This window comes from Orcinus orca, chromosome X (genome assembly GCF_937001465.1).
Source record: "Orcinus orca chromosome X, mOrcOrc1.1, whole genome shotgun sequence".
Lineage (NCBI taxonomy): Eukaryota > Metazoa > Chordata > Mammalia > Artiodactyla > Delphinidae > Orcinus > Orcinus orca.
Genome location: NC_064580.1, coordinates 59,986,657 through 60,129,819, shown reverse-complemented (window position 1 = coordinate 60,129,819; position 143,163 = coordinate 59,986,657). Strand labels below are relative to the sequence as shown.

The 143,163-nt window shown below is 50.4% G+C and overlaps 2 long non-coding RNA genes across 2 annotated transcripts; one reads left to right on the top strand and one right to left on the bottom strand.

The window, feature by feature from the left end:
* Window positions 1-5,972: 5,972 nt before the first annotated feature.
* On the bottom strand, window positions 5,973-19,738 carry LOC117203647 (uncharacterized). Its single transcript, XR_004486496.2, has 2 exons — window positions 9,236-19,738; window positions 5,973-6,574 (listed from the first exon to the last, which is right to left on the bottom strand). It is a non-coding gene; the product is annotated as an uncharacterized LOC117203647 (long non-coding RNA).
* A 26,193-nt stretch (window positions 19,739-45,931) lies between these two features.
* On the top strand, window positions 45,932-110,637 carry LOC117203649 (uncharacterized). Its single transcript, XR_004486498.2, has 3 exons — window positions 45,932-46,310; window positions 109,556-109,697; window positions 110,438-110,637. It is a non-coding gene; the product is annotated as an uncharacterized LOC117203649 (long non-coding RNA).
* The last annotated feature ends 32,526 nt before the right edge of the window (window positions 110,638-143,163 follow it).

Genomic DNA, 143,163 nt, shown 5'->3' with positions numbered 1-143,163 from the left:
CCCATCTACTCTTTGAATCTCCACAAAGTGGTCATCCAGCCCTGGCTTACACACCTCCAGTGATGGGACACTCACTACCTCCCTCCTCCCCAGTTTTGAGCGTGGATTGCTGTTCAGAAAATTCTTTCTTAGATTGAGGGGAAGTGCTCTGGCTCCCTGCCACTTTCTCCCAGGAGTCTCTGCCCCCTGAGTCCACACCGACACTATCTGCTCCCTCTGTTCTCTCTGGCCGTGACAGCCCTTCAGAGCTTTTACAACAGAGATCACATTCCCCTGCCCTCTCTGCTTGATGCCAGGAAGCTCCAGCTCCTTGTGGGATCTGGCCTCCAGCCCTTTCCCAGTCCTCCTGCACTGAGTCGTGGACTCCGCCTTTCCTGCTCTGTCCTGAAGACCTCCTCAAAGGATCATCCATAAGGACCCAGTCTTCCAACATTGGATCCTGTGGGGCTCCCACCCGGAGGCCTTGCCAGATACCTGGCTTACCAACCTCATGCTATAAGCAAGGACCAGAACCCATCTAAAACCCAACTCGCCACCTGCTGCTGCCCCGGCCTTTCCAAGCAAGAGCTACACTTGGAACCTGTGAAGTGGGGGACTGGGAGCTCCTCCCCAGCACCTGATTCCCAGACTGGTCCTCCCAAATCTTTGACTCCAAGTCAACAGAGGATGGCTGCTTTCCTGAAGCTGCCCCTTTAGCTTCTCCCATCTCTTCTGACTCATCCATCTTCATACTTCTCACTCACCCCACTAAATGCTCCATGATCATCGTCACACAGATCCTCTCCCTCCCCCACTGGTGAGGACGAAGCCCAAAGCCCTCACTTCTGGGGTTCCCCCTTCTCCCCATGAGGTCATAACAAGCTTGATTGCATCCACATGGTCTACCACTGCTGCCTCCTAGCCCACAGCCCCTGAAGAAGCCCCGACATCCTCTTGGTTTGGCTTCTGCACTGGTCCAGGCCCCAATTTCCTGCCACGCCAATCAGGAGGAGGTGGCACCCCCCAACCTGAAGAGTGTGTCTCATTTCTCCACTTCCTGCCACCCCAGAGTCGTGATGGAGTTTTTCCCAACAACCACGATCCCCTCAGCAGTAGATCTCCTTTTCCTGAAACCTCCTGACAAGGTACAAGGGTGAGGTTAGGGGTAGGATTTGGGGAGGGGGTCAGCACAGGGGGTAGACATGCATTGGAATTTCCTCAGGATTCTGTGGGTCCAGGAGCAAGGGAAGCTAGGGATGGTCAACACTAGGCCTGAATGCAGGACTGGCCTCTACATTTAGCTCATGGGGGCAAGGGGTTGAGGGTGAGGTCCAGTGAGCTCCTCTGGCCTCCCTGCCCTCCTGTGGCATCAGAAGCTCCCTCTACCCTGAAACCCAGGCGGCATGTGGCAAGCAGCTGGCTGGAGGTTTCTGTGCAAAGCTATGGTCATGGTTCACCAGAGCTAGGCCTGAAAATGGGTGAGCCTTGGTGTGCAGTTGAGGGAAGCTGGGCTGCCTTCCCTTCTGGAGGCTGTCTCTGGTCCAAAGCTAAAGGACTGCTGGAACTGCTGAGCTTGGGGCCTAATGACCATGCTTTGATTCTTACTCAGTACATCTTTGCTGCCTCTTCCTACCACTGTTAGACTCCTTTGAGCCTTCCCTGGAAATCCAAGAAGAGACTACAGGCCCTCCCTGGGTGGTTGCTTCCCTAGCCCAGGCAAGGTCCCCAGAGAGCTGCCTGGCCTTCTCCCAACACCAGATCCATCCTGAAATAAGAATAAGAATGATAGTCATAATAAGAAGATATTCTGCCTAATGAAGAGTACCAGTGAGGTAGGTATTATTATTATTATTAAATCCATTTTGTAGATGAGCAAATTGAGGCTCAGAGAAGAAAATTACTTGCCACAGAGGTAGGAAGTAGTGAAGCCAAGATTTAAATGCAAATCTGTGACTCCAGAAAGTGTTTACAGTTATGGCATTCCCACTTCCCCATCCTCTTTCCTCATTACCCTCCCCTTCCCGCTTCCTCACACCCATCTTAGTCTCTGCTTTGTGTCTTCCTCTCCATCTCCCACCACTGCCCCCACTCTGGGCTTCAGGCAAGCCAGCCAGCGGCCAGCTCACCCCCATGGCTGAAACGTGGAGCTCAGCTGCTCCAGACACACATTTTTACCAGACCAGATAAGGTTTCACCATTGGGGCAGTGAGCAATTTATTTCTGAGTCTGAAGTGGGAAAGGGGTGGTGTGAAGCCCTAGAATTCAGTCTGCTGAAGCAAAAAGAAGCAAGGAAGTGTGTGTGTGTGTGTGTGTGTGTGTGTGTGTGTGTAGAGGAATGGGGGAGGGAGCAGGAGACCTGAGTATCGTGGAAAGCAATGGAAGCTTGCTGGGTCCTCTTCAATCCTAAATAGAGAAGTGGAATGTGGCAGAATTTGGGGCAGACACACTCAGCTGTCCCCACCTTTCAACTACTGCAGTCCAATCACCATGCCCATCGCTGCTGAAAAATTCTCTTACGGAAGTCACCAAAGAACTTCTAATCACAAATCTGCTGGACACTTTCTTTTCCTTATATTTGACTTCACATTTGACACAGTTGGTCAGCCTCTCCTTTTGGGGACACTCTCTTCCCTTGGCTTCTCTGCCCCTGCATTCTCTAAATGTCCTCTTGCCTCTCTGATCCAACGCTGCTCAGTCTTCTTGACAGATTTTCTCTTGCTCTACTCATTCCAGAAGTCTCCCCAGACCCTAACCTTAGCCCTCTCCTCTTATGCTCTGTCCTTGCTCAGGGCCAGCTCACCCACTCCCGTGGCTTTACTGCCTGTCTCTTTGCTTGTATCCCTCACATCTCTAGCCCCTTCCAGACTTACCTTCTGAGCTACAGGATCTGCCACTGCCTGACCACTCTCTCAATCTGGATGGTCCACGAGCACTTCAAATTCCACATGGCCAATCTAGAACTCAACTAATCTGCACACTGTTCCTTCTCTTGTGATTTCTGCGCCGATGACAGGAATCACTAGCCACCCAATTGTGCAAGCCAGAATTTGCTTTCACACCTCCCTCTCTACCATGCCTCCAGCCGATCAACCCCCAAGCCCTATTGCTGCTATATTCTAGATATACCAGAAAAAGTCCGCTTCGCTCCATACTCACTGCCGCCACCCTGGTCCAAGCCTCCATTGCCTCTTACTTAGACTACACAACATCCTTTTCAACAGTCTCCCTGCTTCCACTCTTGCTCCTCTATAATCCAGAGTCCTCCCAGTGGCCAGAGTGATCTTGTAAATTACAGATAGATCTCCTTTCTCCTGCTTAAGAACTTTCAATATCTCCCAGCAGCCTCAAGATACAGTCCAAACTCCTTACCTGGCCTGGCCCCAGGCTACTTCTCCAGTCTCATCCCTTGACATCTCCTCCTATCCCCCACCCAAGTAGCCATCCCCGACTGTAGACTCCAGCAACACTGAGCTTCTCTCTGCTCCTTCAGGAGCAGACTTCAAGCTGTTCTGGAATGAGGGGGAGGCCGGAACTGAAGTGAGTTTCAAAAGGGAGGAGTGGCTTCCAAACATGGACGAAGAGTGTCCACGGTGGAGCTGGACACAAAGACAGGGCTTCTTAAGTGTCAATGACTCATTCCTGAATCCTTCAGGCTCTGAGACAACCAGAAGCTCGCTCCAGCTGGGGCCTGAAGGAAGCTAAGATATCACTTCTTCCTTTTCGGAGAGAAGTTGCAGGGCCCAAGGTTTCCTGTAGCTTCCCAGGGGCCAAGATGATCTTGCTCACGTCCAGCTCCCCAGTGTCAGCTGCCACAGACGTCACAGCTTGAGACTGGAGAAACACAGAAGACATAGGTGGTTCCTTGGAAGAGAGCTGAGGAAGGCAGGCTGTGGCAAATAGAGCAGGCCCTCAGTCAGGGGAGGCTCTGAAGGGAAGGGTTGGGGCAGGGGAGGCAAAGTCAGAGAAATGGAAAAATATGAGAGAGACAGAGAGAGAGAGGAGAATACAGTGGGACCTAGAGTAAAAGTGAAAGAGATGGAAGACTGAGCTACAGAGACAGTGAAAGAGAGAGATAAGTATGAGAGAGGGAGGGCAGGAGAGGGAGAGGAGAGACAGAGAGAGACTGGGATTAAGGGAAGGAAGACAAACAGAAAAGCAGAAGCAGAAACGGAGAGGTGCAGAGAAGGAGGGAGAGGTAAAAATGCACAGAGAAAGATAAAGAGAGAATAAGAGAAAAGAACAAATAGAAAAGGGCAAAAAAAGAGAGACTGAGGTTGGGAGAGAGAGAAAGAATGGGAAACAAGAGGGTGAGTATAAAACCTGGGCACAATCATAGAAGGGCTCACAGAAAAATGCATACCTAACTCAAGAGAAATCACTGGAAGGATTCCCAGCTCGGACAGACCCCAACCCAATGCCTGGGCCCTGAGCAACCAGCCCCACCTGTCCATCCTTGGACAGCTCTGTTAGAAAGTTCTTCCTTATTGTCAAATCAAGAGGGCGAGAGTGGACAGGATGGGAGCACAAGGCAAACTACCTGGGCTGGGTTCGGTTCTGAGAGGTCTAAAGTGAGGAAAGTCTGAGGGCAAGTCCACTGGGGAGAATGAGTGTTGCCCCCAGGCAAAGAGAAATGCCAGGGGCAGATGCGAAGCTGGGGTACAGGTCTAGAGCAGGGTCGGGGTGGAAGAGAGATGGGATCCAACAGGGAGTGGGTTCCAGGCAGTTGCTGAAATCGGTGCATGGGTGGCGTTGGGGCTGCTGGCTGGGGTGGCTCCAAAGGGCCGCCTACGCAGAACTCAATGCTGCCTACTTGTTGCCTTTGTCCATTGGTCAGGATGTGGAGAATGCTAGATTTGATGTCAGATGACCTGGCTTTGAAAGGCAGCCCGCCCCTTCCTAGCTGTGTGGACCTGGGTCTTAGTTTCCTCATCTGTAAACTGGGGACAATACTCCTTACCTCATATTGTTGTTTGGATGATTCCAGATGATAATAGGGTAAAAATACCAACAGGGGCATGGTTTAGCCCTACTGCTGGAACCACACAGAACACATCGGCTTCCTCTGTCCCATGACAGCCCGTCAAAGGGCTGAACACAAAGCCTCTGGCCCCTTCAGTCTTCTCTTTTCCAGGTCCTTCAATCATTCCTCGGAGGACAGGATGCCTCTTGAATTAGAAACTTAATGGAAGATCTCCCAGGGAGGATGCTGGGATGCAGGCAGTGAGAGAGCTTCGGTAGGCAAAAGCACCACATTTCAGAGGGCTTTTTAAAGACTCTAGCCCTGAAAGAGACCATTCGGCCCAAAACACTTTCCTTTTGCTAAATTAAAACCTCCTAGAAAGCCACAAGGAAAACCTCCTAGGGCAGGTCCTCCCCAAGCAGGCGGTTTATAGGGTGGAGTGGGGGGGGGCTCAACTATAGTTGCTCCTCCACCCCCAAGAAAGAGCCACAGGGCAGGGCACTCTCAAGAAAGCTCCCCTAGAGCTGGAGCAACACTACCTTGGGGTTCAACCCAAACTCAGGCCCCACAAGGTGCCGGGCAGGAAGGCTCTCTAGACAGATGGGCAGGGCTGGGGATGGGGGGGGATGGGGGGAGTTGCTCAGCTGTGTGCTAAGGCCCAGAATCTTGGGTCTGCCAACAGAGGGAGCCAAGAGCAGAGGAAGATTGACCCAGAAATGGCAAAACCAGGGCTCTTCAACGGGGGTGACGGTGGGAGAATGGGAGTGGGCTATTTTGCAGCATTAATTTTGCAGTCCCACTAGCACCTTTGATGCGCCCTCTCAGTGCCCCTCTACCTGCCAAAGCCCTCTTCATGTCTCGGTGTGAGGAGCTCAAATGTCCCTGGGAGCTGGGGGCTTGTGGGGAGGGGAGGAAAGGAGCTGAGTGGGGGAGCTGTTCTGAAGGGGAGGAGGGAGGCAGTGGGGAGCAAGGCAGGCTGGTGAAGCCCTCCCCCCAGCAGGCACCTCAATAATCTGATTTCCATAAAGAGAACTTTCCAGGCCATAAAGATTTTATTGAAACTCCCAGCAGCCTGATAAAAGCATAATTCCACTGACCACAATCTACCTAGGAATAGCTCCAGGATATTAGGCTGAAACTCAGCAAAGCTATCCTTTCTGGAAGGCTGCTCTGCTCCCCTTCCCCCTTTCCCCTTTTCTCCTATGGGAGGGAGGGGCCTCCATTTGGCCCAACTGTGGACTATCCACACTCCATTGGGAAAAATCCACTCATCCAGCCCTGAAAATAAGCCCAGCTCTACAGGCCTGGGACAGAGAGAAAGGATGCCCTGGGTCAGGCAGTACAGGAGTCCGCTGACATTCCTGCTGGAGTTCCATGCCTACCATGGCCTGGTCCAGACCTGCTGCTCCCGCAGGGTATGTACATAAGGGTCTGAAAAAGGGGCTTTCAGCTCTGAGCCCCTGACTGGGACCCAGTCTAGAATTGGAGTCTCCTGAGAGATGGTTGGAGACAACATAAAAGAAAGACTCCAGACTCTAGTGGCCAACAGTCCTGGATCTGAATCCTTGCTCTGCTGCTTACTGGCTATGTGACCTTAGGCGAGTCACTTGTCTTCTCTGAGTTCCAGCTTCCTATCTGCAAAATGAGGAAAAGAATACTTACTTATTCAAAGTGTTAAGGATAAGTGAGAGAATATGAGATGCCTAGTGTGATGCCTAGGATGAAGTAGGCTGTCAATACCCGCTACTCATCACCACCCTATTCCCCTCACCCCACATGACCACTCCCTTCTCCTCATTTCCACAGTTGGTCATAGTTCCCCTCAACCATAGCTGGTCCTCCACCTCCAAGAAAGAGCCACAGGGCAGGGTACTCCTAAGGGAGCCCCCATGGAGCTGAAGCAACACTGCCTCAGGGTCAGACCCCAACCCCAACCCCACGAGATGCAGAGTGGGACGTTGAGGTAGACAGATGGGCAGGGCAGGGGATGATGGGGGTGAGGGGAGAGGCTCAGCTGTGTGCTTCCTTGTAGGAGACAATAGGTACCAAGAAAACAGCCCATGGAAGGTTCCCTGATTCTATGGGTTAAAGTACTGATTTCTGACTAAACTAACCCCCTCTGTGACTTTGGGCAAGTCCTTTTCCCTCTCTGAGCCTCAGTCTCCCACCTGTCAAATGAGAGTGGGCAGTTAGATGAAGTGGTCTAAGTAACTTCCTCGTTCTGATTTTGTATGACTAGAACACTGCCTAAAATTCTGATTAGTCAGGACTATCCATTCATTTATTTATTCAACAAATATTTAATAAGCTCCTTATATGTACCAGGCATTGGTTTAAATGCTGGGAATAAAGCATTTGGAAAAACAGAAAAAAACTGCTGCTTCATAGAGCTCAATGAAATCAATCAATAAAAGAAAGGGCCAGAGCTGCCCTGCCCTGCTGCAGAGCATGCACAGATGACCTCACTGATGGATGGGCCTGGAGAGATCCAGGTCCTGAGGAGGACAGAGACAGTTTACTCAGGTAACACCCAGGGTGATTCTGTGGCCTCTTCTTTACATCTCTTCTCGTTGGTTAGGTCAGGAGTGGGAAGAGTGACAGCTCTGCCCATCAGGGAGTTCCCCTGAGAGTGGGGATCAGAGGGATTTCCATGCTCCCCAGAGTGGGGTGTGACTAACACCCCTTGATTCATACTATACCTGAGAGTTGCCTCGGGCTGCCCACAGAGGGTCACATGTAAAAGTGGCTACTTGCAAATGAGCCTTAATGGTTAGCAAGAGAAGGTGGAATGTGATACCCAATAGTGTAGAGACAGGAGGCAGACATATTGGGTCTGGACAGAAGACAAGACAGCAAGGGAAAGAATTCAACATTGAGCCTAAATAAAGGGTTAATTAGAGTCAATCCAGGAGCAGTTAGTATTCTGTTGGAGGTACCAGCAGGGGTAGGGAGACTCTGGGAAGGTGGCTTGGAAAGACAAGTTGAAGAATGAAGGTGGTCCATGTCTGTAGTACAAAGAGGCCAACCTGGTCTTTGGTTCAGCTCTGTCAATGATTTGCTGAGTACCAATTTTCTAGTCTAGGTAATTAAAGATTTGGACAAAATGATGTCTTAGGAAAGTCTCAGCAGGAGACTTGCTGTAGGTTGAGAGTGTCTAAAACTATACTGGAACCTCCATGAGGGTTGGTATCCCAGTACATAGCACAGACCCTGGCACAAAGCACATCCTCAACTAATGTTTGTTGAGTGGTTTGTCAGGGCTGTGGGGGGATGCCGGAGACGGCAAGCTCTCTCTAGAGTCTCCTAGTTTCAGCTTCTACCACTCCTCCTAAGGAGTATGTTTACTGTTTTTTCTTGATTAGCCCTTATTATCCAACTTCTTTTTAAAACTTTTAAATTATTTTTTATTGAAATAAAGTTGATATGCAATGTTTCAGATATACAGGAAAGTGATTCAGTTATATATATATGTATTTTTTTCTTTTTCAGATTCTTTTCCATTATAGTTATTATAAGATATTGAAGGGCTTCTCTGGTGGCGCAGTGGTTGAGAGTCCGCCTGCTGATGCAGGGGACACGGGTTCATGCCCCGGTCCGGGAAGATCCCACATGCCACGGAGCGGCTGGGCCCGTGAGCCATGGCCGCTGATCCTGCGCGTCCGGAGCCTGTGCTCCACAACGGGAGAGGCCACAACAGTGAGAGGCCCATTTACCGCAAAAAAAAAAAAAAAAAAAAAAGATATTGAATATAGTTCCCTGTTCCTTGTGCTATACAGTAAATTATCCAGCTTCTGGTAAGATAATCTATATATTCCTTAAGGAACTACCTCACTCCCATTCTCAGTCTCTGTGGTTCAGTTAGAGGCTGACTCCACTCTTGGCTCAAGGGAAGAGCACGTGATTCAGACCTCGCTCCATGTCCCTTGGCATAGAAATTAGTTTACAGGTGGGCACAATTAATTTAGAAACTTAGTTCTGGGACTTTTGAAAGAATTGTTGGGAAGAGATCGTTTCTCTTTACATTGAATTTGGAGTTTGAGGGTGTTAACTTGGACCTGTTGGCCACCATCTAGTAACCACAAGAGAGCAGAACTGAGAGAACAAGAGCACAAGACTGAGTCTTAATGATTGCATGAGTCTCCAGATCCAGCTGTGCCTGAAGCTAGACCTACCCATGACCTTACCAACTTTGTGAGCTGATTAATATCCTTCTTTTAAAAACCTGATGCCTATGTCAGTTGGATTTGAGTTACATGCAACATGAAGAATGCTGTGAATAATATACTTCCTCCTCACCTTCCATATGGTCCAGTCACTCAGGGTCACTTGCTAGTCTTAAATAAGTCATGAACTTTCATATCTCCATCTTTTGCGCATGCTGTTGCTTCATTCACAGACGTCTGTCTATCCAGAGTCATTCAGAGCAGGACATCAGGAATGGTGGGGTAAGGGCCTCCAAAAATCTGCTACTCCTTAAAAGCAGTAAGAACTCCAGAACAAATGGTTAAAATCAACTTTTCCAGAACCTTGGAAAGTAACCAAAAGTTTGCAATGATATGAGGAGCATTATTTGAAAAAAAAAACAAAACTGCTGATTCTTGGTAAGAACAGTGAGATTTGTGAGGTTTGGACTTGTCCTATTCTCATCTCTTTCTCCCAAGCTCCATAGTAGCCTGGAAAACTAGTAGTCTAGCAACACCCAGAGGGAGCATACCAGGTTTGAAGATCCTCAAAAAGCCCAATTCCTAGAGAATTGTCACTACTTGACCTGTCTAGCAGCTCCTTGGAAAAGTATCATTCACAGAGTTTTTATTTGACCTAGCTCAGAGTCCACTCAGTGGGAAAGATCCTACCCCTAGAGCATTTATTGAAAACAACCAGTAACAACTGTTTAATACCACAGCAGCAGTACCAATTGGGGGAAAGAAGAGACTATCTGGTCAAAAAACTTAAAAGGAAGATCTGGGGAATGAGAAGTTAATAGGGGGTTTTGAAATGCCCTGACATGTCATATTCCTGAAGATCTAGGAGGCCACTTGCATTTGCAGGGCTGTGTGCATGCACCAAATACACCTGAAAAGGCCCTACTTTTTCACGTCTGGCTGACATTGGGGCTTGGTGGAGGTAGAAAGTGATGGCAAAGGCAGGATTGCAAACTGCTAGAGCATTGAAGGAGTAACCCGACACACACACGCACATGCACACACGCACAAACACACACACACAGCCTCTCATCAAAGGGTTGATGATCACTCATTCAAAGTATTTAAGGAAATTTCTGTTCAGTCATTAGTGACCACTAAGCTAACCAAGCATTCACTTCAGGAGCCACATATGACAGAAAATGTACTTTACAGAATTAGTTAGGAAAAGTCACTAAATAGGCAAACAACAACAACTAAAACAAGCAGTAACGAAACCAAACCCTGAGGAGAGGGGAGAAACTGATTTCCAGAGTTGCCACATTATAGTATTGAAATGTCAAGTTTTCTACAAAAAATTATGATACATACAAAGTAAAAATGTATTGCCCATACACAGGAAAAGTAGCCAAAAGAAACTGTCCCTGAAGAAGATGTTGGACTTACCAGGCAAAGACTTTAAATCAGCTATTACAAAATATGCTCCTCAAAAATCAGTTAATGTAAAGACTTCCCTGGGGGTCCAGTGGTTAAGAATCTGCCTTCCAATGGAGGGGACACAGGTTCAATCCCTGGTCGGGGAACTAAGATCCCACATGCCGCAGGGCAACTAAGCATGTGTGCTCTAGAGCCTGCGTGCCACAACTAGAGAGCCCACATGCCACAACGAAAGATCCCACATGCCACAACTAAGATCTCGTGTCACAACTAAGACCTGACACAGCCAAATAAATAAATATTTTTTTAAAAAATCAGTTAATGTAATCTATCACACCAACAGGCTAAAGAAGAAAAATTATATGATCATATCAACAGATGCAGAAAAAGCACTTGATCAATTAATGATAAAAACTCTCTTGATAAAGAACATCTACAAAAAACGTACAGCTAACATCATAATTTATGATGAGAAACTAGATGCTTTCCCCCTAATATCAGGAACAGGCAAGGATGTCTGCTCTCACCACTCCCATTCAACATTGTACTGGAAGACTTAGCTAATGCTATAAGACCAAAAAAAGTATACATATTGGCAAGGAAGAAATAAAAAGTCTTTGTTCACAGGTGATATAATTGTCCACATAGAAAATCCTAAAGAATCAACAAAGACTCCTGGAACTAATAAGCAATTATAACAAGGTTGCAGAATATAAGGTTAATATAGGAGTATGTTTCTTAAAAACTGGAGGAAATCATGCCTAAAGAATTAAAGGGCATCCAAATTGAAAAGGAAGAAGTCAAATTATTTCTGTTTGCAGATGACATGATCTTATATGTAGAAAACCCTAAAGATTCCACAAAAAGTTGTTAGAACTAATAAATAAATTCAGCGAAATTGCAGGATACAAAATCAACAACAACAAAAAATCAATTGTGTGTCTATACATTAACAATGAACAATCCAAAAAGGAAATTTAGGGAACAATTCCATTAACAATAGCATCAAAAAGGATAAAATACTTGGGAATAAACTTAAGCAAGGAGGCAAAATTCTCATACACTGAAAACTACAAATGTTGCTGAAATAAATGAAAGAAGACATGTAAAGTGAAAAATATCCCATGTTCGTGGATTGAAAGACTTAATATTCTTAAGATGACAATATTTACCCTAAGAGATCTACAGATTCAATGCAATCTCTGTCAAAATCCCAACAGTGTTTTTCTGTTTGTTTGTTTTGTTTTGTTTTTTTCAGAAATAGGAAAAGCATCTTAAAGTTCATTGCAAGTTCAGGGAGCTCAAATAGCCAAAATACTCTTGAAAAAGAAGAACAAATTCAGAGTACTTACACTTCCTGATTTCATACCTTACTACAAAGCTATAGTAACCAAAACAGTGGAATACTGGCATAAGGACAGACATATAGACTAATGGAATAGAATAGAGAGCCCAGAAATAAACCCTAGTGTATATGGCCAAATGATTTTTGACAAAGATGCTAAAACCATTCAGTAGGGAAAAGACAGTCTTTTCAAGAAATGGTGCCAGGAAAACTGGATATCCATGTGTGAAAGAATGAAATTGGACCCTTACCTAACACCATATAAAAAATTAACTCAAAATTGATCAAAGACCAAAACATAAGAGCTAAAACTCTAAAACTCTTAGAAGAAAACATGGGAGGAAATCTTAATGGCATTGGATTGACATCAAAGCACAGGCAACAAAGGAAAAATAGACAAATTGGACTTCAAAATTAAAGACTTTTGTACATCAAAGGATACTATCAACAGAATGAAAAGACAACCTATAGAATAGGAAAAATATTTGCAAATCACATAGCTGATAAGAGATTAATATCCAGAGTATATAAAGAACTCCTAAAACCCAACAACAACAACAAAAAAACAAACAACCCAATTCAAAAATGGACAAAGGAATTGACATTTCTGCAAAGAAGATATATAAATGGTCAATAAGCACATGAAAAGATGTTCAATATCATTAATCATTAGGGAAATGCAAATCAAAACCACAAAGAGACATTACTTCAGACATTACAACCATTAGGATGGTTATTTTTTTTTTAAAACCAAAACCAAAAAATCACAAAACAGAAAATAATAAGCATTGGCCAAGATGAGGAGAAATCAGAACTCTTGTGCACTGCTGGTGGGAATGTAAAATGGTGCAGCTGCTGTGGAAAGCAGTAAGAGAAAAAAAAATAGAATTACTATATGATCCAGCAATTCCACTTATGGGTATATACCAAAAATAATTGAAAGCTGGGACTTGAACAGATACTCGTACACCTATGTTCATAGCAGTATTATTCACAATAGTCAAATGCTGGAAACAACCCAAATGTCCATCAATGGATGAAGGGATGAACAAAATGTATGTACAATGGAATATTATTCAGCCTTAGAAAGGAAGGAAATTCTGACAAATACTGTAGCATGGATAAACCCTGAAGACATTATGCTAAATGAAATAAGCCAGACAGAAAAAGATAAATGTTGTATGATTCAACTTATGTGAGATACCTAGAGTAATCAAATTCATAGAGACAGAAAGTAGAATGGTGGTTACCAGGATCTGAAGAGAGGGAGGAATGGAGAGTTATTGTTTTCTGGAGATAAATGGTAGTGATGGCTGCACAACAATGTGAATGTACTTAATGCCAATAATATGTACACTTAAAATGGTTATAATGGTAAGTTTTATGTTATGTATATTTTACCACAATAAAACCAAATTTTAATAAAGATATGTATAATAAATTTATACTTGCTACCAAAAAAGATGGGTAAAATTGTGATTTTTATGTTATGTATATTTTAACACATACACACGCGTGCACACACACACACACACAAGAGCCAAATAGAAATTCTCAACTTGAAAAGTACAGTAACTGAAATGAAAAATTCACTAGAGGGGGTCAACAGCTGATTTGAGCTGACAGAGGAAAGAATCAGCAAACTTGAACTTAAACTGAGATTTTCCAGTCTGAAGACTAAAAAAATTTTTTTTAAAATGAAGCAAAATGAACAGAGCCTCAAAGACACATGTGACATCATCAAGTGTATCAACACATGCATAATGGTAGTCCCTGAAGGAGAAGAGAGAAAGAAAGCAGAAGAGAAATAATAATCCAAAGTCCCAAATTTGGTTAAAAAAATACAACACCCATCTACGTATTCAAGAAGCTCAATGAACTTCAGATAGGATAAATGCAATGAGATCCACACCTAGACATGTCATAGTCAATTGATAAAAGTCAAAGACAAAGAGAGAAACTTGAAAGCAGTAAGAGAAAAATCACATACAAGTGATCAGTAATAAGACTGATGAGATTATGAGAAGCTAACTTCTCATCAGAAACCACAGAGGCTGAAAGACAGTGGAATGACTAATCAAACTGCTGAAAGAAAAAGATTGCCAAGCAAGAATTCTCTGTCCAGCAAAACTATCCTTGAAAATTAAGGAGAAATTAAGGCATTCCAAGTTTTAAAAAACAAACAAACTGATATTCCATTACTAGACCTACCTACTGATATTTCAGCACCAGACCTTCCCTACAAGAAATATTAAAGGGAGTTCTTCAGGCTGAAATGAAAGGACTCTACATGGTAACTTGAATCCACAGAAAGAAATCAAGAGTACTATTAAAGGTAACTACATAGGTATATAAATGACAATACGATTGCATTTTCATTTGTAATGCTTTTCTTCTGACTTAAAAGACAATGGTACAACAAAAACCCCACACACATACAAACATAAAAATACATTAAATTAGAATATACTCCTGAGGGATGGGGATGTGGAATGGAGTTATAAGTGTGAACAGAAAAATAAATTATGTAAAATATTTTAAAAAGACAATGGCATAAGATAACAATAAAATTGTGTTAATGGGCTTATAATGTATAAAATTGAAATTTATATTACAATAACAGCACAAAGGAGGGAGGAGGGAATGACTATGTGGGAGCAAAGTTTGTATACTATTGATATTAAGTTAGCATTAATCCAGACTAGAATGCTTTAAATTAAGATCTTAATTGTAATCTCCAGGACAACTACTAAAAAAAAAAAAAATCTCAAAAATACATGGTAAAATACATGACAAGAGAATAAAAATCGTACACTAAAATATCTAACTAACACAAAAGAAGGCAGTAATGGAGGAATAGAGGAACAAAAAAGACACAAAACGTATAGAGAACTAATAGCAAATGGCAGGTATGATTCCAATCATATCAGTAATTGCATTAAATGTAAATGAATTAAATGCCTCAATCAAAAGATAGAGATTGGCAAAACGGATTTTGCAAATCCATGATCAACTATATATTGTCTAAAAGAGGCATATATTAGATTTAAAGTCACAAATTTGTTGAAAATAAAAGGATGGAAAAAGACATATCATGCAAACAGCAACCAAAAGATAGCTGAAGTAGCTATACTAATATCAACAAAATACACTTTAAGACAAGTTGTTACTAAAAAAATTATGTTTTATAATGATAAAAGGGTCAATTCATCAGGAAGGTATAAAAAATATAAATGTATATGCACCTAATAAAACAGCTCCAAATTACATGAAGCAAACACCAACAGAATTGAGGGAAGAAATAAACAATTCAACAATAATTTTTGAAGACTTCAATACCCCACTTTCAATATTAGATAGAACAACTAGGCAGATCAATAAAAATGTACATGACTTGAACAACACTATTAACCAGCCTAATAGACAGTTATAGAACACTCCACTCAACAACAGCTATATGCATACTCTTCTCAAGTGCACATGGAACATTCTCCATGGTAGATCATATATTAGATTATAAAACAAGCCTCAATAAGTTTAAAATAATTGAAATAATACAAAGTATGTTCTCCACTCAAAATGAAAATAAATTAAAAATCAATAAAACGAGGAAATTTGGGAAATTCACAAATGTGTAGAAATTAACACACTCCTACATAATCAATGGGTCAAAGAAAGACTACAAGAGAAATAAGAAAATGCTTTGAAATGAATGAAAACAGAAACACAACATACCAAAATGTATGGGATGCACCTAAAGCAATACTTAGAGGAATATTTATAGTTGTAAGTGCCCATATTAGAAAAGAATTCAAATACAATAATAACCTAATCTTTCACCTTAAAAAACTAGACAAAGAAGAGCTAACTATACCTCAAGCAGGAGAAGGTGGGAAATAATAAAGTTTAGAGCAGAAATGAATCAAATAAAGAATAGAAAAACAATAGAGAGAATCAACAAAATTTAAAGTTGTTTTTTTGAAAATATCAACAGAATCGACAAACTATTAACTAGGCTGAGGAAGAAAAAGAGAGAGAAGACTCAATTTACTAAAATGAGAAATGAAAGCAGGACATGACTACCATCCTTACAAAAATAAGAAGGACTATATGAAGGAATATTATGAAAAACCGCATGCCAAAAAATTAAATAAACTAGATGAAAGGGACACATTTCTAGAGGGAAACTGCTGAAACTTATGTGAGAGAAATTAAAATTTTTTGAATAGACTATAACAAGAGACTGAACTAGTAATTTTTTAAAATCCCATAGAGAAAAAGCTCAGACTCAGATGACTTTGCTAGTGAATTCTATCAAACATAAAGAAAACATAATACTAATTCTTCACAATCTCTTCCCCAAAAAAGATTAATAGGGAACACTTCCCAACTCATTCTATGACGTCAGTATTACCTTGATTCCAAAACCAAAACCATCACAAGAAAACTACAGTCCAATGCATATAGACTCCAAAATACTCAACAAAATACTAGCAACAAAATCCAACAACTTATAAAAAGATTTATACACCAAGACAAAGTGGGATTTATCCCAGGAATTCAAGATTGCCTTAACATCCAAAAATGAGTCAATGTACACTATGTTAATAGAATAAAGGACAAATGAAATGCAATCATCTCATTGGACACAGAAATAGCTTTTCGACAAAATCCAACAAGCTTTCATGATAAAACACTAAACAAACTAGGAATAGAAGGAGACTTCCTCAATCTGATCAAGGACATCTACCAAAAACCCACAGCCAACATCATACTTCATGGTAAAAGACTAGATGCTTTGCCCTAAGATCAGAAACAAGACAAGGATATCTGTTTTTACCACTTCTGTTAAACATTGTATTGGAGGTTCTAACCAGGGCAATTAGGCAAGAAATAAATGTTCATAAAGGCATCCAGACTGGAAAGAGGTAAAATTATCTCTATTCACAGATGGTATGACTTTTATAGAGAAAATCCCAAGGAATACACACACACACACACACACACACACACAACACTATTAGAACTAATAACCAAGTTCAGCAAGGTTGCAAGATACAAAATCAATATATAAAAATTAATTGTATTTCTACACACTAGCAATGCACTATCTGAAAAAGAAATTAAGAAAATAGTTCCATTTACAGTAGCATCAAAAAGAACAAAAAACAACTAGGAATATATTTAATGAGTGAAGTACAAGTCCTATACATTGAAAACTATAAAAGGTTGCTCAAATAAATGGAAGAAGACCTAGATAAATGGAAAGACATGACATGTTCATGTATTGGAAGGCTTAATATTAAGATGGCATTGAGCTCCAAATTGATCTATAGATTCAGTGCAATCCTTATAAAATAACCAGCTTTTGTTTTTAGAAATGGATAAGCAGATCCTAAAATTCATGTGAAATTACAACGAATCCAGAATAGTCAAAACAAACTTGAAAGGGAAGAACAAAATTGGAACACTCTTCCTCGATTTCGAAACTCACTACAAAGCTACAGTAATCAAGACAGTGTGATACTGACAGAAGGATAGACATTGAGACAAATGGAATAGAATTGTGAGTCCAGAAATAAACTCTTGCGTGTACAATCAATTGATTTTCAACAAGAGTGCCAAGACAGTTCAGTGGGGACAAGAATAGTCTTTTCAACAAATAGTAGTGGGAAAACTGGCAAAATAATAAAGTTGGACCCTTACCTCATACCATATTAAAAAATTAATTCAAAACGTATTAGATGTAAGAGCTAAAAGTATAAAACTCTTAGAAGAAAACAGTGACTTTGGATTAGGTTCTTATGGTTTCTTAGACATGAGACCAAAAATACAGGTGAAAAAGAAAGAATAGACAAGTTGGACCTTATCAAAATTAAAAACTTTTGTGCTTCAAAGGACACCATCAAGAAAACAAAAAAGACAAATACACATCACCAGATGGGAGAAAATATTTGCCAACCATATATCTGATAAAGGATTTATACTTGGAATAAAGAACTCTTATAACTCAAAAATAAAAAGACAAACAATCCAATTAAAAACTTGGGAAATGATCTGAATAGATCATTTCTCAGGGAAGATATACCACTGGCCAAGAACACACGAAAAGATGCTCAGCATCATTAGACATCAGAGAAATCAAACCACAATGAGATACCAGTTCATACACACTGCAATTGCTATAACCAAAAAGACAATTAACAACAAGGGTTGGCAAGGATGTGGAGAAATTGGAACCATCATACACTGCTAGTAGACATATAAAATGGGGCAACTGCTTTAGAAAACTATTTGGAAGTTCCTCAAAAAATTAAACATAGAATTACTATATGATCCAACAACATCACTCATATATATATATATGTGTGTGTGTGTGTGTGTGTGTGTGTATATATATATATATATATATATACCCAAGAAAAATGAAAACACATGTCCACACAGAAACTTGTACATGAAGCTTCATAACAACATTATTCATAATAGCCAAAAAGTGGAAAAAACCCAAATGTCATCAACTGATGAATGGATAAACAAAATGTGGTTTATCCATATGATGGAACATTACTCAGCTGTGAAAAGGAACAAAGTACAGTTTCATGCTACAGCATGGATGAAGTTTGAAAACATTATGCTAAGTGGAAGAGACCAGACACAAATGCCACGTAGTCTATGATTTCATTTGTATGAAATTTCCAGAAGAGGTAAATCCATAGAGATAGGGAGTAAATTAGTGGTTGTCAGAGGCATGGGGTGGGGAAGATGGGAATTGGGTACAGGATTTCTTTTGGGGTTGATGAAAATGCTCTAAAATTAGATAATGGTGATAGTCACACGACTCTGTGAATTTCCTAAAAACCACTGAATTGTGCAGTCTAAATTGGTGAATTTTATGGTTTGTGAATTATATCTCAATAAGAGTCTCATTAGAAAAAAACTAGTCACTCAGTTTCATTCTTCTGTGAAACAGTCCTGAGTTTCACAGCAAGGATAAGGCAACAGGAGGGAGAATGGCAAGGCCTGAGCTGCTGTTTATTGAGCATCTCTTCTTGGCAGGCACTGCACTGGGTACTTTGCATACCTCAACTTGTTTGAATCTAGGACTAATTCTGTGAGGAAGGAATTACCATCTCCAGTTTACAGCCGGCAAAACTGAGGCACTTGCAGGAAGTGGTGGAGGCTGGATTGAAATCCAGGTCTGTGTTCTATCTCCTCTTCCAGGGGCCTGGCTACAGGGGGCTCCTGCCATGGACGAGCCTGTTCCTTTGATCCCTTTGTCCCTGGCCATGGAGTGGAGGAGACGGTGGGCACCAGCTGGCGCTTGGTCTCTGATGCCCTGTCCAACTGAGCTCTCCCTCTGGGGGCTGCGGGCTGGGCAGGGGTGTGCAGATGAGCTCAGCTCTGGCTGGTGCAAACCAGTCAAGTTGGAGGCTTGCAGACTGGGTGTATTTTTATCACAGGTCACAGGGAATTTCCCAACCAGGGGATCAATATCAGTTCATTATTCATGGGGGTGGAGTCTGGGGCTGGTAGCTGGTGGCAGCTGTGCTTAAGGACTCCTGCAGGCGTTTCCTCCTCGTAACAGTGCTTCCTCCCTCCCTTCCCTCACCCTAGCTGGGTGCTTTACAAAACTTACCTCGTTTATACACGTTATCTCAAGGGTTAGTAAGTAGGGTTGATTTAAGGCCTGGTTTACTAAGGTACGGAAGGGTCGGGAGACTTACCCAAGACCACACAGCCAATAAGTGTCAGGGCAGGGTTTCAAATTGAGGTGGGAGAGAGACATCATAGTGGGTACCCCTCTTAAGGAAGTGATTTCACTTTTCCAGACTCAGCTTCTCTTCCCCCTTCCCCCTGTTCCCCCCCTCTAGCCTTCCCACTCACCTGAGCTCTCTGAGGACACTTTTCCAAGCAGTGTCAGCTGACTCTGTAAGGTGGGCAGTGATTCTTGCTTGACAGATGAGGAAAATGAGGCCCAGGGATGGAGAAACCACAAAGCAGCCCATCAGTGGCAGGGCCCCGACCAGAACTATGCTTCTCTCCCTTCTAGCTGAGCATTTTCCCCACAGCACACGGGCAGACAAACCAGTTTTCCAGACCAGCCTGGAAAGCGTGGGATGGAGGCTTTTAACCACATCCCACCTGCAAGAGCATAGGGCTGGGTCCCTCAGAAGTCCAGGCCTCGGCAGCTTCCTAAACCAAGATGCCCTAAGGGCTCATTGTCGCCCCCACCACCAGCTACACCCACCACCATCTTGGGCCCAGCTAGGGCCTTGCACAGGTTCAGAGGAGACCCTGGGGAGCATCAGTTCCCAGCTAGGCAGCAGGAGCAGCTCCAGACACTGGCCCTTGGCCCCAAGTGAACTGTATTGCTGCCATCTCGGGCTTCCTCAGCAGCCACAGGCACCTTGCTCCTCCTCCCCCGCCTCCCTCAGGACCCAGGCTGCTGCCTGGAGCCAGGCAGTCCACGGAAGCCCCATCCTCTGTCCCCCCAGAGGCAGATCAAATGACCATTAAGCTTTGAGCAGATGCAGACAGTTGAAGGTGAGGGCCCAGGGCAGGAAGCATTTTGTTCTCTGCTAATTGGCCTCCTATGGTCACCAGAGAGGGTCTGGGGCCTAGAAGGGAAAAAGCCACATCAGTTCTCCATGGCTGCTCCTCTGTGGGCCGAAACCTAAGTGCTTCAGTCCTGGTGGGCAAGCAGATGTCTGGACATACCACACTACACAGCAGGGAAGGCTAGAAGGGGGGTTTGCATATGGTCTCAGCCCCTGTAGTCCAGCCTGCAGGGCCTCCCTGGGAGATGGGGGAAGGCCAGGGAGCCTGAAGGACAGGACACCTTTCAGGATTCTGCTCTGAAACCCCGGGCTCTATTCATCCCCTCTCATGACCGCTGAGCCCGCTTCACCATTTCAGACTCATATGCCCTTATAAAGCATTGATTCCCCCACCTTCTCTCAGGGTACAGACAAGGATGCTGAGGCTCAGAGAGGGGAAAGTCTGTATTATGCAAAGCAGTGTCAGAGCTGAGATAAATCTCTACCCCCATCTCCATGCCTCACCCTGCCTGTGCCCCATTACCTCAGCTTAGAGATGCAAAGTCTTGGAAAGCAAGGATTCACCTCTGCTTTCCCAGCCCCAGTGTCTGGTGCTTCATAAATGTTCTAGACCGATGACTCCCTGATCAGAGCAGCTCCTTAGAGACCAGTTGAGCTTTGGAGAACCCTGATGACTGGCTTGAGGTGGACTGGCCCCTGGCTTCCAGGCCTGGACCTCGGCCTTGCAGCTGCCTGTATGCTCCTGGAGCAACCCTCCCGTACCCAAGGCCATCTAGTGCCCAGGTCTGCCCTCGCTCTGCTGCTACAGCATCCAGGAGGCTGAAGCTCAGGCATATCTCACATCAAACCGACTCTGGTTCCCTGATTTCCCCACCTCCAGTCTCAGGCCTTGCCATGTCCCAAGCACCATCCAGGGAGGACCCACACAGGTCCATCCAGGGAGAGACCAGGGACCAGAAAATTCTTCAGGCAGGTCTTAGTCACAAAGAGGGATTGATTTTTGAAAGTCCTTTGGCCCTTGACCCCCAGACCACCACCTCACTTCTTTCTGGGTAGAGAGTGCTGTCAGTATCCTCAACCTCTGCCTCCCCACTGCCACCCAAAGGAATCTCTTCTCAGCCAGTGTCTCTCCTTCATATCCTCCTTGTAGGTTTGAGTCCTTCAGGAAACATATCTGGGTCCCACTGAGAATGACCAGATTCCTGCAAGACTTCATGTTGTGGCTTCTGCTGGGCCCAGAATCAAATCAGCACTCTTGTCAGTGCCCACTGCCTGTGTCATGCCTAAGCTTGCTGTGCCCTTCAGGCACTGTCTTGCTGAGTTTCGCTACCCTTGCTAGGGCCTCTTTGGCATCTGTGTTAGTTTTCCCAGCCATTCTCTTCCCCTTGTACCCACCCCACCCTTGGGCCCAAGCCAAACTAGCCTCATACTGAGCTCTATGGATGTGGCAAGATAAATCCTTAAATGTGACAAGCACTTCGATGGCCCCCATCTCATTTGATCCTCACATCAACCTGTTGAGGTGGGGATCCACAGTCCCAGTTTACAGATAAAGAAACTGAGGCTCAGAGAAATACTCACTGGCACAAAAAGTAAAACCAGGTCTGTCTGATTCCAAAGACAGAATTTGAACAGTGGGAATGAGATGAAATGGGGCCCGGGGAAAAGCCTGGAGGTGGGGCCGCAGCAGCGTGGGCTTGGAGATAGCCTGTGTAAACCTCTGAGAAAGCTGGGGAATCACCACTGGCATTTATTGGGCACTTACTGTGTGCTAGGCATTGTCCTAAGTGTTTTATATGCATTGTCTCCTTGAATCCACACAAGAACTCTGTGATGTCCATAATATTATTGTTCCCATTTTACAGAAACTGGGGCACAGAAAGCTGAAGCAACTTACCTAAGGCCTCCCAGGAAATAAGTGACGGAGAGGGGCCAGGACCTGAACAGTTGCTCTTTCTACTTGGTGGAGACAGGAATGGATGACTGATTGGCCCTGAGAAGTTCAGAGCCTAAGTGACTGACAGAAGGCTGGGTTGGTTGCAAACTGTGAAGTGCTGTACAAATGTGCTCCAGTTGGTGTCAGAGGCCAAAGAGCCACGAACGTGAGTTTTGTTGGCAAAGGTGGAAGGGAATGGGAGCAGCTCAGGTCAAGGTTCCTCCCAGCGGTAAGGCAGCTGTGAGTGGAGGGTGAGACAGGCAGCCCTGCAAAATGGGGCCATTTGGCCAACCCAGGCACTCAAAGCTGGCTGATTCAGGGGTCCCGATCTGAATGACTGTAAGAAACCATGAGTCGGGGGTGTGAGCCAGCAGCCGGAAGCAGCCAAGGCAGTTTGAAAGAAGTGAGGGGCCAGGGCTCTTGCTGGGTAGGGAGTCAAGGACCCACTGGCCCATGGAGGTTGGAGAGGTGGCCCGGGTGAGTGTGCAGATGCCTGTCTGTGAATGTCATTTGAATTATCAGCTGGAGCTCACAGCCTTGTTCCGGGGAACAGCACACAGATGCCAGTGCCTCTGAATCCAGGCTCCCTGGGGGAGATCACAGGGGCAGATAGGAGAACTGGGGAGCTGGTCTTGAAGGGTGGCAGGACTTTGGCAGGCTGAGATGTGGGGAGGCATGAAGGCCTGGCGCGGCGGCCGCATCTGTGAACACCTATGGAGCGGCACCCACGCGCCCAGCCTGCCCCTCCCTTCTTTGTTATACCCAAACTCCTCCTTTATCACGGCATTGGATTTTAGTTGCTCACCCGTCTGCCTCCCTCACCCATTGAACTAGGAGCCGCACAAGGACAGGACCTGTCTTCATAGCCACAATTTATGAGGGCCGGCTCCGTGCTGGCCACTTTACATACCTTGCTTCTCTCCACGGTCTGGAAGTTCCCCGCTGTATCTCACTGAAGTCTGTAGGCTTGGAGGCCTAACTTGGTGTAGATCCCAGTGCGTTCAGCGTGGATGCCAGCGGTAGGAATACATGAGAAATGAGCGTAGGCTTTGGTGACTCACTTGGTCACTGGGGTGAGGCCCTGTGGTGGTATTCAGGGGTGGGGTGTGGAGGAGTGTGTGTGCGTCTGCTGGTCCCAGTGGCAGCTGACTCAGATCCCTGGGTGCCTGTGCGGAGGGAACGACGGACGGGGCCTGGCACTGAGTCTTCCTGGTTTCCCAAGGACTGGGGGGCGACAGGGTGAGTTCTGCTCTGCTCCTCTCCCCTGGGATCCCCAGGGTGAAGCCCTGCACACCACCCCCACCCCACTTCATCCCAGCTACTCTTCCTTCCTCAGCCCCAAATGAAATCTTATCAGCGTATTAATAGGACATTATGGTTTCTAATGAGAATCAAGAAAACATTTATGGAACAGATTAAAGACAGCTCCACCCCATTAAACAGCCCTGAGCCTTCCCTGGGGATCCTCGGGTGGGGGAGGGGTGGAGTGGCTGGGAAGAGGGGAGCTGTTTTCTCTGCTGGCCCCACAAGAGGGAAAGCGGGGAGAGAGAGTTACAGGGAGAGGAGCTAGACCTAGACCACCAGGCCCCTGCTCTCCTTTTTTTTCTGGGTTCCAAGTTAAGAGTTGCACCTGCAGACAATGGCATTGCCATCATCCTAGTCCCAGAAGGCTCCTCGGGGCAAAGAGGCCTGATGCCTGGTGCCAACAGGTCCACCACCCCGGCTGGGACTCTCATCTCTAAACAAGGACCCGACTGGGCATCTATTCTGTGCCAGGCACCACGTGGGGCACTTCCCCACACGGGATCAAACTGAATCCATAAAACAACTGTGCAAAGCAGATGTCTGCCTTCAGTTGGCTTTAGACATGAGGCTCAGAGAAGGGAAGCAACTTGCCCAAGGTCACACAGCAACTCTGGGATTCTAATCTCAGTCTGTCTGGTTCTAAAGCCCACGTTCTTTCCTTTACACCACGAAGCTTAATGATAACCACCTCGGTATAAGTGACCGCATTATGTCCTGGGCTTCACCTCCCAACCTCCTACTTCTTCCTCAGAGGCTGGGTGGCATCACGGAAAGCACGAGATGATGGGGATAGAAAGATCTGGATTTCAATTCCAGCTCTGCTGTGACCTAGCTGTGTGACCTTGGAAAATCTCGCTTAACCTCTCTGAATCTCTGTTTTCTCATCTGTCAAAAGAGGCTGGAACTCCAGGGTCCTGGGTGAAGACTCAATGAGAAGTACATACTTGAGAAACATTTGCCATTAGCACTACACTTTATTCCTCGCTTTATTTTTCATGTGTCAAATGGGGCTAATGTTGACCACCCTAACTGCTTCTGTGGGCTGAGGGGGGGCGTGGCAAGACTAAGGGACGCAGTGCAAGCCACGGATTGCTACGCATATATAAGGGTTATTGCCAGCAGCCCTCTTTATCTTCAGCCAAGCTGGTGAAAGTGCCCTGTGTGCCACAGGCAGGACAAACAAGATACGTGGTGGAGCTGGCCCAGGCTAGGACCCTAGACTCAGGAAAGGAGGAGGAGGTAGCGTTTTGAGACATTCCTTAGAAGGCATCTCTCGGTGCCCCAGTGTCCTTGGTACTTGGCTCCCCAAGCATGGGAAAGCGACAGGAGGAAACCCCTGCCTTGTGATAGTATACCCCTTCGCCACTGCTCTTGCCTTGCGACACTGCTGCAGCCAGCCAGACCTCCTTGCTACCCCTCAGTCATGCCAGGCACGCTCCAACCTCAGGGTTTGGTGTTTGCTTTTCCCTTCGCCCCAGTCTCCTCAGGCTGGCTCCCTCAGTGCCTTTGGATTTCTGCTGAAATGGTCACCCTATTTAAATTTCCTCACAGAGCTCTCCTACCCATCCCACCTCACCCCCTGCACTCCTGTCCCCCTTACCACTTTTTCTTCAGTGCACTTATCACCTTATAATATGCCCTAGAATTTACTTATTTGTCTTATTCATTGTCTATCAGCTCTCCCTGGAATGTGAGCTCCACGAAAGCAGCAGTCTTTGATTTGTTCCCTGCCGTGTCTCCAGTGCCTGGAACAGTGCTTCGTACTAAATAAATACTTATTAAATGAATGAAATAGCCCCTGGAGACTCTTCCAGATCAGGCCTGAACTTGTATTCTCTCTGTCCAAGCTGGACATCTTTCTTTCCTGGAAGGAAAATCTTGCTCTGGGTTTGGTTGTTCATTTATTCATTCATTTAATGTGTGTGTGTGTGTGTGTGTGTGTGTGTAAACACACATGCCAGGCACTGTTCTAGGTGCTGGGGTTGTAGCAGAAAACCAGCCAGACATGGTCTCTGCCCTTAATGAGCTTCGATTTGGGAGTGTGGGGAAGACAACCAACAAACTGAAGAACATAAAACAGTGTGATAGACTGGAGTGACTGTGTAGTCAGGGAAGGCTTCTGAGAAGAGTGACATTGGAGCTGATACCCTCATGATGAGATGAAGCCAGCCAGACCATATTCCAAGGACAGAGCGTTCCAGGTGGAAGGGCCACAAGGGCAAAGAGTGAGGGGCCAGAGTGCCAAGCATGAGCGAGGTGTCTTAGACTTGATCTGCAACTCATGCGTCACCTTTTTGGAAGGCGACTTGGAAAGCCAATGCAACACCCCGCCTGGAGACACACGTGTGTGTCGGTTACCTACAGTCATGTGCGAGTGTGTTTATGTATGTGTGGTGTGTGGTTGTGGATCTGGGGAGGTGGCATGTGTTCCTGGACAGATGGCAGGGTTCAGTATGGGCAGCAGCTCCTGGAGAGAGAAAAGTATGGTGGAAAGAGGACAAAACTTGGGTTGCAGAGGTCCTAGTCCTGTGCAGGCTGCACTGCAGGCTCACGTCTAATGTAAATTGCATATGTAATTTTGGCCAAGTCCCTTTGCCTCTCTAGGCAGGTGTCACCATCAATAAGATGGGAGCGGGTAGGGTGGGCCCCTCCTGTATGCCAACCTCTTCCTTTTGCCTGCCACTGTGAGGAAGTAGCATCTCCTCAGTCACAGCCAGAGTGGCAGAGGTGGCCACAGGTGGGGTGGCATTTGACGGCTGGAAAGGATGATGGCTGGGTCCTATGCTGGCTTGTGTCTGGGTCCCCCACCCCTTCCCTCCAAGTGCTCATTTCTTCCCTTGCTGGGGAGGCCCTTCTCCAGAGGCTGGCGCACAGATGCTGAGCTTCTCGGGTTCCCTGCTGGGTCCCACTGAGCCAAATGCCTCAACCTCGCCGGGACTGCTCCTTTCCCGCTGCCAGCGCCAGCGCCAGCGCCAGATCCCCTCCACCCCACATCGCTCTCCCTGCTCTTCTCTGAACTGCCTCCAGCTTGGCTGCATCCCTGCGATAATGAGGTGTCTGCGACTGAATGCAGTGGGCTCGGCGGGGCAGGACAGCAGGCCAGAGGCCCAGGAGACAGGCTGCAGCAAGCATAGAGACTGCCCCAGCTGGGCTTGGCATCCACCAGGTGCCCCCCACCCCGCACGCCAGCCCCAGTGTCACCCTAGGCCCCACTGCCCAGATACCAGGGCCAAAGGCTCAAGATGAAGAGAGGCCCAGTTGTGAAAAATCCAGCTCCACGATGCTGCTGCTGTTGATGATAGGAGGAATCTTGAGTTTCAGAGGGATGCCCCGCTCATAACCCCTCATATCTGGACAGCATGTCGGTGTTTACGAGGCACTTTCACTCATTCTGCAAACGTTTACTGAGTGCAAACTCAGTGCCAGGCCCCATGCTGGTCAGGGGGAGACGAGGAGCAAGATGGGGAGCTCTGTGTCTAGTGGGGAGACAGACACGGAAATGGGCCGTGAGGGTATGTGGGAGTCAGAACTTGGACGAGGGGTGCAATAAACGAGGGGATGGGGTGCTCAAGCCAGTCTGGGAGGGCAGTGAGGGTCAGGGTAGGTGGGGAGGTTTCACCAAAGAGGGAACCTTTGAGTCATCCTGAAGAAAGAGCGGGCTTGAGGCAGGAAAGAGGGGGGTGAGGGTGGGAAGGTGGTGTCCTGTGCATAGGGAATAGCCTGAGGAGCCCAGAGGACATCTTGCTTAATCCTCAAAACAACCCCAGAAGGCAGGCATTCTAGTTTCCATTTTACAGATGGGGAAACAAAGGCCCAGAAGCGTAATAACGCTTTGCCTCTAGGGCAGTGTTAGTTTGGAAAAACTGTTTCTCATCCATCCTCTCACTTTTCTGCTCACACTAACGCTATGATGTAGAGACTTTACCTGCACCTCATAGATGGTGAAACAGGCTCAGAGAAAGAAAGCGGCTGGAGACACAAGCTCTCAGCTTTTCCCAAGTTTGCCTGAGTTTCCCTAGTTGGAGAAACAGCATTTGGAGAGGCAGGGGGATCTAAGGGAGGTGGTAACACAAAGCCATACCCCTTGATCCTTTCTTCTACCCTATCCTATTCTCCACCCCGTACCAGCCTCTCCTCCCGAGGCTGGTCTTCCCCGTGGCTGGAGCAGAGTTTAGGTAAGAAACCACTTGTCCACACCCCACCCTGCCATTCAAAGGGGACGGCTGGAGTATTGGTATTTTCGTGAATTATTCAGGAGCTGTGGCTGGCAGGATGGGGGCTGGGAGGAGGGTGGGAGCAGGTGCTCCCATATGCCAAGCATGGCAGCTGCACAGGAAGTGACCCCGAAGGCTGGACCCTCATCAGCTTCTTGGCCTCGCTCTCTCTCCACTCCGAGAGAATTCACAAGCCTGTGGTGCAGTGGGGAGAGGGTGCTCGGCAGGGGTAGGTAGGAGGAGGGAACAGCCTGAAGGAGATGGGTAATATAGGTCCCAGATCCTGAGGGTTTCTAGTGTGCTACACCTTAGCTCCTTTACACCTCACTAACCTCTGTGCTATTGTTGTTATAGATGAGGAAAGAGAGTGGGGAAGTAGCTTGCCTAGAGTCTGTAATAGGCTGAATGTTTGTGTCCCCCCAGAATTCACAGCCCTAACCCCTAACGTGATGGTATTAGGAGGAGAAGCCTTTGGAGGCTAATTAGGTTTAGATGAGGTCATGAGGGTGGGGTCTTCATGAGGGCATCAGTGCCCTTATAAATGGAGACCTGAGACCTTGTTCTCTCCTCACTCTTGCTCACTCAACACCTGCCCCGCCCCCATATGAGGACACAGCAAGAAGATGGTCATTTATAAGCCAGGAAGTGAGCTCTCACCAGACACCAAATCTGCTGGTGCTTTGATCTTCGATTTCCCAGCCTCCATAACTGGGAAAAATAAGTGTTTGTTGTTTAAGCCATCTAGTTTATGGTATTTTTTTTTTTTTTTTTACAGCAGCCCGAACTAAGACAGGCCTCACGGCAAATAAATGGCAATTCCAGAATCCAAGCTCAGGTTTGCGCACTCCAGACCACAAACACCATTTCCACTGTTCTACCCCTTGACTTGGGACTTGGGTGTCTGGGATTTGGGCCCCCAGGAGGACAACCTGCTCCTCGGGCACTCCCTTCTCAGTGACCCCCTGGCCGCTCAGGGCCCCACCAAGGTCTGAGATCCAACCCTCCCTTCATTAAAATAACTCCTGGGGGGCTGGTTATGGGCTTCCAGAAGCACAGTTACCAGGTGTGGAATTACAGGTGAGTGGGAAAGAGTCTGGGGTCCCAGGCATGGGGAGGTCGTCAACCTCTTCCGCAGAGGCCTTCGAGTGTGGAGAGGTTTTTTAAGGTACTGTTAAAAATGCAGCCGCTGGGGCTTCCCTGGTGGCGCAGTGGTTGAGAGTCCGCCTGCCGATGCAGGGGACACGGGTTCGTGCCCCGGTCTGGGAAGATCCCACATGCCGCAGAAAGGCTAGGCCCGTGAGCCATGGCCGCTGAGCCTGCGCGTCCGGAGCCTGTGCTCCGCAACGGGAGAGGCCACAACAGTGAGAGGCCTGCGTAACGCAAAAAAAAAAAAAAATGCAGCCGCTGGAGTTAGGGTCGTCGGATCTAGCAACTAAAAAACCAGGATGCTCAGTTAAGTTTGAGTTTCAGACAAACAACAAACACTTTTTAGCAGAAGTGTGTCATTTTTAGTATCAGTATGCACTAAAAATGTATTCGTTGTTTATCTGAAATTCAAATTAAACTCAAGGGTTCTGTATTTTCTCAGGCAAACCTACCTGGAGCCAAACCACCTGGGCTTCAATACCAGGCAGGCTACTACCTAGCTGTGTGGCCCTTGGGCAAGTTAGTAACCTCTCTGTGCCTCAATTTCCTCACCTGGAAAGGATGGCTGAGAAGTTTAAATGAAGTGATAAGATGAAAAGCATTTCACAGCTGTTTTTATTTACTTTTTCCTTCTTTATCTGTGGATTCCCTCCATGGATCACCCCCCCCCCCCCCCCCCCCCCCCCCGTCCCCAGATGCTCCTTTGGCTCCTTATTCTTCCTGGAGGGTGGCCCCCAGGCCATACACTTGGTGGGGGTAGCCTGCTCCATAGCCCAGAGGAGGAGGAAGAGGGCTCACGTCTTTTATGCCCTTGCAATGTGCTTATCACTGCTCGGCATTCTCTTTAATTCATCGGGCCATCACAGCCCTACAAGATCCTCACTATTCTTTGTCTCCTTTCACAGATGGGAAAGTGGAGGTTTAGGATGGTGAATACACTTGCCTAGGGTCACCCAGTCAACCCTGGACTCTGGGCCTATCTGACCCTAACCACCCTCCACTCTGCATTCCTCACCTTCTGCATCCCCCTCCCCTGGGCCCAGGTTCTAGCTTACTGAGGGGAAACCCCTGCTCAGGTCTGGGAGCATGTGTAGGCAACAGCGGCTTGAGAGAGGAGACCTGGGGCCCTCCAGGCTGACGGGCTCCCTGGGTGCAGCCGGAGCACAACCCATCTCTGGGTGTCCCTCCCCCTGCATCCCTCCCCAGCCAGGACCACGCTGATGGCTCTATGCTGCAGCAAAATGCACTTCTCTCCGATATGCCCAGCTGCACGTCCACTATGCATGCTAATCAACGTCCAGTGCTTGCTAGCAATTTGCTTCAGTTCTGGGGCTCATTCTGCGTTTATTTATTTTTTATATTTATACCTTGTGTGCAGAGATGGCTGACTTGGAGTGGGAGCAGGGTCTGGGAGAAGTAAAGAAACCAAAAGCTAGAAGCCAGGAGGGAATTCAGGGGTCATCTTTGCCATCCCTCTGCCTCCTGACCATACTGCACCTAAAGGAGAACAGAACTTAAAAGGATAACATGTAACCCTTCTAGAGTATTCCTGGTAGGCCTGGGAGGTGGGCCCAGCAAGGATTAGCAAGCCCATGTTAAAGAGGAGAAAATCAGGGCTCTGGGGGTAATGTGATACATTGATTCTTCCAACCCAGATCTTTTGACTATAGACAATAAAGATTAAATAAATAAAGATTAAATGAATAAAGAGGCTTCATTTTGTCTCCCCACCTCATGTATTGAGGAGAAACTTGGGCCCAGAGAGGGGAAGGAACCTAGCCAAGATCACACAATTAATTTGAAGTGGAACCAGGACCACCATGTGAGCCTGCTGCCTGCCAGTCCTGACCTCTCCTGATTGCATCCCGTAGGAAGCTGGCTAGGAAGGAGAAGCTTTCTCCTCATCCGCCACATCTACCAAAGGAAGATGCCACCAGCCTCCTGAAAGCTCTTCCCATAGAGTTCTCCACAATTCTTGGCAATTGACTACTTACATTTCCCCGAGTTTTTTCTAACTGAACTTACCCCTTTCCCTCTGCTTCTCACTTTAAAGGAGATGGCCCCTCTAGCTCTGTTGTCATACCAAGGCTTGACACATAGTAAGTGCTCAGTAAACATGTGTCCCGTGAAGATATAAACGAATAGGGCAACTTGGCAACATCCTGTAAGGGTGAAGTTGAGCACACACCCTCAGACCCAGCGAGACCCCAGTGACATGCTCACACACGTGTCCACCAGGAGACACACACAAGGATGTTCGTAGCAGCGCCCTTCATTTGAATTAAACGTGCAAAACTATCTAAGTGTTCATCATCAGGAATACAGATAAGTTAAGTTGTGGTGTATTTATACAATGGAATACCATATAGCAGTGAAAATGAATGAACTTCGGCAACATTGTTAACACAGACACATGGAGTGACAAAGCACCTGGCTAAGTTTACACAGAATACCATTAGTGCAAAGCTTTCAACACATCGAAATCAGGAGAGTGACTACCTTGGGGAGGGTTAAGAAGGAGAGTAGGATCTGAGAGGGTACACAGAGAGCTCCAATTATATCTGTGCTGTTTTATTTCTGAAGCTGAATGATGGGTAATGGGGGTTGTTGTGTTATTCTTGAGACCTTTTTGTATATCTGAAATAGTTCATTAGAAAAACAAACAAAGGGCAGAAGAAATAGATGGATAAATGAAAGAAAGAAAGAATGAATAAATGCTGCTTCCCCTCAGCCAGAGGTCTGATTCTTCTGACTTTGTTTTTTTTGTGTCTCCCTCTCTGTGAGCTTTGGAATCCAGCTAACCTGGGCTGGAATCCTGGCTCTGCCCCTTGCTGCCTTGTAACCTGGGGATGCGATTACTTTCCCGGCTTACCCTCCTCAGGAAGCTATCTGTGAGCATTCACTAAGATGATAGGATGTCTTGGAACTTATCTAGTCCAATCCCCGCATTTCACAGATAGCAAAAGGGAGGCCCAAATGGGAACCTCAGCCCCGACCATGGGAGCTAAGAAGGTAATTGTTCCTTACCCCGCCAATGACCAGACAGGGCCAGGAAAGGAAGCAGCTCAGATGGTGATCAGGACTTCAAGACTGCAGCTCTGGTGAGGGAGGGAGAGGCAGTGCAGTGCTGAGGTCAGTCCAAGGAATGGGGGTTCAGCCTCACCTGGAGGATCAGGCCCTCTGTTAGGTGGGGATCTGCCCCTATCAGGGGCCCCTGGCTCAGAGCTCTAGGACTTATGCCAAGAGTGGCCCGCCCAGAGATAAGGCGTAGAACTCAGATCTGTGTATGGGGATGAGAAAGCGTAGAGGTGGGGACTGGTTTCATGAGGACAAATTTAGATCCCACCAGAATTCCTGACACTCAGAAGCCATAGGAGAAAGGACAGGCTGCCTTGAAAGAAGGGAGGAAACTGCCTGGACCCTCCCACCCCGGGATTCAGGGATACTGTGATTGCTAGAGTTGGCTGAAATGTCTAAAGTGGGCAGAATTAAAGCTTAAAGTGGGCAGAATTCAGAAGGCAATTATCTGGATAAAAATGAAACAAGGAATCAAAGTACACCCCAGGATAAGGAGGGAAAGAAGACATCTATGGGACACTGTGGCACCCTTCCAGATGCTGACACAGTTAGTTCCCCCTGCCAGCCACCAGGCTCTACTAGGCATATTACTATCTCCACTTTCCAGATGAGGAAACTGAGGCCCAGAGAGGCCCAGGCAAGCAAAGATCTAAATCCAAAGCCTGGGCTCTTCGCACCTTACCGTGATTTCATGGCTCCTTGGCCCTCTCTGCCTGGTCCTGGGGGCTCTGGTGGAACAACGGCGGTCTGTCCAATCAGTTGCTACCAAGAGAGGGGGCCAGAGAGGCCGCCGCGGAGGCCCTGCAGCCCAGCTGGCCCACTGGCCTCTCTTGTTCTTGGGCCCCAGCCGGGTGCTCCTGGGGCGGGTGGTGGGGCCCTGGAGCTGGCGTCTGCTGCAAACCTAGGTCTCCTGCGGAGAACCCCTTCAAGGGCAGCCCTTGTCCCTGCTCTAATTATACAAACAATTTTGCTCGGCTTCTCCAAATAAACAGTGCTCAGTTTGCCGGCCGTGGCATGCTGGGAAATCTGAAACGAGAAGCTGCCACTAATGGGCTGCTTAGCTGCAGGGCTAAACGGATTGCTTAAAAGGCTGGGCCTGACCAGCCTCTGCTACCTTCCTGAGCAGGCCCTTCCACACCATACTGTGCACCGCACACCACCCGGCTCTGGGCCCACATGCCCCCCCACGCCCACCCGCCTGCGGCCCTCATGCGACGGAATGATTAGCTGGGTTGCACAAGAGTCACATTTCTGAGCCCTATGGATGGGGAGGGCTCCTGCAGATGGGGTTTCAAGGGAGGGGATGTGTACATACAGATAGGCACGTGTGTGTAAGCATAGGGCTGTGTGCGTGCACAAGGAGTGTGTGTGTGTGTGTGTGTGTGTGCAGGGAGAGGTGTGCTTGTGTCTCCAAGCAGGGGTGTTTCTCAGGGCTTGGCAGGGTTCCTGGGGGCTGACTGCTGCTGGCTTGAGGGACATAACTTCACAGTGGGGCAAAAGCACACGGTGTAGGTACTGGAGGGCGGGGAACAAAACATGGGGTCATGAGCTGGTGAATATAAAAGCCTAGGCCTAAGATCCCCTCCGCCAGCTCTTTCACATCCACGGATCCTCCCAACAAGCCTGTGAGGAAGGGTTCCAGCTTATCTGCCCCAAGTCCCACAGCTCAGAATTGGAATGCAGATTCCTGACTCCCAGAGTTGTTTACCTGACATCATTTGCTCCCCTAAAAGGTTGTTTCTTGCTGTCAGAAGGACCCCTCCTCCAACGTCAGCTCTTTGAGGGAAGGGCCCATCTTGTTCATCCCTGCCTAGCGGAGTGTTTAAGTTCTGAAGCTCAACTGCCAAGTTTAAACCCATCTCTGTGACTTACTTGCTGTATAATCTTGGGCAAGTTATTTAACCTCTGTGGGCCTCATTTTTCTCATCTGTAAAATGGGGGTTTTAGTTGGACCAACTTCATTGGGTCGTTGCGAGACTTAATGAATTCATGCATGTGAAACACCTAAAACAGCACCTAGCACCTGGTAAGCTGTCAGAGGTGTTTGTTTGCTATTCTTACTTTCCCTTATTCAGACTATCACAGTGCTTGGGCACTGTAGGTATGTAATATACAACTTGTGGGGTAAACGATAAACTCACATATGTGATGTTACTGATTGCAGCCAATGGCTTCCCTCACCAAGTGACACTTTGGCCATTTAACAGGGTCTTTCGCTGCTCAGTGTTTCCTGAACCCCTTGGAAAGTCCATCCCCATATGGGGTGTCTGTGTGTGGGGGGGTGTTGGGGGAGGGACAGGGGTTGGAGTGGGTTTGATGGTCCTTCTGGGCCTCTCAAACTTGGCTGTCTGTGGCTCCCCAGGTGTCCGCTCCTCTGAGGCCCCATTCATGGATCCCCCTCTTCAGCCCCCGCCAGCAGCATGCCCTCTCCTCAGCTCATGCCCCAGTATCCAAGCCCTGCACCCCCCGCCCCCCATTACAAGTCCCACCCCCCCATTCAGCCCCCACTATAATCATCAGAGAAATTCTCCCTTCAGGCTGAACTTTCCATCCTCTCCCCCTTGAAGCAGACTATTAGAGAGGTTTATTTAAATCCATTCAGATGGTTTTGAGTTACCGGAGGGAACTGAAGAGGGAGAAAATGGAAAGTGAGAGAGGCGACAGAGCAAGTGAGAGCCAGCTTGAGAGAGTGCACAGAAAAAGAAAAAAAAGGAAATAAGAGCGCCTTAGAGAGAATGAAAATTCCTTTTCCGCTTTTCTCCATGAACACCGGGAGACAGAAAATTGCCGATGACCTAGCCATACAAGTTTGTAACGCTCTTCGTGAGTGGAGAGGACTAAACGAGCTACAGAACAAGCTGTAGTGTGGGGCCTTTGGGAGGCTGGCCTGGAGTGTCCTGGGTTTTGGCCAAACTCTGCCTCATTGTGTGACTTTGGATGAGTCTCTTCCCCACTCTGGGGCTGGGCTTCCCGACAGTGCAGGGCTGGGGAAGGGGCGACTAGCTTAATGAGTGCCCATGAGGCAAGTACTACTATGGTCTCCATTTTAAGCTTGAGGAAAGTGAGGAACAGAAAAATAGCATGCTCGGCTTCATGTATCTGAAAAGATAGAGTCGGGTTTTGAACCCGAGGCAGTCTGGCTCCAGAGACTGCACACTTAAGGGCTATACCACCTCCCACCCTGCTAGAATGGTCTTTAAGGATCCTTCTAGGATCTACGCCACCTTGGATCTGTCACTCCCCTGCTCTGGACCTCAGTCTACCTGTGTGTAATGTCTGCTTCATTACTCTTATCCCACAGGGTTGTGGTGAGAAACCCAGTGTCAGAGAAGATACACTGTCAACCACAAAGCCAAAATCAGACCTTAGAGACACAGGTTTGGTGAGCACTGCCTCTCTGGGGGTCCTGCTCTAAAGGCCTGAGTGCTGTGCGTGCATTATCTCATTTAACCCCCTCCCCCCATCTTCTAAACCTGAGATAACTAAGGCACAAAGGAGGTAAGTAACTTGCCCATGTCACTGCTGGGAAGGGCCAGAATCAGGGCCCAACTTCCCCATCTCTACCTTTGAATGGCCTGCATCCGAGGTACTGGATGGCCTGGGGCGGTGGTTCTCAGCCCTGTCTGTACTTTAGAACCACCTGGGGAGCTTTTAAAAACTTGGTCCTGGCCCCACCCCAAAACAATTAAATCAGCATCTCTGGAGATTGCTCGTGATATTTTTGTAAATCTACCTAAGTGAGTCTCATGTGCCGCCAGGGTGGCCTAGGGAACAAGGACAAGAGTATTATAATGACGGGGCAGGGGACCAAGTCCAGGCTGGGGTCAGGGCAAGGGGGTAGGAGCAGGCTGAATGGGCTCCAGAGGCTCAGCATCCCATAATATCCCAGAGTTGGAGGAGAGTCCTTGAAACCAAACAGCCCTTTTTACAAGGGGGAGCCTGAGGCCCACAGAGGAGAAAGCTCTCGCCCGAGGGGACAGAGGGACACATCTGGAATTTCATTCTCTTTCCCTGACTCTTAATACAGAACGCTTTTCGCTGCCCTGGGCAGGTGGGACCCACCTTTTACAGATCCCTCTGCTCCCATTTTGTAGATGAGGAAACTGAGGCTCAGAGGTGCGGCCGAGCTGCCCGAGAGCACACTGCTAATAAGCCTCAGAGCCGGAATTCCAAGGCTGTCTGGGCAGGCTCCTTATCCCGCCCTCAGGCCGCTGGCCCGACTGCATGCTACACTGTCGGGGAGGCCGGGATGGGCAGGGAAGGCTGTTGGGTTAAAGCATGAAGCAGGGGCCCCGAGGCGGTCTTTGCTTTTTGCGCCCCAACCCAGGCCTTCCTGGCCAGGCCTGCCCCACCCGCTAAAGGCGGTGGAGCGGGTTCCGGGCCCGGCACGGTGGGAAGGAAGGCTTTCAGGGGCCCGTAGCCCCCTCCCCTCCCCCTCCGGGCTCCTAGGGCCTGGAATTCTTTTAATAGGAGACAAAGCCTTTAATTCCGAGAGATCAGATGAAAGGCTGCAAATGCAAATATGCGGGCAGGGAAGCTGCTGGTGAGAATAGGCTGCCTTCAAAGTGTAAATGACTAAACGCCTCAGCTGGCTGGAGAGGAGGGGTGAGAACAGCCACCCAGCGCAGCGGCCGGGCCTCGCTGGCTCCCTCAATTGCTTCAATTCAGTAATTGATGGTTCCAAAGCACCTCGGGCCCTGGAGCCCCAGGCTTTAAAAGAGTCCCACAGACCTGTGCTGGCAGCTAGGCTCAGCCGTGTGACCTGGGGCAATTCACTCCATTTTTCTCATTGCCTCAGTTTCTTCGTCTGTGAAATGGACTTAGTGGAACAACGCACTTTGTGGTCATGAGGCTGAAAGGAGAAAATGGGTCTGAATTGCCTGGCACTGAGTGGGTGCCGAGGCAAGTTAGTGGCCTTCTTGCCCACCGCCGATGCCCATCTAGTTATCTGTGCTTGATCAAGGCTCCATACGAACGCCTCTAACTTTTCTTCATCCAGTTCTTCCCTACTCCCTAAACTCCCTACCATCACACCCCTCCAAAGATAAGCTACCCTCATATGAGGGAAATGTCAGCTGATGGGCAGGGCATTGGTGCTCTCCTCCCTTCCAGAGCTAGAGTGCCCATTTTCCTGAACATCACTGATTGGTGGGCTTCGGGCCTCATTGACTGGTGGCAGGGAGGAGGGGGGTGGGCAGAAGACAAGGTGTTTAGCAAGAGGGGTGAGCACCGGTGAAAGCAGAGTGTTGGGAAGTGTTGGGGGGAAGGGTGACAGAATCAGTGTAGTGTGGGGGAAGCAGGAGATGCTTGGGGTGGGTGGGAGCCGGAGGACCTTGAGGGCTGTGTAAGGAGGCTAGCTTTATTGTAAGCTCAGGAGAAGCCGGTGGTGGGTGTTGAGCAGGAGTGTGCCACAATCTGATTTACATGTTTGTTCTACCCCTCTGGCTGCTGGGTAGGTAATTAATTGTAGGGATCAGAAGTGGAAGCAGGGAGACCAGGGAGGAGGTTATTGCCCTTGGCAGGCAAGAGGTGACAGCAGTGTGGACTGGGGTGGGAGGGGTGGGAGGGGAGAGCGAAGGCCTTGCCTGGCAACACCCCGATGGGAGGTTCTGGGCAGGAGGCAAGGAGAGGACAGGGGTGCCGCATTCAGCGCAAGCCATTCCCAGTATATTTTCTGGGCTCTAGATATGTCAGTCACAGAAACTCCCCAGGGACATTGGGAGGAGGAGGCAGGACTTCTCTCTCAGAGCATGTGACCAAGGCCTGAAACCTCCACCTTGACCAGTTCTACCTTCCTTGCAATGTGGGCCGATTCCAGAGAAAGGGTTTATCCCCAGGCGCCCTCTGTTGTGCCCCACCACCCCGCCAGCAGTTTCCTAGCTTTTCCTCCTTTCTTCCCTCTCTCCCTGAGAAGGGCTCTCCTCCACGGAAGCTGCCTCAGTGAGGCAAGAAGCTCAGTGTGGGAGTTGGAGGGGGCACTGCAGAGCTGTGTGACATTAGCAAGTCACACTGTCCCATTGTGGTCTTCAGCTTTGCCTTTTCTATAAGGCTGGCATAATGATAAAAGGAGACAGCAACCCCTCTGGGGCAAAGGTGCTGTGTAAGGACATGGCACTATTCGCCGGGGGAAGGGGTTGGTAAGGCAGGAGGAAGGATTTGTGTTCTGTCGTTCTGGGAGCCCCTTGCAGATGCCTGCTGTGTTGACATAGGAAAAGAGACTTGGTTTCAGTATCAAGTCCTAGTCACTTTGGGGATCAAAGTCTGTTACCTGCATATCAGGACTGGCTACTGTAGGCCCTACGTGGGCTTAGGATATGTCCTGGGGTGAAGTTTGATCCTAGGAGCTTTGCGATGTAGCTTCAACCTTCTACGATGGCTTCTCCCTGGCTCTGGAGGGACTTGGAGCTGGGGCCGACCGATGTCTTCCCTTTTTCCTTCTCCAGGTCTGTTTCTCCATCTGGAAACTGGGGAGAAGATCCCTGATCAGAAAAAATGGATCAAAGGGAAGAAGGGAAGAGGCCAGGCTTGGGCCAGAGTAGGGTGTGGAATACAGGCCTAGAGCTGGGGAAGGAGCTGGGGGTAGAATTGCAGAGAGGAGGCTGATTCAGGGCAGGTGAATTGGGTGGAGGTCAGGAATGCCGCTGAGGCCACTGAGGTAAGTTCAGATAATTGAGCAGATGCTGAGCTGTGGCCCTAGAGCCTAGGGAGCTCAAGGATCCAGAAACAAACAGAGCCGAGAGGGTACACAGTTTTGCCCTGGGACTAGAGCAGGGGCCACCGTGACTCCAAAATGCCTAGCAGCTGATAGGAGTGCAACAGGGGAAAGCCCGGAGGAAGGCAATACTTCAGCAATTGTCAAGGTACAATAACCCCGGTACTGGCCTTACCTGGGCCGTTTGCTCTGCCAGTGGGCACTATGTGGAGGACAGAGGGATGGAGAGAGAAGAGCCTGGAACCCTGGGGCAGGGCAGTGACAGCAGAGTTCTTTGGGGTAAGGAGTGATGGATGTTTCAGGGTTAGGGTTAGGGTTAGGGTTAGGGGAGTCAGCCTCTCTGGGCCTCAGTCTCCTCATCTGGGTGCCAGGCTGCTGTGAAGATCCGGCCCGACACTGTCTGACCCAGAGCCTGTGCACGAAGCTGGTACCTAGCGTCTAAGACCCTAGATACTTAGGGTCTTCTCTTTCCAGCCCCTGCTCCAATCCACGCAGCACCCTCCAAGCCAGGCCGCTGCAGGAAGCTCGTCGTTCATTGCTCTGCTTCCATTCAGTTGCTGGGCGGCTGCGTTTTTTCTCTTTTATGTGTTTTACTTTCTTTCCTGTTGTCAATCAAAACCCCTGCCAAAGCCAGCATAGCTGGACAGGCTAAGAAAGTGCGTGAGCTTGGCAGGCCTGGACCAGGAGGGCTCATGGGGCTGCTCATCCACCCGAAGAGCCGCATCTGCTGGGCAGGGGCGGGGGCGGAGGCCAGGCGTCCCACATCTGCTCCCCACATTGCGCATGTCAGCCCCTGCTGCTGCCCAGGAGGAAAAGGCAGCTCAGCCAGGAGAGACAAGAAAGGAGAGAAGGAGGATGAGTGACTCTAGGGGGGCAAAAATGGCCCAGAGCAAGAGCATAGAGGAAGAGTGGTGTTCGACACGGCAGCAAGCAAAGCTCCTCTCCAAAAGGTACCTCTGCAAAGACAGGCGGAGGGAGGGGAAAGAAGAACCAAGGCGGAAGGTGGGGAGTGAGGAGCGGGGAGACGTTAGGGAGCCCAGAGGTCCGGCAGAGCCCAAGGGAGACCCTGCGTGATTCAGAGGTTGAGAAACAGAAGAAACCAGGAGTGAAAGAGAAAGCTCGGGAGTGGGAAGCAGTACAAAAAGCGAGGAAAAACCATGCGGGGTTGGCAAAGTCCAGTTTTTCTTTGTGCACCCTTGTGCCTTGGCGAGCGGGGCCACCCCGTAAACCTGAGATTAGTGGCTCTGCTGTCCTGGGCCAGTTAGCACCTAATGGAAGCCACCTGGCTGGCCGCAGGCCCTGGCCCTGCCCCAGCTCTCGGGCCCAAGGGGCTCCCTTAGAAACAACTTTATTTGCACGTGTACAGTTGGGGAGCAACACTGAGACCAGGGACCGGGACAGTGCACCCTTGTCCTCCATGAAACCAAGTAGTACCTCCTGCAGCCCAGCCTTCCTTGCATCATACCCGTAGCCCCTGCTGCAGTGCACCCGTATCGGGAGGTCCCCGTTTTATCTCTGTGTGAACAGTCCAGAAGGGCAGAGGGAGCTCAGTGGCCCTGGAGAGCCCCTTGGTGGGGATACTGGGGAGGGGAGTCTGTGGTTCAAGAGTAGATCACCTCTCTTGCCCCTAAGTCCCTGCCAGGGCCCTGTGATCCCATGATCCTCTGCCAGCAGGGCCAGCCCCAGTGGCAGGGCCCGCTCCAGCCACAACCAGTCCAGCCCATTTGTCCTTCTCACTGTGGGGGGGGGGGGGCAGAGGCTGCAGCAGGGCTGGCAGGTAGGAGGTGTGATTATCGTCATTTCACAAATGGTTTCAGGGAAGCAGAGACAGAGAGGAAGTGTGTTGTTCAGTGCAGGAACCAAGACATTTGGCAGGAGAAATGAGTAATCAGGGATATGTGAAAGCAGGAGAGAAGGAGAGGGTGAGCTGGCTGTGGTGTGTGTGTGTGTGTGTGTGTGTGTGTGTGTGTGGTGTGTGCATGTGGTGTGTGGTGTGTGTGTGTGTGTGTGTTGTGTGTGTGTGTGGTGTGTGTAGTGTGTGTGTGTGGTGTGTGTGGTGTGTGTGTGTGTGGTGTGTGTGTGTGTGGTGTGTGTGTGGTGTGTGTGGTGTGTGTGTGGGTGTGGTGTGGTGTGTATGTGTGGTATGTGTGTGTGGTGTGTGTGTGTGGTGTGTGTGGGGTGTGTGTGTGGTGTTTTGTGTATGTGTGGTGTGTGTGTGTGGTGTGTGTGTGTGGTGTTTTGTGTATGTGTGGTGTGGTGTGTGTGTGGTGTGTGTGTGTGTGGTGTGTGTGTGTGTGGTGTGTGTGTGGTGTGTGTGGTGTGTGTGTGTGTGTGGTGTGGTGTGTATGTGTGGTATGTGTGTGTGGTGTGTGTGTGTGGTGTGTGTGGGGTGTGTGTGTGGTGTTTTGTGTATGTGTGGTGTGTGTGTGTGTGGTGTGTGTGTGTGTGGTGTGTGTGGTGTGTGTGGTGTGTGTGGTGTGTGTGTGTGTGTGGTGTGTGTGTGTGGTGTGTGTGGTGTGTGTGTGTGTGGTGTGTGTGGTGTGTGTGGTGTGTGTGTGTGTGTGTGGTGTGTGTGTGTGGTGTGTGTGGTGTGTGTGTGTGTGGTGTGTGTGGTGTGTGTGTGTGTGGTGTGTGTGTGTGGTGTGTGTGGTGTGTGTGTGTATGTGTGGTATGTGTGTGTGGTGTGTGTGTGTGGGGTGTGTGGGGTGTGTGTGTGGTGTTTTGTGTATGTGTGGTGTGTGTGTGTGTGTGTGGTGTGTGTGTGTGTGGTGTGTGTGGTGTGTGTGTGTGGTGTGTGTGGTGTTTTGTGTATGTGTGGTGTGTGTGTGTGGTATGTGTGTGTGTGGTGTGGTGTGTGTGTGTGTGTGGTGTGGTGTGTATATGTGGTATGTGTGTGTGGTGTGCGTGTGTGGTGTGTGTGGTGTGTGTGTGGTGTTTTGTGTATGTGTGGTGTGTGTGTGGTGTGTGTGTGTGTGTGTGTGTGTGTTGTGTGTGTGTGTGGTGTTTTGTGTATGTGTGGTGTGTGTGTGGTGTGGTGTGTGTGTGTGGTATGTGTGTGTGGTGTGTGTGGTGTTTTGTGTATGTGTGGTGTGTGTGTGTGGGGTGTGTGTGTGTGTATGTGTGTGTGTGTGTGTGTGTGGTGGGGCAGTGGGAGACCGGAGAGGGCCGCCCCCCAAAAGCAGAGGGAAAAGAGGGAGAAGAGATGGGAAAAGACTCTGACAGTTGCTGCTGATGGAAAGAGGCAGGTCCTGAGGCTGGGAAAAGGGGACCAAGGGGACAGTGCTGTTCTCAGATGACAACAGGTAAGCCTGGTGGGAGCAGACGGCAGCCAGTCTGCACCAAGGAGGTTGAATCCCAGCTAGCCACAGGCTCCTTGCCCTGTGGGAGAGAAATTGGCCTGAGAAAAGGGGGAAGTTTGGGACTACACAGCCTTCCCCTCAGGAGTGCACATAAAGAAAGACACACACAGACACACACAGGCACAGACACACAGAGACACATTCTCTCTCTATCTCTCCCAAACATGAAAATCTAGGCTAGATTCTAGACCAACCTGGCTCAACACAGGAAGGTGGTTTCTAGAAATGCAGTATTAAACCTGAAAGGAGCCAGGGATCCCTTGAGACATATGGAGGCACAATGAAGGCCTTTGTTGGATGAAGGAAATGAGGAGAAGGGGCTGCCCAAGTTTGCAGCAAGAGCCCAAGGAGACCTGGAGGACCCAGGGCCAGAACCTGCCTCTCTTGTGCCTGGAGGGAGCAGGGAGCACTAGGACCAAGCAAGAAGGCACCAAGATGAGAGGAGGTGGGGGCAGCAGGGTGGTAAAGGAGAGCACTAGAATCACTGCATTTATTGAGCACTTACTATATGCCGACATGTGCCATGCAATTCTCAGAGTGTTCATTGTCCCCTTTAAGTCTCACATAAATTATATGCAGTAGGAATTGGAGTTAGCCCCATTTTTATTGATAAGGCACCTGAGGTTTGGAGAGGTGAAGGGACACACAGCTAGTAAGTAGAAGATCCAGGTTTGTCAGAACCCAAGTACAGGGCTTCAACCCTAGTGGGGAGTGGACCCCCATGGTGGCCAGGAGATGGGGGCAGGGTGGATGGGCTGGGACATTGGGACAGCATCTTGATCAGCACTGCCTTCATTTCAGGGTCCCTACCCCCTGGCCCACTGGGGAGGAGAGCCTGGGTACCGTCTTTCCTGTAGTCCTCTCCTAGAAGCAGGGCCCCTGGCTGGCCAGCGTTGCCCACCAGACTCTGAGGACAAGAAGCCGTCATTCCTTCTCCTCCAGAACAAAGATCTCTGACCTCAGCCTCAGCACAGCTGCATCTGGGCTCATGGGGAGGTCCAAAGACGTGATTAAGCTGTGCGCTGAACCCCCCGGGCGGGCCCGAGGCCAGCTTTCTACTTCCAGCTCTGCTAAGTGACACAGTACAAGTCCCTTCCCTGCTCTGGGCCTCAGTGCCCCCATCTGCACCATGAGGGGTGGGCCTAGGTTGTCTGAGGGCTCGGCTGGCTCTGACGGTCTAGGAATCTATGACATAAACACATAGAAAGAACTCACAGTCTCAGGCAGACTATGCCAATTACCAGATGAAGAGTGCTACAGCTCCTCAAAGTGGAGTCGGAGCTCAGAGGAAATGAGGTCACGATGGGTGGGGTAGCTGGTGAGGACAGATGGGCTTTCATTCATTCTTTCAAACAAGCGAGCATGTGCTGAGCACCTCTGCTGGGTGCTGGTGATGTAATAGGCAGCCCCTCTCCCCAAGGAACTGTACCACCAGGTCAGCTTTGGTACCGTAGAAGATTAGCTGCACTGCCTGGGGAAGCAATGGAGTGATGGATGTTAAGCATGCCCTATTGTTGGGTCTCTGTCTCTGTCTCTCTCCTCCTCCTCCTCCCCCGCCTTGGGCTTGTCTCTCCCCTTTTCTCTCTGCCTTTCCCCTTCCCTCTCCATATCTCTGTCTACCCTCCCCTTCCCCAAGTCTCACTGTTGATGGGAGTAGGGGGTGGGGACCTGAGGCATGGGAATTCCCACTTGAGCTCCCCTGCCAACCTGGATGAGGACATTTGGAAACAAAGAGGGGGAGTATATTAGATAAGAGGATTGGCCAAGCCCTGGCCTGGCAGCTACGGACCCCGAGTCATGGAGAGGGGCAGTTGCCAGGCAGGGGCACCTATGGGCACAGGCTTCAATGAATGGGAGACTGACCCGATGCTAGAACTGACTTCCCCTCCCAGATAGAAAGGTAGGGCAGGGCTACAGCAGGGAGGATGGATCCCCAGGAAAGGCTGAGGATCACAGAGTGGGGGACTGGAACCAGGGAATGGGTTTTAGACAGATGCCATCTGTTATTTTCTTTTCTTCTTCTTTTTTTAATATTTATGTATTTATTTATTTGGGTGTACCGGGTCTTACTTGCAGCATGAGGAATCTTTGTTGCCGCGTGAGAGATCTTCAGTTGTGGCATTTGGGATCTTCAGTTGCCGCATGTGGGATTTTAAAGAAGATATTGGGGGTAGGAGTTTATTGATTTATTTATTTATTTTTGCTGTGTTGAGTCTTCGTTTCTGTGCGAGGGCTTTCTCTAGTTGTGGCAAGCAGGGGCCACTCTTCATCGCGGTGAACGGGCCTCTCACTGTCACGGCCTCTCGTGGCGGAGCACAGCCTCCAGATGCGCAGGCTCAGTAGTTGTGGCTCACGGGCCTAGTTGCTCCGCGGCACGTGGGATCCTCCCAGACCAGGGCTCGAACCCGTGTCCCCTGCATTAGCAAGCAGATTCTCAACCACTGCGCCACCACGGAAGCCCGCATGTGGGATTTTTAGCTGTGGCATGCGAACTCTCAGATGTGGCATGTGGGATCTAGTTCTCTGACCAGGGATCGAACCCAGGCCCCCTGCATTGGGAGAACGGACTCTTAGCCACTGTACCACCAGGGAAGTCCCACCACCTGTTATTTTCATGCCTGGAATTCTGATCGGGACTGGAGTTGAGGTGTCTGAAATGAGATGAAAAGAGAGCTCTGGGAATGGAATCAATCAGGTCACCTGGGTTCAAGGCCCTGTGTGAGTAACCCCACTGGGCCTCAGTTTCTTCAAGTGTAAAACAGAGATAATGCCAGCCACCCAGAGTGGGACCTAAGTGATGCAACCTAAGTGATAGTGCTTTACAAATGAGAAGAATTGGCTGACCCCTTCCAGAGGGCAAGGACAGCAGACCACAGGACTAGGGAATGGAGTCAGACTTTAGGAGGGACTTCCTGGCCTGGGGAAGGTAGAGCTGGGGAGGAGAATTTTTTGAGGGTGACGGTCAGCATGGCATTGAAGTGAGAAAAGCCTGTGCTGTAGCTCCCAACTGGCTGTCGGGGTCCCCGGGTTCTGCAGGCCAGAGTAGAGCATCATTTATTGGGGGTGTCTTGCCCGGCACACCTCACTGGATGCAGAGGCAAAAGCATGTGCTTTGGAGTCAGAGGGTCCAAGGCTCAAATCTTGGTTCAGTCTGTTCCCTGCTGTGTAGCCTTGGACACATCAGCTACCTTAGAGCCCTCAGTTTCTTCATCTGTAAAACGGGCTCATCAGGCTTTGCTTGTCAGGTTTGCGTGGCTCTTGGCGAGTGTTGAACACGTGAGTTTCCAAGTCCCTTCTCTCTTTAAGTAGCCTTAGTTTCCCCATTTTCAAAGAACGGGGGCTAGACTAAATAAATGATCTATCAGATTCAGTCCTAACATGCAGAAACAAGCCATGATTATCATCTATGTTTTCCAGTCGCGTCCAGTGAGTCAGTCCCCAGCAACAACTTGACTGAGTGGGAGTTCTCTTAGGTGCTGGAGGATGAGGAAGGAGGGTGTTACAGAAGCCCTGACCCTCAGAGAGAAGGCTGCCAATCTGCTTTCTCCCACAGGAGGGCCTTGTTACAGCCCAGAGATAGCCTCTGACTGAGCCTGGGCATCACTGCTGTAGACCCCATTGGCTGGCTAAGGCTGGAGGCAGATCTGGGACTGGGGCCGGGCCTCGGGAGCTTGGCTACAGCAGCTGGGAGCAGAGAAGCCCCACCCGCTCAAGCCCATGTGTTTCTCTTCCTGAGGAAGCAAAAAGAAAGACTTAAAAGATTTAGACCTCAAGGGGAAAAAAGAGAAGAGAATTAGAACCCAAATCCACATCTGGCCTGACAATATGTCTAACCCTAAGCTCTCTGCCCACCGAAGTGCAGGGTTGGAGGGCGGGGGGTGGGGGGGGGTGGGGGCGGTGCGCCAGGGGCGGGAGAGCAGCTGGTTGCTCCCTCCGAGCTGCCTTTCTGGTGACATCACTGACAGCAGAGGCGGCGCCCACGTGGGGCAGGGCTGACCGCATCTGGATCCACCCAGAGTGAGGAAGGAGAAAGGATGGGGCTTCTGAAGGGAGCCGCGGTTCCTGCTTTGACTCAGCTGGGAACCTCTCAGGACCTCTTCTCCCCTATTGTGAGTAAGCCTCCTCTGCGGGGAAAGGTGAGCAGCAGACAAACATGTGACCCCTTGGAGTAGATGCCATGCACCTTGATGTTCCCAGCATTAGTGTCACTGCGCCTGCCCCTGGGAGGGCCAGGGGTGGACAGTCCCTCCATGTTCCCTCCAGCCATTCAGAAGCATTTCTGACAGAGACAGGCAGAATTGGCACTGGTGGAGCCCTTACACCTGCCCCACAGGGGAAGACTGGCCAGGATCACCCGGTGACACAGAAGCAGTGGCGAGACTTGCCCTTGGGTCTCCCACCTCCCGGACCAGGCAGGGCCCTTTCACGGGCCCCTCTCATTGCCTCCTGAAGGGGGCAAGGGAATCAGGTCCTCAGAGGTAAAGAAGAATTGGCCCTTTGCATTGGATGGCAGGGGGAGGGGTCGTTTTCAGTCCTTGAACTTAACCGTGCTTACCCCTGTCCCAGTCTGGGACAGCACCCCAGCTCCTAGAGCCTCGGGCCTCTCCAGGCTAGGGTTGCCAGATAAAATTCAAGACATCCAGTTAAATTAGAATTTGAGATAAATGGTGAATAATTTTTTAGTGTAAGTATGTCCCAAATATTGCATGGGACATACTTGTACTAAAAAAAAAAAAAAAAGGTGTTGTTTATCTGAAATTGAGATTTTAATTGGGTAGCCTGTATTTTGATTTGCTACATTTGGCAACCCTACTCCTGCCAGGCTGCCTTAAGGTCTCTGGCCCATGGGGCGGGGACTTCCCACTTTCAAATCGCCAGCCCTCAGCCGATCAGCTGGAACAGCTTCCTGGCTGAGAGAACATGTTTAATTTGGTCGCTCATTAATTTGCACAGCCCTCTACCTTCATCCTCCTGGGCCTGGTGCTGCTCTAATGAGTTGAGGCTGGTAATGAACAGGAATCCCTTCATGTGGAACAGCCCAGGCCTCTGGGCACTGGGTGGGCCCTTCGCCGGCACCTCAGCTGACCCGCCTCAAGATCAGGTCTGTGGCACTGGGGGCTTCTGAAGGGAGGCCCTGCTTCTCAGGTTGGCCTCAGTGGAGAGGTCTGAAGGGGAACTGGGCGGTCACCTTCCAATCCCTCGCTGACGAGTTTAGCAAGTGTGGGGAGAATATGGAGGCTGTGGGGACAGAGAGGAGGCTGCTGACCCAGGTGAGAGGCTGGGTGGCAAAGTCCCCGCCCCCTACACTGGGACTTAAGAAACTGGGCAAGAAGACTCCAATATACCAGGGCCACAGAAGAAGGCCGAGCCCAGGCCTGAAGAAGAACTCAAGGTTACATTCTCCAAAGTGAACACTACTAGGAGACATTCCGTGGACAAAGGATTTTGTGCTCAAATGTGTTTGGGAAACACAATAGATCGACACACATACACACACACTGTCAGCGATTTGTTTGTAGTGAGCTTACTGAAGGCTCTGAGAAGTCCTGCAGTAAACAAACTATTTATATTGGTTGAACTTGGCATTTCCCATATTTATTTGACATTGAATCTTTTTAAAATCATAACGCTGCTTACCTTCCCAGGCACTCGTGCTCTCTGGAAAACACGGATACAAGATGTTCTGTGGGCTGTGCCTCTGTTAGGGCAGTGGCCACTGCAGAGTAGCCAGGTTCTCTGGGTCCTGGAGGCCATGACTGCTGAATCCCATCACCCTGGCCTGGTGTCCAGGCCTTATCTCAGCCCTGTGCTCCCTCCCTTCCTTCATTTCACGTGAACCTTTTTTTCTCAGGCTCTATCTGTGCCCATGACAGTGCATTTCTGTGTGTGCATGTTCCTACACATATCTATGCATGGGTACATGTAAGGACACCAGTGGCATGCCTACAAGTGTGGGCTAATCCAGAGAGTCCAAGAATGTCAAAGTTGGAGAGAGAGAGACTGAGAGGGAGGGAGAGAGAGAGAGAGAGAGATAGAGAGAGAGAGAGAAGGAGATTAATTTTAATAGATTTTCTTTCCTGGTCCATTTTCTTGGATAACATCTTCCACTATTCCAGCCGCAAAGAAACATTCTAGAAGTCAGCTACTGACAAAGCCCACACTGGTCACACCATCTGCTTGAGCTTATGGGCTGTTTCCTTTTAGGATTGTGGAGTGAGGTCCCCAGAATGCATATCTGAAGGGCCTGGCTTGCACCCATTAAGGGAAGCATAGCAGAGAGAAGCAGAGGCTTCATTCCAGGCCCCACAGTGCCAGTCTGAACATTTATTCTACTTCTGGCTCTTTGGGAAGATTCGAGAAATGGCAGGAAGTTCTCTACCTTCATTCAGTTTAAAACTGAATGTCAGCTCCACAAGGGCAGGGACTGTGTCTGTCTTATTATCCCTGTGTTCCTAGTACCTAACACAAGGCCTGGTGTATAATCTGTGTGTGTGTGTGTGTGTGTGTTTATACACACACATGTGCACGCATACATGTAACAAATGTTTATTGAGCATTTAGTATGTGCTTGGCATTGTCCTAAGAACTTCACGTGGAATAACCTATTGAATCCTCACAATCACTCTCTCAATCACAATAGCAGGTAAGTACTATTCTTATACCCATTTTACAAATGCAGACTCTGAGGTACCAGGGGGTGAGTAATTCACCCCAGGTCACAAAGCCGGTAAGAAGTCCAGGCAGGATTTGACACAGGCAGACTGGTTCCTGAGCTCACACTCTAAAGTACTATTCCATACTTGGTCGTTCAGTTAATAGTTGTGGAAGAATGTATGGATGCATGCGCGTGTGAACGAATGAAATAAAGAAACACCGGATGACGGTGGCCCACAAGCTTCCAGCAGCCTGACGCTAAGCGTCTAGCCCTGCCAGGGCCTCCCTCCAGAAGCAGTGTAACACAGGGAGCAAGCCCTGCCAGCCACCCACACCAACGTCACCTCTTTCCTCCCTCCCTCCTTCCTTCCCTCCAGGCCTTTGCCATCTTTTCCTGTCACCCTCCACCTTCCCCACTGATCCTCCCCAGCCGCTCCCCAGCCCCCCTGCTCCTGTGCCCGCCTGCTTCCCAAAGTCCCTGTTTCCTCTTCCTTGCATGCAGGCGTGCTTGCCTGTGCACTGAAAAACCCACAAGCTGTAAAACAAAGCAGGGAGCTGCCTCACCCACGTGCTGTGCCTTTGATGTCTCCTTCCCGGCAGCTGCACAGCACTGAGCCACCCTTCATAGGCTTGGCTTCCAGAGGCCAGGTGCTGGTCAAGAAGCTGCACACACAAAGGCCCAGGCCAAGAGGAACATGGGTCTTTGGAAACCCAGCACGTAGGAGGCCCGGGAGAGACAGTCAGCCAGGGCATCCCTGAATCCTCAGGACCCAGGAGTCTCACTCAGCAGCCTCTCATCCAGGATGTCTCCAGGGACTAGCTGCTAACATAATTCATAAACAGTCACAACACCCACCCCTCACATTGGTATAGCAATTTAGAGGCGACAGGGCACATGTGTACCCATTCACCTAATCAATCTGCATTATGGCACAGTTGGTAAAAGCTTTGGCGTCCTCATGCCTGGGTTTGAATCCTTCTTCCTAGCTGTGGCACATAGGGAAAGTCACTTGAACCCCCAGAACCTCAGTGTCCACATCTTTAGAGCAAGGATAATAATAACAATGGCTAGCTCGAAGGGTTGCTGAGATTGTACTACATGCCAGACGTCATGCTAAGTTCTTTAATTCACATGGTCTTGTCAACGATTCTGTGAAGTAGAAGAGGAAACTGAGGCTTATGAAGGAGAAATAACCTGCCCAGAGTCATAGAAGTGGTAAAGCCCATGCTCTTGGGGAACTGAAACTCAAAAGATGGCACTGGTCTGGGTTCGAAACTAGGCTAGTTCAACTCCAAACTGTTTCACAGCCCCTCCAACTTTGCCTTTGTCTCCTGGGTGAGACAGATCCAGGCGTGTTCCATCCCTTCAACCTCTCTGTCCTTTGCTGTCCCAACCAAATGGCAGAGACGGAAGACAACGGAGCCAAGTTTGAAGCTGGGCTTTTAGCACAGGGACCCTGTCTCACGTGTCTCTGGAATATACATGTCCAGGCCAGCAGGTGCCAGGCGTACCTGCCTGCCTGTAGACACTGGTTATGTCTGGTCCGTGCCGCCACTGGCCTGCCTTGTTTGTACCACAGGTGCTTTTCCCATGACAACGTGTTGGCTCCTGACCCCCAGGAGGTAGTCCTCTATTCACCATTCCTGGCTTAAGTACCACGTGCCCTTGACTGGGATCACAAAGGCTGGGGGAACTGCTCTTAAAGGCAAAGGCTGTGGAAACCAGAGGAGAAGGAGGAGGAAGCAAAGGGGGGGTGCCTTTTCCCCTCACCCTAGTTCCCATGGCCTCAGCTCCTCCTCCTGCCCCACCTCTGGGCACACCCCAGCCTTGCCCAGAGCCACCATCACCTCTGAGCCTCACTGGCCCCACCACAAGGGCTGAGAGCAGAGGTCCCCATGCCGCTGCCCCCTGAGGGCCTTCCACAAGCTGGGACAAACAGGCTGGGCCATAATTTTTAGGAAGGAGAACTTCTCAAGAAAGGAAGAACACTGAGTTAGCCCCAGCTGTGTACTGGGGACCGGACACAGGGGCTTTGGTTTCCCTGATGTCATCCTTACAGCCATGCAAGGCAGGTATCATTATCAACATTTTACAGAGGAAACAGCTGAGGTTCGGAAAAGCAAGTGATTTGCCGAGGGTCCTGCGGACAGTAAGTGGTAGAGCTGTGTTAGATTCAAGCCAGGAGACGCCTCCCACCGTGCATTGGTTCTTGGTGGGATGGGGAACTTGGCCAACTTCAGCTCTGCAGTGCTTCAGGAATGAGGCACTCTGGACTCCAGGCTTTGCCTGAGAGCCGAGGATTTAGTCTCGTGAGTATGCACTTAAAAAAAAAAAGATAACTCATTTTCGATGGAAGTGTTTAGGAAACGTGTTCCTCATCTTCCCTGTCTCCTTCAACAGAGTATAATCGAGCTCTTTCTGCAACTTCGGGCACGTTGTCATTAACCTCCCAGCGTAATTAGTACTGTTCCCCACCCCCACCCCCAACACACACAAAATGGCCCTGGCTTGTTTGCCATCTTTGAGCTCTTGTACCTGGTTGGGGTTGTTTTCTATTTTACTAGTTTTGCTGCCTACTCCCCTGCTGTCAGGCCGTCAGCTCTCACTTCTTGACACTTTTACTGTGCCTGCTTCCAGCAGCCCCTCTGCCCTCCTTTTGATTTACTGCTTCTAATTTGCTGTGGGCTTGGGAACCAGATAACCAAGCTTGTTAGAGTAAACAGGAGGAGAAACGCTACGGAGGGTCCTCCTGCAGGTAACCGGCCTGAGCTGTCAAGTCCTTAACCTGACTTACACCGGTGGTGACCTCCAGACCGGGGTGCATCTGAATCCAGCCCTTACTTAGCCCTAAACTGCCGGGTCTCCCTGACCGTGGCCACACGATTGAGGAGTGGCACACTCGGGCAGAACGACTGCCAAATCTTGTCTAGAGGCAGAGGAATGGGCAGGAGGGGCATCTGGAGACCTCCAGTATTCCTCCCTTTCTTACGCCGTCTCCCAGAGGCCCTGCAGAGAATTCTGGACTGAGGAAGCTCTCTCTCTCAGCCTTGTCCCCAGTCCTGCCCCAAGGTTGGGAGGACTCATTTCAGCGTCCGTCCGAGCATGGGGGGCCACTGGGGGCTTCTGAGCCTGGGTAGGCTGTGCCCATCACTGCCTATGGTCAGGGCTGGTCCCTCACACTCCTACAGTTGCCCCCTCCCCACTCTGGCAGGAAATGGGCTGAGCTGAGCCGGGCCTGGCTTGCCACCTCAGCAGTCCAAGGCCCTGCCTCTCTCCCAGCCTGGGGGCGGGAGGCGTCACCGAGGGGGAAGCACCGAGGCAGATTTAGGACTTGGGTGGAGTTTGAAGCCCCCCAAAGCCATTTTTCAACCTGAAAACTGAACCAAGCTGGTCTGGAATTGTGGCTGGAGGATAAATGTGGACCCCATGGTGTCATTTTATGGTCAATTTTCAGAGTGTAACTGCACTTTAAGCACTAACGCTGAGTAGCAGGAAAAAACTTCTTAACCATAAGATCTATTAAGAGTGCAGAGCTGGCTCCCAGGGGCAAGGTGGGAATGCATAGACGTGAATCATTGGAAACAGGTCTAGCCCAGCGCTAGGGAATAACCCAGCCCAAGCTGGGCTGCAGGGAGGGAGGGAGTGGGGCTGGAAGGGCGAGAGGGCGCCTCCAGCTCCTCAGGCCCTGATGGTGGTGGCAGCCTCTGGGTCTCTTTTCCCAGGGGCCTGGAGTCCCGGACCCTATCCTCGCCTGCGCTGGCTGCCCAAGCTGGGACCCGGAAAAGGCAACACCTGGTGCAGCAGAGGGCCTGGCAGGCATGGCAGGACGGGAGGGCCGGCTGGCCCCTGTGCTGGGAACGAGGCCTGTTTCCCTGGTCGGCTGATTCCATGTCAATAACCAGCTTAAGTAAGCTTTGAAAAGCCATGCTTGGCCAGTCCCCAGGGAAAGGGGACAAGAGGCCAGGGAGGGTCTAGGTTATTTGGGGTTAAATACTTGGGGGAAACAGAGCCAGGGGCAAGGAGTTTGGGAGAGGGGGTCCAGAAATGGAGGCTGGTCATGGCAGATGGCAGATGGAAGGGGAGGCTGGGGAACCAAGTGATCTACAGGGTTCCTTCCAGCTGGGAAAACTCTTTGGCTCCAATGGGTGCAGGAGTGAGGAAGCAAACTGCCTGCCAGACAGGACCTCCAATAAAACAAAGGTGAGCCTCCTCACCTCTGGTCTCAGGGCCATAGTCTACCCACTGAAACACCTGTCAAGATCCCATCTGAGATGAAAGATTCAGGGCCAGGGCTGGCAAGCATGGGCACCAGAGGGTACCCATCTGGGGCAAGACAAAAAGCGACACCCAGTTCTGGCACTGAAGAAACCTCAGCTGAGCTACGATTTGCTGTGTGATCTTGGACAAGTCATTTTTCCTCTGGGCTGAAATGCACCCATTTGTATCAGGGTAGGGAGAGGTGTGGAATTTGAACCCGACCGATTCCTTTTAGCCTGAGAATATAAGGGTCTTGCCAGCTAGAACATTCCCGGCTTCCTCAGTCTGTTGTGCTCTGGGACATGGTTTCCTAGGGGCTAAAAATAGAAATAGGAAGAAGAAAGAAAACCCTCACTAGGTACCAGGGAATATTTGAAGAGCTTTTTACAAAGATGAGCTCATTTCATCCTCACGACAGCTCTGCAAGGTGAGTACTAATGCCTCCATTTTACAGATGAGGAAATTGAGGCACGGACAGGTTAGCAGACAGACTCAAGCACCAAACTGACTCTGAAACCAAAGACACTCAGTCGGCCTTCTTTCTGGTTCTTTTGTCTAAATGGGTGACCCTGTCTCCCCCACCGCCTCCCCGGGCTCTGTGTTCCCCTTCATGGCTTTCTCATGCTGGGCAAGGGCCGCCCTGCCCAAGCCGGCAGCCTCCTTGAAGTGCCCTTCACCTCCCTGCACTCCTTCCCTCCCCTCCCCTCCTCTCTAGGGAAGCCCAGCCAGGCTCAGGTTTCTCCATTTCCAGGCTAAGGCTCCTGCTCTGGGCTGGGCTCACTGGTGAGATCTCGCTGACCTTGCACTTTCCTTCTACTCTGAGGTCCTGGGCTCTGAATGGATGCGTGAGAAGTCTTGCATGCCCTGCCCTGGTGGGGGACTGAGGAAGTGCTGGCCTCTTGCCCTTGACCCCTTGTGAGAGAGAAGGCAACCCAGTCCCACTGAGCAGGCCTGACTTTGACCCTACAGCCCTCTCAGAGCAGATCTGGGGCAGGCGCATTGCTGAGGGCACTAGAGGAATCGGGGCTGAGGGCTAGGTCCTCAGGGTTGTGTGTACAAACCGCCTCTCCAAATTGCCATGGGGTACTAATTCTGCCTAGCGCTGGACTAGTTTCTTCTTCAAGCTCTGTCTTTAGGAATCATAACATCGCAAAGGGTTGCAGCTGGATAGGCTCTTAGAAATCATTGAGGCCAAGACCTTTGGGTTTCAGATGGGGAGCCCGAGGCCCAAAGAGGGCAAGGGTGTGCTCAGAATAGCACAGAAGACAGCCATGGAGGCAAGGTGGAACCCCGGGTTCCTGATTCTTCCAGGTGACTGCTTAGTTCAGCTCCATGCTGGGCCTCCAGGGCCAGCTGTGTGCCACCCTCTTTGGGGCAGCCCTGCTTGAGGCTTCACCCCTTACCATACACAAGATCACTCCCTAGACACACACACACACACACACACACACACACACACACACTGCCCTGGAGATTCAGGCCCTGGGCAGTGAAGTGGGAGGCACCAAGAGACCCAGGTGAAAGGCAGAAGCCAGGACGGTGGGACTGAAACTGGGCCACTGGCTTGGGAGGGGCGTTCCAAAGCATGAGTGTGCCCTGTTTTTCCCTGCCTTAGAGCTTCATGTCTACCCCTTGTGTGCTCCGCTAAAAAGGATGGGAGAGGCTGACGGAAAACCCCCAAGCTTAACTCTTTTTGTTTCTAGTGTTGCTTGAAGTTCTTGGAGGTCTCTGGCAAAGTCACTGGCCCAGCCCCTGGGCTCTGTGCTGCACCTGTCTCCTGCACGTGTCCAAAGCCCAACTGGTGCCCCCTCCCACCCAGCTTTCCAGGCGGCTGCTGCCACCTGGCGAGCCGGGCACGGTGGCCACGAGGGGGCACTGGCGCTCCACAGCTCCACTGGGCTCTGAGGCGTGCGCTCTCCCCAGCTCGGGGTGGGGGCGCAGCAGGAGTTTGTGTTGGGCTCCCCCCCTCCTGGCACCCTCCCATTTCCTCTTGGAAGCCTCCTTAATCCTCTTCTGCCGAGGGTCACATCCCTGGGCCGAGGGACGAGGTGTTTCATTTTCAATTCGCCCCCACTGCCCCTGGGGGAGCTCCATGAACGCGGGGAAGGGAGACCTCTGGGCCGCAGCCCTCTCCTCTGCCCCTGTGCAGACCCAGTCTCCTCGATGCTTCGGCTTGCCGCTTTATGGGGTGTCTCTCTCTTACCTGCCTGCCCTCCATTCCCTTCCTGGCCTGTTTGGAGCCCTTGTTCCAATCTCATCTTCTTGGGTCTTCCCTCTCCTTTCTGCCTTATCAACATTCAGCTTTCACTCCTTCCTCCTCTCTTCCCCCTCCTTTTTCTCTCCCCTACCTCTCTTCCTCTCTCCTCCCTTCTCCCCTGGCCTCCCCTCGCCCCTCTCCCTTATCCTCGGCTCCCTCCCTTCTCTCCCTCTGCCCTTGCTCCGAGGTGGCCTCTCGGGGTGGACAAGTTGCATGTGGCCTGGGTCTCGGTCCCTCCGTGGCCTCTGCAGGCTGAGATGGGAATTGGGGGTGGGGGGCGATGGCTGCTGGAATCCTGGATTGGAGGAGGCTCTGGGTCAGAAACTCTTCAGTTCACTTAGCAGATGCAGCCTCTGGGGATAGGGGTGGGGTTCAGAGACTGGGGCCTGCTCTCTGCTCGGGCCCTGCCGGCTGTGCAGTCTTTCCCATCCGCTCCCTGGCTTCAGTGAAAAACTGAAATGAAAAAGTAAAACAGTAAAACACTGCTTCTCCCAGATTCCCCACTGTCCTCCCCACCTCCCTTTAGAACACTAGGGACCCTTGGTGTGACAGACAGGGCCCTGCCAGTGTCTGTGTGTTGCACCGAGGGAGAGGGGCTGGGGTCGGACATGGGCCCTAACATCGGCGTGCTGGGTTCCGTCTGGCACACTGTCTCACTGACTTCAGGGGCCCTGGGCAGCTCTTGGGGCAAATAATTGTAGAAAGTCAGTGCTGGAAGAGGTTGGGGCAGAGGCAAGCCAAACATCAGTTATGGGCCTGGCGTAGTCCTTACTCTACCCTGAGCTCTAGCCCTGAGGTACAAATCCAAGTCCCACAACGTGCCTTCCAGAATCTACACCCCCTGTAGTACAAATAAGGAAGCCAATGTCCAAAGATGGGCCAAGACTTAGCCAAGTACATGCAGCAAGCTGAGGTTAGGCCCCAAGGCTCCCGCCTCCCAGCCTTGAGAGCTCTGAGGCTGTGAGGCTGTGGGTGTGTTGCCCCCCTAAACATGCAATGGGCAGGGTGACACTGCTGAAGTGGAGGGAGCTGAGGCTGGAGTTTGAGGTGGGAGTGGGTAGGGATAGTCATCTGCTCCCGCCTCTTGTGATGGGCATATGACCATCCTAGTAGTGAGGCGGCCCTGGGGCCACCGGCCGTCCCTGCCACAGCTGGAGGGTAGCACCCCACCTGACAGTGTGATTTATCACATTCTCCCTTTCTCCCCTCAGCCCCCAACCTTCCTGCAGACCCCAGAGAGGACCCAGCCTGACTTCAAGGCAATTCACCTGTTTTTGATTTGAGACTCAGGTGGACGTTTCTTTCTTCTCATCAAAGAAGTGGTGAGGGGAAGGCAGGGCCCCATCCATCACCCCAGCCTCTCAGCAGCCTTGGGGAGGGGGAGCCGAGGGGGAAGGGAAAGGCCCAGGGATCTCGAATCCTCCTTAATTCCCAAAGGGAACCTCCCAGACAGCCAGGCCGGGCATTACTGGCCCAGACGTTTAGATCTTGGCCACAAATGCTCAGGAGAAACCACCTAGTGGTTCCTGCATTGGTGCCCTGGATCTCTGGAGGTCCTGCAGCCAATTTTTATTTTCCAATCCCTGTTGCCTGGGGGATGAGGAGAGGTGTCTGGAAGGGGCTTGGGCCCCAAACAAAAGCAGAACAAAGATTTAGCACCCAGAGAAAGGGGGAGAGGGATAGGAGAGGGAATTAATTTTGTTTTTATCGCCTACTCTGTGCCAGACAGTGTTCAACATGTTATCTATGTCATTTAATGCTCCTCACACTGCTGCGTCCTCTAGATAAGGAAACTGAGGCTCAGAGAGGTAAAGTGATTGAGCCAAGGTCAAATCACAAGGGAGTAAGTAAGTAATGGGGACTAGATTCAAGGTCATAGCTGTTTGGTTCCAAAGAGAAGGCAGAGGAGGGACGTAAGGTATCTGGATGCTGGCCCCACCAGGAAAGAGATGGGCTGTGGCACCCAGTCCCTATCCCACCCCCAGTATTTGCTCCCGTGTCTTTCAGTTCCAGGCCACTGCTAACCCACATGGAGTCCCAGTGTGATTAGAAAAAGGCACGCTTTCTTCTGGGAATGACCCAGCCACAGGGCAGGGCACATGGCCTGCTGCTAGGAGCAGGGCTGAATTTCAGACCCCCTACCTCACTGTTCACCTGCATCAGCCCCCCTTGAGCAGGGCTCAGCCTATACAGCCATCTGCTGTGGCGCTGCTCAGGCTGTCCTTTCTTTAGAGCAGGCGGAGCAAACCCTGGTCTGAGAGAAGTGAGTGGCCTGATAGGCTTTGCAACAGCGCGCCATGATGCCTGATTCTCCTCCTCCTTCTCCCCCTTCCTGAATGTTCTCATCATCACCATCCTCACCACTGTCTTGCCAGGCATCCTCATGATAGTACAATTACTAATAACAGGGGCTCCATTGCAGCTCAATCTGTTTGGAATTCTTCCCCTGGAGCAACCCATTTTCTCCCTGCTGGACTCTTTCCTCCTCATTACACCCCTCTCAGTTTCCAGCTTGCAGAAGCCCATCCCCTGGGAAAACGTGTTTGTGGCCCGGCCAGCTGGGCCACGGTCCTGGGTGGCCTGGGGAGACCTGAGGGAAGGAGGGGGAGCAGGGACACTGCATGGGTTCAGGTTTGCTGGCTTCCCTGCTGTGTGTCTTTGGGAAAACGGCTCATCTCTCTGGGCGCAGCTCCCCATCCTCAAGCTGGAAGGGTAGGTGGAGGGTACCCACAGTCATTTCCAGCCTGACCTATCAGGGTACTGGAATCTCTGAGTCCATCAGTCCTGCTCCTGTCTAGGCACCAAGCAGTGAGGCTAAAGCACCCCTTGGGTCCCTTTCTGGGGCTTCCAGGCAGGCGAGACACCAAAGGCAAGCTGGGGGAATGGAAAGCAAATCCCAGCTTTGCTGCTTCTCAGCTGTGTGACCTGGGGCAGGTCACTTCACATCTCTGAGCTTTGGTGTCTTCAACTGAACAATGAAGAACAATGTATCATCTCCCCTCCAAGGAAAGGGTGCTGTGAAGAGTTAATAAAATAATGTATGTACCTGGGACCTGTACAGCACCTCATGCAGTAGGCATTCATTCATTCATTCAACAAACATTCCTTGAGTTTGTTTATCCCAACTCCCAACTAAGGGAGTTGGGATAGTCTAGTAAATAGTGCAGGCTCTGAAGTCAGGCTGCCTGGGTTCAAAACCCAGTTCTGCCTTTTGTGACCCTGGTTGAGTGACTTCAACTCTCTGTGCTTCAGTTACCCCAGCTCGAAAATGGGGCACCTATCTTGTAGGGCTGTTGTAAGGATTAAGTGAGTCAATCCATGTAAAGCACCTACAGCTCGGCAGACAGTAGGAGCTCATGAAATGTCATGACACTGTTTTAAATTCTGGGGTGTAGTGGGAACAAGATGGATGATGTCCCCACTTGTACGGAGTGGTCAGAAAATGCTGGATCCTTTCCCTCTTCCTATCGTTTTCCCCTGTGAGGGGGATAAAGAAGTGTCTTGGATCGCTCCAGCTCAAAATCATTCTTTGCTCCCTTCCCTCTTCCAACCAATCCATAAATATTAAACAAATATTCACATACGCAGTGAAGATTCATTGAGTACCTTGTCTAGCTCTATGCTAGATGCTGAGGCTGTAGACATGAATATGACTCAGCCTTCATTCACTACGAGTGCTCAGTCTATGAGAGAGAGAGAGAGACTGACTCTTCTTACTGTTTTTCTTAGGGCCATGGGGAAAGACATCTCATAGGAGGTAGCCCTGTGTTCTGAGTTATGCCAGGAACACTCCAGACATAAAGAAGGGCATGAGCAAGGACACAGAGGTGCTAAGAGATGACCACCACTCCAGTGTGGCTGGGATATCGGTGGGTACGGAGGGCTGCTTTGGATCTTCTCTCTAGAGCGCTCTTTACGGGGCCCTTACACCAAGCCAGGCCCTGTGCTTGGTGTTCTCTAAAGTTCTCTCACCGTGGGGCGGGGATGCTTGCCTGCACCCCACACAGGAGGAAATGGAGTCAGGGTGGCGAAGGGACATGCTCAGGGCCTCCCGCCTAGCAAATGGCAAAACTGAGGTAGGCACCCGAGTCTGTCTGCTTTTCTCAACACTCCTCTGCTCTCTTAATACAGCAAATCGGCCTGTGTGCTGCTTTGCTCCAGGTAGCTGTGTGTGGAAGCGGGGGAGGCTGAGGAGAGGGATGCCTGAGGGCCTGGGCACACTGCAATGAGCTTGCACCTCTCTGCCCCGTTGTAGGGACATGCGGACAGCAGGAAGTAGCAAGGCCTAATTTATCTTATGTTTCTCCCTACCCAGGAACTCACCACAAGGAAGGCTGAGCCTCTCTCCCACCCCGTTACACACACATGCACACACACCACCCTGCCCTGCTCCTAAAAATATCAAACCAGTGGAGCTGCAAGGGAAATGAATGTTTGGCAGCAGAGCAAGTGGCCTAGGAGTGGTGTCAGGCTCCGTAAATATTTACCCGCTGGATTAGAGCAGAAGTTGGAAACATTAGGCAGCTGAAAATTACTGTTTTAATAGCATGGCTGATAAATCCAAACTTGGGGCGGGGGTTTGTTTGGAAGTCTCAGCTTCTGGGAATTTCAGCGTGTAAACTATGGGCCTGGGGTGTCTGGGAACAGAGTAGAGGGGTGTGGGCTGCTGGGTGGGTCTGCCTGCAAGACGAGGAGCCAGGCCCAAGAAGGTCCAGTGCCTCAGGCTTCAGCCGTCCCGAAGATGCTGCATTAATTCATCCCCTCATTGCTTCATTCACCCATCCATCCGTCAGACCCTGGTCAAAAGGAGGCGTGATAAGCAAACATTTATTGGATCCCAACCACGTGCTACGTATTACAAGGGGGTGTTTACCTTTCAGTCCCGAGTTCAACATTTACTGTAACCCTCAATGGTAGCAAGTACTATTTTCTCTCCCAAGAGGCTGAGGAAAATCAGGTCTCAGAGTGGGAAGGTAACTTGCTCAAAGGCACCAGCTGGGAAGAGCCAGAACAGGTTTTAAGCCCGGGTATCGCTGACCCCAAACCATGTTCTTCCCGCTGCACTGCACTACACTCCAAGGTGGCGTGTGAAGTAGAAATCCAATATATTTCTGAGAAATCTGAACCAAGGGGCCCAGAAACACAAAAATGAATCTGACACAGCTCCTCCCTCAGAGAGCTCCTGGTCTAGAAGGGGTCTGGGCTGTGTAGCCAGGTGGTTGTAATTCCAGGGAGAAAGCGGCTAGTGCTATAAGAGAGGATCAGACAAAGTGCTGTGGGGCTTCTGAGGAGGGCAGAGTTTCTCTCAGCTTGGGGGGCGGAGAAGAGGCAGGTGTCAGAGTGAGGAGGACCAGGACAGCTCCGTGCAGGAAATGGCAGTGGAGGTAGGCCTTCCTTAACTGATGGGCAGGATTTGCAGAGGTGAAAGGAAGAAGGGCAGGTGGTCCAGGCAGCAGGAATAGCACGAGTGAAGGTATGGATCAGGAATATTGAGTTTGGTTGAAACCTAGCGTGTGTAAAGACAAGGGGTGGGAAATAAGTTCCATAAGGTAGATGGGAGCCAGATTGTGAGGACCTTCATGCCACCAAACTGTAACCCTTCAGAGCTGAGGAAGTCCAGGGTCCCAGGGCTCAGGAAAAAGCCAAGTGAACAGTTCCCTTCTGAAATCTCCACCTCAACTCATTCCCACGTGGGCCAAAGCCCTGAGCACCACCCAGGCGTGTGCTGTAAAGTTCTCTCACTGTGGGCGTGTGTGTGTGTGTGTGTGTGTGTGTGTGTGTGTGTGTGTGTGTGTAGTTGTACTTCCTTCCACCAAGCTTGCCTTCTGGCTTTTGTGACCCTGGAGCTTTTGTGAGCTCCAGGCAGCCTCCCATTCTATCCTGAGGCCAAGATCCCCACTTCCCACTACTAGGGCTGGGGACCAGGTGTCCCTGACAGAGCTGCAAACTCTGTTGGGAACAGCACAGTGAAGCTGGTTCAGACATGTGGGCATTTCTGACTGAGGAGAGAGGGGCTCCAGGGGAAGGCTATGATGGGCAGCTGGGCCCCCTGAACAGAGGGGCAGAGAAAGGTGACAGGGGCAGTTGAGGGAGAAGAAAGCCCTGCTTGGGCACCAGATAGGCCTGGGTAGGAAACCTCCTTCTGATGTGTTACTTTGGAAAAGTCACTTCACTTTTCTGAGCCTCAGTTTCTGCACCTGTCACACAGGGAGGGTCACACCTACCGGGAGACATGATGTGAGAATTCAGTGAGATAATACACGGAAAGCACTTAGCATGCTGCTTGGCGCGTAGGAAGCACCCAGCCAATGTCAACCACATCATCGTGAATAAGCGAACGCTTGTGTACCTCAGCAAGAAGGGATTTTGTATGTAAGGGAAAACTTCCAGAGAGCAGAGTTATTTCCTGGAGTAACTCTCCCCTGAGAGGCTTAGAGTAGGGAACCTCCATCCCTCTGATCCAGAGAGTCTGTGGGTTTACTTGGAAGTTTCATATCTCAGCAAAAAGAAATCCACTTTAGGCTTGGGGAGTTGGGGTGTCAGGGCTTCTAACTTCTGCCTCAGGGTCTGACACCAGGCTCAGCTATGTTACCCTCTCTCCTCTCCCTTTCCCCAGGGCCTTCAGCTCTCCTTCCGCCAAATGGGAAGAAATAGGCCTGCACTGCCTTCTGTGGGGTGGGAGAGAATGTCAGCGAAGAGGAGGTGACAGGAAGGGCTGCACACAAGGAACGGGTGTAGGGGGGCCAGCCATCCCGGGGAAAGGTGTGAGTGAAATGGAAGAAGCTGTTTCTTTGGGGCTCTGTCCTCCCCAGTCCCCAGCTAGAAGGGGGGAGAGGAAGCAGGCCCACAGGGGCTGGAGACCATCCCCAAATTTGGTAATTAGGACTCTCTGTGTGGTTTTCTTGCTCCAGAAAACGTTAATTTATTGCAATTTGAAAAATGATCGAGCCAGGGATGGGGACTCAGCAGCTGGTGCAAGGGAGAGAGAAATCTCTTTTTGTTCTGCAGGGAATTGGGCTGCCGCCTCCACCCCCCACCCTGCTCCCCTGCCGGCCATCGTTCTCCCGGAGTGTCGAATGTCGACAGGCTCCTCCCAGAAGCGGTCTGCCTTCCTCGGGGGGCTGAACCGGCCGGCATTTATCAAAAGCCTGGAAACTTCTGAGGGAAAGAGGTGTGTGGGGAGGTATGTGAGGCAGCCCGGGTGGGGGTGGGGCTTCGATGATTCTCCGCAGCCTTTGGGGTCACCGTGCGGGCTGCAGCCAAGGGCCAGAGCTGGGAAGGGAGGCCTGGAGGGGGGCGGGCGGCTGGCTGGAAGCAGTGTGGGAGGCTCCTCTCCTCTTCCTCGCTCCTGTCAAGCTCTGTCTCACCTGCCTGGCTGCCCCCCTCACCTCTATTGTTCAGTCAGACAAAAGATGATTATGGGAAAACAGCCTGCACCCAGCAGGCAGGCTCAGCAAATCAACAAATCCCCAAATCTGCTGCCTCCGGGCAGCGGCGGGGCCCCCCTGGGCCCAGAACCCTGGTCCTCATTCGGCACCCACCACTGGCGTGGGGCACCATCTGCTGTTCCTCTCAGGGACAGGTCCACATCTCCAGGACCCCAAGTGTCTATCCCGTGAGCCTCTGCCCTGTGCAGGAGGCTCCAACGCGGCTGCTTCTTCCTAGGCACCATGGCCCTCCTGGCCATCCCTCCTGCCCACGCCACTCTCACGCCTCCATTCAGCAGCAGGCACTGTGGACACTCCCTCTGTGCAGGGCACCGGGCTAGGTACTAGGACGCCAAGGTGAGGGAGGCACAGGCCCTGCTCTGAAGGAGGTTCTAAAAGGGGAAAGAGACAAATACAGAGAGAAGAGGGAAAAGGGCCTTCAGAGGGATACAGACAACTCAGATCTTTACCTCCATCACTTTCTCACTCACTGTTTCTGTCTGCATCAGCCTCACACCCACCTCCCCCTCCCCTCTACTTCTTCCTCCTCTCCCCCCACCGCCTCTTCCTATCTCCTTAGATTGTGCCCACCAGCATCACCCCCAAAACTCTAATCCTCATCACTGTCATCCCCATCATCACTATTTTCAATTCCTCATTCCTGCAAATCTATTCCCCGCCCTCTAAGAATTTAGAGCCTGAAAACTGACAAGCCAACAGGGGACAACTCTTAAGACACAAAAATAAAACCCGCTTGCATGCATGTGTAGGAAAGTATTTACACCATAGTCTTCAGTTCGAGCAACCTCTTGGGGCCTTCTGGAATCTCTCACATCTGGTTGGAGCTTTGCAATGAGATTCAGATCGGTTCCTGGCCTACAAAAATGTTCTTCATCCGTCTCTCTTCCCAGTGGGTCAGCGTTAGCCCTCCTGGAGGCTGGGAGCCAAGGAGCCAAAGAAATCCAGCTCAGGGACTAAGGGTGGTGTCTGTTTGCATTTCAGCTGGAACCTGCCGGCAGCTGGCCAGTTTGGAATTCTCAGCATTCTTGCTGGGCCTGGGCTCGGCTCAGGTGCCACCCATCCTGGCCTGGCAGACAGTAGATAAGAGGGCTCAGGAGTTCCAGGGCTCCAGACGAAGCACGCTTTCGCTACGACACAGTGCCTCGATGGGCTACAAGGGAGAGTGGCAGGTGTCCAGGAAAGCCAGGGTTAAGGTGGGAAGCTTATCCACACCAAGAGGGACGGGCTGCCGCTGGGCCAGCCCAGTCTGGGCTGTCAGGAGAGAACTGAGTGGAGATTTTTAAGAACAAATGCAGTGACCTCCACTTATGTATACGGTTCAGGAAGTATTCCATGCAACTGGTCTCTTAGGAGCCTCACTGACCACCACAGTTAGAGGTAGGAAGGATGGGCAAGGACTCCTAGTTTTCACTTTCCAGATGAGCAAACTGAAGCCCAGAAAGGCCCCAGCAAGCGATAGTGGTGAGTTTCAGGCTCCTTCCTGCAGGCTGCCTGAGGCTGCCTTCCTTGGCGCTAGAGGAATTCCTAGACAAGTAAGGAGAGACTTGACTGTGACATTGTCCAGTGCTTCCTCGTGACACTCAGAAGGGTGGAAGCCAGTATGGCCTTGCTGGCCTCTCCCAAGCTCCCCAGTGTCCTATGAAGAGTGTCTGCAGAACTCAGCCAAGCTCTTATTTATTTATTTATTTTTGCTACAGAGAAGGCGGTATGAGGAGAGGGTTCTCACTAACTGAGTGGCTAAGCGAAGCGGACCCTCCCCTCACTGGTACCAGGCTGCCCTCGCACCCAGGCCAGCGCCCTGCCTGCCGAAGAGCCTCTGGTGGCCCCCAGGGTCCGGGGGACCCGGTGCGCTCCTCACCCCGCCCTTACTCTCTCAAGTCTCCAGGTCTGCCCAGACTCTCCTGCCTGACTGCCTTCCCTGCTTCTCTGTGCCAGCCCACTTCCTGTTACTGTCAGCTTGAACCTGTGGGTGCCCACTCCACACCTGCCACAAGGAGACCCCTGTCCTCAGCAATGCTCCAACCCTGTGGTTTTCCAAGTAGGTCTGCAGACAAGAAGCATCAGCATCCCCTGGGGCCTTATTAGCATGCAGACTGTTGACTCTGCCCCAGACCTACTGAATCAGACTTTGGGATAGGTAGGACCCAGCAGTCTGTGTTTTAACAAGCCCTTCTGGTAATTCTGCTGTATGCTAGAGTTTGAGAACAAGTAGTATAAAGTGGGCAATGGACTCAGGCCCACCTGGATTCAAATCCCGGCTCTGCCATCACTAGCTGTGTAACCTAGGTCAGGTCAGTACACCTCCTTAATCCTCAGTTTCCTCATCTGGGAAATGGAGATCATAGCACCTGGCTATTTGAAAATAGCATTAACTCTGATTCACTCTAAAGGAAAAGAAGAGTTCATGAACAATTAGAATGGAAGCTAATTGTCCAAGAGTTATTCAAGAGGCGGCCAGGTGGCCACACTGTGGAGTGAGTGTATGGTGTGTTTAGCCAGGAGGCTTGTGTGGCCGGAACCCAGGGTGTCCACTGTATATCCCACCTCCTCGGTTACTCCTGCCAACTCTATCAACTGTCACACATGTCAAACTCCCTAGGCTTGGACCAGCTGTTTCTCCTGCCTGGAATAACTTATCCTAAGAGCCCATGAAAATTATTCTTTCCCCATGAAGCTTTCTGAATCAGAAATTGTATTAAACACATGGGGGTCTCACGTGCAAGAAGCCTGGAGGTAGGCAGTTCAGGGATGGCACAGTGACCCTATGAAGTCATCAAGGGCCTTGACTCCTTCCAGCTTTCTGCTCTAACATCCTACCACCACTTTCATTTTCGAGGTCTCGTTAGTGTTCAAAATGGCTGCTGGAGCTCCAGTCATCACATCACCATTCTAGATAACAGAAAAGGGCAAGGGCACACATCTTAGCTGAGTTAGCTTCCTTTTAAGCAGCCTCTTCAGAAGTTCCACATTTGTTTTACATTTCATTGGTTAGAATTTAGTCACATGTTATACGAGAAGCTAGAAAATATAGTCTTCTGGCAAGGCATTTGTCACTAGAGGAGAGGGGGGAGAGTGGATATTGGATGGTGACCCTGAGAGCAGCCTCTGGAACAGCTCCCCTTCTCCTCCCAGAAGTGACCATCACTTCTAGCTCTGCTTTCCCTCTTTCCTTCCAGCATTTATGGCTGTGTGTTGAAGTCTGGCATCCAGCTTCAGTAGGTCCACCAGGCAGGAAGGAGTCCCCAGCTGCTGCTTCACTCAGCCCAGCTCAAAAGAAAAGCTTGAGTGGCAATTTCAGTGAGCAAGCAGGGTCACGGGGGCCCAGGGCCTCGCAGAGTGCTGGCGTTAGAGTCAGCCTCAGGTTCAACTCATAGTCCTGCCATGCAGTGACTCTGTGACCTCAGCCAGTAGTAACGGTGACCTTTGAACACTTTCTATGTGCCAGCCAAGTCATATATTACCTCATTCAATCCTCAGCACGGTTGGCACTATTATTACCTCCATTTTAGAATCGAGGAAACTGGAGGGTAAATAACTTGCCTGCCACACCGCAGGCTCCTCACTGGGGAAGCGGGTATACTTCCCTCTGCTTCACAGGGTTGGCTCAGACATTTAGTGCCATCACGCATGTGAACATGCCTTCCATTTTTCTTGGCAGCGTGAATGCTCTCTCTTTTCTTCTTCTACTTCTGACGGGGGCCCAATGCTGGCAGGCCTGGACTTCCTTTGGAGGTCAGAGCTGCTGTCTCCTCCCTCCTTTCTTCCTGTCAGTGTTGAAGTCCTCTGAGTGCAAGGATCTGCCCCTCTCTGCACCAAGACAGAGCTATTGTCACAGACACCTTCCACCCAGGAGACGAGCCACACTGGTTTCTATCTCCGAGAGGAGCTGCCCCTGGTGGAGGGATGTGGACATGCCCAGCTCTGAGAGGTGGTGGGGCTGATGTGTCATTTTAGGATAGATAGAGGCCAGAGAGGGACTGTGGCCTGTCCCAGTTCACACAGTGGGTCAGTGGCAGGGCCAGGATTCAAACCAGAAGTGGACAGTGCTCTGGGCCCATGTCCTCCCCTCTCAGTACCATTCATTTCTTGAGAGCCTCAAATTGGTGTCGAAGGAACCCTCAATGGGGACATGATACCATTTCAGTCCTATGTGAGCTTTAAGATCGAGGCTCAATAGTGCCTCCTCCAGGAAGTTGACATCTCCCTTCTGCTGCGCCCCTCACATGGCGCCGCTGCCTTCCTGCTGTCATGCTGATTGCACTGTAATGGGATCATTCCCCCACCAGAACGGGAACCCTGGGAGGCCAGGGAGTGTGTCCCACAGAGTTCTGCACTCATGGGCCCAACCATGGGCTGGTCCCACAGTAGGTGCCTGACAAATGTTTGATGAGAGAATGAATGACTGAATAACACATGAGTGAGGGACCACGCATCTCTTCTCTTCACCTGGGCCCTAGGGGATTGTGTGGGTGGTAACAGCCCAGGGCTGGCAGACCAGAAACGTGTTTTTCCCTGGAGCCATAAGAAAAGTGGAGAGAGAAAGCGACATTACAGGAAAGTCAATTCCCCACGGCATTAATAGCCCAAGTTTTGCTGCAGGAGTGAGGCGAGAGGCAAAACAGGTGTGTGAGCAGATAATACAATCTTCTTCCCTAACACCCACGTCATGAGCCAGGGAGCAGGCAGCCAGAAGATTAAAGCCCTGACGCCTACTAACAGTGCCAATCAATATTTATTATAACAAGAGGCAAGGACTGCTATCACAAAGAGAGAGAGGATATATATATATATATATATATATATATATATATATATATATATATATATATATGAAAGCAAGACACGACATTATTTCTACTTAGATGCAAGGGAAGAAAATAGCAACAACAAGAAGAATAATGACAATAATAATACGAGACAGCCTTGCAAAAGGAGCTTTGTTGATTCCTTGCGCAGAGAAGATAGCTCCTTCGGCAAGAGCCTCACTTAGTCTCCATGTGTCCACCCTGCTGAGGTTTTGATGTTCCACTTTCATCAAGAATATTGAGCATGAAATGCCAACATTATGTGGGCTGTCTGGCGACAGCTGATGAAGAGATGGCGTGTGGAGCGGAAGAGTGCCAGGGACGCCTGCCTCCACTGCCCAGGGACAAAGCGATGGCTTAATTGGACCCCTGGGAAGAGTGACAGCCCAAGAGAGCAAAGCAGGGTATATCTGGGCCCTCTGCCACCCATCACCACAGGAGGCCTGACTTGGGGGCCAGGTTGGGGGGGTTGAAGGAGGCTCGAAGGCGCCTCACTCCTGAGGGAGGCAGAGGATCTGGGGTTACGGTGCTGCTGACCCTTGGAAGAAAGGGTGGACCAGCGCATGCCTAGACTCCTGAGATCAGTGGATAAGGAGGTTGGGAGCTGTTTTTGGCTTCTAGATGCAAATTCTGAACTCCAAAGGACTGTCTCACAGAGCTTCCTGCACTGGCAGTAAGAATCCTCTTCCTTGGCCAGTACTGCTGCCTTGGGACCAAACCTAAGACTTGTCTAGATCAGCTGGGCCTCGCTTCTCACACCACAAATGTTTGCAATGTCCTCAGAGGTCAAGCCCATCTCCAAGCTTCAGGTCTCGCTCTTCCTACTCAGTCCCAGACTTCAGAGGAATCCAGGGACGCTCTTGTCTCAGACACAACTCAGAGTGCTATCTGGAGTGGGCAACAGGGACATTCCCTGGAGGCTTGTTAGGAATGCAGAATCTCAGGCTCCACCCCAGACCTACTGAATCTGAATCCTCATTGAACAAGATCCATGTGTGATTCGTCTTCACATAAACTTGGAGAAACTGCTCCAGATGAATGGTTCTCAGCCTCAGCTGCACATTAGACTCGAACAGGGGAACTGTATAAAAATGCTGATGCCTGGACCACATCCCAAACTGATCAAATTTAACTCTCTGGGGAGGCAACTCGAGCACAGGTGCTTCTAAACGGCTCCCAGATGATTTTAACGTGCAGCTAGGATTGAGCACCCGGGGCCAGAGAACTATCTATGGGCACCTATTCAGATGCATCCCAAGCCTCACAGTCAGGCAGCCCTTCCAGGGGTGGAACCACCACAGGCCTCCTCTGCTGGGGCTGCAGCCCATACGGTCTCCATCCATCGGGAAAAAGAGGTAGTACCAGCGTGTCCTTCTCCCTAAGAACATTTCTGAGGCCTCCAGGGCCCTCTAGTGCCCTAGCCTCCATTCCTCCTGTGTAATTTCTGTGACAAGCCCAGGCAAACTTTGCAGGATGTAGGGGAACTGTGAAATCTCACAGACCCAGAGCTCACCTCATATCCAAGGGCACTGGCTCCTGCCCAGGGGCTGTCCACACACTTGGGTGCTCTCCCACAAACCAAACGATCTCAACTGTTATGCCCCTTTCTATGTCTCCCTACTGGACACTCTGATGCCTTGGGCTAATGGGACCCAAGATGGACAGATCACCTCCACTATTTCCCCATCTCCAGAAAAACTGCTCTGCTGGCTTACAACTTGGGGGTGTTGAGAGTAGATGGTGCCAACTTAATTCTAGGTGTTCCTCAAGAAAATAACTAGTACCAAAGGGAAAATGTTATAAGGAGGTAAACTGTCATATGCTTTTCTTAAAGCGCTTTCCTAAAACTTATAGCTGTCTAACAATGGTCTGCCACGTGGGCTCATTAGCTCTCTGACACTGGAGGTGAGCAAGCATATGGGCAACTGGGAGGGAAACTAGAGAGCCTTTCTCATCCAATGGGAGTGGTGGTGGGAGGAGCTGAAGCTCCTCAAAGATCTCCAGCCCTGAGCACTTACAAGATCATATGTCAAATAAGGGTGACAGGAGTGATCTAGTCCAAAGGCTTGTCCTAGGGAAGCTTGGGGGATCTTAAGATCTGGAGCAACTCTACAGAAGAGAAAAATGAAAGACAGTCTGTGTTCTAGTCCTCACACTGCCACTGACTGGCTGGGCTGTGTGACCTTGGGCAACTGCATTCCCGTCTCTGGGCATCAATCCGTGGGACCAAACTCCATGGGCTTGAGAGGTCCTGACAGCCAGGGCTGCCGTTTTACACGCTCTAGTGGGTGCTCTTTACCTAGACCACACTCTATCCTATGATTATATGCTATATGATTTGCAAGGCTCCAGTGCAAAATAAAAATGCAGGACCTCTTGATCAAAAATTAAGAATTTTGAAGCAGGGACAGCAGAGCATGACACCAAGTATGGGGCCCTGTGGACTGCACCGCTAGGAGGAAGCTGGCCCTCACCAGATAGGAAATGCAGGCGGAAGGGGCAGCAAGGCAGAAGCAGGGCCCATACCTTAGCGTTTCCCCTCCTGCTGCCCTCTTCAACCCCTTGAGCCTGGCAGCCCCACCTGAAGCCCTTAACTGTTTAGCTAGGAGGGTGGGCAGAAAGCCTAGGGACGCCAAGGGCCTGCTGACCCTGGAGGACTGAATGAGGAGGAAATGATTTGAGAGGTAATCAATACACTCAGTTGCAGTTCATTAATGTCTAATGAGTCCTCTAACTGCTCAGTCTCCACTGGGGCCCGGCCAGCACTGTCACCACTCCCTGCCCCAGCTCCCCAGCGTCATTTATCCTCCTAGGGGCTGATCCCAGGTGTGAGGCAGCTGCTGCAGTTGGGGGGAGGAGGGCGAGAGAGCACCAGACAGCCACTGACAGAATGCTGCGGCTGGAAGGGCCATCAGGTTCCTTCTAGTGCAACCCATACGTGATACGGGTGAGGAGGAGTTCAGGCTCAAAACATGGAATTGGAATTGGGCACCACTGACCCTTAACCCAGGGCTCTTTTCCCACTGTCCTGACAGCAGAATGTCCAAGCTCACACCCCAGCCCTGTCATATATATATATATGTACTGGCCATGCTCCTTTACTTAGAATCTCAGTGTCCCCACCTATCCAATGGAGGCCATGAGACCCATTCTACAGGCCTGTAGTGTTGCCTAAGTGAAATAACAGATGTGAAGAGCACTTTGTAGAGCACAAAGAGCTCTTCAGATGTAAGCCATCCGTGCAGTCAGCATTTACCAAGGCCCTGCTTACGTGCCAGATGCTGCGCTCCGTGCTGGGGACCAAGCCATGGATCAGACAGCCCCCATCCTCCCAGCCACCACTCCCCGAGGGAGACATGTTCAGAGGGAAAGGGGCTTCAGTACAGCACAGCCTCTTTGCAGGCCACGGAGGGGCAGCCAGGGAAGGTTTCATGGAAGAGGTGAGCTCATGGGAGGTAGAGGATGTAGATTGGTTTTCAGTGGAGGAATGACAGAGTCATATCTTTGACAACACTTTCATAGCAGTGACTACATGTCAGACCCTGTTCTAAGCGCCTTACAAATATTAACTCATTTAATCCTTACAACAAGTTTGTGAAGTTTCCTAGGGAAACTGAAGCCCAGAGAGGTGAAGTGACCCGCTCAGGTCATAAAGCTACTAAGTGGCAGAACTAGGATCCGTACTCAGAGAAAGGTCACACTTTTAATCACTAAGCTACACTGCCTCTGATCCCCGTGGCAGCAGTGGTGTGCATAGTAGTTTGAAGGGGGCAGACCTGGAAGCAGGGAGAGCAAGGAGGTGTTGGGAACAAGAGGCCGGGTGAGAGATATTGAGGACCTGACCATGGGCAGTGGCAGTGAAGCTGAGGAAGAGGTAACAGATGGGCAGTTTGGAGGCAGGAGAGTGGATCTGGTGATACTTTAACTTGAGCTTCTGATGTGATGACCTTATTTCTCTATGGACACACACTCATGAACTTGTGTTGGTCAACGTCCACATTTAGAGTTCACCTTAGCTCTACTTGCAGAGTTCAGAAAATATATGGCAATTATCATTTTTATCCTTTCTGCACTCCTTTGGGTAATAGATGCAGACTGCTTGGCCACAGGGGTAAGCACGTGACCTAAGCCAGCCAATCAGAGTCCTTTCCCGAGACTCTCCTAATTGGTGCTGTTGGGAGGAACTCTGTTTCCTCATTGCTACTGAAGCTGTAAGAATGTGAGCACTGCTTCTGCCTTCTCTTGGTGTGGCCCTGTGTCAGCTGTGCCTGGAGCCAGTCCTCCTGCTCCACCCAGGGGTCTGAACCCTCGCAGATACCTGGGAGTCCTCCTTCAGGCCACCCTCTCCCTCACCCACATACAATTTGTCACCAAGTCTCTTAGACCTGTCAACTGAAGAAAAATGTACAACCTTATGTTTTATTTGGGAACTTACTGGGGACTATAGCCTGGGAGACAGTCTTCTCAGCTTCTCTGAGGAACTGCTCTGAAGAGGTAAGGGAAGAGCCAGGACATACAGGAGTTTTTGTTGAAAAAAGAAACAAAAGACCATGTAGTCAAACATAAAGATTACTGCTAATCACAAAAAAAAAAAACCAGACATCTTTTGAAGTTAACACCTCTAGTGCTCTTCTTTGTATGGGAAGATGCAAGCTTCTGGGGTCAGTGAAATTATTCCTTAGATATGCATCTTAACTATCTAGGGCCAGTAGCCTGTTTTTCTCCATCCTGAATCCCCCTCAGGCATACCGTTGGGTGGGGGTGGGGCGGTGGGGGCGGGTGGGAGGGGGACGCTGCAGTGGCTGAGGGCTTGGTGGTGAGCAACATTCCTTGTTCACTGGAATGGCAGGCAACATTTTTTTGTCTGCATACCTCTTTGATATCTCCTGAGTTCTCTGTTCCGTCTTCTTTCTACTGCCTCACAGGAGTGCAGACCCTTGTCACCTCTCTTGAATGGTTGTCATCAACTTCTAACTGCTCTCCCCCCTTTTCTAGCTCTCTATAATATATCCTCCCTTCAGTGGCTAGAGGTCTCTGAGAAGTCACGTCTGTGACCGGCATCTGTGACTCAGCATCACGTCCTTGACCTTTGCCATATTCTTCTTCTTCCTGGAATGGCAATGAAATTGCCTGTAAACTTCTATTTCTTCCATCCCTGATTCAATCATGGCTATCCTTTGAAGTTCTCTGACTGGCATGCCAGGGCTCTTCTTCCAGGCTTCCACCCAGGTGATATTCACTGATAATAATGTTTGGTGTATTTCCTTCTAGTCTTTTTTTTATGCTAATTGAGGTCATATTGTACTACAGTTTTGTGTTTCTCTTTTTACTCCACGATCTCTCACTGGCCTATCTCTACATCATCAGAAACGCTTTGTAAACTGTAATGTTGAGTGGTTGCCTGACCATCTGCCTGGATAGCCTATGCATTTAGGACCTGAGCATCTCCATGTTCTCCAGCTTTCCACAATCGCTTTTTTTTTTAATTATTTTATTTTATTTTATTTATTTTTGGCTGTGTTGGGTCTTTGTTGCTGTGCACAGGCTATCTCTGGTTGCAGCGAGCGGGAGCCACTCTTCATTGCGGTGCATGGGCTTCTCATTGCAGTGGCTTCTCTTGTTGTGGAGCACGAGCTCTAGGCACGTGGGCTTCAGTAGTTGTGGCACATGGGCTCAGCAGCCATGGCTCTCAGGATCTAGAGAGCAGGCTCAGCAGCTGTGGTGCAAAGGCTTAGTTGCTCTGCAGCATGTGGGATCTTCCCGGACCAGGGTTTGAACCCGTGTCCCTTGCATTGGCAGGCGGATTTTTAACCACTGTGTCACCAGGGAAGCCCCTCCACAGTCACTCTTAACAGCTAAACAGCCTTAATCTGGGAGCCCACCTGGGTGTCCAAAGGTGCCTAGAACCCTCCCTGAGTTCACAATGCTCCTGCCCCAGGGCTTCTTTCCTTCTGCTTGTCCTTTGTCACCTGCAACCCCTGTCCCCTCTGACCCTCATCCCTACTTCTCCCTCCATGTTACTCAGGTCATTTCTGTGCTCCTGGGTCCACATGTAGACAACAGCCTATGTCTCCATTCCCCAACATACAACTGAGCCTGGCCTGTTGTTACTGAACTCAGGTTTGGCTACTCACTGCTCAAAAGTCAATAATTCGAGAGGCAAGTGTCAGTAGAAAGGAAAGCTGCTTTAATCAGAAAATCTGGCAAGCTGGGGAGAAGGTGGACTCATATCCAGAGGTCAACTCCATAGATTCTGCTCAGCCATGACAGTTTTTAAAGGGTAAAATGGGGGGAAGAATCTTAGTGAATCGTTGAGGCAGGAGGTAGGGATGTGCGTCGATCTCTATTGCGTGCAGACTGCCTGACTCTCTTTACGGATGTTATCTTGCCCGCGTGATCTGCCTGCAGGATTCCTTAGGGGGCTGTCGGGGGTAGATCTAGGAAAAGAATCAACAGGTTAGGCAAGGCATCGTGTGCATTCAGGAGAGTGTAAGTCAGGAGTTAGGTTAAATTGCCTAGTGATCTCATTCCTATAATTAGGTTCTTAAGGTTAGAGGGGGACAGAAATGGGTAAACAGGAAAGGGGAAAAAGAGTTGCCTTCACTCTTGTAGTTTACCGGTGACTTCAAGACAACACAGAGTAACTTTTCCCAAACTTTAGCCAATTGCAACCACCTTCAAGAGTTGCTGTATTCATATTTCACCTATCCAAGTATTTCCCCTAATATGGAACTTTCTATCAATACCCCACCACCACCTTTTAAAATTGAACTTCACCCTAAGCAAGTATCAAACTTTTTTTTCTTCCATGTACCACTTGAAATCCTCTCGTGTACAGAACTTCTCTTGGGATCACGCTGGCACGGAGAATTCCAATTGATAGCAGCCTCAAGGCTCTGAGAGTATTTGCCCTGTCCCAGGGCTCACTGCTGGCGGCCGGGGTCTTTAATCCAGACGGCCACCGCGTTGCTGGGGCCCTATCCTCCTCAAACCCAAGACTCTTTTCTTCAGTCCTTTCTATTCCCATGCCTGGGCTGTCACCACCCCCGCCCCACCTGCCCCCCTGCTGTCTCGAAGCTGGGCCAAAGGAACCTGAAAATCATTTACCATCACAAGAGATTCTGCAGAGATGCTGCGCAGCCCACAATGAAGCCTGCCTTTTACATTACTAAACAGAATGCCTACCCGTGCCGCTTAGAGCATCTGCATTTGGAGTCAGGGCCTTCCCAAGACAAAGAATAGGTACTTGAGGTACATCTGCATGACCAAGAGGCCTGCCTGCAGGTCGGAACAAAGGCACCGTCTGTCCCTAGGACAAATTTTAGTGGCTCCCTTTAGAGACTTGGGCAACACCCCACAGGCAGTTTAAAAAAGAAATTGTGGTTTTGTCTCCCGCCTTCAGCCTTTGAGGATTCAGAAATGCTAAGGTCCAGCCTCAGAGGTTGCTGTCAGACGGTTTTCACAGTTCCCTCATTTGATCCAGTTATTTGCTTTTATAAATAGCACCTGGGGTGGGGCACACTGGGGGCAAACATTTTTACTCCCATCCACAATGATTTCTTTAGGATAAATACCTAGAAGTGGGATTTCTGGGTCACACAATGTGCACTTTTAGCAAGCTTCTTGTACCTCTTATCCAACTGCCCTTCCGAAAGGTCAGAGTGATTTGCTGCTCTCAACCCCTTCGTCCCCACAGTGGACGCTAAGGCCGGTCTCACGAAAACCCTCCACAGCATAGCATCAAGAGTTATCATTTTTAATCCCTGCTAATTTGATAGGCCAAATATGGTATCTCATTGTTGCTTTAATTTGCATCTCTTTGGGTTCTAGTAGCATTGAACATCTTTTCATATGTTTATTGGCCATTATTTTGTGAAGTGACTGTTCATCGGGGCCTTGTTGTCTTCCTCCCCTGTCTCTTCCAAAGCCCAGGGCTAGCTGGGAATTAAACACACCAGACATTATTTTTAATTAATCTTCCTTAAACACAGCTCTGATCAGGTTACTCCTCTGCTTATAAAACCTCTGATGGTTCGTTCCTGCCTACAGGGTGAAGTCCAAATTCTTTCACCCCGTCTTCCAGGCCAGTCACAGTCTGGTCCCAACCTTGTCACCTCCCAGTCCCAGCCCTCACACCCATGCACTGCTCCAGCCACTGTGGGCTACCTGATGCCTCCTGCCCTTCCTCCAGGCACTCTCAGACACACATGGCAGTGCCAGTGTGCCAGTGTTTCGTACTAGCCCCAGGTCGGATAGCATTCCTCCTCCTCTCTGCTTCTGTAGTTGGCACTTGGTAAAGATCTCCACCGAAGCATAGGTGTGGGTGTCTGGCTCTTCCTCTTCCTCTTTGGACTGAGCTCTTGGGTGGGGTGGATGGCAGGGATCACATCTCTCTCCTCTCTGGGGCCTCAGAACCTGAAGGACAAATCCTTGCATTTTTAAATTTTATTTATTTATTTATTTATTTATTTATCTTGCGGTACGCGGGCCTCTCACTGTTGTGGCCTCTCATTGCGGAGCACAGGCTCCGGACGTGCAGGCCTAGCAGCTATGGCTCACAGGCCTAGCCGTTCTGTGGCATGTGGGATCTTCCCGGACCGGGTCACGAGCCCGTGTCCCCTGCATCGGCAGGTGGACTGCACCACCAGGGAAGCCCATTTTTTTTTAATTAAAAAAAATTTTTTATTATTTATTTGGTTGCACTGGGTCTTAGTTGTGGCAGGTGGGCTCCTTAGTTGCGTCTCCAGGACTCTTTAGTTGTGGCAGGCAGGCTTCTTAGTTGCAGTTTGCAGGCTCCTTAGTTGCGGCATGCATGTGGGATCTAGTTCCCTTCAGGGATTGAACCCCGGGCCCCTGCATTGGGAGCACAGAGTCTTATCCACTGCATCACCAGGGAAGTCCCAAAACAAGCCCTTTTAACATGTGTCTATAGTCACTTCTGGCGTCTGAGGGAGTGAGGTAAAATTCACATAGGGTGTGGGGGGGGATAAATCTCTATATTGCTGCCTTCCTCTCTAGGGCAAAGAGAAAGGAGATGGTCCAGTGTTGAGGAGAGCATGCTGAGTTTGGGGCTGTATTGGAGCAGGGGCTGGAGAAAGTCAAATTACTCAGCATAATGAAGGGAAAGGGAAGGAATATATATATTTTTAATAAAAACATATTTATATATTTTTTGAATTGCTAGAGGGTAGAAAAGGAGTGAGGAGTGGAGAGTGATCCTAACAGCAGTGCTTACCTAGATGATAAAAATCACTCAAGAACTTTTGAAAGGACAGTGTCTAAAACTTACTTGAAAGTGACCTGGAATTCTATGAGGTAAGTCCCTCTATCTTATTCAGTCTTTTCCTCCTTCCCCTACCCCTGGCGGGAGCATGTTTTCTGAGAATGAGGGCTGCAGATGGCACCTGGGGGCAGGGAGACAATCTGTAGATGAACCTCTTCAGGGCAACAGGATCAGAGCCGGAGGGCACTGGGAGAGGAGGCCAATCTGCCAGAGTCCCACTGGGAAAGGCGCACTCCTCTCCCAGGAACCTACACTTGAATACTTCCATTTGAATCTCGAAGAACAACTACCAAAGTTGAGACCTGGATACTCATACCTCACCCCTACTGCCCCCAACAACCCCACGCAGTGGGTATTCTAAATATCAAAGATGCTGAAATAAAGGTCAGGGAGGTGAAGTAGTTGGCAAGTGCTCAGGCTCCTAGGAAGCAGTAGTCTGGGGCACCTGACCACACGGTGGGTGTTTGTGCCTCTATGTCTAGCTGCGGGCACCTAGCACAGTGCCTGGCACAGGGTCCATATACAATGTATGTTTGCTGATTGAATTCAATCTGTTATGACCAATATTTTCCCAAGCACTGATTGTGTTTCTGGGTGTGTGGACTAGGTGTTGAGGGGTTCGGGGTGGAGGGTGGAGGATGCAGATGAGGGAGGCTACAGAAGCTGTAAGACATGTTTCCTGCCCTCTCTGAGCTTATCGTTCAACAGGCAAGATCTGAGCATATAAATGGCCAGTGAACGACCCCAAGCAGCTGTGATAAGAACAGCTAACATTTATTGAGTGTTTATTATAAACCGGGTACTATTCCAAATGCTTTTCATGGCTCATCCCATCTAATCCTTATAACAACCCCATGAGAGAGAAACTGGGCCACAGAGAAGGCAGAAAACTTGCCTAAGATCACACAGCTAATAAGTTGCTAAGTCGGTATTCAAATCCATGCAGCCTAATTACAGCCCCACACCTCTAACCTCCATGCTCGGCTGCCCCCATAAGCATCCTAGCTGGGCAGAGGGACGTAATGGTGAAGGTTAAAGGTCACAGGAAGTTGGGGTGTACTGAGGTGGCCAGGGAGGGCTTGGCCAGCTTGATGGGACTTCAGCTGGGCCTTGAGAACTGGGGAGGCCTGGGACACAAGGGACAGGGAGGGCACCTCAAGCAGGGGATGGGTGTGAGGAGAAACCAGACATTGCAAGCCTGGAGCCCATGAACAGCACCCAGTTGCAGATATGTTTTGTGTGGCCCAGTACGAAGTTTTACAACAAACCCTGAACTCTTTGCCAACATTGCGAAAACTGGATATTTCACGTTCAAGGGTTGGATATCTGGCTTCTCTCAATAAATTGGAGGACGTGTCAATACTGGACCCTCATTCCTGCATGGGCACGAATGGTGGGGATTGAAGAGTAGCACCCCCTGTAAACGGGGTGGGAGGGACGTGCACTCTCCAGTTCTCTGCACTCCCCACCACTCCTGGTTGTGTCCCCAACTCAGCTCACTTCAGTCACTTCCCTTCCCTACCCGGCCCCTGCAAGCAAGTGAGTTTATGTCCCCCATATAGACCAAGACTACTGGGGGACAGTGAGGAGCCCCGGGGGCTCAGTAAAAGTCAAATGCTACCAGTCTACCTGGAGAGGAAGGTTTCCTGCAGGAGCAATGGGTTCAAGGTTAGAAAGGGCAGTTGGAGCCCACTGAGCATGTTGGTGCCTCCCACGCTGAAGAACTGAAACTTGCCAACAGGCACTGGGGAGTCAGGAAGCAATGTCGAGAGGGAGAAGGGTCACTTGGGGAGGTGGCTGCTGTGGGAGCAGGAGCCATTACCAGCAAAGACTCACCAGTCTGTGGACTGACGTCAACTGATTGACTGAAGGATGGGGGATGGGAAAGCAGGGATGGGAAGCGTTTGGGATGACCAGACTTGTTGGACTAAGAGAAGAGGGGTACCATGAACAGAAATTGGACAAGAAATTGGTTGGTGGAGGCGACATGTAAGACTCGATGAATTTAGTTTAGATATGTTGAAATTGAGGCGCTAGAGACAATTCCAGATGAAGATGTCCACCACAGTTAAGGGTGTGGGAGTGGAGCTTGGCAAAGAGGGTGTGGGAGTGGAGCTTGGCAAAGAGGGTGGGGCTGGAGAAAAATTGGAAAAAGACTCTGTTAAGAAGGCAGGAATAGGGCCGAGGGAGTAGAGTGTCATGAGACAGGAACAGTGCGCCCAAGCCAGGACCTTGGCAGGGTGGGGGTGGGGGGCTGTCATTAGCTGGTGAGCAGAGAGGAGGAAGCAGAGAAGGCTGTGTGTGTGTGTGTGTGTGTGTGTGTGTGTGTGTGTAAGGCACAGCCAGAGCAGTGAGCGGAGAATCAAGATAATGAGGCTTCATGGAAGCTAAGGAAGGAGTTTTGAGAAGGAGTTTGCTGCAGCCATCAGGGCCAGAGGCACAGAAGATACAGATGGAGAAGTGGCCAATGGACCAGAGGATTTCTAAGTACAGCCTCACCCAGCCTCATGATAGGGGGATGATCCCTTTCCATGTCAATCCTCTTAAAACAGACAGTCCTGGGGGGAGAGAGAAATTAGGAGTTTGGGATTAACAGATATACACCACTATATATAAAATAGATAACCAACAAGGACCTACTATATGACATGCTGAATTATACTCAGTATTTTGTAATAATCTATAAGGGAAAAGAATCTGAAAAAGAATATATATATATATACATATATATATATATTCATCTGAATCACTGTGCTGTACACCTGAAACTAACACAACATTGTAAATCAACTATACTTCAATTAAAAAACCCCCCAGCAGTCCTCCCTGGGGTGGGGGGGGGAGGGTTAGGACTTCTGGGGGATGTACTCTGAAGGCTTGGACAGCAGAAGGGAGCTGCATCCAGGGTTCCATAACTTTGTCCCCCAAAGGGTTGTGCCCGGATCCAGGGCCCTTTCTCAAAGCGGTTGAGAGGGAGAGCTGAGGGGCGCTGGGAATGGCTTCTGCTGGGCCGAGTCCCTTGGTTCTCTGGTCTGGTTACAAATGGGAATCCCCTGGAGAGCTTTTCCAAACTAGGAAAGTCCAGCCCCCACCACAGGGGATGTGACTTAATTGGTCTGGGGTGGGGCTTGGACGTTCTTATTTTGGAAGAGCTCTCCAGGTGACTCTAAGGTACAGCCAGAATTGAGATGCACTGATCCAGGTGGGGATCCTGTCTTCATCCCCAGTCACTGATTCTACTTATCATACTTAATTTATTCCTCGGTTATACATGCCTATTGGAAATCACACATCACAGAAGATGCATGCAAACTTGAAGAATGTTTTTGCTACTCAACCTAAAACCCATGGATCCGCATACACCTCTGGCACATGGTCGCCATCAGCACTGGGGTTTCCAGAGAACATCAGTTCCATTCCTGTGGGAGATACCTGGGGTTCAACACATTTTGAATCCTGTGTATGATGCTGTCACTGGACATTTGTTTTATTATGGAATATTTCAGACATGTAGGCAAGACGCAAAGAAAAAATATGTTGACAAACGCCTGTGTACCCATCACCCAGCTTTGTCCAATCTTAACATTATTCCACATCTTGTTTTAGGAATAAAACAACCCAGATAGAGATAAGGGCCCTTAAGTACTCCTCTCCTGTCTCAGGCTTCTCCTCCTGCCCTTCCCTGAATCTAGTGTGCCTCCTTCCCCTGCATGCTTTCACTGTCTTTTTTTCATCAGTCCCATCTTAGAGAGGAAGAAACTGAGGTTCAGGGAAGTGAAGGGACTTACCCCAGGTCACACAAATCGATAGTAAGTGGTACAGACCAGAAGCCCCAGGACAAGGTACCAGGCAGTCACCTCCCAGCATGCTGGCCCTGCAGTGCCCCCATCTCAGGACCTCCCACCCTATCATTCTGTCAACACCTCCTTTACAGGCAGGGCCAGACCAGATCAGGCCGGGATCAAGCAGAGATTGTGGCCTTCTTCTCACATCTCCCGGTTCCTTCCCTGCTCACAGGCCAGGCTCCCCTAGACCCTTGCCAACCCCTCCTCTGCTTCCTTTCTGGACCGCTGCTCAGCCCAACTCTACCCCACCCCCAACCCCCAAGCGAAGGGCCTGTCTGTGCAGCCCATTTCCACACCAGGCCACTGGGGGCTGGACTGAGGCAGGGGGCCTGCAATTCTGTTCTGTGGGTTCTCCTGGCTTAATTAGCATGCTGCCTGGAACAGTAGGCCAGAAGTGGTGGGCAGGCACTGAGAAACTCCCCCTGGGCCCCAAACCACTGCCTGCCTACCCCTCCTCCTCCCGTCTCTTCGCCAGCAACAGAGAAGGCCTGTGTGCGGTGGGAAGGAAGGCAGGGGCCTGACACCTCCACCTCTGCGCTGAGGAATTGGGTGGGGAGAGGCATGCAGCACATGCATGAACACGGGAGATAATTACTCCCCTCACATGTGAAGGAAGGGGAGGGGGCAGGGAGGAAACGGCTATTCACTAGGCACCTACCTATATGCTGCCACGTGTTATTCTAGCTAATCCCCATGGCCACCCCATGTCCCCATGTGGGAGATGAAACACCTCTCTCAGTGCAGAGGAGCAAACTGAGGCTGGGAGAGGTGCAGTCAGGGGGCCCAGACCCACTAAGCAAGTGGGAAAAGGAACTTGAACCCAGGCTCCCCGTCTCTAGGTACCTTTCCAAGGACTCAACCTGACTTCACAAACCTCCCCCTTCCCTATAGGCCTCTTCTTCCAAAAAGTCCTCTTCTTTAGTGGAGGAGTGGCCAGTTCAGATGGGTAGGCAAAGGTGGAGGAGAGTGGATGTGGCAACAGGCATAATCTAGTCTCTCCTCTAGAGTCCCGGTGTCTAAAAAGACCAGCTCCCACTCAGGAGACTGGGCTGAAAGGCTCCCCCTCCCAGCCCCAACCCTACCCCAGGGATTGCTCCATCCAGGGACTCTCATCTTAGGGTGCTTCCTCCCACCTGATTCCACCTTGGCCCCCAGGGATTCTCTGGCGTTAGGCTGCAGGCCTCAGGACCAGCACATGGTGCCTGAAGGTGTGGATAATAGTAGAAGCCAGAATCCAGCTATATTTATAGAGAAGTTTATGTGTTCCAGGCACTGGGTGAAGAACTTGGCATACATCAACTGTGTGATCCTCGTGACAACACCGTGGACACACTATTATTTCCCCACTTTAAAAGCAGGGAACTGAAGCATAGAGAAATAAAGGAACTTGTTTGAGGAACATCAGGCAGCTCGGCTCCAAGAGCCACGTTCTGAGGTTCCCTGGAGGACAGGGCCAGCTGATGAGGAGGAAGAGATGGTGGCAGGCCCAGGAACAAGTTTGAGGGATGGGGATGGTCATAGAACAGAACTCCGGCAGCCTCTTGGCTCCAGCAGGAAACCCTCCAGACTCTGCAATAGGGTCCCTGCTCTGACCCTGGGGGGCCTGCCAGCTCACCCCTTCCGGAAGCACTGCCGAACCACTCCTTGGGGGCTAGTGGTGTTTGTAGCCATCTGCAGTGTGTCCTTCTCGAGGAGCTGAGGCTGTGGGGGTAAGATGCAGCTCAGGCTACAGTCCCCTACCTGGTAGGGACAGAGCCTAGGGGACTCCCAGCAGGTGGTAAGTTTCAAGGTGAGACCCTAGCTTGCAGGCTCCGCCCCTGCACCCTCTCTACATATCTGGGGCTGAGGCCTCCAGGCTCTTAGAGAAAGATTGCTAAAATCAAATTGCAATTAACAGAGGCAATTATCCGTCTATTAGAAAATGTCTCCTGAGCCAGGCCTGTGCTGTGAGCTGCGTGGGCCCCAAGGGAGGCCCTGGAGCAGGGCAGCAGCCAGGGTTTAGGGGGAAGCAGGCAGCAGCCTAGGCCTGGGGGGGGGCTCTGAAGGGGCCAAAGCGGGGATCAGTAGAAGCTGGGGTCTGCATGGTTCCCTGAGGAGGAAGCCCCAGGCCTAAGTGCAGGCCAGAGGACACTGGGGGGCAGGTGGTCCTCCTCTCCCAGCGCCCTCTGGCCCCTCCTTTCCAAAAGGCCTTCCTAGAGGGCAGACCTGGGGCAGTCTGTGTGTATGGAAGAACAAAGGAAAGAAAAATCACTCAATGACCCTCCAGGGAACGATGATAACATTTTCACTTGAAAATTACCAGAGTACAGATTGTCTTATGCAAATCACACTCCCAGTTGGTCCTTGCGGAGACCTACCCAGAGTTCTTCCAGCTCTTTCCCTGACTGAGTAAGATGGGGGAGGGGGAGGGGGAGGGCCCTTGGGGAAATCTGGGATTAGGGGGAAACCTGCCTGGAACTAGACTGCATAAGGTGATCTCTTAGCTTTCTGTCCAGCTCACTGTCTGCCCACTCTGAGTCTTGCTGCATTTGTATGAACCCTACAGAAACCTCCCTGCCTCCTGGCCAGACTGCACTTAGACCCCAAATGCAACGGGGGCTTATCTGCTGCTCAGGATGGCCTGCTTCATGGGAAACTTCCATTTGCAGAAGATATTTGAGGTAGGCTGGGTGGACTAGAAAGAGGAGTACTAGACCAAGAATCTAGAAATCAGCTGATGACCCTCAAATCTCTCCAGGCTAGACCTCACTGCTGGACTCCAAATGCAGCCTTTCTAGAACTAGATGACCTGCAACTCAACCTGCCCCACGTTTGTTCCCTCTGTTCCTGCCTCAGGGCCTGGCAACCTCATCTACCCACTTGCCCAAGACAGAGCCTGGGAATCATCCTCAACCCCACCCAACCCCTGCATTGACTCCTTCCAGTCTAATCTACCACCTAGGAGTCTTGGGAGATTTGTCCCCTCTTTTTTGTTCCCCAGGGCCATGGCTGGAGTTTATCTGCCATCTCTTCCCTGACCTATTCCAGAGGCCTTCTGTGTGGGTGCCAGTCTCCAGGGCAGCCTCTCAGATCTGCCCTCTACCCTGCTTTCACAGTGGGCTTCCTACAAAACCAACTGACCGTGCTCGCTGCAAACCCTCAGCCGTTCCCCAGGCTCAGCAAATCCAGTCTAGACCTCTTGGGCTGGCACACGAGACTTTTTTTTTTTTTTTTTTTCCGGTACGCGGGCCTCTCACTGTTGTGGCCTCTCCCGTTGCGGAGCACAGGCTCCGGACGCGCAGGCTCAGCCGCCATGGCTCACGGGCCCAGCTGCTCCGCGGCATGTGGGATCTTCCCGGACCGGGGCACGAACCCGCGTCCCCTGCATCGGCAGGCGGACTCTCAACCACTGCGCCACCAGGGAAGCCCGGCACACGAGACTTTTAACGCACAGGCTGCAGGTTCACCTCCCACACTGTCCCCCGTGTCCTCCATGAGCCCCACCGTGTGCCATCTCATTGCCCACAAACACCTACATTCTGCAGGGCCTTCCCAACCTTCATGAGCCATTCCTCCCCTAAAATGTCTTCCCTTTTTCACTTCCCCACCCCAGTGAAACTATATCTATTCTTCATGAAACGCTTTGTCTGGGAGATATTCACTTCCTGCCAGCGTCCTTCCACCACACACTTCACACACACACACAACCCTCCCAGCTGTCACTGTGTTCCTCCCTCCTCATTTCTTCCTCAACATTTTTCCCATAACAGAAATTAATTCACATTTGTATCCCCAGCACCTAATAGATGATGAATGAATGAATGAAGAAATATGAATGAATGAGTTGGTGAATGAATGGGGCCTGGGTTTGATTCCTGGCTCTGATATGGGTGAATCACCTCTCTGAGCCTCAGGCTCCTTATCTGTAAATTGGGGCAGTAATGCCTACCTCATTGTGAGGATTCACAGAGACAAGGCATAGAAACTCACCTAGAGCAGCTCCTGGGATCCCATAGATGCTCAAGAAACCCCAGGTGAATCCTCACTTGTCCAAATGCACTGGCTTCAAGACATAAGTACTCTTAGCCAGTGTGGCCCAATGGCCACAGCCTCTATGGTCCTTGCCATGGGGTTGCCTCAGCCCTGGATCCAGACTCCATTCCGAAGGGCTGTCTGGAGGTCCCCTGCCAGGTTGGTCACAGGTGCAAAGACACATCTCCTAGAGGAAGGCCTGTCACACCTCCTCAGACCTCACTGGTATCCAGGGGAGGCCTGCTTGAGACCTCTGCCCACAGGTGGCCAAATTCCTGTGAGCAGAGAGGGATGTCAAAGGGGGAAGGGGCAGGTACTCAGGGGTCCAATTCTCGCTCTGCCAATAGACTCCTATTCAATGTGGGACCCCTCTGGACTAAATGTCTGCATCCCTCATATACATGCATGTATATGTATACACATGCGTGTTAATACATGCATACCAATTCGAGGTCGTTGTGAGAACTGAATGAAACACTATACGTGACGTGACTAGCACAGGGCTTGGCACACAGGAATAATAGCAGCTAGCATTTAATAAGCACTTACTGTGCACATAACATGAAATACTTGCTCATTTAATTCTAACAGCAACTCTGTGAGATAGGTACTGTTATTATCACTCCCCCCATCAATGTGAAACTTAAGGCACAGAGAGGTGAAGCTATTTGCTCCTGGCTCTACAGCTTATAAGTGGATATAACTGCTTCATACAGGTATAATTCACATATGGCACAATTCACCTGCTTAAAGTGTACGAGTCAGTGGTTTTAGTGTTTTCACAGGACAGAGCTAGATTTTGAACTCAACTTTCTGATTCCAGATCCTGCTTGTGTAACCTCCTCACTATACAGGCTACTGCTCATAATCTATGTAAATGAGGACCCTTTCCCTGGGCCTTTACTCACCTCTGCACCTGCAACTGAAACCCCAGGCTTCCTCTGCAATAGTCCCTGCTCTTCCTGACTCCAGGAGCTGGGGGCTGAACAGTCGGGCCCTGAGGCAGTGGAATGGAAGGGATGACCTTAGGAAGTGACCTCTGCTGCTTGCAGGGCTTTTGGTCCTGGGTGGACCTCTGGGGCTGTCCTGCCAGCTCCTCAGTGCCCACCCTGGTTGCACTTCAGTTCATCTAAGTTGAACGAGCTGGCTGTTGCTTGTGCCCAGCTCTGGGCTTGGCTGGCAAAGACTCTGAAGGATGCGAAGAGGAAGGCAGCTGGGCCTCTTTCCCTCCAGGGGCTTACACAGCTTGAACGGGTGAGGCACACACAGTTGCCTGCTCACCCCTGCTCAGTGATGCTGTGAGGCAAGTGGCAGCAAAGGGGGTTTCAAGAAGGGATTTAAGGAGAGCTTCACAGAAAAGGTGGCCTTCAAAGTACCCTGGAAGAGCTGATAGAATTTAGACTAACACTGTTCAATAGAAATATCATGCAAGCTACAAATGCAAGCCACATATGTGATTTTGAATTGTCTGGTAGCCGCATTAAATAAGGAAAAAGAAGCTGGTGAAGTTCATTTTAATAAGATATTTTCTCTAAAAAATATATCTAAAATATCACCATATCCCTGCTACACTGTTGGTGGGAATGTAGACTGGTGCAACCACTATGGAGAATAATATGGAGGTTCCTTAATGAACTCAAAATAGATCTACCGTATAACCTGGCAATCCCACACCTGAACATATATCAGGAAAAGATGAAATCTCTAATTCAAAAAGATACATGTACTCCAATGTTCATAGCAGCGCAATTTACAATAGCCAAGACATGGAAGCAGCCGAAATGTCCATTGACAGAATGAATGGATAAAGAAGATGTGAAATACATATATACATATATATATGAATACTACTCAGGCAGGAAAAAGAATGAAATAATGCCATTTGCAGCAACATGGATGGATCTAGAGATTATCATACTAAGTAAAATAAGTCAGGCAGAGAAGGACAAATATCATATGATATCACTTATATGATACAAATGATATCATATAATGATACAAAATATAATGATACAAAAAATGATCTTATTTACATAACAGAGACAGACTCACAGACTTATAAAACAACTTATGGTTACCAAAGGGGAAAGGGGGGAGGGGATAAATTGGGAACTGGGGATTAAAAGATACATACTACTATATATAAAATAGGTAAACAACAAGGACATATAGCACAGGGAATTACATTCAATATCTTATAATAACCTATAATGGAAAAGAATCTGAAAAAGAATATATATATGTATGTATGTATAACTGAATCACTTTGCTGCACATCTGAAACATTGTAAATCAACTATACTTCAATAAAAAAATAAAAAATAAAATATCATCATATCAACATGTAATCAATAGAGAAAAATTATGGAGACATTTAACACTTTTTTCATATTGAATATTCCAATTCTGGTGTGTATTTTAACACTTGCAGCACATCTCAATTTGGACTAGTCACATTGCAAGTGCTCAAAACCCACATGCAGCTTACGGTCACCGTAATGGACAGCGCAGATACAGACATTTGGACGCTAGAAGGTAGGGGAGGCACAGTTTAGGTTGAGGAAACAGCATGGGGAAGGTGGGTGTATAATTGATGGGAGACTCTTGTCTGTTTGCTCATAATTTTTATTAATTGTGGTTTACATGATTATATTTTAAATACTAAGGTTTACAGTTTTTGGTACATAATATATTTATGCAGTCCAAAAATTTAAAGGCAAATAGTTTAACATATACAGCAAATACATTTATATATTTTCCCTCTTTTGTTTTATATAAATGGTATCATAGCCACCATTCTGTACTTTCCTTTTTCACCAGTTATACCTTGGAGGCTGTTCCATGTCAGCCCCTAAAGTGCTTCCTCATTCTTTCTCATGGCACACAAGAATTATGGACGCTCCAAATGATGGACCTAGGTTATATCCAATCATTTGCAATTAGAAACAAGGCTGTGATGAATAACCTGTGCATATGTCATTCCTCGTGTGTGCATGTATAGCGATAGGATAAATTCCTAGAAGTAGAATCTGGGGGTCAATTTTGTCAGGGGTGGGTTCAGAGCAGAGGCGTGACATGCTCCGGGCTGTATTGGGAAAGATTACTCTGGCAGTAGCGTGGAGAATGAACTGGCAGGGGTCAGACGGGAGGCGGGGAGGCCATTCTTCCATCCGTTGACTCGTGAATCTTTACCTGGTGCGTCTGTGTTCTGGACACTTTGCTGGTGAACAAGACAGACCGGCCCCTGCTCTCAAGCAGCTGATACCTTAATGGAGAAGTTGGAAGGCCAGAGATGCCAGCAGCCTGGGCTAGTGTAATGGCAATGAAGAGGGATAGGTGGATGCTTTAATGAAAGCCAGAATAGGGCACAGGACCAGGAGTCAAACAGACATGGTTGGCGCTGGGCTTTGGAGAAACCACCCTGGCAGCCAATGTGAGAGAGGTGGGGCTGCCAGGAGGGAAGGTAGGAGGGCAGTGAAGCACTGTGAGTCCGGGTGTGCATGTGTTCTGGAAGCAGACTGCCCAAGTTGGAATCCCAGCTCTGCCCTTTACTAAGTGTATGCTGTTGGACAAAGGACTTCACGGCTCTGGGGTTCAGTTTCTCTCATCTGTAAAATGGAGCCAATAAGAGTACGGCTCCCAGAGGGTTGTTGGTGAGGGGATTAAGGGAGGCAAATATATGTAAATATATTTAGCCCAGAACCTGGCATATCTAAAGCTTTGGTAAAGGGTAGGTAGTGCTGTTGGCGTTTTGATGACTAGGGAAGTGTTAGTGAAAGGCACAAAAAAGGAAAAATAGGAGACAGGTTTAGGAGTTGAAACGGGCAGGGCTTGATGAGTTAGTGATTGATTGATGTGGGCGTAAGGAAGGGAGAATGTGGAGCCCATCATGACTCCCAGATAGGCAGCCGGCGGGGATTCTGAGCGACAGACACAGATGGAGAAGACCTGGAGGGTTCTGACAATTATCCGCAGTGCCCAGTGCTTACCTGGAACTTGGGACCTGGGCCAGTGTGAGAAGTGAAGGAGAAGAATGTACAGGAATACGAAGCTCAGCCCATCTGCTTGCTGCAGCCTGCTCTGTGCCCATGTGCTTTTCTGCAAGTGCCACAGTGGGCTTGACAGCCTTCGCCGCTGAGGCTGCTGGGACCTGGGGTACAACTGAGCAGCTCTATCCTGTCCCACTTGCCCCCCTCCTTCCCTGCACTTTGCCTCCCCCGCAGTAACCCAAGTTGGCATCCCTCTGCTGAGGCAGAGAAGCCCCGTGGGAACGTATCTGTCCTGCCCACACAGGGCTCACGGGGACCCTGCTGGCTCCTGGCCGCCTATTCTAAGGATGACAGGCAAGGGATGGGAACACACACTTCGCACTTCGATGTAGTGTCTGAACGTGGGGTTGGAAGACTTCATGTGCAAGGAGGTAGCAGGAGAGAATGGGCAGGTGGGGAGCCTTGGGGAGAATGGAGAGTCACTGGAGGGCTATAAGGAGAGAGCTGGGGTAGGGAAGTGGAGTCAAAGGAGACAGGGACCTGGACAATTCCTCCCACAGGCTTGGAGGCAACTAGATGACATTTCTGAGAACCTTCAAGTCGCTCCAGCCACATTTTCCCAGCTCACGCCTGGCTCACTAGGGCTCTGGACCTCCAAAGTGTCTTGTTCCTTCTGCTGACCACCTGTTTGCTTAAGGCCAGCTGAGATGTCATGGGGGCCTGCAGCATGGACTGAAGAGTGCTTGTCCCACAGGTGCTCACAGGTCCTTGGGACCCCGAGTCAGCCAAGGAGGTTAGAGGAACCCTAGGATCAGACTTGATCTTCCATGGAGCCTCTCCCAGTCCTCATCGGCCTCTGGTGATGTGTCCCACAGTCCCCCTGCTCTGTGGAATTCACTGCAGTTCTGGTTGGGCTCAAGCAGGATCTGAGTTTTCCCCTCCTCCCCAAATCGGGGCCCCAAAGTCAGCAGCTTTGCCGCCAACATGCCAGCTTGTGCTGCCCCCTTTCCTCAAGGCAGCCTCAGTGCCAGCTCTGAGCCGACTGCCCGGGGAGCTTGGCTGGGCCTCCCACCCACACAGCAGCCGCTCCGCTCCCCTTCCCACTCCTCCTTAGGTTTCTAGGTCAAGAAGCACTTACTGGATAAAACTCTCCAGAGCTCATAGCACTTGCAAAGGCAGGTCCCACGTGCTCCTTTCTGCTGAGGGGAATGTACAGCTGGTGGGCGCTGGCGTAGGGCTGGGGCCAGGGGGAGGGAACGGCTTAGCCCTTAGTGCCACTGAGGTCTCTCGTCCTCCCTGGGCTGCTTTGGAAAATCCCAGAAGGGCACACAGCAAAGTGGAGTGTGGATGACGGTCTCCCAACCCTCCAAGGGGCCTGGGTCTTAAAAGACTTCCAGCGCCCTCCTCCACCCACCAGCTCAAGTCTCCGTTTCCACTGTGAGCTTTCTCTCCGGATGTTTGCTCCCTTCATCTTGAGCCTCAGGGAGGACCACTTAGAGAGCAGGGTCTCGACTTTGGGCTAAGCAGCTCCCACTACTCGTCTGACCCTGTGTTTGCCCCCTCAGCTCAGAGCCTGCTTGCTGTCTGCCTACCACGTCCTGGCCTTGGGTTCTGGGCCTACTCCACGCCCCTCCCCACCTCAGTCTGCCCCGCCAGCATCCTTAATGATTCCCAGCTGATCCCAGCCACATCCTCTCCCCAGGGCCCTGGCACAAAGAGCAGGCCCTTCTCCAATGGGCCCCTCAGAGTGTTAACCCCTGGCTGGCTGAGCCTCTGGGCTCCAACAATCAGCCAGAAGAGGAAACCTAAGAAAAATAGAGACAAAATCTGATAGAGCAGGCAGACTTCTCTGACGGTAGCTCGGGCCACCCTTGAGCTCCTTCCCTCTGGAGAAATGCCTAGGAAGGGACTCCAGCTGGCAAAATCCTCCCATGCTTGCCCACCGAAATGCCCTTGGCAGACCTGTTCTCTGTCTAATCCTGACTCTTCTGGCTGCAGTGTTCAGCCCTCTTCCTCTTATTCTAGATAATGCTGGATTGAGGGTGTGGCTTCTGAAGGCAGTCTGCCTGGTTTCAAACCCCACCTTTGTCACTGGCTAGTTGTGTGACCTTGGACGAGACATTTTCTCTCTCAATGGCTCTGTTTCCTCATCTGGGGGATGGGGAATAATAATAGTACCTATCTCATGGCATCACTAAAGGGATGATATAGATTAAGCCACTGCTTAAAACAGTGCCCAGCATAGACCACTTGACGTTAGCCCTTGTTGTATTATTATTGTGGATGCTGACCAGATGTTTTGTGAGGACAGAGAGTATGTCTTTCTCGTCCTTGTACCCCTGCCCCCAGCACAGTTCCAGGCACATAATTGATGCTCAGTACGTGTTTGGTACATAACAGAATGAAGTACAGACAAGACTGTCAGTTCTCTGTGTCCCCTCTCAGCCACGAACCTCAGGGTCCTCCTGATGGAAGCACACAAGTGGGCACCAGGAACAGCCTCCATTCTCTTGCTGGGGGCCCGAATCCACCCCGACTTGCCCCAGGCCTGTCAGTCCCCAGACCAGTGGCTCACTGGGCGATCCAGTAGGGCCCATAGGGGTTGTGCTTAAAAAGGCCATGTCCTGGGCAGTGGCTGGGCTGGTGGAAGCCAAGGAATTAAGATACAGGGTATCGTTACGGGGAGTGCGGGGGTGAGGGAAGGGATGCATGGGCTCAGGAATCAGACTGACCTGGATTTGAATCCCAGCTGACACTTCCTGGCTGTCTAACCCCCAGAAAGTCACACATCCTTTCCAGCCTCAGTCTCCTCACTTGTGACGTGGGGATAATCACTCCTCCTCTCAGAGCTTGGAAAAGGAGAAAACCATGTCAAGCGTGCAACAGAGTGCCTGGCACAGAATTGGTTCCTGCCCTGACCTGGGACCCGGAGGAGGGAGAGCACTGGCTGCAGTGGGGAGGCATGCGTGGGGTCTATTAGATCTGACCCTTCTGCCCACAGGGGTTTCCAGGTGGTGGTTCTGAGCGAGGTCCAGGCCAAGGGGCCGCAGCCAGGGCTCCCAGCCGCCCATCCCCTACACCCTGGCATGGCAGGGCTCTTGGCCTTCTGCCACGGCGGGCTATGTAAATAAACCAGCTTTTCACTGGCTGGGAGCGAGACTGCCCTAAGTGACATTTCAAATTAGTTCTGCTATATTGGGCTTGAGCTCTGAAGGGCCTGGGCATTTTTCCTCCCTAGCTCATCCCTTTCTCTGTGTGGTGAAAACTCTTAAAGCACACCCCGTGCAGGCAGAGGGCCAGGGCAGGGTGGGGACAGGCCTTCTGAGGTGACCTGCTGAAGCACTTACCAGGCCCAGGGGCCACAGCCTCCCTTCCTAGGGAGGTCAGGAGCTCTGTACCACAGCGACCCGCCCTCCACACCAGCCCTCCCCGGCTGCCATGGCAACCCAGCCTCCTTGCACAGGGCTCACACACCAGCTGGCAGGAATGCTGAAAGGAAGGAGGGCCGAGTCATTGGCCTAGGAGAGGGGGCTGGGCACTGGAGGGGGCACGCGAGGGGTGGGCCAGCTGCAGGCCTGGCAGAGCTGAAAGGGAGATGTGCTAGCCACATGGCTGGCCCGCCTCAAGCCGGGGCTGGGGCCGTGCCAGGGGATGAGACCATGACAGGAGAGGAGAGCCAGGACAATGGACACATGCCACCGTCTTTCTGGCAAAGCGCGGCGGCTTCCCTGCAGGGCCAAGGGCAGAGGGAACTGGATTCAAGTCCTTTCTTTCTGGGCAAGTCGCCTTGGCCCACTTGGCCTCCATTTCTTCAGGCTTGAGGCCTGAGAGTGTGAAAGGACTCAGGCTGGGAAGCCAGACGGAGCTGAAGGGCACTCTGGGCTCTCACACGTATGCCATTTTACATCTCTGAGACTGAGTCACCTCCTCTATCATAGGGAAGCACCTGTTTCATGAGCTCATTGAGAGCAAATAATAAGATGATATGTGCAAAGCATAGAGCACAGTGCCTGGCACACCGTAAGGGCTCAGTAAGTCGCAGTTCTTATTATTACTATGGCTATTCTTTTAATTGTATTCAAAGTGACAGTTTCTGTACCTGTATCTCCCATTAGACTGGGAGACTCTGGGAGGCAACAACAGGGACTTATTCCTCTCTCCATCCCCGGCAACTCCAGGCTGGACAGGCCCAGAGCAGATTCTGGGGCAAGTGGGGGTGGGGGGGAGGGGGATGACTCATATATACCAGGAATGCCTTGGGCTAAATGGCTTCAAAACTCTCTCCTGGCTTGGACATTCTGTGCTTTTAACTCCATAAGGTCTAAGGAATGGCTGCCCTAGAGTATATAAGCCTTGGGGAAAAAAAAATATATGTTTATATAATAAACAGACATATATTTGTGTGTGTGTGTGTGTGTGTGTGTGTGTGTGCGTGTGTGTGTATGAGGAGTGTAAGGCCCCTATTATATAAACAATTCAAGTTACCCCAAATCAGCATGTTAACACAATTCTGGCAACCTACTCTCTTCCGTGATCCTGTGAAAAAAATACTGTGCCAGCTTAGCCCCAGGACCCCGAAAGACACCATAGATGTGAGTCTAGGAGCTCCTCAGGGCATCTGGTTGACCCCATGCATGGAGTAGCCAGTGAGTGTCCCAAAGAGGAGTAATAGGGATTGGGGCCTACCTGGGTCCATGTTTGGGCTCAGAGCACTCTACCGGTGAGGCAGTGCTGGCCGTGGCTGGAATTCAGCACCAGAGGGGACATTACCACATGTGGAGGAATGCCCTCCAAACCACAGGGCCCCCTGAGGTGTGACGCTGGGGCAGGGGCCCTGCTTGCATGGGGTCATAGAACATACTGCTCCAAGGTGGCAGCCACTGAGCTGAACTCATTTGAACTTTGGCCAAAGGAGACTTAGCCCCTCCATGCTGTGTATTGCCCATGCCTGGAATTCCAAGTTTCTCTGCATCCTCCACCACATCTCATGCCAGCCCATTGGCTAGGAACTGTGGGGCTGACCAGGGCTGAGCAAGAAAATGCCGTGGCTGGTTAAGGAGAAGGATGGTGGGGGAGGAGGCAGTGAGACTAGCACACCAGCCAATGGAGGAGGGGCTGCTTGTCACACCAGCAATGAGTTCCTGCAGGTCTAAAGGCTCAGTTGCCCACAGACAGGTGCTGGGGCAACCCCCCTGCGCCCTCGGAAGGACTGGGGGAGGCTACCCTAAGGGCTGCCTGTGGAAAGCACGCCAGGGAGGGCCTGACGGCAAGAGTTTCCCAGGCTGTAAAATCACCGCCACCACCTAGGGCCACCCACAGCCCAGGAGAGATGAACACAGCTACTCCCCATGGCAGCTGGCAGGTAGGCCTTGGGAACCTGGAAGGAGTAAGGGAGGAGGGCTATAAAAGAGCACGAAGTCGGATGGTGGATGACAGGAGCCAGGTTGCTCACTGTTGGAGTGGGCGTATACAAATAAGCAAGGGGAAGGCTGGAGCGATCCAAGCAGTAATGGATTAGAATGGGAGATATCAGCGTAAACTCATGTTTAGCTTAACATGGGTACAAATAGTTACACGGAGAAGCACTTACTGATATGTGTATATACACTAGTTAGCATGCACACATATATCTTCTTACTCTGTTAGTTGAGAGGGCCCAGTAGCAATGAACACACCCAGTGCCCAGATCTTGGTTTCTAAGACCATTTTCCAATAAAGGAATCAGAGTTCCTCACAGAAGTGGTTGATTCCAGGGCTGCAGCTGGAAATAAAGATGAGCCTGGAGCATCTTGTAGTGCCAGAAAGGAAGGAAGTGCCAAAGAAATAAAACCCACAATGATGGGTCAAAGGGACACAATTAGAGCAACAGAATTAATAATGTAGTATTGGATTATAACCCAAAGTAAAAAACTAATATCCATGAGTCTACAGTGATATAAATAAGTGATTGAATGAATGGATGAAAACCTACATAATAAATAAACAGGGAAGAAGAGGCAAATCTCCTGTGTAGAAGAATTGCAAGTAATTTATGTTGATCCTGTTCCCACAAGGAGGCGACGCACATCTCCCCATTCCGCAGTCCTTAAGTGTGGGCTGTGCATAGCAACTTCCTTCCAAAGAGTACAGTATGGAAAAGGGCGAAAACTCAGAGTAACTTTCCAGTGGAGAGACCTGATGAACACACCTCAGCCAGGTGATCACTGTCAACATCAACAGTGATAAGTCATGCTGAGAGCATGTACCCTTGATGCGATGTGATGAGAAGAGCACTCTACCTCTGTGGGCTTCCTCCCGCAAACCTGTAACTCCAGTCTAACCATGAGAAAAACATCAGACAAATCCTAATTGAGGGGCAGACTACCAAATACCTTATCTTACCTTACAAAAATACCTTATACTCCTCAAAACTGTGAAGGTCATCTAAAACAAGGAAAAGTCTAAGAGACAGCCATAGCCCAGAGGAGTTAAGGAGACAAGGTGACTAGATGTAGTGTGGTGTCCTGGATGGGATTCTGGAACGAATAAAGGACATTCAGTTAAAATTAAGGAAATCTGACTTTAATACTAATGTATCAATATCGGTTCGTTAATTGTAACAAATGTGCTACACTAATGTAAGATGTTGAGAATGGGGAAATTGGGTACACGGTATATAGGAACTCTGTACAGTCTTCTCAATTTTTTCTGTAAATCTTAAACTGTTCTAAAATAAAAAGCTTATTTAAACCAAAAAAACTTGAAGTCTTGGGTTTTAATCCTATTTCTGCCCCACCTAACTGCATGGCCTAGAGGAAATTATTACCCTTTCTGAGGATGTTTTCACTAAGTAAAATGGGAAAAATAAGTTCTCTCTAGAAGAACCAGAAGAGGTAATTTAATGAAAATTTAAATACACACAGAGACAATCAATACATGCTAATTTCCTTCCTCTCTTAATTCTCATAAGAGCCCTGTGTGAAATAGATGAGACAACTGAGGCTCAGAGAGGCAGAGGGACCTGCCCAGGGTCACATAGCTGGGAGGTGGAGGCAGCGAGATGTGACATTTCCTCTAAGGCATTCTGCCTATTGGTAAAGCTTGCACTACAATGGGACCTGTTGGGGTGCAGGTGGGAAAGCTAGCTCTCTGTCTGGGGGCTGCAGGACCTCTGAAGGACAGCTACTTCCTCTGAGAAACTACAAAGGAGCGCAGCACAGTGGTCAGGTGTATGGGATTTAGAATCAGGCTGCCTAGTTCAAGCCTCGATTCTACTACTTCCCAAACTGTGTGACTTGGGCAAGTTGTTTCACTTCTCTGAACCTTCACTTCCCCATCTGTAAAATGGACATTGATAATAGTATCTACCTTTTTAGAGTTGTTGTTGTGAAGGTTAAACTGGTTAATCAATGTCAAGTGTTTAGAATAGTACCTGGCACATCACAAGGGCTCGGTAAACCCTAGCTATCATTATCTGCAGAATGCATAAAAATGCCCTGGGTTCAATTGTCCCAAAGGCCCTTCTAAATCTTCTCTTGTGGTGAACGTGGTGGAAGGGGTGCCAGGAACTGTTTCTTTGAAAGTACCTTAGAGTTTTCGCATCAAATAATAAACACTCGTTTGCATATCATTCAATGAACAAGCCCTTGGAATCCTGAAGTTTGAAGGAAGCTTCAAAAATCATCAGCATCGGGCTTCCCTGGTGGCGCAGTGGTTGAGAGTCCGCCTGCCGATGCAGGGGACACTGGTTCGTGCCCCGGTCCTGGAAGATCCCACATGCCGCGGAGCGGCTGGGCCCGTGAGCCATAGCTACTGGGCCTGCGTGTCCGGAGCCTGTGCTCCACGGCGGGAGAGGCCACAACAGTGAGAGGCCCGCGTACCACAAAAAAAAAAAAAAAAAATCATCAGCATCATTTTAGATAGGTAAACTGAGGCCTGGAAAGGTAAAGGGACTGGACCAAGGTCACACTGCAAGTCAGTGGCTGAGCTGAGCCAAATGTAGGGCTCCTGCTTCCCTGTTTCCCTAGACTCCTGCCACTTTGCCAGCTTGCTGCTGTTTGTTTAAAAGAATTTTTATTGAAATATAGCTGATTTACACTGTTGTGTTAGTTTCAGTTGTACAGCAAACTGATTCAGCCATATATATGTATATATATGTGTGTATACATATATATTATTTTTCAGATTCTTTTTCATCATAGATTTTTTACAAGATATTGAATATATTTCCCTGTGCTATACAGTAGGTCCTTGCTGTTTATTTATTTTATATATAGTAGTGTATATATGTTAACCCCAAACTCCTAATTTATCCCTCCCCCCATTTCCACTTTGATAACCATAAGTTTGTTTTTTATGTCTGTGAGTCTGTTTCTGTTTTGTAAATAAGTTCATTTGTATCATTTTTTTTGAATATTCCACATATAAGTGATATCATATGATATTTGTCTTTGACTGACTTAATTCACTTAGTATGATAATCTCTAGGTCCATCCATGTTGCTGCAAATGGCACTATTTCATTCTTTCTTATGGCTGATATTCCATTGTATATATACCACCTCTTCTTTATCCATATTTGTCTGTTATTGGACACTTGCTGCCGTGAACACTTTACTGACACCTCTCCAGTTCCCAGTCTTGTGCCAGGCACCCTGAGGGACTAGAAGAAGTAAGTATGTCAACCATGTTCCTGCTTTTGCAGTTTTAAAAGTAAGCTTCAGGGATAAGATCTTCATGTTCACTTGGAGAAAAAGAAGACAAATCAATATATAGGAATGCTGGCTTAGGTACCCTTGCCTGTGGCACTAAGGCTGTCAGCAGAGGTGAGATCAGGGAGGTTGAAAGCCTTTCTGGGGGAGTCAGTCCTTGATCTGAACCTTGAAGGCTGGCAGGCTGGACTCAGGCAGAGAACATGGGGCAGTGCACTTTGACGGGGGGTGCAGCAGGAGAGAAGACTAGCGGGGTGTACTGGTAAACTGGCTCTTTGTGTGTGGGGGGGTGGGATTTGTACTATTTGCCAATTTCTGTGGTGTAAATACTCCCACCATGGCCACTCTGAAGCTACCAATAGTTTAACAATCTGCTTGTAAAGTTCCTGAGTTATTAACAAGTGGCACTCAACTCCAGCACACCACTGCCTATGGGTGAGAACGGATTTGTTTCCAGGGCAGTAGGAGCTGGGCCTTGCCGGGAGCAGGCTGGTGGGATGGAGAGCTAGCTGGCTAAGGTGGGGCTGGCTCAGGGAATAGCTGGGTGCTAGCCAGCAGGTCACACGCAGATTCAAATACTAGTTATTGAGCTGGGCTCTTTGCTGGGCTCTGTGCCAGACATTTAATATGCATCAGCTCATTTAATCCTCACAACAGCTTTAAGAAATGGCCATTCATTCATTGCTCCAACCATCTACCCATCCATCTGTCTATCTACCAAGTCTGTATTGAGCACCGACTATGTGCCAAACTCTGTCCAAGGCACAGTGGTGGTGACAAAGTCATTTCCCTAATGGTGCTTATATCTGAGTGGGAGGAAACAGACAATAAACACATTTTTGAAGGAATAAAAAATTACTACCAATTGTGGTGTTTGGATGGAAACAAAAAGTACTCAAATTGAGAACAAAGGGGTTACTGCTGTCTAAGATAGGGTGAACAGGGAAAATGTCCCTGAGGAGGTGACATTTAAGGATGAGAAGAGGGGCTTCCCTGGTCGCGCAGTGGTTAAGAGTCCACCTGCCAGTGCAGGGGACACAGGTTTGGGCCCTGGTCCGGGAGGATCCCACTTGCTGTGGAGCAGCTAGGCCCGCGAGCCACAACTACTGAGCCTTCACTCTAGAGCCAGGGAGCTGCAACTACTGAGCCCACGTGCCACGACTGCTGAGGCTGGAGTGCCTGGAGCCCATGCTCCACAACAAGAGAGGCCACCACAATGAGAAGCCTGTGCAGCACAACAAGGGATGGTGGCCCCTGCTCGCGCAGCTAGAGAGGGCCTGCATACAGCAACGAAGACCCAAGGCAGCCAAAAATAAATAAATTAATTAATTTACAAAAAAAAAAAGAATGAGAAGAGGCCAGGAATGCAAATGGCTGGGATCAGAGCACTGAGGTAGCCGGAATAGCAAGTACAAAGGCCCTGAGGTAGAAATGAGATCGGATTTCTTAAGCAACATTAAGAAGGCCAGTGTGGCAGAGCTCGGTGAGTGAGAGAGTGTGGCCTGAAATGAAGCCAGAGGTCACGGAAGCCTCGTAGGCTGTGGTGAGGACTTTGAAGGACTTAGAGTGGGGTTGTCATACGAAGCTCATTCTGGCTTCAGTGTGAGGAATGGATTCCAGAGAAGCAGGGAGGCCAGTTAGGAGATAGTGTGCTCAGGTAACAGTTGTGAAGCTAGGTCCAGAAGGGTGGCGGGCCAGAGAGAGAGAGAGGCAGAGGGACTAATATATGGGAGATCTTGGATTCAAATCCAGATGCCACAGTCCATGCTCCTTCCCACACCGCAAGCGGTCTCATGGAAGGAGACCCAGATTTTCTGACTTAGGGCCTCAAAGCCTAGGAAAAATTTCTAAGCAGAGGAATTAAGCGATAGAAGGTAGTTGTATCTCTTCCCGTACATTTTTACACTTGAATGACTTGCTATTCAAATATTCATAGACTTCCCTTGAATGTGAGCTCCTTGAGGGCGGGGATCTGAGTCATCCAGGATTTCCAGCACAGAGCTTTGACCTGAATCAGAGGAGGAGGAGTTCTTGAATCAAATGATGACCAGCTCTCTCAGGTACCCTGCCAGCTCTGGATGTGCCCAGTTTGGCCCATCCTGGAAGACCTCTAGGCTGAGTACCACAGCAAAGGGAGGTCACCGCCTATCCAAATCTCTCTCTGAGCAGCACAAACCCTCTGGGCCTGTCACCTGGAGTGGTATCAGATGCCAAAGACAGCAACCCGGGCCTTGGAATCAGACCCAGTCCCAGCTCCTCTGCTTCCCTGTGGTGTGAGCTCAGACAACGGGCTTAACTTCTGTGCATCTCAGTTTCCCCAACTAGGAAATGAGACAATGAAGAGTTCTTGCTTCTGCAGGTCATTGCGAGGATCAAATGAGATCATGCAGAGAACAGGCTTGGAACAGTACCCGGCACATAGTACGTTCTCAAGAAGCTTCCTTCATCCCAGATGGGTGAGGTGCCTGAGGTGTCACTATGTTTGGGGTTCCTGAGGAGTCCTGAGCCCGACCATGGCAGGTAGGCAGCTGAGAGAGGGGAGTGTAGAACGCCTTCTCCGTCTTTTCCCCACCTGCCTTCCACTCCCCAATCCCCTCCTCTCCCCTTGCTCTTGCCTCTGCTTTAAACACCTGGGAGTTGGCTAATTAGAACTGATCAGCTTCTCCTGCAATAAAACTCCAGCAATGGAAAGGTCCTGTAGCTCAGACCTCTGACAGTAATCATGTTAAGTAGATATTTATTTATCCCTTTATTAAGCAAGTCACTTAGCTAGTAATATCTGAGCAGCTGACTTTCAGGCCTGGGAGCTGGGCACGTGCTGTCAAGAGTCAAAGGCCCCAACTGGAGCTCTTTGGTGTCTTATCCTCCCTGAGCCCCAAAGAAGCCAGGTCACAGGATGGAAGGGTTGGAAGAGTTGTGGGACACATATGCACAGATTGGAGACTGAGACCCAGATCAGGGGTAGGGACTTGCCAAGGTCACACAGTGGGATGTACATGACTGTCTGAGAAGGTAGAGGATATTAAGGAGTTCTCTAAAGGGTACCTACTCTATGCAATGGGGGCTCATGGGAAAATTAGATCACCTTTAGTTTGGGACAAGGTGGGTAGTCAGGGAAAGCTTCATGGACGAGGTGGAATATGAACTTTGACAAGAGGGCATTGGGTGGGGAAAGGCACTTCTGGTAGAAGGATGCTGAGTGTCAGATGCTGAGGACTGAATGCCAGCTGGCCAAGGTCAACATGTGACCATGAGATTGGAAGGCTAGTGGTGGGTGGCCCAGTTAGGAAGCTGGGCTCTGGGTAGGGAGGTTGGAGGCTGGACCACTGACAGAGTAGGAGCAGGTCTGTGAGGGCAAGGTACCGCATTCATTCATTCATTCATTCAAACCAAACTTGTTGAGTGCTACTGTGTGTCAAGCACTGTGCCCTGGAGAAGCTTACAGTTGAATTAGGGAGGCAAACATGCTAAAGAAAGAATTCCAACCCAGTACAATAAGAGCTGTGATAGAAGAGAGTCCTCTTCTATCCTCCAATGGTAGAGGAAGGGAGAAACCGACTCTGCCTGCTGCCTTCCAGAATAGCTTCTCAAAAGTGTTGGCAGAAGCCCAGAAGATTGACCAGGGCTTGAGAGTTATAATTATCTAGTGTCTGCCCAGCACTTTTTGGCTTACACATCACTTTCACATACAGTATGTACATTTTTAATGCTCCCAATAACTCTGTGGGGCAGAGAGGATTAGCCCCATTTTATAGATGAGAGAACTGAGGTTGAGCGGTGAGGCAAGATATAACACCACAGGGTGGAAAAGGCACAGTTTTGGGAATCTGTGAAGTCTGAGTTCCATTTCTAGCTTTAGTACTTACTTAGTTGGTGATGGTGAGCAAGAAACTTTATCTCTTAGAGCCTCAGTTTTCCTACCCATAAAATAGGGATAATACCTACATTTGATTCATTCAGCAAGTAGTATTTGAGCATATAGCAAGTGCTCCACAGATGTTAGTTGACTTAATCCCTGCCCTTAAATGGCTTGCCCAAGTTTGCACAACTAATCAAAACTCAAACCCAGGCCCTTCAACTCTAAAACCTATTCTATCTGTGAGGCCCTGACTATCTCTTCAGAGGTGAGAGGAAGGCTGGAGGTAAGGCTGACCATGGAAGGTCTTGGCTATATAAGGATAATAACTTATGTTTCCTCAACTTCAAAGGAAGCTAGAAAGAGAAAGGCTAAGCTTAATCAAGCTGACAGCAAGGAGGATGGAGGCTAGACACTGGGATGATGTTGATGACAAGTTTGTGAGTCACCAACCGGAAGAGCCGTGGCTCTGGGGGCCTGGGAGATCTCTAACAACAGGAATAATCCCAATGAGTCTGAGCTGGGGCGAGACAACCCCGTCTAGAAGAAGAGGGAACAATGAGATCACCTAGGCTGCAGACTGGAAAGAACCCAAATGGGTCACTTAGTCCAGCCCCCTGCCTCTGGGCAGAATTCTTCCAGACCAGACAGATGAGAATCTCTCCTGCTTTTCAAGGTCTCCAGGGGAGGAGATTCCTTAGCCTTCCTTGGCCATTCTAGAACAGGTTCTCACAGCTGACTCCCAAAAAGTTCTTTCTTTTGGCTGATTACAATTTCTCTTGCTGCCATGCTCGCCTTTAGTGGCAAAGTGGGAAGGCTGCTGCCCCACTTCGGGCCACCTGCCCCAGTAAGCAGAGAGGAATGCTCAGCTGTCCCTGTTTGCTGATGGGCAGCTGCCAACTCCCCAGGTAAGGCAAGACCAGCATCTCAGACCCTCTATAATGATCCCACCAAGCTCTCCCAGCAGCTCATTTGCCCAGGTACCCAGGCCACCTCATCCCCAAACAGGTGCCCCTGACCCCACCCCCATGTCACTGTTGCCACTCTTTCCACTCTTAGCCTGCAAGGCCTTTCTTTCTCCCTGGTTTGCAGCTGATTACAATCCAGCCCATCCTTCGAGGCTCAGTCAAAAGTCACTTCCTGGGGCCTCCCTGGTGGCGCAGTGGTTGAGAGTCCGCCTGCGGATGCGGGGGACGCGGGTTTGTGCCCCAGTCTGGGGGGATCCCACATGCCGCGGAGTGGCTGGGCCCGTGATCCATGGCCGCTGGGCCTGCGCATCCGGAGCCTGTGTTCCGCAACAGGAGAGGCCACAACAATGAGAGGCCTGCGTACTGAAGAAAAAAAAAAAAAAAAAAGTCACTTCCTCATGGAAAACCTTCCCAATTTTTTCAGTAACAGAAAATCATTCCCTCCTCCATTTCCATTTTGTATTTGTTTCACTTTGCCTGATATCAGAGGTAGTGCTGGGTTGTGGGTCCAAAATGATTGGCCATTTCATAGAGTTTAACCCCAACTGTTCGTCTGCTTCTGCTCCTAGACTGTAGGGACTGCATTGTATTCATTTGCTCACATCCCTCCATGCCCATTGCTTCCCCTCCCCAACAGGGTGTGGAATGATGCTTTGTGTACCAAAGTGTGAAAAGCATGTTTATTGAATTTGTTGAAGAGTCATGATCATAAAATGAAAATATTTGGATGGGCCGTTACCAAAGTCCACTCATACATTTTGTCTCACTTAACCCTCATGATCACTCTATGCAGAAGGTTCTCTTATTTCCCCATTTGAGACACGATGAAGTTACTTGCCCAGGATCATGCAGCCATTGTGACCCAGGATCCCTGCCCTTCCCAGCTATGGTGAGCCTTGGCCTGAGGCCTGAGGGAACTCAAAGTCCTCCCCAGGATTTCTGTAACATCCAGGAGGTTTGCTGCTCAGATTCTACCTTCTTTTGTCAGCCCCAAGACCTAGACCCTTCACCCTTTGCCTCCAACATTCTGTCAGGGGAATGACTTGGCCAGAGATGGGAGGGAGTGAGAGTCTTGAGGAGTCACCTGGCAGTGTGCAGGACCTTCCACCATCTTGGCAACTGCACTTCCTCCTGGCCTGTTTGGAATAACAGACAAAACCTTCAACTGGACCCATTTCTGGGCCCTAAAGACTCAGGGTCTAGCCCAGAGCAGAATTACCAAGGCGACTTCTCAGCAAAGGTGGTCTCCATGCAAGTTCATTTCCAAGCAGCTAAGGGAGCCATATTTTCTTTCTCTTCAAGTATTTCTCCAAACTATGTTGCTTATCTTTCGGGTTATCGAGAGGATTTTAAGTGGCACCTAAATGAAGATTTATATGTCAATAGTGATATATTTATTTTAAGGTTTATTAGGAGAATATGCAACCGGCACACCACAAATGATTTCATGCACAGAATTGCTTAGTATGACACTAAGGAAGATGTTAAAGATTATTTTTCAGAAGTGAGTCCATTTAAGGAAAAACAGCAACTAAATAATGAAACAGGTGGGATGAGACTATGGCAAAAGTCATGATGGTGGCATGTGGACCACTGGCTTTTGGGAAGTCTTGTATGCTTCCTTCTCACATTCCTGGAAAGACCCAGCCACAGGGCAGCCCTGGGAAGTCTTGCTGGGAGCAATGCTTGGAGGGAACGTGTGGCCAAGGTTGGGCAGTCTGAGGGAGGAGGGCTTATGGACTCAAGTGGACCTGGCTTGCTATCCCAGCTTAACTTATTTTCTAGAAATCTCATTTCCTGCTTGGAGACAGAGTATAGTCTCCAAGAGGGGCTGGACCTCATTCATTTCTGTAGACCCAGCACCTAGTATAATGCCTGGCACATAATAAGTGCTCAATAAATACTAATCAAGTGAATAACTAAGCTTTGAATTTCTTGTTCCTCATGTAAAATGAGAAGAGTACTTCCTACTGTAAAAGACTGTTGTGAGGATGAAATGAAAGAACGTATCTCAAAGCATTTTGCATTGGGCCCAACATAGGGTCATCCTCAATCAGTAGGGTGGGGAGGGACGTTATTTTTTTGCAGCTACTGCGAGGAGCCAGAATGAGCTGGGCCTTGGAGGAGGGAAGGCAGGCAAGGAGAAACTATGGGAAGTATGGGCAAGGCCCTAGAATCTCGGCTCACAGCTGAGTCTGGGGCTTCACTAGACCTGTGCACACGCTCATGTCTTCACACACCCTGAAGGGGACAAGAAGCACTCATCTGTTCAGACCTCGTGCTGAAGACTGGGCCTGGACTGCCTCTCTAAGAGCTCACTCCTCAGAATCTGGTCCAGGTACCAGAGCCAAACTGCCTCAGCCCTGTGGTTTCCCAGGCACCTGAGGGTCATCCCTGTAGCCCCCTCCACTGCCAGATTCCCCAGTGGGTATGAGTTCCTTCACCACATGGCCAGTTGGGCAGGCCTGGCGTTGGTGCCCCCAGAGCAGAAAGCAATGGCTCTCAGACTTTGCTGAAGGAGGCTCTGGAGGGAAAGCAGGTGAGGGGCAAGGAGGCCCCCCCGACAACTGGGAAAGTCAACACCAGCAGCCCCGCCTCAGAGGTTGAAACCCCCCTGTGCCCCAGGAGCACAAGAAGGGTCTGTTTCTGGGGCTAATGCAACAGGTCCTTCTTGGGGTGTGAGGTCTGGCTGTTTCAGGGCATGCAGAACACGAGAGGGGGCCAGCTCCCACAAAGAAAGGGGCCGTGTGCAACAATTTACAGGTACCTCTCATTAGAGACACAGGCAGGGACCTAGAATGTTAGAGCTATAGGCCAATGGTTCCCAAATCCGGCTACATCTGAACCACCACAGAGGCATGTAAAACATACAGACTTTCAGGCCCAGGATAAGCAGAAGGTGGGATGTTCTGGAGTAGATGTTATTTAGCCAAATTTGTAAACTACTGCTATAGTTCACTCTTTTTAAAAAAAAAAAGAGATGTAATTCACATACCATAAAATTCACCCTCTTAAAATGTACAGTTCTGTGGTTTTTAATATGTGCCACCATTACCACTGTCTAATTCCAGAGCATTTTCATCACTCCAAAAAGAAACCTTGTACCCACTAGCAGGCACTCCCCAACACCCCTTACCCACAGCTCCCATCAACCACTGATCTGTCTTCTGTCTCTGTGAGTAGGCCTATTTCAGACACTTCAAATAAGTGGAATCATATAACATGTGCCCTTTTGTATTCGGCCTCTTTCACTTAGGTTTTCAAGGTTCATCTATGTGGTAGCTTATGTATCAGTGCTTCATTCCTTTTTATTGTCAAATAGTATTCCATTGTCTGGAAATACAGCATTTTGTCTAGTCATTCACCAGTTGATGGACTTTTGGGTTGTTTCTACCTTTTGGGGTATTATGAATACCTTTGCTATGAACCTTCAGGTACAAGTTTTTGTGTGGACACATGCTTTCATTTCTCTTGGGTATGTACCTAGGAGTGGAATTGCTGGGTCACGTGGTAACTCTATGTTTAACTTTTTGAGGAACGGACAGACTGTTTTCTATAGTGGCTGTACCATTTTACATTCCCACCAGCAATGAACAAGCGTTCCGATTTTTCTACCTCCTCACCAACACTTGTTATTTTCCCAGTTGTTTTTTTTTGAAACTATAGCCATCTTAGTTGGCATGAAGTGATATCTCCTTGTGGTTTTGATTTGTATTCCCTTCATGACTATGATGTTGAGCATCTCTTCATGGGCTAATGGCCATCTGTATATCTTCTTTGGAGGAATGTCTACTTCTTTCAACTTTTCTCCTCCAGTTTTTAATTGGGTGATTTATCTCTTTATTCTTGAGTTGTAAGGCTTCTTTATACATTCTGGATACTAGACACTTATCAGATATATGATTAGCAAATATTTTCTCCCATTCTTTGGGTGGTCTTTTAACTTTCTTGATAGATGGTTTACTCTGAACTTTCTTTTTACAGATGAGGAGACAGGCTCAGATAGGAAAGGGGTTTGCCTGAAGTCACATTCAATGAGAGTCAATAGCACAAAGCTCTTTCTACTTATCCATACTGGGCACGTAGCGAGGTGGGCTGGGAGGGTGGGGCAAAGCAGTGGCATGGATAATTCAAACCTCAGCCTAGCCTACCAATTGTTTCTATTTGTCTTTGAAATACACAATCCCATTTTTGGTAGATGGTGTCTCCTGATCATTATGTCCTAGTCAAGCAGCTCCTAACATTAGATTACTTTCCTGATAGCCCATCAATACCTAGAGAGAGGAAGTGGCTTGGGATTAAAACTTGCCTGGGGATCATCTACAGAGAACGATCCAGAATCCGTGCCACTGCGCATCGGCAGGCTCTGCTCTGTGGTGCATAATGGCCCACAGAGGGCTGCGAGAGGGGCTCAAGTACCTGAGTAGTGGCTCGGGGACAATGAGGAGCGCAGCAGGACCAAACCACCCCTGGAGGTGTGAATATACCTTTGTGTTCACACTGCACTTTTCACATTTCAACCTCAAAGCAAGAGGAGCCTTTTCCTTTTTCACTTTTTCTTCATGTCAAACGTCAGCAGCTAATGTTAAACTCATGACAGAAATTAACTAAAATTTACACAAGAATATGCATACCTCCTGGCTTAGACATCAGGTAAGGACAATTTTATGAATTACCCCTGTGCTTACACTTCGATTACAAGAGTTCGCTATGATTTTAGGCAATTCTCAACATTTGAGTAAATTCCCAACTTTCTTTGTTTCTGCTCACGTGACAGCTTTTGTAGATAGCTTGAAAAGGTGGCAGATCTTGTAGCATGGTTATCTATAAAATGAAAGTGAACTTGTTTATGCTTTAAAATTATTTGAGAATATCTTGATATTCAATAGCTCTTTCTACAAATGTTTATTGGGGACTCTATGGGTGTAGGGTCCTCTACTAAGTGCAAGGGCTACCTCAATTTACCCTTCTGGGCCTCAGTTTCCCCCTTTGTAAACTGCAGGGATGTATCAAGTCAGGGTTTTTTAAACTTTTTTTTTCAGTGGCAGAATAATTTTTCTGGACGAAATCTCACCTGGAACTGTAATAAAAAAAAAACAGATCAAGTAGAGCTTTTCTGGGATGGGGGGGCACCCCTTGAATACAGCACCCCACACTCATAGCCATTGGCCCCAGACCCCCTACAGTTCCTTGGAGCAGAGCTAGAAAAGGCCAAGACCAGCAGGGCCTACCCTCTGTATTGCTGATCCACGTGGCTGGGACTACTCTCAGCTCTTTCTCTCCATCTCCTCCTGACTGGGAGAACGTCCAGGTTGGACCACACTTAGAGGCCATGCTATATCCTGGAGCTGAGCATCCTCTGCTCCTTCCTTCTTGACCAAGTCTCCTCCTCTCCCCTGCTCTCTCCAGACACTAGACACTAGAGGTCTAATCCACCTCCTCTCTCTCCCCAAGCCAGAGGGACCTTGGAGCCCACTGCCTCACCTGCACTGAGGGAGGGCCCACAGGAGGAGGCCAGGAGGGAGGATGGAGACAGTGCACTCTGGGTCTCTAGGGCTGATTATTGGTCCCCTCTGCCCTCATCACCTGCTTCAGCCAGACCAGCCTCAGAAGGGGCCCCAGAGGGGAATGAGGTGGGTGGCGGACTTTAATTGGAGACAGGGGTTACTCTTGCTTTATTTTGCTCCCTACCAGCCTTGAAGAGAAATACAGGCATCCTGTAGCCCACAGGGGAAAAAGCAGGGGGAGGGGAGAGGAAGCAGGAAGAGGGTAGAAGCAGGGAGTAAGAACCAAAGTAGGCATTGAGGAGGAATAGGTCCCATTTTCCCGGTATTCTTAGGGGCTGGTCAGCAGCTGATGGGTCTCCAGGCAGGGGCTGAAGGCTAGGGATCGGGTATTGGAAGTATGAATGGGTCTAGAGCCTATTCTCGGGGTCCAGGTGGCCAACTGTCTTCGAAGGCTGGCTCTCAGACCTACACCCTCTCCCCACCCCACAAATTTCCTCAGCCCACCAGGAAAAGCAGAAGGTGGCTAGGGAATATTCTGCCATTTTCCAGATGGAGAAAAGTGAGGCCCAGGGAGGGGAAAGTACTGGCCATTGGCAACAGAGCCTAGAGCAAGGGCCATTGCCAGCCCAAAGGAATGATGGGGGCGGGGCCGAGGTTGAGCTAAGCCCGTTGGGACTCTAACCGCTGGCTCTTTATTTAGTCTTGGATCTGAAGCAGCTAAACCAATGCAAAAGAAATCCCACAAGTAAAGAGGGTTTCTCTGGTGAGACGCCTCCTTGGGGGCCCTGAAGCCAGGTATGTGAGGACCCACCCTCGAGATTAGCTTAGAGCCCATGAAGCCACTGGGTGGCGCTGTCTCTCCACCCAAGTTACTTAGGGAGGTTTCAGATGCCAGGGCAAGGAAGTCACCCCCATTCATGCCCCATCCTGCCAGGGCCTTAACAAAGGCCGCTTGGGTTAGGGCAGGGAAAACCAGTTTTGACAAAACTCCATATCTCCCCTGGCACGTTGCGGGGCGGGGTGGGGGGGGGGGATGGAGGATCCAGATTGGTAGGGCCCAAGAAACCCAAGGGAAGGAACGGGCAGTTGTATTGGGGTCCCAGGGCGCTGCCCCATTTCTCAACAACTCTCGAAGCCGAGAAATTCCAGGTGTCCTAAGCCTCGAAATGTGGGAGAGCAGTTCTTCCCATTTTATAGGCAGATTGAGGCCTGGAGAGTTGAGGGCCTAAAGGGAAGCTGTTTTAGTAGCCTAGGAAGCACCCTCTCCCCAAACGTCTGTTTCAAAGTGAGCCCCTTTTTGGCTGAGGCCAAAGCGGCGACCAGGAGAAGCGGGCTTTAGAAATGCTAATGGCCTGAGTGAGTGGCAGGCGGAGACAATGGAGGAGAGCGCCTTGAATAGGGCGGCGGGGCCTGGGAGCGGGGCTCCCCACGTGGGAGCGGAGTGGGGAAGGGGGCGGGAGGGGGGCGCCCGTTCCCAGCGGAGGGGATCCGAGACCGGGCTAATTGGAAGGGGCTGGAGCTGCGGGGGCAGGAAGGGGGGAGGGGATTACCTGCGGGTCGGAGGCCCACGGGGGCGGGGCTCCCAGGAGGGGGTCCTGCCGGGAGCGGGGATGGGGGTACAGGAGCCCCGGGCCTGGGGTGGGGGCGGGGTGCAGACTCACTGAGCTGGACACCAAGGGATAGAGGGTGGGGAAGCGGGGGGCTGGGGGTCAGAGCAAACCCAGAATTCAGGAAGGGGACAGCAGGTGCCTTGGGAAAGCGTGAAGGGGGACAGGGAAACCATTCCCTCACTTGTTCATTCACTGTCACAGGGTGAAGAGGCTGCTCTCCAGCCCGGCTGCTGGCAGCTGGTTTCCCTGCTCTCCCACTGATTGGTGATGTTCTCATCTGTTAAATTGGAAGAAGAGCATTTGCTTCATAGGATCTCTGGGAAGATTCAAAGAGACAATGCAGGTAAACTACTTAAGAAAGTGCATGTGTGCTCAGTAATGGCGAGCTCTCATTATTACCCATCCAAGAAACAGCGATTCTGTGCTGGCTGTGAGCCCTGGACTTAGCTTGCTTGCTCTGTGGTGGAGACGTTGGCTGTGGTAAGGGAGAGAGGAAGAGGCTACACCTCGACCCTAGGCTCTGGGCTGAGGAGAATGGGGAGGGGGACGTCCTGGGGTGTGGGCAGCTGAGCCTGTGGGCCACGTGTGAGGCCCCCAGACCTTGCTGGTCCTCAGGGGCTGGGAAACCTGGTTCTTCTGGACCTTTAGCCCCTCCGTGGGAGAGGAGTCCTGGAAAGATGCAGCATATCTAGGAGTGGTTGCGTGGTGAGAGGCAGGCCCAGGTCCAGGTTGGCATCCTTGTCAGCTTTGGGGGCCTAGCCTCAAACTTACGCTTCTCTAGTAGAAAACCAGAGAAGGAATCACAAGCAAACTCTAGAACAGTGACAATACCAAGTGTCCTAAGCAACCCATTGGGGAGTGAGAAGAAAATATTGCAATATAGAGAGCATTTTATTTCTTTTTACCTCATCCTTTAACAGTTTTGACGTTGGACAGGCAATTTGAAGCCTACATCATCAATTAGCAAAGTAATACATGTAAAGTAAGAACAACATCTATATACTCTGCATCTATGTACTCTGTCCCAGACCCTCACAACCACTTGATGGCAATGAATAGGACTCCTATCTCCTCTTTCTACAGGGACCACTAAGGCCAAGAGACCTCAAGCCACATACCCAGTGGAAGAGCCAGGATGCATATTCACAGGCTGGCCCCAGAGTCTGTGTTCTTAACCACTACCTTATGTATAAATAAATCCCTGTGGATATATTGTGTTGCTGCGCTCAAAATGCTCTAGTGATGGGAATCCATGATTTAAAAGTGTGGGGACTACCGCCCTGTTAGGGTGTCAGCTCCGGAAGGACCCTTCAAGAGGCTCATGGTGTACATGGGCACACTGAAGGCCTGAGAGGGGCAGGACATCGTCCTAGATCACACAGCAAGAGAATGCCAGTGCAGGCTACTCATGCGATGTTCTGCCTCCCAGAATTAAAACTCACGACTGCGCAGCCACTCTCACATTCCCCATGCTCCCACACCGCGCCCCCCCCCCACTTCCCCACGACTCTATTCCTGCTCTCCCATCTTCCTCACCCCCGACAGACGCAAGCAAAGCAGCTGCTACTGGCTTCAGAGGATGGCTTTCCATACTTTGGCCAATTTCCTCACGGTAACCCCTTGGCCCAGGCCCAGGATGGCCACCGTCTGGTGGGAAAGGGGATGGGAGATCAGGCAGTGGCCATGGAGAGGGGCAGCTCAGGCAGCAGGGGTCCTAAACTCTCCGGGGTCTCCCTCAGCCTTTCTTATAAAGGGAGAGAGACATAGATGGATACAGAGCTATTTAGATACATAACAAAGAGATAGATCAATGCATAGATACACAGTTACTTAGATATAGAGATATGGAGATGCAGAGATATAGAGATACACAGATAGATGTAGAAATTCATAAATACATAGATATTATAGATATATAGTTACATGGCTATAGACATTACTACATAGCTACATACAAATTCTTAAGATAGAACCATGGAAAATATTCCTATGTAAAAATGTGAATAAAAGCCTTATTAGAAAGTTGAGCTATTTAAAGTAACACAGCAGGATCCTCCCCTTTGGGCTGGAAAGATGTGTTGCCTGCTGAGGACATGGGAATCACAGAATCAGTCACTCTCTCTCTGGCTTTGAACTTCTCTGGTCTCACTCCCCCACAAGGCTCCCACCACCACCACCATGGGCAGCCAACTAGCCTCCGTGCACACCTCTGCACGCCCGGGCCCCTGTGAAGGGCCTCTGCCGGCTCTGAAGTTCTTCCCAGAATTGAGCCGAATGCTCCCAGTGGTGGCTCCCACCCTGGGGGCCCAGCTCTGCTCTCTGGGGCCACCAGAACCCCAGTCTGCTCCCTCTGCCGGGTGGCAGACCTGTGAAGGCAGAGACCGCCTCCCCCAGAGTCTTTTCCTGGCTGCCCAGGTCCTGGAGCCACGGGGGCCCCAGCGGAAGCCTCTCTCTGCCCAAAGGTGCAGCAGGGAGATGCCTGGTGGCCTGGGCCAGGTCTCACCTAGGGGCGCTCTGGCCTCAGGCGTGTTCCAAGGCCCTGACCCACGCAGCAGGCACAGCTGCCCCTGGGGGCCACTCCCTTGCCTTTGAAGGCATGGGTAGGGTTACAGGGTTAGCTGGGGAATAAGGCTCTTCAGAAACCCCGGAGCTGCTGGAAGAGACAAAGGAGCATGAATCCAGGAGCAGTTCTCTGTCTCAACTTTCTCCCTGCCTCTGGCTTGGTGTGTATATATATATATATTTCTATCTCCCCTTTTCACCTGTCTCTGTCTCTCCTCTCTCTCTCTCACTTTCCTTGTCCTCCCCGCTCTGTCTCTCTCTCTTATTTTTCTTTTCTCCTTGACTCTTTTCTCCTCTCTTTCCCCCTCTGATCATGTCTTGGATTTGCTCTTAGCCTTGTTGTTTCTGTCTTGAACTTTGAGAACTTGCACGGATATTGTGGTGAGGAGAGTTGACCAGAGGTCAGACACCCCTGTGGGTCTGTAGTGATCACAACAACGAAAAAATAAACACAGAGAGAGACCCAGGAATAAAATAGCCCCACCCTTCTTTCACTGGTCTGCAATAGCATCTCTCATGGTTGTCCATCCAGCCTCTACTTACACACCTCTGGGGACGGGGGTCTCACTAGAGCCTGAGATAGCTGTTCTCTTGCAGAACAGCTCAACCTGACAGGAAATCCTTCTCTGAAGTGCACTGAAATCTCTAACCTTATGGCTGCCATCCGCCGATCCTAACTGTGGTCCTCCGACTCCCTCTGCCTTTTGACAGTCCTTCAGAAGTCTCCCCAAAGAAGTAAGGTCCTTGGGGGCCTGAATCCTCTCAGCGTGGGTTCTCAGAAAAGAACGAGGGGCCTTGCAGCCTAGAGTCGTTGCAACTACTGGGGAGGGCGTTGGTAGGAGTATCAGGAATATCCCAAGGAGGGGCCGCTGGTCACAAATGAAGCCCCACCAGACCACATCTGAGAAATTCAGTGTGAGATAAGGTGGGGCGAAATGGAAACTGGCCCAGCCTGAGGAAATAGGGAAGACAGGTAGGGGCTGGAAAGCAGGTGGGGCAGTAGATAGGCCAGCCCATCCCTGCCCGAGACCCAAAGGGCTTGATGAGAGATCCCAGGTGCCCACGGAACTGGGTGGAAGGGAGCCAGAGAGCTGAGAGGCCTGCCCCGGGGGCACACTCAAGGCTGGTTGCCCTAAAGAAAGGGAGGCACAGAGCATTCAGTCAGCCCCCTCATCCCAGGCACCGGGGAACAGCAGGAGTTCCTTTAAGCTACATACCCCCAGGAGAACAGACTGAGGTCGTGAGGTCCTGCCAGCCTAGACGCCTCAGCCTGCATGGAACCAGGCAGGAGTCTGGACTGGCAGACCAGTTCCACACCTACCCCTCAGCTTCCAACAGAGCTGGCATCCCTGGAGCCCCCCGTACAAGATGCTACTCAGGTACTGGCCTCAGGTGCTTCTAAACCCTTTGGGGTGACAGGGGTCTCTTCTGTGCCTCAAGCCCTCAGGAGGAGATTACTGGCCTCCCTGGAACTCTTCCCAGCCACCGACCAGGATCCTTCACGCTGCAGCTGCTGCCCTGGCCTGCCCTTAGTGGGTTCTGCTGTTTGCTGCACATTCGTGGGTGCTTGCTTCCTCTGTGCCACCAGGCCCTATGCTGCTTTTTGCACACATATCGCCGATGAAAGGGTTAACACCATGTGCCCCACCAGAAGCCCTGCCCCCCGTTCTGGCATCTCCCCTGTACCCCTCAGGCAGCAGGAGTCATATTCCCTAAGGCGGTGCTTGGCAGAGAGGGGCCTGCTCTGCCCGGCTGGCCACATGTCCCTTCCCTCCCCCTCCCCCTCCGTTCCTCAGGCAAGTGTCAGGAAACAGGATCCAAGGAGAAAGCAGGCACCTGTTCCTGAAGTTCCTGACAGGCCTCCTCTTCCCTGCCCCAGCCCCTGGGCCCCCTGGGCCTGATGGGAAAGAAAGGCCTCAGCAGCACAGGCCACCTCTTCCTAGTTGCGTCTTTATTTGGCCTGCCGCATTTGGCCGACCCTGTCATCAGACGAGAAGCTGTAGAATGTAGCTGTGAACAAGCGCAGACTCCATGACCAGGTGGCCACGTAACAGTTTTGTAAACTTGGGCAAGTGACATCGCCTCTGACTCTCAATTTGCTCATCTGTAGAATGGGCATCATAATAGCACCCACCTCATAGGGTTGTTTTGAGGGTTACTTGAGGTAATATACGTATTTAGAATAGTGCCTGAGACATAGTAAACAAACAAACAAGGAAATAAATCATTAAATAAATACCACTCCTGTTTCCTAAGGTCTGCCTCAGGGTTTCCCCAGTTTCTGATCTATCTTGTTGCTCTCCTTGGACAGGTATGGAAACTCTGTCCTTGGCTCCTGCCTTGGCCCCCTCTATCACTGTCTGTCAGTCCCCTAAGGCTAGGCCCTACTCCTCTAAAACGGCCTCTGGGGATGCTGGAGGGCTCGAGGAGCCTGTTGTGGCCTGGCCGGAGCCTGCCTGGGAACCGGCCTTCCTCCACCTGCAGCTCAGCAGGGGCCTCCCCCCAGGAGGCCTCTTGCCTCCTCCTCCCCAGAGTGGGGCAGCTGCTCTGCCTCTTTAAGGCCCTAACTAGGTCATCGCCCAGCTGAACATCCCCCTCACATTCCCCTCACACTAAACAATCTGATCTGATCACTGGTGATGAGGTCAATTTCACATGGCTTTGTTCCTGCAGTGAGCTTGTCACGACCAATCATTTCTGAGCGAGGAGCCCATAATCCTGCACTGACTCCCTTGCCCCCAGAGGCCATGGCCCCTTTCTTGCTCGCCAATGTGAGGTCCCTAAGGTTGGCTCAGCACGAGTTTCCTCATGGCCTCTCTGTGCCCTCCTGCTCTTCCTGGCTGCATTGGGAGGGGGCCTGGGTTGGGGTCAACCATGCGGCTGCCAGGAGAGTGCAGAATGGGTATGCTGGGTAACCTGGGGAGGCATCAGTCCCCAGGGAGGGAGGTGGGTGGCTGATGAAAGAGGTCGGCCGCAAGACATGTATTTCTGGGCTGTGGGCCCACCCAGCTCAGAGAACGATCTTCTCCTTTGGGGTGACCCAGGATGGAGCCTCATGTCCTTGGGACAGGCGCTTATGAGAGATGCTGAACATAGAAACCCCCATGCCCCCTTGCCTGGGCCCTTGCATAGCATAGCGGCGGCTAGTGGGGGCACACTTGCGCATATGCCAGGCGTGTGCGGGCTGGGGCATAGTCATGCTCTGCAGGCAAAAGCATACTTCTTGGATTGAAGACTTGGTCTTCATTTCTGCTGCATGTTCTTGGCCAAGTCCCTTCTCTCTGAGCCTGAGTTTCCCCAAGTGTACTGTAAGAGCAGTATGACAGAGCCTTTCAGTGTGGAGCGTCCCTAAGCCTTTGTGGGAGGAGACTTGGAGCCTTGGGATGCGGATGGGGAGACAGGGGTGGATGTTTTGCTGCCTCTCTGTCTCCCCAGAGGCGCTTGCATGGCCCCCCACAGAGTGGGTGTCAGTTATGTTTGTTTTTGGTGGGGATAAAAAGCATCATGACACAGGAAATGAAGTTTTCTTCTTTATTCTGCATCCTTTTGGCATGATAGGACTCATCCCATCTGCCTGGGCCCCAAGGAATGGACAGTAAGAATGAGAGAGAGAGGCTGGCAGGGCCCTGCCTAGAGGTGCTGGCTTCTGTGTGGAGGCTGGGGGGAGAACACCAGAGCAGCCAGGGCAGCCTGCTGGGCATCTGGGCTGCAGGTGGCCCCCATGGCCAAGAGGGAGGAGGGAAGGCAGCATGCCAGGCTCTGGGCAGGGGGCTTTGGCCATCTCATCTCATGTCTCATTTAGTCATCATGTAACCATAGATGCAATGGGCTGCTCTTGCATCTTACAGACGAAACCGCTAAGGCTGCTCCCCCTTCAGCTGCAGAAGTGGCTGGTCTCGGGAGTGAGGTGGGGCCGGGGGGATGAGGTGGGCAGAGCAGAGCTCAAGGCCAGGTTTAGAACATAGCAGTGGCAGGAGACTCCTCTTTAAACAACGGATATCTGGGAAAGTGTGATCCAAAGGCCTGGCCTAGGGCTTCCCTGGTGGCGCAGCGGTTGAGAGTCCACCTGCCGATGCAGGGGACAAGGGTTCGTGCCCCGGTCCGGGAGGATCCCACATGCTGCGGAGCGGCTGGGCCAGTGAGCCATGGCCGCTGAGCCTGCGCGTCCGGAGCCTGTGCTCCGCAACGGGAGAGGCCACAACAGTGAGAGGCCCGCGAACAGCAAAAAAAACAAAAAAACAATAGGCCTGGCCTAGCACAGGCCTGAGTCATGTTGTCAGGGAAACCACATCAATCTTGGAATCACACAGACCAGGCTCCTACTTCTAGTCTGCCACTTCCTTGCTGTGTGACTTTGGGCAAGCCACTTGCTTCTCTGAGCCTAAGGTTTCCTCCTCAGTCTAATGGAGGTAAATCAGCTTGACCTGACAGGGCAGTCAAGAGGATTCATTGAGGTGCTGGCTGCACTAATAATAGATGTCAAATAAGTGATCTTTCTTATTCCAATTCATTAGCAAGTCCTGCCATCTTCATCTCTAAATAAATCCCAGATCTGACCACTTCTCCATACCTCCACTGTCACCACACCCCTCTAGGCCACTATCACCTCTTGCCTGGATTACTGCAGAAGCCTCCTCATGGTTTCCCTGCTTCTATTTTTGTCCCCTGCCAACTGTTATTCACACAAAAGCCGAGTGATCTGTTATAGTCCTAAGTCAGTCATGTCGCTTCTCTGCTCAGAACCCTCCCCGGGCTTCCCATGTCACTCAGAGTAAAATGCGAAGTCCTTACCCATGGCCTATAAGGCTCTTCATAGTCTGGGCCCTACGGACTCCTCTGTCTCCATCTGGGATCACCTTCTTCTTACTTTGTTCCAATTGCACTCACCTCTTCTGTGCCTTGACCCCACAAAGCTGATTCCTGCCTCAGGGCCTTTGCACTTGCTGTTCCCTCTGTCTGGAACACTTTTCGCCCAGTTCTTCTCATGGTTGATTCCTTCATGCCATCCAGGTCTGGGCTCAGATGTCAAGTTTTTAGAAGATGCTTCTTCTCTAAAGCTTTCTTGGTTCTAAGTCCTCATCATCTGGGAATTCTTCCTAATGTCTAAACTACAGCTGTGCTGCATCATTTAACCTTGTTCCTTTGTGCTCTGTCCTTCGCATAAGATGTTCCTTTAAGAACACATTACTCAACTCTGAGACCCTCAACACTTACTACTGCTGGGGTTCTGCTGGATAAGGCCCCCAGACAGACTATGAATTCCCGGGGGTACAGGTAGGAGAAGGAAATCGTAGTTTATTGGGATGCCTAAGGAATGCCAAGCATTTGTACACAGGAGCTCTCACCTAGTCCTCATGTTATATCATTTACTTCTTGCAACAGCCCCGTGAGGTAAAGGATTCCTCTACCCATTGTACAGATGAAGAAACTGAGGCTTGGAGAGGACAGGTGACTCAGCCAAGATCACACAGCTGGTTGTGTAGTGGTTTCCTGATTCCAGGGCCTGTTTTCTATCCCCCACCTTAGAACAGATCCCATGCCACATGCATAGCAGAAGTATTCCTGGAGCCCCTGATAAGCCTCTTTAAGTGCTTGCTGAATACCCTTAGAGTTGCCCATTAGCTGTCTCTTCTTCAAGCGTCCTCTGATGGCGTCTGACTCCCTGCTCCCTGCCGCCTGTTTCCTCTACTGGAAGGTGCCCCCCTTTCCTGGTCAGTCTCTGCTTGGTCTTGGGGAGGAGATGCCACCTGCCTCACTGTCCTCTGTACTGACCACCCTGCTGCTACTGTTCGATTCCATTACACTGGGCCAAAAGCCCCAGGGCCTCTCCTCTGGGCTAGGCTCCAGGCTGGCCACGGGGGACCAGAGAGAGCCCAGACCCCGGCTTACTCTCACACCAGGAGCGGGTGGCACATGAGTCCCTGGGAATGCAGGCCTTGGCCAGGGTTTCCTTCACAGAGTGGAAAGTACTTGGACTGGACCTTGAAAGATGAGTGGGAATCTTTTACCTGGAGATGGAGCAGAGCGGGAGGGAACAGCATGGGTAGAAGCCTGGAGATGGGAAGAGCAGGGTGAGTGGCTGGGGGTGGCAGGAGCTTTGGGTGTGTAGAGAGAGCGGCTGGAGTTGGTGGGGGGACAATTGGGGCTGGGCCTCCCCTCCCCTCCCCAGCTACCTCCGGCTCCACCAGCCATTCGTTCTGCCCAGTCCCCCTGGACAAAGTGGGCAGGCATGCCTGCTGGGGCCATGTGTGCCAGGTTATGACAGCCAGAGTAGTGAGGGCCGGGATCCAGGGGCTACCAGCTCTAAGGCTTTGGGGGAGTCGGTTCTGGGCATTTTTACAGACAAAAGATTCTGCTGTGGTGGGAAGGGCCAGCACTGGGGATCAGCAGGTCTTGGGGTCTTGGCACTTGGACCAGGAGGAAGGGAGAGGCATGAGCCTTGGTCGAGAGCAGATAGCTTTCACCCTTGGCAAGAGACAATTACCACTGTTCAGGCCCATTAACAGCCTAATAAATTAGAAAGAAAGCATTAGCACTTGGGGGAAGCGTGGTGTGAGAGGGAGGTGGGATGAAGGAGGGGAGGCCAGATGAACCAGGGGCCAAACTCCCTCCCTATTGTGGGCCAGAGAGGAGAAAGGGATCCTGGGATCCAAAGTGGCTTGAATACCCACCGCAGGCCAGGCTGAGAGCTTTCCGACAGTTTCTCACAGGATTCCCGTGCCAGCCTGGGGGCCAGGCATTGTTGTCCCCATTGTACAGAAGGGAAACTGAAGTGCAGAGAGAGCCAGAGACATGCCGGAGCTCGCCCAGGATCACCTGGCTGCAGAGAAGGAGAGGCCCTGAGGACCCCTCCACCACCAGCCAGGGCAGCTGGAGGGGAATGGTGAGATGTGGGGGGAGGCTGGGATTGGCTTGCCCACCTGAAACATTTCAACTTACGTCCTTGTAAAGTATAAATGCCTGACTATAAAGAAAGACTTGTTCACACACGTTTTGGGCAGCCTCAGTGCAAGAAGGTAGCAGGGAGCTCAGAAGATCTAATTGCTTATGTAATCTCCGTTGAATTTGGTCTATTGGGAAATATCTCTTCGAAGTGTTTATCACATCCCCCGTTATAAATAGCCACACTCTGGCTCTCCTCCGCGCCTTCCCGTGGCTGCCTGGGAGCTGGGCTGGCGGTGGTCAGGAGAGAGGAGCTTCACAGGGAATACGGGCCCTCTGGAGAGGGAGGGCACCTGCTCTGGCTGCGGGGGCTCTTGGAAGCAAGCCCACAGGGCACTGGCCTTTGTGGAGCATGGAATCAGAGCGGCCGACTATCTTGCCCAAACCTCATCGCATCTCAAAGGGGGGAGGGGGGCCTCAGCATTTCTGTCTCCCCTTGGATCCTTTCGTGTAAAGAGAAGCAGCCTATTCTTGCCTGTTAATATCTCGTAGAAGAGAAGACGTCAGGCAACAAAGGGAAACTGGAAAAGGAGAAAATGTCCTTGGAGGTGCTGCCAATATTAGCCTTCCCATCTTAGAGACCGTGAGACTGAGGCTCAGGGAGGCAGCAGGCACTGGTCTGTGGTGGTGCTGGGCCTGAAACCCCATGTTTAGGCTTCTGCCAGCCTGACACGGGGCCACCCGCCTGGCGATGAGGGCACTGCCCGTCTCCCCCTGGAGGGAGGTAAAGTGGCAACTTGGCAGGATGTGGCCTTTTCACACACACACACCAACCCCTTTGTCTCCTGCAGCTGCAGTGTCTCTGGTCTTAGCAGGCCTGATCTGTTCCATTTCCACAGCCCGTCTCCCCACTCTGTCCGTCTCCTCCTACCACTGCTCTTGCGGCCCCAGCTCCAGGCCTACCTCTTCCATGAACCCTTGCCTGAGATTTGCAGGCACCAGTTTCCCAGCTTTCTCTGGTCTTGGTCTGGGCCCCCTCACTTGCCTGCTTGTTTCTCTCATCGACTATATTAGTTTCCTGGCCCTCAGCATTCCTTGGCTTGTGGCCACATTACTCTTATCTCTGCCTCCATGGTCAAATGGCCTTCTCCTCTTTTTCTGTCTGTGTCAAATCTTCCTCCACCTCCCTCTTATATGGATACCTCCTTCTTAGAGTATAATTGCATTTAGGGTCAACCCAGACGATTCAGGATAATCTCCTTATCTCAAAATCCTTAACAGCATCTGCAAAGACCCTTTTTCCAAATAAGGGAACACTTACAAGTTCCAGTGATTAGGACCTGATATCTTTGGGGAACATTATTCAGCCTACTCCATCACATTAGGAGCCCACCTGGTCTTTCTCCTTGTGAGACTGGAAGCTCCCAGAGGGTAGAGGCAGTGGCTGGCGTCTCCGAATGTTCTCTGCAGCACCCCCATCGCACTCAGAGCCTGAAACAAGCCTCTGGAAAAGTTGTCTGGCTGATGGCTGGCCAGGCAGAGTGGTTGACATCGTGCCTCTTCTGCCCATGGGTCCACCATCAACTCCTGGACATACTCCTTCAGGCTCCTGGGATCACGGGACAGTGTGAGGGGTGCTGACTTCTCACCTCCAGACATCTGACAAGGGCTTTCAGGATGAATTTACAGAGACAGGTGCCTGGTGGCACATGTGTAGACATAGCTGCTCATTGATCAGGTTTGGAGCATGGGTCCAACTATAGGTGGGAGAGCTAATTTCATCAACCTTCAGAGTCTTGTCCTGATAGACAAGAAGGAGGGGTTGAAGCATACAAAGTAGGTACGACAGGGAGAAATGTCAGATCTTTTACTCTTGGATCCTAAAACCCAGTCCTCAGATGCAGGCTGGCCAGAGGGAACAGGCGAGAGGGCCTGAAGCAGAGTAAGGAGGTCTGCTCCTAAATAAGTCCAAGGAGCCTTAGGCTGCATCCATAGGGAGCATAGAAGTTTCTAGAAAAAGGAGGTGACAGACTGCCCTGGAATATGCTGTCAGCTCTAGGTCCACATATTAAGGGTGCCGCAGACATACTGGAGCGTGGGCAGGGAGGCAAAAGCAGACTGGAGAGGAAGCTGGAACTCTGGCCTCAGGAGGAAGAGTGGTACGAGCTGTTTGGCTTGGAGAAGACTCAGGGGTTTTGGTGATGGTGATTCTTCAGACCTCTGAGGGACTATTTTAGAGCAGAGGGAGAAGACAGAGTCTAGGTGGCCTCAGGCAGCAGTGCTGTGACCCTTGGGCAGAAGCCACAGGGAGACGAAGTTCAGCCCAACTCAAGAAAGAACTTTCTTAGGGTGAGGGCTATTTTGAGATGATCTCTTTCTTGCAAGTGAATGAGCTTCCCGCCTCAGGAAGTAGGAAAGCAGAGACGGGTCAAGCATTTGGATGGAATATGGTAGAAGGGGCTTGAGCATCACGTGGGGATTTGAGCAGCTCAGAGCAGACCTTGGAGGCCAGAGAGGGCCTTCTGCCCATAGAGCTTTCCCCCTCTTGTGCATGTCTCTTCTGTGAGTCCTTTCCTTACTCTCCCAGCCCTGCCATCCACAGACTTACTCTCTCCCTCCTCAGAAGACCCAAAGCACTGACCATGGTGTATTGGAGCAAACCATTTAGGCTTTATTTCCCCCATGAGACTGAAGGCCTTCCAAGCAGAGAGAAGACTTCTTCAACTACGGGTTCACTCCTCCCTTCTCCTCAGACATTGCCCAGTGGCCAGGCCACAGTAGCCACCAGAGAAGAAAGAAAATGGTGTCAATGAGTGGTGGGCAGGTGAGTGGTCCACTGCCAGCCAAGAGCCTTTGAAAACTGGAGAGATTCACACAGATGAAATGTATCCTGGAGAGAGTGAAGGGGCCCTCTCAATATTCTTTCAGGCTTCAGAAGACTGTCATGAGTGTCAACCCAGATACCCTGGCATTTCCTTTTCTTCTTTGTGCCTTTCAGAGAGAGTTCTCCCAGTCCAGGCTCTGTTCCCAAGGGGCTCTCCCTCCCTGCTGGCCCCTCTGGCTCACTCCAAGGCCCCTCCAGATGGGCCCCATCCTCCCTCAAACCCCCAGCTGGGCCCGCCAGCTGGACTTTCTCAGGGAATGAGGCCCCAGGAAGGTCCAGAGCCCACCCAGCAGGCTAGAAGGAGAACAGCTGCCTGTGGGGTGAGAGGGGTGCGGGGTGAGGTTCCCCCATGGGCAGTCGGCCTTGGAAATGGATGAACTAAGAATGGGGATAGAGGTGGGAGTGGCTTTACTGGCCATAAAACAAATGTGTCAAGCCCAGAGATCCCAGGCCCAAAGCAGCTCCATGGGCCCTGTGCCCACTTCAATTCTACATGCATGTGGTGGTCAGTGCCCCACACCAAGAGCCCTGAAGCCCAGGCATCTGTTTCATGTTCTGCCACTGATTCTCCGTATGACCCTGGACAAGCCCTGCCCCCACCCCCTCCCTGGGCTTCATTCAGGTATCCCTTCAAAACTGTTAGCAGTGCCAATTTATGGAGTGAATGACACGGGACTAGGCAGAGTCCAGGCCCCAGCTGTTCTCATGTGGGGATAGTTTTGGTTTGCTTACTCATTCATTGACTCCCCCTGGACTGGAAGCTCCCTGGAGGCAGGCATCTGTCTCACTCATCCCTGTATCTCTAGTGCCTAACTAACTCAATGCCCTGCACAGAGGCCCTGCATTCAATCAATATTTGCTACACGAGGAGATGAATGGTAAAAGCTATGGATAGCCACCCCAGAAAACACATCCACACACAGTCTGGCCTATAATTCTAGCACATTCTCGGACCCTAGAAACTCACCTCTCAGACATGCTACAGGTCCATGGTCCCAGGTTAGGAGACCTAGGAAAGACCCAAGAAGGTAACACACATTCATTGTATTACGCCCCGTGTGAACAAAAGGTTTCCATGGGCCTGGCTGGGGATGAGAAGAGAGGTGACCAGGGAGTCAGAAGGTATGAGGGTGTCTCCAGGCTTGGCCGGGACAGAGTGGCCCTGAGCCATGGAGCTACCAGAAGCAGCAGGCTGCCTCTGCCTCAGCTGTGGCCTTACCTTATGATACAAAGCCAAGGAGAACACAGTGTCTCCTTGATGATTTGATGTTTTACCCCAAGCTCATAAAAAGATCCTCTGGTTGAGGCCTCAGAATCTTGGGCTTTGGGCCAGTGGCAGTCAGTTGCCCCCAGTCTGGTAAACTTGACGGAGTCTTGAGCCTTCAGTGATGAGGAACAGCTCCTGGGTCACGGGGCCCCACAAGGGGAAGCTAGGCCTGGGTAGCCAGTGGGCCATCCCCTAGCCTCCCATCTGCCCTTACACCCACTCTGAAAGCTTTCTCAGTCCTTACCAGCATTAACTGGGATCGAAGTCCCTGCCTTGCCTTCTTATCCGCCTCATGGGGGCCAGGCAAATACTTTGGACACTCTAAAGATCTGTTCCTGGGGAGTGGCTTTTGCTGTCACTTGGGTTGGGTTCTGTGTTGCAGTCCTCTCTCCGTGGGACAGACATCCTCTAGGGAATGCAAGGCCACAGGGAGGCTGTTTTCCAGAATGGGAAACAATGGGGCTTAGAAGTCAGCCTGGCCTGAGTTAAAATCCTGCCTCTGCCACTTCCAAGCTATGGGACGTTTGGAAAGTTACTTGATTTCTCTGAGTCTCGGCTTTCTCATCTGTAAAGTAGGGACGCCAATACATACCTATCAGGGCTGTTGCAGGGATTCAGTGAGAGAATCCACATGGAGCACTTAGCACAGGGCCTGACACTGGCTTTTCAGTGGATGGTAGATCTCCCTGGTAGTTAATGTTGGCGAGGGCTCCTCAAAGTGTGGTCCCTGGACCAGCAGCATCAGGGCTACCTGGGAGCTTGTTAGAAATGCAGTCTGTGGCACCACGTCCCAGACCTGCTGAGTTGGAATATGCATTTTCATAAGATCCCCAGGTGATTCCTAAGCAGGAGGAAGTTTGGGAAGAGCTAGGCTAGTGTCCAGCCTTCAGCCGGTCATATATGATGAATATCGATTTCTGGCAGCCTGTACAGGAAATAGCCTTCTACATCCTTTACTTTAAATGGTAGTAGTAATGGTTGCAGTAGTGAACAGATATTAAGCACTTGCTATGCACCAGATACTATTTGGGGTGCATCCCAGCAACCCCGTGAACTCGGTCCTACAAGCATCCCCATTTTACCCACGAGCAACGCCAGGCAAGGTTAAGTCATTGGCCCAAAGTTGTGGTGAGTGAGTAATGGGACCACAATGCAAACCCAAGCCCCCTGCCTCCAGAGCTTACGCGTCAAGGGCATAGTACCTAGAAGAATCCATACTTAGTGAGCAAAATAGTCGATTCCATGCCACAGGCACCCACTGAATTGCTTCTCTGTCTGCTTGGTCCAGGCCCCAGAGATTCAGAGACAGACAAGACACAGGCTCTGCCTTCAAGGAACCCCTCAATCCAGTGTAGGAGACAGATATCCAAATAAATGATGAAAGGAGGTGGTCTGCAATCCCTGCTGCACCAGCAAGGATGAACACAGTGCAGTGGGGGATCGGAGGAGGGGAGCCGGGAGTCCTGCCTGTGGCCAGCCGGGAGGATTTCCACACCGAGGCGCCTTTCCAGTGGGCTGGGTTGCACCCAGTCAAGGCTTCCTTTGTAAATCTCCAGGCTCTTAGGCATGATTAAAGTGCTTTCCAGATCAGCCAGTGAGGCTAAGATTTGAGGGAGAAGAATTTGGGCAAGGTGGGGTGAGGTGGTGGTGGTCAGGGGCTCTGGATTTGAGCCCTGTCTTAGGTTTTAGCTATCCATATAGCCTTGGGCAATTAGGCCCCAAGTTTCTTCAGGGATGAGAGGTGATGCTACCGATGGGATTTTAAGCTGTAATTGAGGACCCAGGGGCCTGTTGGAATTTCTCTGGGGCAGGGACCACGTCTGCCTTGTCCACTGCTGTATCCGCAGCACGCAGCCTGTCACCTGGGCTGGAGCTGCCGCTCCATAATGCTTCGTTGAATGAATGTTGAGTGAGGAGTCACAGGGAACGGGGCCCAGAGTGACCAGATCCCAGCCCCCCTTATGCCCAGAAGCCCTCCATCCTCAGCAGAATCCAATCAGTCTCTTCTCTCTCTCCAGGGCTCTGCTCTCAACCCCAAGCTGGACTCAGTGATGCTTCTCTCCATCAGGGAAATGGGTCCCTGGAGATGCTCGGTCACTGCTGCCCAGTGAGAAACCCAGAACTGACAAGGCCCTCGGAGACAAGCCCATTGTACAGATAGGGAAAGAGGCAAAGGGAAGGTCCCGGCCCTGCGACGTGCAGGAAACCTGCCACGGGACTGGAACAGGCAGCCACATGTTCTCGTGCCACGTATAGGGCTCCCCACCTGTCCCTGCACTTGCCCGAATGGGACTCCCAAGGGTCAGGGAAAGAGAGGGGTACAGTGTGAATGAAGGAAAAAGGTCTGTCATGCAGAAAGATTGGCCTTTGAGGCCTAGGAGGCCAAATTGGGGGTGGAGGAGGGTCCGAGGTGGCAGTACCAAGGACAAGGCCATACATGGGCACGAGCTGGTGGGGAAGCAAGGGGAGCAGCAGGCAGGAAGCTGCAGCTGGAATGTTGAGGACACCTGTTTCCCATTAGGCGCTCCTCCTCTCCAGCCTACTCTCTCCTCTGGGAAGCAGAGGGAGAAGAAAGGCTGTGATGTGTAGGTGAGCCCCGTTATGCAGGACGTATTGGCAGGAGCTCCCCAGGTAACCCCCTCTGCTGTGCGAGTTATCAGGCCCAAGGCCCTCCTCCGGGCCAAAGCTCCAACCTGCTTGCCCAGCTTGTCTGTCTTCCTGACGCTGGCTCGGCACCCTCAAGTTCCCTGGCCTGGACACTCACGAGATGCCCTCAACCCACTGGCTTTGAGTCAAACACACCCAGGTTTGAATGTCTCTTCCAACACTTGCCAGGTTACGTGACCTTGGTTAACTTACTTCTCGGAACCTTGGTTCCTGCAACTGTAAAGTGGAGAAAATGATCCCTGCCCGGCCATCCCCTCCCAAAGCATAGTGGAGAGAAGGAGCCGAGACTGCACACTGAATTCCCTGAGCTTCTGCCTGTCCATGGGCACTGGCGGGGGTCAGGAGTCCCTCGCCTCTTTCCCCCCGTCCATCCTGGCCCTGCCTGGTGGGGAGGCACCTCAAATATCAGGCCCTCTATGCAGTGGAGGTACTTCTGACCCCTCAAAACCGTGCCTTACACCAGCCATCCCCAAAGCAATCTCAGAAGCCTTTTCAGAGCACAAAACACAGCCACACATTCACCCTCTGCACCCACACCCACACACCCACACACCCACACACACACAGGCTAAGGAAGGGAAGGCACCCAGAGAGTCCTCAAGCAGACCCCATCCGTAGCAGGGCCTCCACTAAGAGCTTGCCATGTATCACCTCCTCAACTCTTAGCCACACCCGTAAGAGTTGTCATTATCCTCTCCGTTTAGCAGGTAGAAAGGCAGAAAGAACTTTTATTTTTATTGAAGTATAGTTGATTTACAATGTTGTGTTAGTTTCTGGTGTACACGAAAGTGATTTGGTTATACATATATAATATATGTATATATCCTTTTTCAGAATATTTTCCATTATAGGTTATTACAAGATATTGAATATAATTCCCTATACTATACAGTAAGTCCTCATTGTTTATCTACTTTATATATAGTAGTTTGTATCTGTTAATCCCAAACTCCTAATTTATCCCTTCCCCCCCTTTCCCCTTTGGTTTGTTTTATAAGTCTGTGAGTTTGTTTCTGTTATGTAAATAAGTTCATTTGTATCATTTTTTTCAGATTCCACATTTAATTGATAGCATATGATACTTGTCTCTCTGTCTGACTTACTTCACTTAGTATGATAATCCCTAGGTCCCTCCATGTTGCTGCAAATGGTATCATTTCATTCTTTTTCATGGCTGAGTAATATTCCATTATATATATGTGTATATATATATGTATATATATATGTATATATGTGTATATATATGTATATATATGTATATATATATATGTATATGTGCCACATCTTGTTTATCCATTCATCTGTTGGTGGACATTTAGGTTGCTTCCATGTATTGGCTATTGTAAATAGTGCTGCAATGAACACTGAGGTTCATGTATCTAGAAAAGACTTTCTTACTGCAAGTCCCCCAGCTCCAGAGTGGCTGAGGCCATATCAGTCAGACCCCAAAGCCCACCCAGCCTGTTTTGGCCATCTTATGTGACCATCTCTCAGACTTGAGGGGACACAGATCATTATAATTGGATGTACCAGGGCATATTCACATGAAGGAACACTGCACAGCAACGAAAAAGAACAGTCTACTGGATGAATCTCCTGGACATTAAGTTGAGTGAAAGAAGTCGAACCCAAAAAAGAACATACTATAGAATGCCACATTCATATTCCATTTATATGAACTTCAAGAACTGGCAGGACTGATCCATGGCGATAGAAGTCAAAATAGTAGTTACTCTTGGGGCAGGAGTGGGGATTACTGATGGGGAGGAGGCCTGAGCCTTCTGGGGTGTTGGAAATGTTCTACCTCTCCATCTAGGTATTAGTTACCTAGGTTGATTCATATGTAAAAATTCATGGAGCTGTAACACTTAAGATCAGTGCATTTGATTGTATGTAAATTACACCTCAATAGAAAAAGTATTTTTAAAAATCTAATGTGCCAAGAGCTTCCCCCAGATGTCTGCCTGGCTGGCTCCTGGTCATTCAGGTCACCCCCTAAATGTCATCTCTTCAGAGTCCTTCCAGTATTCACCCCCTCACCTAATCTAATCTAGTAACTTCTACGACCTCTGTGGCCCAGTTACTCTCTCTTCTGTTAGCTTGTTTCCTTTTATTTTTGGCATGCACCACCAATGTGCCGAAGTCGCCGGTCACTGACCCTTCCCAACTCAGTGTTCAGTGATTTCACATTGGTCACTTGGAATCAGCCACGATGGGAATATTTATACCACAGAAATCAGCAGACACTGCAGGTCAGGATTCTCCCCCTCCAGAGCTGGCTGTTAAACATTTACCAGCACACCCTGTACGTCTCACTATCTGAAATTATCTTATAAATTTGATTCCTTATTTGCTGTCTGTCTCCTCTGCATGTAAGCTCCACGAGGGAAGGGTCTGTGACTTATCATTTTTAATCGTTGTATCCCCGGTGCCTAGAACAGTGTTTGGCATCTAGTAGATGCTCAGTAAAGGCTGGCTGAATGAATAAGGGTCTGATGGTAACGCTGTGGAAGCACAAAAGAAGGAACAGTTAACTTTGTACCAGAGTAGGAAACAATTGTGCTGGGGCTTCAATAATAAGGAAGAATTTGCCCAGTGGAAAAGAGAGAAAGGATTTCCCAGCATTTCCAGCCAAGGGAAGGAAATGGAGGCCTGAAAGAGCTTGGGAGAATCTGGGGAAAGCCCAGCAGCTGGAGTGGCCATGTTGTAGCGGGGTAGGTGGGGAGAGGTGTGGGGAGCAATGTAGAAAGGTAGGCTGGGATCGCAGTGTGAAGGGCCTTAACTCTTGAATGGAGGGCTGGACTTTCTCCTGCAGGGAGCCATCGAAATGTTTTAATTAAAGAAAGAATCTGACCAAGTCTTTGCTGGCAAGATGCCTCTGCTGGCAGGGTGGAGGGTGGGTTGCAGGGGTAGCTGCAGGCCCAATCACCTCTCCACGGTTGCCTAGGACGGAAGGCTAATCTTTTGAACCTGCAGTCCTCCTTGCTGTTTTCCCTGCCTGTTTCCTCTCCCTCGGCCCTCAGTGAAGATGGAAAACAGCTGGCCCTTCTCTCAAAGCCTAGTGACCCTCTAGGCCCTCGGCCTTAGTTTCCATTGGCCACACTTCTCAGTGTGTGGGGCAGCTCATGTGGCCCTGCCAAGGTTCTCTGAGGGTGGGGGGGTGCCCAGTGTGGGCACCGGGACTGCCTGTGCCTTCCTACTGTTCTGTCAGCCACCCCACGTGTTCTGGGACCCAACCCGCCGAGCCCCAGAGCGACAGTAGCCACTGCCACGGTCGCCGCTAGAGGAGGAGGGTTAAGGGGCTTTTGTTGTCTAGGGTGTTGCTATGCAGGGCTGGCCACAGGCAGCTCTGAGGTCGGCTTGCGGTCTGGTGGGGGGCTCATGCTTGGCGGCGAGGCTGGCCACCCCAGCCTGGGCTCCTGCTCCAGGCAGGGAGGGCTAAATTAGAGCCTCCAGCCTTCCAATTTAGAGCACCAAAATAAACCCCGGAACATTCCTGCTGGAGCCCCAGCGCTCCTGCCTCCAGGCAGAAGCCAAGCTCTGCCCTCAACCCCTAAGTTACAGAGGTCAGGGAGCCAGGCAGCCCGGGATAGCTAAAGGCTAGGCCACGGAGTAGGCAGGGGGCAGGGGTGTGGGCACCACGTTGGGGCATGTGTCTGTGTTTCTATAATCACTCCACTTCGCTTCCATCTGATTCAACTCATCCCACGTTCAATGTCGGGCACTGGGCTAGCTCAGCCCTGGGGATGACTTCGGGGAGTCGTATTAGGACTTACCCATCTGGGAGATGCCTGAGAGACCATCTGGGCCATGCTTCTCATGTTACGGTAGAAAAAGGAGGCCCAGACATGAAAAAGGACTGACTCAAGGTCACACAGCAAGTTAAGGGGCAGAGCCAGGACTCGAACCTAGGGCTCTAGTGCAGAACTAGCTCCACCTGAGGCAGGCCCAGGGCAACGTGCTGCTGGAGCTTCAGAGGGCACGTCAGGGGTGCCCTGGAGGATCCCTGGCACTCTGTTGACATGCAGGAACTGGGGGAGGCTTCCCAAAGGCAGGGCCTTGGAGCTGGGCCAAGGCAGAGGGCAATTTAGTCATAGAGAACAGGTCCACAAAGTTGCGGAGGTGGCAAATCTCATGAGAGCATCTCCTAGCCAGAACCAGGAGCCTGACATGGCCCAAGAGTTGCATGGGTCCATGGGTGGACCTCCCTAGCATCAGTTCCAGTGGAAACCTCCCCCAGGAGTACCTGCTCCTTCTCTGAAAAGGAAGAAAGCTGAAATGATGATGAGTATTATCAAAATAATAGCAAACATTTGTTGAGAGCTTACTATGTTCCAGGCTTTATGATAAGTGCTCATGTATGTTGTCTTATTTGATCCTTGTGACAACCCTATGAAGTGGGACCTATTATGACCCCACCCTCGTTTGAAAGGTGAGAAAAGTGAAGCACATTGAGGTTTAGTGACTTGATTGCGGTGACACAGCTAGCATTGGAGCTGAGATTTGAACACAGGCAGTCTGGTTCTAGGGTCTGTGTACTTAATCACTATACTATAATAGTGTCATCGATAATTATAAGAATGAGTTAATGTTTATGGAGTACTTACTATGGGCCAAACATTGTTCAAAGTTTTTCACAAGGAGTAGCTTGTTTAATCCTCACAACAACTTTATGAGGTAGGTTTTATTATTATCCCCAACATACAGACGAGAAAACGGAGGCATAGAGAGGTGAAGTAAGGGCTAGTATTGCTTCCCGTAAGGCCGTGCCAATTGGGCAAGGGAGAAAGGACTTGCCGGGCAGAGGAAACACAATGGAGGCCTGAAAGAACATGGGAGCATGTGGGGAGACCCAGCAGTTGGAGTATATTGTAGGGTGTGGGGAGGGAGAGACATCGGGTGGTCCTGAAAGTTGCCCCATCCCCACTGAAGGGGGACTTTGCAATGACCTGAGTGAGAGGGAATGAGGGCCTTTCCCTAGTTGATCAGGATTTGGGAGCTGGGCTGGTAAGCCAGAAACATCCTAAGAACGCCCTGCCCCAGCAGGCCAGGCTGGGCCACAGCAGGTACAAGTGTTGGAGGCAAAAGGTGCAGAACTCAGGCCACCTCCCCCATGGGCAGGCAGGGCCGGAGGGCATCTCCGTAGGGTCTCTTTCTTTCCTCTTCACCAGGAACTCGCCCTCCTGGGGAGTCTGATCATTCTCAGAGACACGGAGAGCATCAGGCCCACAAGAGAGGCCCTTAGTGTGACATCCGTGCTCCTGGCACGTTCTCATGGCAACAGGGGCAAAGCTAAGCTTCACAGTGGTGAGGGGACTCATCCACTGCCCCTCAGCTCAGAAGTGGTGGAGCTGTGGTTCAACTCCCAGTCCCCAGAGTTCTTTCTTCTCCTCACCTCGCCACCTTTTGAGCAGGTCCTTGGAGTCAGAAGAAACCTGGGCATAGATGATGGTGGAGTTCTCACCCAAAGCCATGGAGGCCAGAAGGAAGTACCACCATATTGCTAAAATTCCAGAAGGAAAGAACTGTCAACCCCAAATTCAATCTCCAGCGAACATATCCTTCAAGAGTGAAGTGGAAGTAAAGACATTCTCAGATGAAGGAAAACTAAGAGAATGTGTGGCCAGCAGATCTGTTCTAAAAGAAATGCTAAAGAAAGTTCTTCAGAGGAGAGGGCAGTGAGGGAAACTCAGGAAAGGGGGAGACTTCCTCATTTTGTCAAGTTGGCCCTCAGCACCCTCCCCATCCCTGACCCTGTTGTTCTCTCACAGTCGCTCCCAGCCTGGACGCCCATGCCCTTTGCCCCCTGGCAAGGACAGGGCTCAGAAGCCCTAGGCCTGGGCCTGTAGGCAAGGCAGAAAGCGAAGGGCATGTGCACGGGATGTGGAATCCTGGAATGCAGAATGGCACCTACCATCACTGCTGACTTGCTGGGCAACCTTACGCAGGTTTCTTGTCCTCTCTGAGCCTCCATCTGGCCATTGGGGATAATGACCCTTTTGTGTGGCTGAGACAAGAGGAGGAGTGGAGAGCCAGTTAGTGGTGTGTGAAAAGGCTGTCCAGATGTGAGGGATGGTTATTATCATTCCTCTGCTGGCCTCCCCTCTATCCAGCCAGCCAGGCATCTGCAGCGGGGGCTGGGAGCAGGCCACTTAGCAACTCGGCTTCCTTTTACTTCCTCCCTGGGGCCTTTGCAGTTCTGGATTCCAAGGCTTTGATGGAAGGGGTAGGAGCTGCCTCTTCCATTAGCAGCCTGGGCTGTCTCACCCGGGACTACCTCTTTCCATGGATTCTTTCTGGTACCAATTGCTTCTTCACACATGCTATTGAAAGGGAAGGACGTGGACCAGAAGCAGGGTGGCTGTTCCCCTGGGAGTGGCTTGGGGGTAGCAGCTGACCCTGCTGTGCTCTGTGCTCGTGTGGGGGGCTGGGGGCTTCTTGGGCTATAGGCCGGGCCCTGACTGCAGAGCTTAGGAAGGGATGGAGAGGGGAGCCGGAAGTCACAGCTGCTGGGGCTTGGTTACAAGGTGAGCAGGACAGGGATGCAGCCAGGCCTGGACACAGAGCAAAGGCTACCGGAGGAGTCCAGAGATCTGGCTTCTAAGCCTGTTGAATTGTTGCCAATCTTTGGCATCATTCTCCTTTCCCTCCCCAAGCCTCACTTTCCCATCTGTGCTCCGAGCGTGCGTGAGTATGTGCATGTGTGTGTACACGGGTATGTTGGGGAGGACTGGATAACTAATTTCTCGGGTCTCCTCAAGTCCTGACACACTGTGGTTCTAAGTGAGTGAGTTAAGGCCTGAGGCAAGAGGCCCAGGGGAGGAGGGGGTCCTGAAAGCTATCTGGGGGAGTTGGTACGACATGGTCCTTGCTAGAGTACTTTGTTGCCTGCTCAAGGACCTGGGTATTCCAAGTCTGCTCATTATCATCTACATAACCTTGAGCAAGCCACATAATGGCCCTAATGTCCTAAGGCGTGAAGCCTGAAGAAAAGCTTTTCTTTTTTCCCACGTCCCCCACCTTGGTAGGGCACTGCCATCTCAGCGGGTGATGGGAAGGACAGGAGATGCCCTTTGCCTCTGCTTGGAGGGCTCTCGGAACAGCTATGTGAGGGGCTCAGCACCAGTAGGTCCCCAGTGTGGTTTCCACATCCAGCTTGGCCTGGTCTCCGGCACAGCCCGGCTCCTTGGCAGGCTGGCACCAGGTTCTCTCAGCCCCCTGGGCTTTGAGCAAACTGGCTTCCCTCTGACTGACTATCCTAGGGGCGATCACAGGTTTTGGCCATCCTGCTCCTGGCACCCCACTTTCACTTTTGACCCTGAGGTGACATCATGTTCAAGTTCACAGGGCTTTGAATTAGCCTGGGGCCAGGCGGAAGGTGATCCAGACTAGTAAGGGAGATGGCTAGGTTGGCCCCTCCAGATGTGACCCTAAAGAACACACGTGACGAGGAAAAAGAAGTTGTTTGGCCACATGGCACGTTCAGAAAGCCCGGGGGTTCTTGTGGGTGTTGAGTCCAGGGTTTTGGGTCCAAAACAAAGTCAGCTTCGGTCCAGGCTAAAGTAGCTGGAGAAATGGCGGGGAGAGAGGGGAGTTTGTGAGGAGAGAAGGTCAGAAGCCAGTCATTTTCTCCCCATGTAAAGAAACGGGGACATTTAAGAAATGGTTCCCAATTTCAGTGTCAACTGTAAGGGCTGGAGGAAGAGCAGTGCCAGAGGTAGTAAACTAGCCTGACTGTCCCTTGGCCCTGTGACATTCTTCCCTGCCTTGCTGGGTGCCTGCCCTTTCTCCGAAGTTGGTTCTCCGGCAGACTCTGAGCCATCTCAAAGTCTTCCAGGAGATTCTTTTCAGTTTAAATTAGCTGGAATCAGATTCACCCCAAACCCCTTCTGGATACAGCCCCTGCTGGCTGAAAGTTCAGAACAGGCGTCGTCATCCCACTCTCGAACAGATTTGATGCACAAGGAGGGGTTGGACCAATTCAGAATCTAGGTCTCTTGGGTCGTGGAGCAACACGTTAGGGTGTCCTATTTCCAAGCTGTCAGGCTAAGGCACATGGTACATGTTCCATGATGGATGAATGAATAAATTAATGAATAAATTCCCTCTACTCCAAGCTATCCCATCTATCCTGTCCTCAGTGCCAGACTCCATCTACCCCTGAGCACCAGCCTGCCCTGGGCCTCCCTGCCCATCTGAGCTCAGGGAGAAGGAAGAGAAAATCAAAGTCACAAGATAGCAGAACTGGCCTGGCCCTTACTCTGTGGAGCCCAACTGACCCAGTTGGGGAGGCCACGGCTCTGAGAGGTGAAGGCACTGGCCAAAGGTGTTAGGACTCAGCTCTCCTGCCTCCATCGTAACACATGGCAGGAATTTTTGTTTAGTTTGTGCTCCAGAGGTCCCACTCCGAAGCCATTCCTTCCCAGGATGCACTGGGACTTCAAAGCATGGCAGGATGGCATCTGGGCTCTCCCCACTCCCCTTCGCTCCTAGCACTCCTGGGGCTAGAGGGTGGGAGTGCCTTTGATCAGCCAGGAGTGTTGACTGTCCTTCACCGGACCTGACAGCAGAGATGAGCCAGAGGCTGGCCCATGCCCTCTGGATGCCGGGAGAGCACACAACGTCACTAGAGAGAAAGTCCAGCCTCCAGCCTGGGGCCTCCCGCATCTGGGGCGCGCCACCCAAAGCCTGCACAGCTGGCCAGCAGGGAGGCCCCCAGCTGGGGGATGTTTGTGCTAATCCTTCACAATGGAAGCAGCTTGATAGCTAGGCTGATGTCTCCAGGGTGGGCTGCCACTCAGTGCTGGGGGCTTTGCTTCCCAGCAACTTTCCATTCCCACGTTCTTCCCCTCGACTCCCTGCCTTATGCACCCCCCAGCCCCAGCTTCTCCCACTTGTCACCACTTCTTCGGGAAAGGTCATAGGTGTGGGAGAAAGGGCCTTGAACTGAGAGTCTGGAGACCTGGGCTCTGTCGTCGTCTTGCTGTGTGATCTCTTGCCCTCTCTGAACCTCAGCTTGCTCAGCTGCAATGCAAGGGGACTGAGGCAGATGGAACTGTCTTGACATTGCTACTTGGTGAGTCTCTGAATCAGGAAGTGTGATTTGTGACTGATGACGACACATTCATGTCTAAGGTTCGCTGGTTTCCCGTCCTGTTGGGTTTGGGTGGCTTGTCTCAGCACTCTTAGCCCCTGGCCATGCCCCTGAACCCAGTGGTAAAGGAACAGGGAAGTCAGGTCCCAGAGCAGCCTTTGATCAGGCTGGGAGAGGAGAAGAACAGAGGGAAGAACAGATTGTGTGTTCAAACCCCCAAATGCCCCATCTGTCCTTGGACCTGTAGCGCAGGGGACAAAGCCAAGAAGCCTGGTGATTGATAAATCCAGGAACAAGGTGTCCAGACCTCCTCTAAGAACAGGTTTTCTGGGTCCAGAGTTTGGTGTTTGCTCCCAGAGCCTGATGATACTCAGGCAAAGTGCCCCTTCTTAGGAGAGAAGACCACGCCATGAGACCCCCCCAAGCCAAAGAAGGATGGAGGCTTGGACTCCCAGGCCCGTATGTGTTACTCCTGGAGGCCCTCGTGCCCAGTGGAGCCAGGAACCACCACCGTCACCTACACAAAACATGAAGCAACAACATAGACCTTGCTTGTTAAGACTGTACAAAACCTGTACATTAAGCACCTGACTGAGACTCTCTGGCAAGGGGTTTCCCCGCCAGAGCTTTCCTCTCTTGGGGATCCCTCAGGACCACCGGGTTTTGGGCTGGGAGAAAAATGAAAGGGTAGAAAGCCTCCAGGCGGTGGGTGGTAGTTGCACAATCCTTGGCAGTGAGCTGTGGACCAGGGCCAGAGACCCTCAGGAGTGTGCCCGTGACCCAGGCTGGGAGGGCCTGGGTCTTCACTTGTCATCTTGCTAGGTACCAGTGACAGAGTCTTTCTGCCTGTCTTGAGATCCAGGTTGTAAACTGTGAGAGCTGTGGGCATCTGGGGCTCCAAGGGTCCCCGCCTCACCTCTGCTCATGGCATCCCATTCCCTCACATTGAGCTCGTGATCAAATATCTCCATATGCCATAGCCCTGCACAAAGGCGATCCCCATGTGGCCACAGCTTCTATCCTAGGCCACTGCGGGCCTGAAGCTGGCCTCCTCAGATGCCCATCTATGGAGTGGTTGGGATCTGCCCCCCTTGCCACTCTCTCCAGGGCAGGGGGGTGGATGAGCTCGTGGCTTTGAAGTGCTTTGGACATCCTCAGGAATTCCCAAGGCTCGCCCATGCCCTAACCGCCCCTCAGAGGCAATGCGAATGCAGGTGCTGCTGGAATAGGAAGGCCTGCTCTGGCTTCTAAGAGGCTGCCAATGCCCCCTGAGACAGCAGACAGACCTATCTGCAGGCTCCAGCCCCAGGCTGTGAGCAGCTCGGAGCCGCAGGGGCCTCAGTGATCACAGTCTTGCAGCCCCCACCCCCACCCCGTGTGTCGCAGCTTTTGCCGAGCGGGGCACTGGGCTCACACCTGTGGTGGGTCCAGGGACACAGGTGGAGCCTCCTGGGCATCCCTGGGCTGCCCATGCCTGTGTCAGGCAGCTCAGCCAACCCAGCTCCGCTGAGCATCCCTAGAGAGGTAAGCAGGGCCTAACGGAGTAGGCAAAGGGGCCAGAGCCTCAGGCTCCCTGGGTTCATTCCTTCTCTTTGGCAGGAGGGAACACAGTGGGACAGAAGAACAGTGAAATACAGGACTGAGAGAGGCTGGGCTCTTGCACTGGGAAGAATACGGGATGTGGAGTCAGGACAGAGTGAGCCCCAGCTGATTGGCTGGGCAGGCTTGGGAAAGTGACTTTTCACCCTTCTTGTCAGAAACAGACTTTATTTGAATCTCTTTTATGTGCCAAGCACACAGGGCTTCCTCTCATCTTAACAATGCCTCTCCGAGACAGGCCTTATTATGCCCACTTTACAGATGTGGCAACTACGGCCCAGAGAGGTGAAGTGACTTGCCCGAGCTCAAGCATCAGGAAAGTGGCAGAGCTCATACTGAAATCCAGGTCTATAAATGACAAGGCCTTACTGTATAGCACAGGGAACCATATTCAATCTTGTAATAACCTATAATGGAAAAGAATCTGAAAAAGAATATATAGGTATGTATAACCAAATCACTTTGCTGTACACCAGAAACGAACACCGCACTGTTAATCGACTATATTTCAATTTTAAAAATTGCTATAAAAAGAAAAAATATCCAGGTCTATCTAAATCCGGGGTCCATGCGCTCTCTCCTGTACCCAGCTGCCTCTGGTTGAGAAAATAGAGGAGGCAGAGGAGGAAGAGCCCATGGCTGCTTAACTAGTGAGTGGTGAGCTTGAGTGGCAAAGCCGGCACTTGTCCCACACAGGGTGGAGGCTGCCCTGGAGCCTCCTAAACCCAGACATCTAGGTGCTGCCCACAACCCCTGCAGGCTATGGCCCCACGGAGGGGGCAAGTTCCTAAACACCTGGCTCAGAGAAGGCCTGAAGGCCTCCTCTCTGCAGCTCAGCAGACTGGGAGCACCCGTGCTTCTCCTCAGCGTCGTGTAGACTCCTTTCTACCACTGACAGCTTAGGGGGTCATCTTACCTCTCTGAGCCTCAGCTTTGTCCTTGACGAAGTGAGGCTTAATGTTAACCTAGCCTGTCGGGATGTCATGCAGATTAACTGAAATAACTCACGGCAGGGAAGAAGTGGTCTGAGAATGCCTCACCCCTGTACACCAAGGCAGAGTTCACAAAATCACAGCCTCGTTCATTTCTAGGGCCTCCTTTGTTCCGTCCCACAGGCCCGATGCTGGGGACAGTGTTTCGGTAGTAGTGGTGGGGATGATCGGGGTGGTCCATATGAAATGCAACACGTATCCAACTGAAACATGGCTGCACCCTTCGTTCCCCCAACTTTGCATTAGGAATTAGACAAATACATGAAGGATGTTTATTGCTTTCATGTTTGTATTAGTCAAAAGCGGAAAACAACCTAAAAGTCCCATGCTATGGGATCGGTTAAGTAATTTATGATCATGATATATAGAGCACACACAGAGTGATGGATCATCAATATACTGTAAAAAGAGAAAACCCCAAAGACAGCCCGGCTCAAAAACTGAGATACGCAGCACGCACAGAAGCGCATAGCGGTGAGCGCTGCGGCAGCCCACCAGCCCCCAGGTTGGAGCACAGGTCGTGGGGTGCCCGGAAGTCAGCTCTTGGGGAGCTACAAGGGCTCCACCATAGGGTGGGAGGCTAGAACCAGGTTCACTATGGAAGCCAGTGGGAGGAGGGAGAGGGCCCTCCCAGTAAGAGCTGGAAATGGCCACTGCTCCTGGGAATTTTGCCTACAAGGCAGCGTGGACTGGAAGGCCATGGGGAGCTGGAGGGGCCATACCCTGACTCATGACCAGGAAGTGAAGCGAGCCACAAGGGCTCCAGGTTGGAGCTGGAGACCCCTAACATCCCCAAGGGCAGAGCCCTGACCCACCATTATAAGACCGGATTTTGGCCTGGGGGGTCTGGGAGACCAGAGTAGGCAACCATGAAAGCACCAGATGGGGAGGGAGGGATAGAACTGAGGGAGAGAGACAGACAATAAAACATAAACACAAACAAAACAGCACTGACTCTCCCTCTCCAAATGAGGCTGCAACCCCAAATTCCAAAACATATAAAGAAATATAACGCTCGGAGAGAGCCAACAAAATCTACAATCAGTACATAAATTTATTCCAGATGAAGTTTTGGAGAGCAGGCTGACAGATTTTGAAAATAAGCATGTCTAGGGTGTTCGCAGAGATAAACGAAGGCATGATAGTCCTTAAAAGGACAAGATATGATTGCACAAAAGCAGGAAGAGAGATAGGAAAAGAAAATCAATTAGAAATCTTTGAAATAAACAATATGGTCATTGAAATAAAAAAGAAAACCTCCATAAATGGGGTAGCTATAGCTGGGACCCAGTCATGGAAAGAATTAGTGAATTGGAGGCTAATACCGAGGGAGTCACACCAGCATAGACACAAACTTTGAACGAGCAGTTAAAAGGCATGAAGGCAGATACTGAGAGGTTCTAGCGTAAGTCTCACAGAAGGTCCACACAGATGATGGGGAACAAATGAAGAAAAGGCAACACTTGAGAGATAATAGCGGAGAATTTTTCAGAATTGAAAGAAGGTATGAGTTCTCAGGGAGAAAGCTCATTCGCTCCAAGAACTGAGCAGAAGAAATAAAAATAAGTCTATACCTGGACAATTTGTGGAAAATTAGCAGACCACTAAAGGTAAAAAGAGGACCTTACGGTCAACAGAAAAGCAGGGACGCGCTCTGTCCAAGGGAACCAGCCCACCTACGGTGCTGCACAGCTGTCAGCAGGAGGCAGAGCCCTGCATGGTGGGTGGCCGCTGTGACTCCATGATGGGTTAGGCTGTTGTTGAGGCCTCTCTGGTAGGCCACCCCTAAGGATGACCAGAGACACAGTTTTGATGGCTTTGAACTGCATCTCCTCAGCATGGCGTTCCTGCTGACCTGCCTCGCCTTTTCCAGTCCTTCTGAGTAAACAGCCATTTTCCTTTCTTTGTTGCTGCCACCGAGGAATGGGGGTGCGGGGACGCTGGGAGGAAAGTTCTTTATGAAGCTCTGGCCTCAAAGAGAGCCGTCCAGTAACCGAGCATTGCTTTGGAGCAGGTGATCAGGATAAAGCAGCCCTTTATAAGACCACCACCGTCCCCGCCAGACCTTATATATGAGGGCAAAGTAGGGCTGGGCATGTGATGAAGAGCGCTTGGGAGTCACAGGCACCCAGCTTTGAATCCCTGCATTGTGACTTCCAGATGACATGCCTTTGGGCCAATTATTTTCTCATTTGTGAAACAGGTATAATACCATCCCAATGGGATGGTTGTGCAGAATAAAGTGGACCCTAAAAATGAATGGAAATGTGCTGTGTAACCTGTAATGTGGTAGATTATTATGACAACCTCTCCCGGTTCCTAGCTTGCCTGGAATCCACCTTCTTCCCCTGAGTGATTTCAGTTAATCCTCACAACAGCCTTATGGGATGGGTGACAGTTTCCCCCATTTACAGAGGAGGAAACTAAGGGTCTGAGAGGTAGAAGATCTGCCTCTCCAAGTACTAAGTGGAGGGACCAGGACTTGAACCTGGCTCTATCTAACTCCCAGCCTGTTTTTCCATGCAGGGCCTGGCCTGGCCCTGAATTTGGAGGTGGGTGATGGGAGAGAGGTCCTGCTGTGTTGGAGTCCCTATTCCTCAGGGAGACTGAAGAGGCAGGGCCGGCTCCCAGGCGGAGGTTGGGGACGGCTGCGAGCAGAGGAGCTCAGGAGGTTGGGGTGGGTGAGGGCAGACAGCAAAGAGGGGGAGCTTTTGATTGTACCCCAGCCAGGGACTGCAGCAAGCAAGCAGCCTGTCTTGCCGATCCCAGCTCCGCTCTACAACGCCCCTGTCATCTAGGGCAAGCTATTTACCTCTCTGCACCTCAGTTTCCTCGTCTTTCTGTTAGGCATCACAGCAGTCCCTGCCTCCTGAAGCTGTGGTGTATGTAAAGCAGACAGCCCAGTGCTCACATAGGGGGGCCTCTCTGCACCCCTTCCCATCACTTTCCCAGTCCTTAGCTCTGGGGTCTGCCCCAGCCAAGTCTCCCTTGCTCCTTGTTCCTCCATGCCTTTTCTCGCCTCACATTCTCAAGGAGGCAGAAATCCAGATCGCCTGGTTGTTTGGAAAGATGGCGGTTTCTATGTCTGGGCCAGCCTTTGGTAAGTGAGAATGGAATGTTCATTCATTCTGTTATTTGCTCATTGATTCCAGTATTGATTGATCACCTACTATGTGCCAGGCACTGTTTTAGGCACTGGTGATGGAACAGTGGGCCAAACAGACAAGGACTCTGCGCTCACGGAGCTCATGTTTCAGTAGAGGAGAAGTCCACCTGCCCTGTGGAGGCCCCCAGTGCAGTCCTACACCCAGGTCAGCTGCCATGTTAGACATGGATTTTCAACTCCCTCTGAGCTGTCCAGCCCTGGGACCACAGCAGAGAGCCCAAGAGATAGTGGAACCTGTCTTCTGCCTCCAGACAACCTCAACCCAGACAGCTAAAACCTGCTGCTGTGTATAAAGCCAGTGACCTAGGATCCAAGCCTGACTCTGCTGCTCATTAACTTTTTGACTTTGGACAAGTTCTGTAACTGCTCTAAGCCTCCGTTTTCTCATCTATCAAGTGGGCATAAAAATAGCACCTACCTCATAGGGTCATTATGAGGATGAAATAACACACATAGCAGGCATGAAACAGTTCCTGGCACACGGCATGTGCTCAGTGCAAGTTCAGTAGTATCATTATTATTATTGTTATTATTGCTGTTGTTGTTATTTTTAAAAGTTTATTATTTTACTGAAGTATAGTTGATTTACAATGTTTCAGGGAACAACAAAGTAATTCATTTATATATATATATATATATATATTTTTTTTTTTTTTTTCTTTTTCAGATTCTTTTCCCATATAGGTTATCACAGAATATTGAGTATAGTTCCCTGTGCTATACAGTAGGTCCTTGTTTATCTCTTTTATATATAGTAGTGTGTATCTACTCTTGTTATTATTATCATTACCTGACCTAGGGTGTCAAAGGCCTTTGGTTTTGTGTCCAGGTGCAGTTTTGGAAGATATGTCTATTCCTGACCCTGTGACCAGGCCAAAATCCATGTGGCAACCTCCCAGGAAGCCCTTCCACTGTGGTCCTGGGGGAAACCAGTCTGAGGTCAAGACCCCCTTCCAGGCATCCCCACAGCATGGTGTAGAGAGCCTGGCTCACATACTCGTCTCCTTCGGATTTACCTCAAATGCCTCCTTTTCAAGGAGGCCTTCCCTGACCACTCCATCTAAAATCCTAAACGCCCAGCGCTCCCAATCCCCCTTCACTGCTTTCTCTTTCTCCATAACACTTATCACCATCTTTCATGCCTCATACTTTACTTAATTCAAAAAAAATTGTGGACTGCCTCTCCCCGCTAGAATGTAAGCAGGAAGAGACTGTCAACTCTGCGGGGCCAAGTAGGCCCAAGGCAACTGGCCAAGAGATAAGCCAGATAGTTCAGCCTGCCAGTTAATAACTACAGGACAGTCTCTGCCTTAATCTGAACCGCAGTTTTCCCATTAGAAGCACAAGGTGGGTGGAACTAGTGGTCTCAAACGACCTGCTCAGCTCTGACTTACAACATTCTGTGCTTTGTGCCAGTTTTCATGGCACACAGAGCAGGGGCCTGGACTTCACTCAAACCTGCCTTCTGTAGGAGGCCGCACCACAAGCAGTGTCAGGGCTGCAAGCAGAATTCCTCTGCCCTTCAACCTGGCCTCCCCCTCTCAGACCTTTGTCAGGAAGGCCCTGGGCTTGGGAGCAGGGTGGCCTGGTCTCCCTCCATGTGGTGAGAGTATTCAACCTCAGCTCCCTGTCCTGGCTCACGGGGCCTCAGTCTGTGCCTCCATTCCCTCTGATAGTTTTGCCACCAGCCATGGCCGGCTGCACGCTCCCCTTCAGGTTGACACGGCTGGATATGGTACTGGCACGTGTTCTCATGAGCTGCCCTCTCTGATCAAAGGCTGTGGTTTGCAGATGGGGTGAACCAACCCCCTAGACAGTTGGCTGGTCCGTGGACCACTGGCTTCTGGGTGTAAATCCTGCCTGGAATTCCATCCTCCCTCCTTATTCTGAGTATGAGGTATTTGCTAGAGTCCAGCACAGGTAAGGCCAGGACCTGGCACCTGGCACACAGCCCCTCTCTCTGCCTAGAAAGAGACCCCATCTGGAGGAGGCAGCTCTCCATCTTAGCATGGGGCCCCTCCATTCATGCACTTAATTAGGTGACTACTATGTGCTTTAGGGGCTGGGGAGACAGTTGTAAGCAAGTACAGATACAGTCTCTACTCTTTGCCTCCACTTACATTCTTGAGGCAGAGGTGGCATTTATACAGGGGCCTGAGGCACATCACAGAGACCGGGGCAGGAAACGCACTGTTTGCCTTTTCATGGTGATGGAAGCTACGAGCATGGATGAGATGGCTGAAGAGAGTGTGTATAGGGTGAGAAGCAAAGGGGCTTGGGATGGAACCTGAGGAAGTCCAACATCTCAGAAGTGGTTAGAGGAAGAGATGCTGGGGAGGATGCAGGCAGGGGGAGGGAGCTCCTGGGGCATCAAGTGGAGACAAGAGAGTGGATTTCCAAGAGGAAGGAACGATCAACCATCAGATGAGACCCATGAAGGAGAGGGAGGCCAGGGTAAAGGCCAGAGCATTGTTGAGTAGGGAGTATAGAAGGTGACCTGTCATGGGCTCCAGAGCACAGAGGAGAGAGTGACGGCAAGGAGAGTGACTGTTGTTTTTTGTTTGTTTGTTTTTTTGGCTGTGTTGGGTCTTTGTTGCTCTGCGCGGGATTTTTCTGGTTGCGGCGAGTGGGGGCTACTCTTCGTTGCAGTGCACGGGCTTCTCATTGCAGTGGCTTCTCTTGTTGTGGAGCACAGG